Source organism: Excalfactoria chinensis, chromosome 1 (assembly GCF_039878825.1).
Source record: "Excalfactoria chinensis isolate bCotChi1 chromosome 1, bCotChi1.hap2, whole genome shotgun sequence".
Taxonomy (NCBI): Eukaryota; Metazoa; Chordata; class Aves; order Galliformes; family Phasianidae; genus Excalfactoria; species Excalfactoria chinensis.
In genome coordinates this window covers 49,286,621-49,428,741 of record NC_092825.1, presented here as the reverse complement: position 1 = coordinate 49,428,741, position 142,121 = coordinate 49,286,621, and the positions used below count along the sequence as shown (strand labels likewise).

General features: G+C 45.8%; 4 protein-coding genes across 6 annotated transcripts; all 4 read left to right on the top strand.

Annotated features, from left to right (window-relative positions):
* Positions 1-68,697: 68,697 nt before the first annotated feature.
* HMGXB4 (HMG-box containing 4) lies at positions 68,698-83,074 on the top strand. The gene is made up of 11 exons (XM_072337561.1): positions 68,698-68,826; positions 71,027-71,132; positions 71,724-71,827; positions 73,210-73,285; positions 74,275-75,446; positions 76,537-76,618; positions 77,175-77,239; positions 77,526-77,631; positions 78,105-78,274; positions 79,142-79,264; positions 81,231-83,074. Exons 2-11 carry the CDS (start codon positions 71,102-71,104, stop codon positions 81,273-81,275), a joined length of 1,974 nt encoding a protein of 657 aa, XP_072193662.1. The 5' UTR covers positions 68,698-68,826; positions 71,027-71,101; the 3' UTR covers positions 81,276-83,074.
* A 126-nt stretch (positions 83,075-83,200) lies between these two features.
* On the top strand, positions 83,201-103,556 carry TOM1 (target of myb1 membrane trafficking protein). Of its 3 annotated transcripts, none has more exons than XM_072360890.1 (16): positions 83,201-83,303; positions 89,998-90,082; positions 91,631-91,709; positions 91,851-92,000; positions 92,119-92,253; positions 92,554-92,700; positions 93,718-93,834; positions 94,321-94,454; positions 95,116-95,149; positions 95,722-95,830; positions 96,830-96,950; positions 99,636-99,711; positions 100,153-100,212; positions 101,789-101,848; positions 102,053-102,089; positions 102,182-103,555. In XM_072360890.1, the coding sequence occupies exons 1-16, from the start codon at positions 83,252-83,254 to the stop codon at positions 102,328-102,330; spliced, it is 1,545 nt and encodes a 514-aa protein (XP_072216991.1). In that variant the 5' UTR covers positions 83,201-83,251; the 3' UTR covers positions 102,331-103,555. The 3 variants fall into 3 exon arrangements, with proteins under 3 accessions (XP_072216991.1, XP_072216985.1, XP_072216999.1); XM_072360884.1 differs by having other exon boundaries at positions 100,150-100,212; XM_072360898.1 differs by lacking the exon at positions 100,153-100,212 and having other exon boundaries at positions 102,182-103,556.
* Positions 103,557-109,748: 6,192 nt separating this feature from the next.
* Positions 109,749-115,383, top strand: HMOX1 (heme oxygenase 1). The gene is made up of 5 exons (XM_072360368.1): positions 109,749-110,077; positions 110,312-110,432; positions 112,583-113,074; positions 113,563-113,671; positions 114,652-115,383. Exons 1-5 carry the CDS (start codon positions 109,890-109,892, stop codon positions 114,786-114,788), a joined length of 1,047 nt encoding a protein of 348 aa, XP_072216469.1. The 5' UTR covers positions 109,749-109,889; the 3' UTR covers positions 114,789-115,383.
* A 1,150-nt stretch (positions 115,384-116,533) lies between these two features.
* On the top strand, positions 116,534-124,902 carry MCM5 (minichromosome maintenance complex component 5). Its single transcript, XM_072360354.1, has 17 exons — positions 116,534-116,655; positions 116,736-116,918; positions 117,172-117,298; positions 117,376-117,504; positions 117,630-117,802; positions 119,286-119,441; positions 119,662-119,828; positions 120,450-120,621; positions 120,737-120,848; positions 121,570-121,713; positions 121,818-121,883; positions 122,141-122,317; positions 122,990-123,102; positions 123,408-123,536; positions 123,798-123,940; positions 124,086-124,213; positions 124,580-124,902. Exons 2-17 carry the CDS (start codon positions 116,752-116,754, stop codon positions 124,679-124,681), a joined length of 2,205 nt encoding a protein of 734 aa, XP_072216455.1. The 5' UTR covers positions 116,534-116,655; positions 116,736-116,751; the 3' UTR covers positions 124,682-124,902.
* Positions 124,903-142,121: the final 17,219 nt, after the last annotated feature.

The following is a 142,121-nucleotide window of genomic DNA, read 5'->3' as shown; positions in this document are numbered from 1 at the left end:
CTGGGGAAGGTTGGTGCAGTCCCACACCCTAAGCAATGCTGTTCCCATTATGTAAATCCTAAAAGCCCTTGCTTTTTGTCTCCTCGAGCCAGGTGAGTGGCAGCACCACTTACAACCCATGACCCTATCATAGATCAGCCCTGCATTTTTTTCTCATTTTCCACTAGTGAAAACAGTAGATACAAAGGCCAGGGCTGGATGACTAGCTGCCTCACTGCTCTTGCACATGACAGCACCAGCCCACCCTGCCAATTAGGTGATCAAAGGAGGAAAACAGATCTCTTCAACAGCAAACTGCTCATTGTGCAGGTTTTCCTATGTGGGACCAGCTCTGGAGGACCCCAAATCCCTCTCAGCCCAGCCAAGGGGGACAGATAACTCCCCAGACTGGAAATAGGTGTCCAACCGACCAGGTAGGCCAGCTGCCTTTGCATTTTCTTTATCAGCCACCTGCTGTATGACCCCAGTCCTGTACTGTGCACTTGTGATGGGAGCAAAGAGATCTCCTTGCTATCTTACAAGACAATCGAGTCATTTAGCAGCAATTAGGCTCCCTACCAGCTGAAGTCATTTACAATTATACAATGGCTCCTAACAGCTCCAGAGTCCCAAGACACTATTTGAGGGAGGCCATAAACCAGTCAGGGGTGTTGGCAGAGCTGAAAAGGAGCATGGAGCTAAATAAGGAAAAATGAGGTAGCCCATAAGGGTTTAACCCTGAAGTGCCTCAGTGAGAACCACTCTTCTACCATTCAAACATTTGCAACCCCCTTTCCAGAGTGAAGATAATAGTCAGCCAACTCACTTTTCCAACTTCTGTTTCTGTGTCTATGTAATAAGCATAAAGATGAAAGGGACAATTTCTTTAATTTCCTAAGAAGCAGCACTGTACAGTGCATTCATAGCATTTTGTTTTGTTGTGTTGTGTTTTTTGTGCTCCTTGTATGCATTTATCTAGTCGCTTTATATCAAGACACTAGGATTCCTGGACATGCTGTGGCTGGCACTTAACCTCACATGTAAAGCTTCAGCCCCCCCCCTCAGCAGACTTGCAAGGGCATGGGCTCCATTTTAGGTGCCCAAAACCTTCCACAGAAAGTACAGAAGGAGTTTGTTTTCATAGGCAAAGCTGACCCCTGCAAACTGTTTCCTTGGAAATCCACGACAAAGAGCCTTGCAAATGGGAGGTTTTGATGCTTGTGCTCACATCCATAACACTTCTTGTTTTCAATTTGCCTGTTTTCTGTGTGCTATTTCTCTGTTGCTAGCACTTGCCACACTAGGAATCAAAGCCCCACAATCCATTACAATAACACTGCTAGCCTGACCAGTGCGGCCAACCTCTGTCTGCGTCTTCTAACACCTACAGCAATGAGAGCTAATGCTGAGCTGGTGAGGCCTGATCTTGTGTGCTATCAACCATTCACTTGTTCATGATGTCCTGAAGGACAGCAAGGATGCGGATAAAATGCTGCAACCAAGTGCTATATTGCTTGAGACAGTGCTAAATTTGTTCTCTAAACATTTGCCCCCAGAGCATTAGCCATCCTATATGCGATCCTTCCACTCAGCTGCTGGTGAAGCTGGAGGAACTTTTTTAGCTTGGTTGCTTCATGCAGCAGTATTTAGAGAGCAGAGCCATCCCCTCAAGGAAATGAGCCTACCTGAAGATCTCAGGGAGACAAAGCAGAGATCACCAGATGAGTTTTCTTCTCCCAGTGGCAATATTTCTGCAGATATGCCATTAACAGGGGCTTGTCTGGGAGCACAGCCTTCATTTTCTGTAAGTAGTTGAGACTGCCAAGGTTAATGAAGTTAAAAAGTGTCAAGGACCAAGCAATGCTGAAGTTCTTGAGTTGCACGTATCATTGCTATCTCCCTTCTGCTTGCAGAATGCTAGAAATGCTCCCTGGAGAAATTGAGTCCATTTTATTGAGAGAAAGTACACTTTGTTTATTAGCAGATCTCACACCTTCTAATCATTCTTTAAAAAATAATTACGAAATGAAGCATAGGGCAAAGTTATCTTCTTATCCAGTGAGCAACCTTACAACTTATCACCTGTTGTCATCATTAGGGCAAGGTACAGGCAGGATGTTAAGTAATGCAGCTCGGAGGCAGAGCTAACAACAGCTGTGGGTTCCAATATGGTATGTGCCTCAGTGCTTTGGGCCAGTACCACTCAGCAGAAAGGACATGGAGTTTCAAGTCAGTTCCATGACATGTGCTTTGTGTTGTTTCTGAGACCTAGATTCTATTTACTTTCACTCTTCTGCTCCTTAAACCCATAAGCAAAAGAGGCACAAGAAGACAGGTTCAAACTCTCAAGGACAGAGCAGGTATTTTCTGCTATGGCATGGTGAAGACATACAGCAAAGTCACTTCCCAACCTAGAATGGCTTATAGCTGTAGTTTCTAGAAATTACTACTTGTTAGAAGTGACATAATCTGCAGTGTAAGCAATATACATGTAAGCTTGGAGGGGCATTAAATCCTACAGAGCCCAGACCTATTTGCACCACACACATAGTGATGTCCATTAGCACAGTCCACGAGTGCCATGTTTGACACAGAAAGTTGATTCTCTTCACATAGGGCTGCAGAGGCAGAACAAGCAGGTATTTGGATTCTTGTTTCCTCCTCAGTGACCTTTTCAACAGTCATTGCCACTACCCTGCTAAATAATGCGATCCTTAGAAAGGGTACATTAAAAGTAATAAATCTAAACAAGCCATGGTCTCAAAAATACAAGTAGAGAGCTGCAAATAGTACTGGGCTTTCATTACTGGTGCCATGTCAGTAGGGGGTTTTCTGTTTGTCATAGGAATCTGCCAGGAAACTTATTTAAATGCTGAACTTCTGAACTTCTCCTTTCACCTGTATTTGAACCCTGCTAAATGATTTTACAACTATTATTGCTTTATAACCCATGACTGTAAATTCTTCCATTAGATTTTATTACTTAAGGATAAAAACGTGTGCTTGAGGTTTGTATTTATATTTAATAATATGTGTATGTGCTCCCACAAAGTGGCTGAGAGATAAGATAGAAGGGCTGAACGGCTGTTTGCATCTGAGGATGGCGATGTCCCTCACCGGGAGTCCATTTCGGACTGCAGTGAGGAGATCTGACAAAACGTATCTGTAGTCATGTCTCCAAATGGCCCCCAGAAGCCAGAAACACTTTACTCTGGTAGAGGAAGGAAAAAACAGTTTTGTCAGCCTCGAGTAACAGGAAAATAGGGAAACTGTTTCAAACTAAAAGGGGTGAGATTTAGACTGGATATAAGGATGATGTTTTTTACAATAAGGATGGTGAGGCACTGACACAGGTTGCTCAAAGGTGGTGGATGTCTCATCCCTGGAGACATCCAAGGTCAGGCAGGAGGGACTCTGAGCACCCTGATTGAGCTGTGGGTGTCCCTGTTCATTGCAGGAAACTGGAGCAGAACCCTTCCAGCTAAAGCAATTCTATGAAAATCGGGAATTTTCCCCTATAAAAATGTTGCAATATTTAAAACTGCCACTTAAAACACAAGACTCCTTTAGCTTTGTTCTCTTTTCTGAAGCCATAGGACTAAGCATTTCACACTTTCCTCCATTATCCAAAGAGCTAGATCCGATCCTCTTTTCATTTTTAACAAGCCCTGAATTATACTATAATAGCAGAACTCTAAAAGCTTTTCTGTCTCTTGACAGAAGAAGAAATAAATAAATAAATAAATAAATAAAATTCCATTTTATTATTATTATTGTTGTTGTTGTTGCCAAATAGAAATATCAAGAAAAGGTGAAGATTTCCACCAAGCTCTGGCTGAGGAGTGCTCAGAGTGCTGACATCCTCTCTCATTCTTTCACTCCATCAGTTGGCAGGAAGTCAAAGCCTTGTGGGGTACAGATTGTGCCCCAGGCAGAAGTAAAGGTGCACACCTAGAGAAGACTGCAGTGTTGCAGCCACACAAAAACAAGGACAATGTGCACAGAAAGCACAAAGACAGCCTGAGAAGCAGGCTGCCAGACACAAAACAAGTTCAGCCTTTGCTCATCTGACAGTGATTTTGCCACTGCTGGGAGAGGACTAGCTTTGCTTCAGGACAGTCTGACATCTTTCAAAGGCTTCTGCTTTTCCTCCTTAAAGGGGAGCCTGGAGGAGCTCTATCCAAAAATACCCACTTCCACTGACAGTGCTGGATCTTCACCAAAGGTCTTGTGAAGAACTCAGTTGGGGGGGAAGTCTAAAGCACAGAGGACATCAACTTCAGCCTGAGAAACAGTTGAGAAAGGAGAGGGAATAGGGTTTCTTTTCTTCCCAGAATAGTTCTCTCATTTCTGCCAACACTTAAAGATAAAATCAGGCTTAACAAAAGTAGAAGGGTTTCCATAAGAGGCTTCAAAGATACAAGCAACTCGGAGGTTAAGGGAGACCAGGGAAACTCCACTTCCTGCCAGACAAAAAGCACTTCAAGCACAGGGGTCTGGATGGGCACCAAAAGTTTGCAGAGTGCTTTGGAGTATTTCAGTTTCATCAGCACACCTTCTGTTTCAGATAGTATAAGACTTATGCTTTACAGTTTGCTCTCTGTTTCTCCACCTCATCTGTCTCCATTACTCAGTTATTCCAAGTAAAACTCAAAAGGATTTGCTCTGCAAAATGAAGAATTGGTTTGCAAGATCCCAGAAGAGAAGAAATGTGCACTGATGGCATTTTTAAAATGGTATTATCATTCTGCTTTAACAAAGTTTAAGGCAATTAACTCCCTAAGAGCCTCAGGTGGCTGATTTCCTGATTACTCAGCCAGAGGGAACGTCACTGCAACTGCAGCAATTAATTAATTAACTTACGCCAATTGATTGGAAGAGTCACCCCATTATAAAGCCCTTGTTTCAGTCTCTTGTCATTTTTCTGCCACTGCTGGGAGTTTTTTTTTAAGGATTTCCTGAGGTTTTGTTTCAGACCAAGGGCAGGCTCCCTTTAACACTCACAGCCAAAGCAATACATCAACTTTTGTCTCAGGCTAGGGTGAAAAAGACCTGGGCACTCATATCTAGTGAGCACCAGGTATGTTCAGATAATGTAGCTAAATACTTTGAAACCAGAAAAAAAGTCAACTATAGGGCTACATGCCCAACCAGGATTGATTGAACTGGTCTATGATTTCTACCCATCAGATAGCAGCTCAAGGAGCAAAGCAATAGCACAGCTGTCAGACTCAGTTCTGCTCCCAGAGGCATTGCTTCCTGTTGCAACTGGTTTCATCTAAGGCAGCAGTGTGGAAAGACAGAGCTCTCTCCATGCACTGTTGGTGATGTTAGGAGAGTGTGAGAAGGCAAGCAGGTCAGGCGTGTAAGTCTGGGCACCAAAAGCATAGTTTTTCCTTGAGGGTCAGCAGAAGGATTGGGTCCTTTGTCTCCAAGCCCCTCGCTGCTCTCCACTGAGCTCTGATAGCACTTACTTTCTCTGGAAGTTATCTGAATTGTGCAGGCACTTGTCTCCTGCCAAGAAATAGCTGTGTCGGGACTGCGTGCCATTATTTCTCTCTTTGTTCCCTTTCCATGCTGATGGTGGATTTCAACTTTTTGGGCTCTTCTCCAGATGCTGTCAGAGTTCTTTGTTTATTAAACAATTTCTTTACCTTTTCCCCTGTGGAAAGGACAGCGCAGGGAGCACACATGGCATCAGTCTCCAGCCTCAATTCAAGCGTGGTACCAGGGATCTCACCACGTCTCATTTGGCTTCCTTGTGGCATTCAGGTTTATCACACTCCTTCAGCTGCTGATTGTGAGAAGCAAGAGGTGTGCAGCACCACCTCTGCATGCAAAGCTCACCGTGCAGTGCTCCTGGCATTCTGTGCTCTGCACGCTCTGCTGACCATTTGGTGCCAAACCAAGAAGTGCAGGCTGCCAATCTGGGCAAAGACTAACAGCAACAAAAATACAGCAGACCTTCACTGGGCTTTCAGGTTGTCTTTGCTTGTTTTGAAAGCATGCAACCGAAAATGTTTCTCTTTATGTTTTCTGTGGATAGTTGTACTTTGCACAAAGGTGGTGTGACTGGAGGGTATGTGGAGATCCTCAGCACCCACTTCTCCTCTCCAGGCATGGGGCCAGCAGCTGTGCAGGCAGCCTTTGCAATCATAGTTCGCCATCTTCACTTCTCTCTTCTTCAGCCTCATGCTTTACTCTGCCACTTCATGCCCTCCTGGTAATGGAAAAGGCATGGACTGGATTTGTAGTGCTCTCATCATTGTCAAGGCCGTATCCTCCAGTCATAATGGATCATGTGGCAGAAAGCACAGTCCTGGGTGATGGGAAGATCCTGTCACCTGCTCCAACGTTGAGTCTAAGAACACAGCAGGATAAGACCATAGTGCTGAGAGAACCCACGAGGTTCTACTTGCTCCCCTTCACAGACCATGCATCCCATGGCAGGCAGCCGTAATGGGGCTGGCTATCCCCCTCTGAGACTTCTCTCTGCTTTTGTTTTTCTAGATGTGAAACACTGATAGTACATAGCATATTGCTGTGAGGCTGTCTGAAGGGATCTGGTTTTCTAACAAGTAAATACAGAGAATTGTCTTACAGGTCTCAGTGTATTTCACTGAGCTGATCACATTCAGAAAAGGTTTGTCCAGCAATCCATGATGTCCTGTCTGGTTAGTGTTTCTCCCAACAACCCCATCTCTAATGTTTTCCTTTTGGTGGCTTTCAGGCACTGGAATAGCCTGCCCAGGGAGGTGGTGGAGTCGCCATCCCCGGCAGTGTTCAAGAAGCATCTGGACAGGGAGCTAGGAGATATGGTTTAGTGGTATTCTGTAGGTATGGTAAAGGGAGGATGGTTGGACTGGATGATGGAGGATGGACTTTCCAACCTTGTGATTCTATGAAAGGCAGGAGCTCATCCTCCAGTGTGAATTTTCCTTAAACAATCTGAAAAGTCAAACTCAGCGAGGTACCTAAGGCTCCTAGAAACTGTGATGCTACCACTTCAAGAAATGAAAAAAACTATCCTTTCTAAGGCAAGGGAGGGCGATAAGCAACAGGGATTTATTAGTCCTTTTAAATGTAACATCAGTGAGTAATGAGCATCTTACTCATGACTGATTTGGTCCTGAGACATGTGGAAGTCACAACATTGAGCACTACCCACTACTGCCATGTGTGCCCCCTTTCCACACACCACTTCAAACTTCTCTCATTCCCTTCATCTCATTGGCTTGCGTGTTCAATGAGTTTCCAAAATAACTACCCTGTGTATTTTCATACCCCTTCCTGAGAAAAATACCTAGTCTAGGTGAATGAAGGTAACCTGCATTATGAGAGCATGAATAATACTTAATGGAGACAGCAGCATGAGTGACTTGAAATAACGTCAGCATGGGAATCTCCATCTCTGGCAGTGATTTGTTGTATATCTCTGGACATGCATGTCTCTACTATTTTCGACACAGCCTGTTGCTTTTAACCTCAAGTTCCTGCTCTGTCTCTTAACCTCAAGCTCTTTAGGGTGAGAACCATTTCCAGCTTCAGTGTTGTAAAGCTCTTAACGCAACTTGTTCTTGTTCAGAGACTCCAAGCATTCTAATCTAAGTAATAATAATTATCTATTCATGGAACTGTATAAACATTAATCATTTTTCTCTGTCCTTTGCAAAAGAATGGTTGCCAGAGGAGGTTACACCACCCACTTTCGGATAGAGTTATATTTCAGGAGAATATCACTATACTAAATTGATCATTTCTTTAGCACTGAAAAAAAAGAAATGTGCCATCTCTTTTAATCTAACCCACTCTGTTTGCTACATTGTCAAAAGTTATATTTAATTTTTATCTCTCTGTATCATAATAACACTTAGGGACTTCCATTAAAGAGCGGGACTATGTTGTTTCACGAGCAAGGAAGCAAAAGCAGTCTTTGCCCCAGAGAGATAAATAAATGGCTATAAAAACAGTGATAATTCATCCTTCTAACACTTTTGTAAAGTAAGCAAATATGATTATCATCCTCATTTTACAGTCGGGGAAATATGTCATGGAAAGGTTAAGTGATTTATCTATCACTACGCAGCACATAATGACAAGAAAAGACTAAAACTGTGCCTGATCTCAGAACTAGGCACAGTTCTCTCATCTATAACACAAGTTATTAGCAGCAAAAACGGAAATGGGAACCAAAGTTTCTGACATAACCGGTTAAAAAATTCCTATCTGTTTGTTGAGAGATAAAACTATTAAATAAGAATTTCCCAGAATTATTTTTGTCTTTTGCCAGTAATTCAGATCCTTAAACTGAGAAATCCTGAATTTCCAAAACCTATTTTCAAACAAATAAACTGATGTTATTTATTTGAAGCACCACATTGTGCTGCTTTTCTCTTGTTCCTCCCTTTGCATTTCAAACCATCGTATCTAAAAATATTTACATAAAGTGGCGAAGGTTGACATACCGTATGTTTCCTTTCCTGTTTTCTCCTGATGAGACCCAAGCAGCCACCCTTGCTCGGAACTATCATCTTTCTGTGATGTGTCCCCAGATGGGTCTGACCAGAGTTGGTTCCCAAAGTAAGCCAGCTCTGTGCATGGTCCCCCATGGACCCCCATGCCTGATGGGCTACATATAGGAAGAGATCCCTTCCTATCCCTGCTGTAGGTAGCCTAGGAAATGGACAAGCTGGTATTTTGCCATCGCCTGCCAGATGTCTGAGATTCAGGACCTGTGTGTGATCAACTTCACACCAGCATGTCCACATTCCTTCAAGAAGCCTTGTCCTCCACAGAAAGGTGCTGAGCTTCACTACAATCCAAACTCTCCATGCCTCCTTTCTCTATAAAGTTAGCTGTCATCATAGTTCAACTGACATTACGGTAGCAGATGCTTTCCTGCGGCTTCAGGTCACAAAGAAATGTTTGTTTGTTTTCTGAAACACGCTTAATATTTAACTGATGCAAAGTAAAATCCCAGGCCAGCTGGTAGATGTGAAACCTCAGGTGTAGCAACAGCAAAGCACCCTTTCCAGGCTGTTGGGAGGACCAGGATAGGCACTAGCCCCAAAGTGTATCTTTCCTGCATGCATGCAGCTCCCATTCCCTCTGAAAAAGTTTCTCTCTTAGAGAAATGGAGTCCAGAAATGTCTCCTCTGTCATGTTCCCCAAAGGGCATCATTGTTTATTTCCTCTTTACCTTTTCACCTCTGCTTGCCCTGTTTGTAATGTGGAGTTTATGATGTAATTATATCTCACACAGCTGAAATTGTCCCCTTATCACCAGACTGATTACACTTAACAAGGCATAAACTCCCTCTCTCATTCTCTGCCAGGAGTCCAATTTTAAGCTCTAATTGTTTTATAGGCCTTTTGCGCTCAGGAGAGAGAAAAAAAAAAAGAAAAATTGGTTGCCATTTACATATGTTGTGTAAGGCACATTTCTCACCCTCCCATCTACATGAATGCCTCTTGGGGACTGCCCAAATGACCAACAATCCTACAGCTTATATGCCTCAGCGCTCTCCTAATGATTGCTAGAAGCCTCAACTTTTCTCCTTCTTAAGAGTAAATTGTTTCTTAGAGGTGAACAGCGAGAGCACCTTTCCAGGGAGAGAGCTGTAGTTTCTGCTCAGAGTCCAGAGCTGGCAGGTCTTGCAGAAAGCAGGAGGGTGCCTAGCTCCATTCTGACACCCATATGCAAGGGCTCAGCAAGGACACTTGGCTTAGAATGAGATCATAGAATCATTCAGGTTGGAAAAAAACATTAAGATCATCAAGTCCAGTCATCAACCCATCCCCATCATGTCCACTAACCATGTCCCTGAGTGCCACATCAACATGGTTCTTAAACATCTCCAGGGACAGTGATCCTCTTATTTTTTGATGGTAGTATTCTGTTGCCTGCCTGCATCCACCTGTTGCAGGCCATATTCAGATTTCAAGGGTAAACTTTAGGTCTTTTACTGCATGTGCAGCACCTTGCACAGTAAGAGTCTGCTATCTGAGCATATGTACAAGCAAACAAGTGGTGACACAATGCTAAGAGAAAGAGCTTATTTAAGGGAGGGCTGGGTGGCCTATCAGAATAAGGAGCGGAGGCCACCACAGGGAGCAAAGTGGTGTCATGCTCAGAGTGGAGAGGTCCCTGCTGACAGTTTTTTCTGTCTTATCTGGCCCTCCTCCAGTTCCTTTGGCTGCTAGAGCTGGCTTATTCTGCAATAGCTTGTTCTATTTTCTCCTTTCTTCCCCAAGCTCACTTGGCCCTAGGGATGTTCAGTGCCCTATTTGCAGTCCAAGCAAATAGCCTTTCATAGAATCCAAGCCAGATGCCCAGCTGGTGAACAAATCGCATAGCTCAATTGTCTTCTGTGGTGCTGTGACAATTTATAGCAGCTGAGGCCCTGGTTCTGTAAACTGCAGTGAGCTTGGAGGGGAACCCAAAAGGGCTGTGTACACCATAGGTTGAGGGTGTATATCAGTGTGTGAGAAACTGTGAAGGGCTTTGGAGAGAAATGGTGTGAAGCAAAGCTGAGGAGTACGAGTGAAGCAAGCAGGCTGCCAAGAGAAGAATACAGAGGAGCACTGTGGGTTAGGTGTGATGGGAAATAATTAAACCCAACAGGGCATGCAGGCTTGCTTTCCTAACACACTTGCCAACATGGTGATGATGGAGAATGAAAATGCACTAGATGCCATTCTGTCAGTCCCATATGGATGGCATTTTATATAGCATCTTGTGGATTCTTACAGTGGCAAACAAATCCAAGAGGGCACAGATGTGGACATGATAGAGTGTGAAAGCTAACTACAGGCCATGGGCACCAGCGTGTGCCCAGTAAAGAAAGCATCAGAAAAGGAGTCACAGGGAAGCTGCCATTGTTCCATTGTTTACTCTGGTTTCATTAATATCTTCATTAAAGATTTAGAACAGTTTGGAGGAATGGGCAGAGAAGATGTGAGGACCTTCTTTCAAAGGCAGCCAAGGAGAAGAAATTACAAACTGACAACAGGAGAAATTGAAACAACAGGAAGAAATTACCCAAATGAAACATTCAGCTTGGCAAAAAATGTAACTGAAGAGATCAAGGGAGAGAGAGAGGGAGGAAAATAACCCAAACCACAGGTGCTTAATGGGAAAGAGAGAGAGCTGTAACACTGGAAGATGACTATGGGTCATAATAGAGGGCAAATTGCGTATGACTTTGGCAAGGTAATAAAACACTCTTCTCCATGCACAGAAGCACTGCATGCATTATACAGCAGCAAGCCCTGCTCTTCTTTCTCTACAGATGCCACACCTAAACTATTATTTTCAGTTCTGAGCACTTCAAAAACTAAAAGCTATTGACATAGCAATATACATTGATTATGGGAATGGAGACATCTAATTACAAAGAAAGGTGGAAAGAGCAAAGTATGCATCAGTTCACTAAGCAATGACTAAAAATAAATGGGATAATTGCTGACATGTAGTCAGATATAAAAAGGGAACAGCAATATTACAGGAAGGAAGAGAAGTATAACTAGGGATAAAAGAAAAAATTAATTTGTAAAGTCTCAGGAAACTCTTTCAGGTAGTGATAATGTGTTCCTTCTTGTAATAAGTTTCCCCTATGGAAGGTAGTGGATTTCTGTGATGTGAGATATTGAAAGGTGCCATAAATCAACAAAGACATTTTGTGGGGAGCATAGGTGTACCTGCTAGAAAGGAACAGTTTGCAAGACTTCCTAGCATCACTGGGAACAGACATGGAAACAGACTAAAAAAAACTAGAATCACCAACCTTGCTGAAAGTCAGGGTCAGGGCATTACTAGAAAATTGGCCAAAGGCCAACTTTGATGGTGGGATTCGATGAGTTTGCAGGGCCTGTGTAAAGACACAGTTTGCTTAATAGCTGCCTGTTTGACTGGCAGTGACCAGAGCTACTCTGTGCCAAAGCAACATGCAATGTGCATATCCATGCCAGGGAATGCCATCCAACCAGACCTCTTGTTAAGCCACCATCACAATGCCTCCCCAAGGCTGAAAGAAACAACCACTCTCCATGTGGACTTATTTCTAGTGCTGAGTGTATGTATGTTAGCACAATGCAAAAGGCACGTACAGTACCTCAATTATTTGGTGACTCTCAAGATGTTGCATCTGCAGCCCTGAAGACCAGCAGAATCCTGTATTGCATCAAAAAAAGGGTGGGCAGAGGGGAGGGGGAGGGGACTGCCCTTCTCCACTCTGCCTTCATGAAGCCCAATCTGGAGTCCTGCATCCAGGACTGGGGCACAATAACACTGTTTGATAAAGCAAATTATCAGCTAGAAAACACTATTTCTCCACATAGTCATCACCATGAGCTATGTACTTTTGCCAGCAATGAACAAGAGCCTTCATACCATGGTTGTAAAAGTTTGTACCAGCAGATGTGACCCACTGTTGCTGTTGCCAATACTGACAAAAAAACGCTCACTGCCTCACTGTACTCACATGCACTGTTTGGTTTGCACAACAGTTCAGCAAGCAACAATGAATGTCAGTGGGTGATATTTTTCTGCATGAATGAATTCAAATGGCACACCTTTGCTTCATACATACTTCAATGTCAGACACCTTTTTGTTGAACCAGCCTTCTGCTGCTATCTGTCACACAGCAACAACATGTACTGGAATATTGGTGGGAAGGTTTGATCTCTATTGCCATACCACCAACATCTGCCTCTTATGCTATCAGCCAATATAATAATAAAGGAGTCATTGCTTTCCAAGCAGCCTTTGTTAAATATATTATATAGTTAATGTATGTAGGGGCCAGCTGTGCTGGGCCTCATGCACCCCATGGCCATGGGTTGAACATGCCCGGGTTAGATGTTAGGAGGAAATTCACTACTCGGTGGGCAGTGAGGCATTGGCACAGGCTGCCCAGAGAAGCTGTGGTGCCCCATCCCTGGAGGTTCAAGGCCAGGTTGGATGGGGCCCTGAGCATCCTGAGCTTTATTCTTTTCTTCATACTTCTTAATCTCCTCTTCATTTTGCTATTATGAGAGGCCAGAAGGACAGAAAAGCCTATATATTTCCTCCACTTCAGTTGATATGATCTGCCCCTAAGGGACTCCTCCCTTTTGTATTTCCTCAATTCCCAGGCCCTTCTTCTTTCAGACTCTCCTTTTCATTACACTCCAATTATCGTGTCTGATAAAAAAAAAAAAAAAATCAGTTATTCCACTCAGTCTCCCCCAGACAGCTCCAGTTCTGAGTGGATAGAACATGTCTAACCTGCTACCATCCTGTGCTAAACACTTCTGCTAAAAAGAAAGCTCCCAAATCAACCCAGGAAACTGCAGCCAGATTGAGGCCCGCCTGAAGCATGCACAGACCTCTTTGTGCATTCTTATAGCAGGTGGAGGTTTGTGGTTTTTTTCAGAGTGATCTAAACTGAAATAGGAATTACAGATCTTTTCTACAGATCTTTTCCTCTCATCCTTTTATCTTCCCCTTTTTTTATTTTGTTTATTTATTTGTTTGTCTTCTTGTCATTGCCTGGACAATCGGTGGCAAAAAGGTGTTCCATCACAGGGAGAAATCAACATTAACTTAGCATTAGATCTGACACTCCTAACACAGTTCTGATTTCCTGGAAAGACAAACAAATTCAGCCCCACTTCACATATAGAATTGTGGGTGCAACACATGATCCTATTGCCAAGGCATTACCAGAGAAACAAGAGAATCTACAGTGCCATTTTAAGGATGTGCTGGCACTTCGTTGACTGAGGCTTCTTTTTGTTGCTGTTTTGGAAGAAACCCTGGAAAAATAGCCAACATATCTGCAGCCAGAATTGCAAATATGTAGCAAATTATTAGTGTATATCTGCAAAACACAAAATATATATCTATCTTGATTCATTGTGAAGCAGTAATCATAGAATCATAGCATGGTTCAGGTTGGAAGGGACCTTCAAGTTCATCAGGCTCCAACCCTGTGCCATGGGCACCAGCTCAGGCTGCCCAAGGCCCCCATTCAGCCTGGCCTTGAATGCCTCCAGGGATGGGGCATCCACAGCTCTCTGAGCAGCCTGTGCCAGTGCTTCACAGCCCTTTGTAATGTGCATCATCAAACATGGACTTTGCAGCTCTCAGCTCTGTCTTTCCGCAAAGCCTGACCTGCACTCTGCCACCCACCAAGGCAAGCAACTTACGTGACATGAATCCTTGAGGTCACAGAAGAACTCACTGAAGTATTTTGATGGTGTGCAGCAGTAGAACAAGGACCAACACAGAGAAATTAGAAAACAAGAAGTTCCATGTTAACACAAGGAAGAGCTTCTTCACTGTCAGATTGACAGAGCACTTGTGGTGTCTCCTCTGGAGATATTCAAAACCCACCTAGAAGCCTACCTGTGAGGCCTGCTGTAGGGAGCCTGCTTTAGCAGGGCTTTGGATTCAATGATCTCTAGAGGTCCCTCCCAAACCGCAGAGTTCTGCAATTCTGTGTGATTTCAGATACCTCTTTGCTGTGTCATGGAAGCAGAGTCAGAGAACTGTAGTTTCCATGACCAAGCTGATTAGTCAGCCTGCCTCACATGAGAACATACACAACTCAAAATTGTACAAGTGTGTAACTCAGTGTATGTGCACGAGGCTGTGCATTTATAAAGCCACTGAGAGCCTGCTAGGGAATTCAAAGTTCTGCAAGAGAATACCAGTCAGAAGATAAACCATTTCAGCTTATCTCAACAGGATTCTTGTCCATGCAGTTCTATCCTGTGTACGGCACATGACAGCTGTTGTGACAGCTGAAGAGCAGCTCTTCCTGTTTTTGCACTGTTTTTCAGGCTCTGCACATGTTTTGTTTCACCACTCTGTTAACCACAGCACTGGTTCAGAGACATCCATATCACAGGTGCAGCCAGATCATCCCCTCTTCAGGGCACCGCCTCAAGGGTGGTGTCACCTTCCACATGGTACAACCTTCCAATGCAGGAGACACCTTGCTTGTTGGGTTGGCTGGGAGACCTTGTCCCAGGAGCCACCAGGATGTTTGTGACTGTGAGCAGGATGCAGCTGGAGTGCTAGATTTGGTGTTTAGCAGTAGGCTCAGGAACAAACATTCGGACTACAAAATGAATCCTTGCAAATTGCCAGGAAGAAAGATTTGAAAGTGCCCCATCTACCTGCTGCATTTTATCAGGGGTGTGTTTCACAAATCAACAATCATTTGCAGGCATAACCTGGGGAGAATATTTTCTGGAGATACAGCATTTCATAAAGCTTTTGGAATAAGAGACATGGATATTTGCAAATGCCTGACACAAGAAAGATGCAAAGCAGTTGGAATGGATTCAGAGCAAGATCACGAAGATAATAAGAGGTCTGGAACGCCTCTCCTAAGAAGACAGGCTGTGGGTGCTGGGTTTGTTCAGCCTGGAGAATAGAATGCTCCAGGGATACCTCATTTCAGCCTTCCAGTAGTTATAAACAAGAGAGAGATCAACTTTCTACATGGATGGATAGTGAAAGGTCAAGGTCAAGGTGGGGTGGTTTTGAACTAAAAGAGGGGAGATTTTGATCAGATGTTTGGAGGAAATTCATTACTCAGAGGGTGGCAAGGCACTGGCACAGGCTGCCCAGAGAAGCTGTGGGTGCTTCATCCCTGGAGGCTCAAGGGCTGGTTGGATGGGGCCCTGGGCTGCCTGAGCTGGTGAGGGGTAGCCCTGCCCATGGAGATGGGTGGGAGCTGTCTAGAATTTAATGTCCCTTCCAACCCAAGCTATTCTATGATTCTATGATCTACGAATGTGGATTTTTTAATGTGCAGTCTGACCTTGTAAGCTTTATATCTCTGCACACAATGGCCTTTAACTAGGTACATTTATTTTATGGAAAATAAATAAATAAACCATTTCACAGAGCTTAAGCAGACAAGCTACGGCTGACCAGCCCCACAGAAAGAGACATCATTACAATTACAGCCGCAGCAGACCGTGATGGTATCTCAGGAGTCAAGGCTGTGCACTGTGCTAGTGTTGCTCAGACTACAGCAAGGCAAACCTTTTAGCTTCATTACTTCGGCTGTGCCTTGCTGCCATCCTGGGGATTTTCCCTTGCTTATTTATGTTGCTGTCTTTTTGGTCATGAAGTCCCAGCTGCCACAAGTAGTCAAAGGAGTGAGAAGGAAGAATATCATACCTGGAGAGACTGTAATCTGGAGTGGGGAAAAAATGCATTCCGTCTCAGATGAAAAATGCAAGGCAAATGTGGAGGGAGAAGGGAAAAAGAAAAGAGAAAAAAAAAGTGATCTGTAACAGACATTCAAAAGGTGGGATGAAAGATCAGAAAAGTGTAGAAGGGAAGGAGCCTTGGCAGTGACTAATAGTAAATTCATACGTAAGCAGGCCATGAAATATGACATGACAAAATGCCGTAGGAACTTTGCCTCCGTAGTCTGGCCATGGCTGTTGCAAATGAGAGGAGTCACTGCTCACTTGTGCGGGCTCATCGTCTCCTCCTCCAGCCTCCCTGGCTGGTACAGGCACAAGACAGGGCTGGGCACCAGTACCATGCCAGAGTGTGGTGACCACAGTAAACAAAGCAGCTCTGCTTTGCCTATGGCATCTTTTCTCAGCTGTTAAAAGGAGACTTCTTTGGATGGGAATCTGGGGTAGCCTGGGAGAAAGAAGTTTCATGACTGGTTTGCAGCAGCAGTAGCAGCAGCTTACAGCTCCTGCAGCAAGAAGTCACATTCCTCCTGTCCCTGAGGTGCTTTCCAGAAGGATAACACTCAAAGCTGAGAGGAAAATTGAGGGGGGGAAAAAAAAGAACATGTGTTTAGCTTATCTCAGCAGTGACTGTGAGGATATTAGCAGATAACCCAAAGAGTTCTGAAAGTTGTAGCCAGTAAAGGGGAATGCGAATGTTGGAGAGGGAAGTTTGTAGGGATGGGAAGGGGTATCACTGTTTGACATAGTAGAATGCTGAGAATGATCCAGACTGAAAATCTCCACCAGAGATGTCTACAAAGCCAGAGACATCTTTGGTCAGCCACTGGTTCTGGCTGATACCCAAATGTGTTGCTGTGATACCCACCAGGTGTGGCAGGGAAACACTGCAGCTTATCCACACCATCTCTGAACAAGGAGTCTGTGACCTCACAGTGTGGAATAAGGCCATTCCTCCTCTCAACTGATACTATGGGCAATTCTAGTATGGCAAGTTCACCAAAACTGGGATTTGGTTTTGTGTGGTTAAGGCAGGTACATAATGTAGCAGCAGTAAAGTACGTCCTTTTTCTGACTGTGCCAGTACTAGCAACCTTACAGTTATCATCCCACTGCAGAAATAGCCTGCTTGGATTCCAAGACTCTGGGGAAAACTGCCCAGAACGTGTTTCAGGAGGAGCGTGTTTCATTCACTGATAACTACCTGCAGTGCAAAGTGCTACAGCCGATGCAGTGAGTCTATGAACCTGCCCTTAGCATATGATCAAGCATATTTCCCAGGTTTAAAAGCAACAATGCAAAAACTGTTCCATGCATTTAGTTACCCTTCTGCATAATCAACCTTCAGACATGCCAACAGACGTGGAGATGTGTAGCATTTTTTTTACAACCCATTCTTTGTTGCTGGGCCTGCTTACTGGCAGTGAACAGTGATTCAGACTGCATTCACATTATTTCAGTTTGGTGCCCATTGGCAAGAGCAAGCAGGCAAGTCATGCTGAAAACCACTTCTCACAGGTGGTCCTCCATGAGCTGAGGCCCAGTGGGGTGTGGAAGTAACATCTCTGCTCTTTGCATGACCATGTTCCCAGATTTCAGTCCAGCTGAACAGCAAATAAAAATATAACAGCAGGAGAGGGTTGTATTACTCACTTTGTACATGGTTTTCTGTCACATCACAGCTCCCATGGAATAGCAGTGAGATGTGTGATTTTGCCTGTCTAGAGATATATCCTCTCCTTTCTCCCCCACTTTGAAAAAAGATTGTGGTCATTTGAGAAAGGAGAGCTGGAAATGAAGTCTTATGAATGCTGTGGCCAGCGTGTAATAGATGGAGCCCAAGTTGGCCTTCAGCCACAGCAGCCACCCATCAGTCATAGGTGAATCACAGAATCACAGAAAGACCTGGGTTGGAAGGGACCTCAAGGATTATGAATCTCCAACCCCCCTGTCAGGCAGGGCCACCCACTTCCCCATTATATCCCCAGATATCCTGCTCTTTATGTGGGATGACCTTTTAGCAGTGTCCACAAAGACATATGGCTATATCTTTTCTCAGCCCAAGCAACCATGTCTGAGGGAAATGGAGAAGTTACCCAGAGCAATGTCTGTGAGGTTTGGGAGCATGTTCAGAAGACTGTGGCAGACAAGAGTTAATTTTTAACCAAAATTATTGTATCTATTCACTGATCCAAGCACCATTAGAAGCAAGAACAACTTCACAGGAAATACATCATACATACAGTACAATGTACACTATGTGTAACAGATTCTGAAGAATAAGAGCAGGTAGTCCCATACTCAGGAGAAGTGTTAGTAATTATTCACTGAATGGGGGGCACAGAAGGAGAAAGGATCAGCATCAAAAGATCAAATAAGGGTTTTTCCACATAATATATCCCCTAAAAACTGTGCATGAAATCACTTGACAAAATATCTCTTCTCCAATATATGGCTCCTTCATTCCTCTATAGAACAACACAGAATCCAGAGAACAACCATGAGAGACTGAAGTATCTCTTTGCAAAGCCCACAGCACTTATCCATCTCAAGAATAGTCTAAATGCATTAATCAAACGTATTATTTAATATCCCCCCACAAGACCAGCTTTGGGATTGATCAAAATTCATCAGCAGACTGAGACCCAGCGCTCCTCAGGCCTTGGGAAACAACTTGTTTGTGTATCTATGTCATTCCTGGAGCAAATCTAGGATGTCCATTCCATCCCCAGACACGTCCCTCTTTTTAGTGTACCACGGGGAGCACAACCTTCCCATACTGTGTGATGGGAGTCTTGTAGCACCCAAAGTAAAGCCAGTGTTGGAACCCACAGCCTTCACCCTTCAGTATTTACACTGAGTTGCTCAACTCCAGGCACTAGAAAATTCAGCAGCATCTCAAGGGAAACAAGAAGTGAGCAAACAGTGGGTGGGCTCCTATCCTACACCCACTTGGGTTTTCCCCAGGGAAGCTGAGCCACATGGCTGGATAGCTTGTATTTCTTTTCTGACTCTACAGATGGGCAACAATAACAACAACAAAAAAGGTGAAAATGGGAAAAGGGGGGACCAGCCAGGCAGCAGCCAGGCAAGATGGGGAGAACTGCTTCCGAAGGGCAGGATGAACTGATGGAATTTGCTCCTTCATTTTCAGCAGAGGAGGAGAAGCTTCATTCCCACCTGTTCTTCTCAGCCATAACTTCTGGATTTCAGTTTCTGAGATGTTCAGTCTGATATCAGCTTAAAATGCATAGCCATCACAACTGCACAGCATACTGTTCATCAGCGCCGGTTTAAAGGAGCTACTTCAGCTGCATTCATTTATACCTGGAGAAAAATCTTCTAAAACATTTCTTTGGAAGTAAGACTTCTGATAATAAGGGAAATTAAACTGATGCAAACACTCAGGGATTGCTGCAGCAAGAGGGGTCGGGTTAGTTTTCATCACCTATGAATCTTAACTCATCATATTCTTTTTTTCATTCTTTTTTTCCATAATTATTCCTGTATTTGCCAATTACCGGTACCACAGCATTGTGTGTTCAAACAAACTCAAGTCTTCCTGGCCTCTCCTTGCATCTTATTAGATCCAGCAGTGAAATCATCATGCTAAATTTGTGCCTTCCTGTTTATTTCTACCTTGCCAGATTGCAAGGAGCTGCAAACTGTGTGTTCTTTATAAATAATGATAGCGCTTTGCATTTATATAACTTTCCATCTGTGGATCAAAGAACTACACAAAACAAGGTTTGATGTTCACAGTTTATTATCATTTTCACTTCAAGCGTAGGGAGAGAGGAAGCGCAAAGTTAAAGGTTTCCATTTACAAGCTAGCTTCGTTGGCTAGGGAAAGGCTTCTTTTGATTCTCTGATTTGATAAGCCCAGGGTGATTTTAAAGTCCTGAGGCCATACCTGAAATGAAGAGAGTAGGTACCATGGAACTGTAGGATGGCTTAGTTTAGAAGGGACCTTAAAGCCCAGCCAGTTCCAACCCCCTGCCATGGGCAGGGCTGCCCCCCAGCAGCTCAGGCTGCCCAGGGTCCCATCCAAACTGGCCTTAACCTCCAGGGATGGGGTGCTCACAGATTCCCTGGGCAGCCTGTGGTAGTACCTCACTACTCTCTGAATAATGAATTGCTTCCAAACATCTAATCAAAATCTTCCCTCACTTAGCTTAAAGCCATTCCTCCTTGACCTATGGAAAACTTGATTTCCCTCCTGCTTATAAGCTCCCTTAAAATACTAGAAGACTGCAGTGAGGACTCCCTGGATCCTTTTCTTCAGGGTGAACAAGTCTAACTCCCTCAGTCTATTGCCACAGAAAAGGTGCTCCAGCCCTCTGATCATCTTCATGGCCCTCCTCTGGACCCACTCCAGAAAAGGACAGTCACCTCACTCTTCCTGCTGCCACCCCTCTGTTGATGTAGCCTATGATATTCATGGCTTTCCGGGCTGCTGGCTCATATTAAGTTTTTCATCTGTCAAAGTCCCTAAGTCCTTCTCAGCAAGGCTGTACTCAATGAGTTCTTCGAGTCTGTATACATATCTGGGATTGTTCCAGCCCAAGTGCAACACCTTGCGCTTGTCCTTGCTGAATCCCGCTAGGTTCTTGTGGGCCCACTTTTCAAGCCTGTCCAGGTCCATGTGGATGGCATCCCTTCTTTTTGTTGTATTAACTGTACCATTCAGCTTGATATCATCTGCAGACTTGCTGACATTATGCTTGATCCCATCATCTGTGTCACTGATAAAGATTTTGAAGAGTAACTGTCCCAGTACAGACCCCTGAGGTACCCCACACATCACCAGTCTCCACCTGAACATAGAGCCAGAGTTCTCTGGCTGCAGTCATCCAATCAAGGAGGGTACTCAGGACCCTCTCGACACCAGACTTACCAAAAGCTCGGGGCATTACAACATGTGCAGGTTATGCTACAGGGAGAAGATGGGGGAAAGCCTGCCATGTCTTTGCAGGCAGATACTGGGTCACCTCAAGCAAAGCAGAGCATGGTTGCTATGTTATCCAGACTGCTGGCCCAAACACACACTGCTGCTCAGAGGGGTTTGGTAAAGCGGATGGTTGCTCTAGGGTTAGATGCTGAAAGCCAAATACCAACAACAGGGAGAGATGTAGGTAGCAAAATTACTCTTCTAAACAGCAAGCCTGGAGTGACCGCACAGTGAAGCCCATGTTGCCTTTATGGCTGTCACCTCCAGGACTGCATGAGCAAAATTGTTTCTGAGTGAGCAATCACCTCCTATTCCAATACTTTTCTTCAGTGCCTTGCTGTTTTCTCCCTCTAGTACACACAGCTTCAAGTCAGAATGCCGGGAGGTAGCACCTCAAGTCAATGGCCTGGAAATTGCTCAAGGTGCCATTTGTTTTGTGACAGTTTAATGCTTACATGTCCTAATGCACAAGGGAGAGCCAAGGTAGGAGTGAAGGGGAGCAGAAATGCCCTGCAAAATATCAGTGATAACTTTTAAGGCTCTGAATGGAATTTTAAGGAGGTAGAAGCAAACTAGTTGGCAGAAGAAACCACTTTTAGTCAAAGTACTTTCTTTCAAGCTGGCTTCTTTAAGTCTCCATTAAAGAAATCTTTCCATGTTCCCTCCCTCCAATTTTAGACATTACTTTTCCCCTTGAAAACCTACAACATGGTGAATTTGAGCAGCTCTTCCTTTATCTACTGACTGGAGATACATGCCAAACAAATACTCTGTATCCCCTGATGCGCTCTTATCCATCAAAGAACAAGTATGGCTTTAGGCAGCGTTAAATCAATTCTGCATTTTGTACTGCTTCCTCCTTCCTCCCTTCTTACCAACTGGCCATAGAACAGCCCCACTTACACACACAAGGCACAGAATTTGTTTTTCATGGCATGTAGTCACCTCAGAAGAGTCGGAGTTTAAATATGGCTGCAGGAAATACAAAGATAAAGAGCTTGCAGGCAGCTAATCTGTGCAAGGAAGCTCAGTGCAATATCCTTAAATAAGGAAAATGGCATTTCTGGGCAATGACTGTACTAAGTCAAGAATACACTTTAAATTAACTTCGCTGGAATATGTAAAACCATTGGATGTGTTATATGTTTGACGGCGTACCGATCCATATTTTCTCCATATAACCCAGTATCCTACACCTCATAAATAGGATGCCAAATCCCACATGCTCCTGACACAGCCAGCCCTCACCAGGGGTTTATTGAACTATTTATGCCCAGTTTCTCACCTTCCCCAGAATATGAGGCTTCACATCCAGGCTACCTTGAAACCAGTCCCAAGCCGCCATGCAGACCAAGTATTTTATTTGCATAGTTTTCTACTGCTCACAGCAAGTGCCCTGCAGGAGAACTGCTGGTTTACCTATCATTCATTCTTGTTGCTGCCTCCCTCCACTCAGACTCTCAGAGGTATCAACTCCCAGTATCTCAGTGATCCTGCTATAAGTTTGCAAGCTCTTTTCCTAGCACAGATGGATGACCCAGTCCTTGGAGGTGCTGTGCTGGAGCAGAAGATCTCCTTGTGCCATTGGAAAGAAGGCAAACTTAAAGCAACAAACAGAACTTACACTAGGCCTGTTTTGATACAGAAGGATTTTCCTTGTTACACACATATGTAACAGACCCAGACTCCAGAGCCTTGCCAGACACATTGCCAAGGAGTCAACAAGACAATTAGAAAGAACAACAAAGAAAAGGCACATGAACTGAGAAAGAGAAGGGACAGAGCTGGCAAGTTGCTCTCCGAGGACAATGCAATTCTGTAAGTCTCAACAACACCAATCAAGAGCTGCAGATTTTAATCTTCACTGTAATTAACTTTATCCAAACGAGCAGCAGGCTGACTGGCTTTGTATGGGAGTCTTCTAGCAATTTAATGTGCCTTTAAAATGACTTGGCACTTCTAGAGGAAGAGGAGAGAGAGAAGAAGATTGATGCAGTGCCAAGCATTTACTCCCACTAATGAAAAGGAACTGCGAGGGCTCTTTGATTATATATTGTACCCTATTCACTTGGTGCTATTCAATGGAAACACTATTGTTACCACTACGTTTTCCAAACTGACAGCAAAATAAAGTACTTCCCAACACATATGTAGCATGTAGTGCTAAGTGAATGGCACAGATATTGAAAATTACAGTGTGCAGTGTGTTAAAAATGTCTGCATTCTGCAGTGTGTTAAAATGCAATGTGGCATGAAATCTGTTGCACTCAGACTAAGGCAGTCGAAATGACAGTCCCTGCATTTCTGGGCCACCCTTGGTCCCAAGATCTGCATGATGCCCTGGCCTGTCATGCTGTGCTTGTTGCCATGCAGAAGCCAGTGCCAGGAAGGGTTCTCAGTTCATTCAAGGTTTTTGCTTGAGAAGGGAATGTATTGCTAAATCATAGAATCATAGAATGGCCTGGGTTGAAAAGGACCACAAAGGTCATCTAGTTTCAATCCCCCTGCCACGGGCAGGGTTGCCAACCACTAGAATAACTTTGCTGTGACTGCCTTGGCCATCTCAGAGGATCCATCTTTGTGGAGTCACCATCCCTGGAGGATTTCAAGAAAAGGGTAGGTGACATGGTTTAATGATATGGTATTGATGACTGATGGTTGGACTAGGTGATCTTACTGGTCTTTACAGCCTTAATGATTCTATGACTCTATGATCTCAGAGCTTGGGATGGAGCTGAGAACTCTGAGACAGTGTGTGTGTTAGTGGACATAGACTAGGAAATACTTTACAGCAATGCTTGGCTGGCCATAGTCAGATGGCTTAAATGGTACATACTTCCCTGTGATTAATGCTTCCTGTTGGTTGGCTTTGACTGTAGTTTCACTCCACGCCTTATTTATGAGCACAGAAAAAATTCTTAGAAGTACCGCTTTCTCCCCAGTGAGCAATGAGGAGCACAGAAAATGTGATGAAAGGCCTGTGCACAGCCATATCCATGCTGGGAGCTTAGCATGGTGTCAGCAGGCCAGGGTTAGGTTTGAATCTCTACTAGCTGCACAGGAGTTACTTGTATGATGTCATGAGCTTAGCTGCATATCTCAGGAGCGACACAGATAGAGTAGGACCACCAGTTCAGGAAGGATAAGCATGGGGTGGCCAAGATGAAGTAAGCAGCAGTGCCTCAGTGTGCAACAACCTTTCAGTGAAGCTTAGGTTTGTTTCCTGTCACTCTTCTCTGCTTGTTACACACTTACAGTTCATGGATCACACAGTCCATTACTGTCTGACGCATTCCTTCCCTAGAGAGACCATGCTACTGTTCTTGTAAAGAGAGTTACATAATGGAGAGTGCTTCTTTCTGGATGCAATTTAGTGCCCACAAGGTCAAGGTCTTCATGAAGATCCTGCAGTACCTCCTTTTAGTATCTACACCCCATTCCCTTGCATAGTGGTCATACTCCAGCTGCCTGAGTCTGCTCTTCTTGGCATTTGTGCTGAACCAGGTATGAAATGTCCAAGTCAAACCACACAGTGTATCAACCCAGGCAAACCGAGCATCAGTGCAGCAAGGCAGGCATTAGCTGGAGCAGGACAAAAGTGTGCCTGAGAAGCCTCTAACTCTTTAACAGGATAGCCAACTGTATTGTCACATCCCACAGTGTTCCTGTGTACTGCTTAGTTTACTGCTGTAAATGCAGTCACCTTGTCCCACTCTGCTAAAACCATATTCCCTCACAAGTACCTTTCCTGATACTTTCATCTTCTCTCAGAGCTTTGGTAATAAACAAACCAATTCACCACCTGTTAGGAAGACTGCTAGACCTGCAAAGATTAACATTAAAAAAGAGTAAAAACAATGATGCATGACTGAGATTAAATAATTCATGATCAGAAACTTAAGAAAAGCCAGAAGTGAGGAGGAAAGAGAAGCTACAAGCACTTCAAACCCACAGTGTGTTAGGCACTGCTGCCATCAGTCATGATATGTTCAAGAGGGGAGTGCCACATTCGCATGCCAATGAGCTCAAGTGATGCTGAGAACCAGGATGGAGGTGAAATCTGCATCCCCTTGAAGTCAGAGAAGAACCTCTGGGTCTGCATCATGTCTCCGCATGCCCTGTCCAGCCAGACACCTAAAACATGACTCATAGCACCTGCACCAAGCTTCTTCATAGAATCATAGAATCACCAAGGTTGGAAAAGACCTAAAAGATCATCCAGTCCAACTGTTCACTTGAAGAGAGTCTCTAGGGTGGTCAGATAGCTTAATCCTGGGCTGCAGTCTTCAGGCAAGACTTTGAAGCTAGTGAGAACCTGAAGGCACACTTCTGGACAGACCAAAGTATCATTTGGTTTCCCTTTAAAGTGTTTTATGCTTTCCAGTATAAGTGGCCAAGGAAGTGAGTGCTCTTCTGCTCTGAGAGTTTCACTGTGGGAAGTCAGGTCTCTTTATTACTCAATAGCATCTTATTTAGCAGCAAGCTCTGCTGAGTTCAGGGGCTTTATCCCAGGGTAAGTCACTAATTAAAATCAACATGCTCCACTCTGTTTTACAGTTTATGAACTTATCTTTGTTTTGTAGACAAATCTAAGGATTAACTCTTATTGTTTGTCTGCTTTGAGGCCTTTTTTTGTTTGTTTGTTTAAAAGTAGGGCATTTATTGAGAAATCATTGACCAAACTCAGCCTTGTGCTCCCTGTGAGAATCTGATAACGAGATGAATGCCTGGACTGCTTTGAAATGGACAGATCGATGCTACAATATGAAAGTGAGAAAATGATTTAGGGTTAGAGGTGGCAAGCCTTGTTCTGATCTCACATGGGACATAAATCAGATATTATACCACTGGAGTCAGTGCCAGTGCCCTGGGGTAGACCTGTTAACACAATCCTGAATCAAACCCAATGATTTTCAGAGTTTTGGACAGCAAGGAGGGATCATTGAATGGGACAAAAAAAAGCAAATGAGATAACGTATGGGTCTGTTACAGAGTGCTGAAAGAAAGAGTCCTGCTTTTCACTTTTGCTTAAAGTTGAGATGCTGTGTATTTCTCCTGGGGAGGAGGGGAGAGTGGCAGAGAACATACTTTTGTCTTTATTTCTGAAACGAGCTGAAGTGCATCATCCCTGTATGTGTATGTAATACAACCCAACCTCCACGGGGCAAAAATCTAAGTTCTGTTTCAGGAGAAATCCTCTGAGTCACTCCAACAGTGGAAGGAGGGGTTTCAAAGCTGAGCCAGCCCAAAGAAGTACTCTTTGATGCAGCCTTCCTTTGGCCTGAGGAGCTAACTCATATCTGCCAGACAGCCTTGGGCAGCAGCTTTTGTTGTCTCTAAATATCTCTCTCCATAACAGCCTTAATTTTTCTTTTCAGAAGGAAAAAGGTTGATGACCCCTCCGCATTACCCAGGCCCGCAATTGCCACTGGCCGTCAAGCACATAGCACCAGGAATACGCTCCCTGATTACCAAAGCACCCATCCAATCTGTCCCACTTACAGCATGACTGTTTTTTTTAGCTACTTTGCAGCAGACTTTTTCCTAGCATCACTGCCCTGCCTTGCTCCATTACCTCTGCCATGCAACACGCGCTTTAGCATCTGGAACACTGTCTGTAAAGACGATCCCCTTCCTTCCTTAGACAAGCAACAGCCACACCAGGATTAAAGTGTTCATTTAAGAGCGATCAAGTTTACATGTGTTGTGTTTTCTTTTATTTTACCAAAGGAAACACACGAGTGAGTGATTAAAGCAGACACTTGGGTCGGTGCAATTCATTGAGATTGCTGTTGTTTGCTTTGATGAGATTCCAGTCCGCAGCAAATTTCCTCCCCATGATTAGCCTGGTGTAGAATACAAAGTGCTCACTCCACTAGAATAAGACCCGGGGAGAGTGCAGACAGCATGTTTATGCACTGATGTGCTTGATTATTTATTGCAGTGCCATCTCAGTGGGATAGCACAGGTTAGCTTAGGGGTTGCAGCTAATCCGTGCTAGAGCTGCCATTGAGCCCTTCATCAGGCATAACGGAATGATCCTGGCTGGAGAAACAGAGCTGGTTCTCACTGAACTGATCACTCCTGCACCCCACAAATGGCCCATGGCAATTTCCAGTCCTATTTAATAGTCACAGATTCTCACTAGAGAAAAACGGGGATTTACTGCAACAATATGTGGCTGCCCAGTATGCTCCTCTCTCTGTCAGGGAATTCTGCCTGCTGTTGTAGTTTCATAATCATGCAGAGTTTTGTGAAGGGAAGGGTTAGCCAAAAAGAAAGCCCATGGCACAGATCTCCTCTCTGAGTGCCTCTGCCCACAGATTTAGGTGGTGGAATCTCTTCCCTAAACAAGCATTATTCTCCATTATCTCAAGGCAACACAGAAAACTCACCTCCCAACAAGAGATTAGTGTGAAAGACTGTGCTTCTGCTGCAGCGTTACAGATGGACTCAAATCAACTTAACACAACAAGTTCATGACTCGCATGCTGCCTGCCTTGAGCTGCTCTTCTAGCTGTGCTCCAGTTGTGCCTACAGAGCATCTACAGGACCACCTCCAGGACACCACCACATGCAGACCAACTTCCTGTAAGCACATCTGGAGGATGGGAAGCTACACACAGCATCCCCTCAGATTGTTTGTCACCCAGTGAGACAACTGATACCAACTGCAGTGAGGGTGACATGTCCAATATGTCCAATTGGGCAGGAGCACAGCCAAAGACCCAAAGCACTCTGGAGAAGAGCACCTGTATGCTCTACACCCCCTTACCCCACTACAGCCTATGGGGAGGTGGCCAGTTGAATCTGGGCATGACTCAGCCTTTTAACCCCTCCTGTGTGACCAGCCTGCTTTTGTTCAGGATTGCCATATTTCCCAGGGGTGTCCATGCTTTGACTTGCTGAGCAGCTCACTGGCCACTAAACCAAAGCAAGGTATGGTATTATTTATACATATAATCTGTATTTATTCCCTGAATCATAGAATCATTTGACTTGGAAGGGACCTTTAAAGGCCACCTGATTCAACTCCCCTGCAGTGAACAGGGACACCTACAAGCAGTCAGCAGTTGTCCTCTCATCTTTTCCCTGCTGTAGAGTGATCCCTTGGTGAGGGACATCCACAGCAACAGGAACAATTCCAGCACTGCAGAAGGCATGACAGGTTTGCATTTGGCTAGCAGGTCACACAAAAGCCAACTAATTTATAACTCAGATATTCATAGTTAAATAAACTGTTTGCAAAGAACTTCCAGCTTTGCCACAGTGGTGAAATGGGCCTACAGCCCACCCCTGTGCCCCAAACCCAGCCCATCTTTGAGCAAATATCATGCCCATGCAGCAGCAATTTGGCCCCACCTGCTCTGCCTACAGAAAGATCCTTGTTTCCTAAAGGGAGCTTCAGAAGAGCTTTATCTGTGGCAAACAAGGCAAGGGAGATAAGGAGGAAGGCATTCTCTTTGGAAAGCAGATTCATATAAATAACCTACCCCCTCAGAGTCAGATGCAGCTGTCTTTATGACAGCACATAGAACAAAGGAGGCTGCAAGAGGGGAAGACAGTGTTAAAACAACAGCATCCTTTCCTGCATGCATTTAGCTTAGGCTTCTTCAGAGAGCAATGGGGAAACCTATCTGAACTGGGCTCAGGTTGGCACTCATGTCTCAGGCATATGAGTATAAACAATGGCATTGAAAAGGCCATCTCCAAGTGAGCAACCATCGCAGAGTTTTGGTTCTGCACATTTTCTGAGCTGATCTGCCCACAAGTCCTGGCCTTCAGAGAGGATTAAGGGAAGTGAAGGGGGAAAAAAAACGACCTGAACATAAAATGTCAGTCATTCTCACTCCTAAACCAATTGTTTAATTTGCTTGGCAATTCTATTTTTTCCTATCACTTTGTAATTACAACATTATTCAAAGTGTAAGATAACATTCAATGAGGGTAAAATAAGATTTAATTATGTCATGATTAGATTCATTAGTTAATATTTGTATAGCAAGCTGAACATGTAAAATGGTTAGCCGGTGCTAAGTTCTGATATTGCTGTTTCAGAAAACAGAAGGGAATTCACTTTTAGGAGTGGTAAAAGCACGATAAACATATGCATTTGGGGTGGATCTTCAGCTGGAGTACAATAGCACTAGCTCTTTGTCTGGGCCACTTTTGCCCCTCAGGCAGTGGGATGCTTTAATCACCTCCTTACCTTCTACTCTTCAGGATTCCTCCCTAAGAAAGTAGGGGACAGACTCTTTAGCAGGATCTGTTGTGATAGAACAAGGGGAAATGGTTTCAGACTTAAAGAGGGGAGATTTAGACTGTATGTAAGGAAAAGGGTTTTGTCAATAAGGGCAGTGAAGCACTGGTTACCCAGAGAGGTGGTTCCTGAAGGCATCCAAGGTCAGGCTGGAGGGGCTCTGAGCGCTCTGATCTAATCTGTGGGTGTCCCTGTTCATTGCCAGGGATCTGGCCAGATGACCTGTTAAAGGTCCCTGACAACTCAGACAGTTCTATGAGTCTATGATTCTATTTCCACACCTCTGAAGATACCATGTGAATATATAGAGAGGGGCAGTCTCAGCCCCTAACCCAATGCTTGCAGTAACTGTAATGACATTTTCTCTGCAAAGGGCTGGGACACCACAAAACTAATTTGGTAGTAGGCTCAGGAATACAGTCTCTCAGCTTACGAATCTTTCAGTAGCTCTGCTCACATTATGATATATTTACAAGGCACTTGTCCACAGAGAAAAGGAAATAGAGGAGATCTAAGAGATGATGGTCTTTCTCTGTGCTCAGACGTTATTTCTCACCTATGGCAATTACTTCTCTGCTAGTAACAAAGTTATCCCTGTTTGCCATAGGTTAACTTGCTGAGTTCCTGTTTGCTTCTGTCTTCCCAAAGTTTGTATGGAGGAGTTTGAACTATTTGTCTCCTGAGATCAGAGTTCTTCCATACAGCTCCAGGAATAAGTTGTAAAATCACAGAATCATTGGAAAAGACTTCTAAGATCACCCAGTTCAACCACCAAGCCACCCCCAACATGCCCTCTGTCCACATCCCTCAGTGCCACATCCACACAGCTTGAACACCTCCAGGGACAGTGACTGCACCGCCTCCCTGGGCAAAGAGTTTTTTTAAAGGCATTCACCCATTTCCATCCTCCCCATCCTCTCTCAAGCATGCAGTGTTCCTACCAGCAAGCTGGTGTTGAGATCTCAGTGCCCAGGCTTCTCCGTGAGCTGGGTGGCACAGGGATATCCTGCTGCACTATCCGTGGCTGTTTACATCAAGAATTGCTGTACTGTCCAGGTTCACCACCTAGCTTCTCCAAACTTGTTTATGCCACCTTTAGGTACAGGATCACAGTGTTCAGGCAGAGTGCATACAACGTAGCAGTCCTCTGAATCCTGTGATGTAAGACATCTATTGAGTGAGACTGCACACAAAAATATTTATCATTGCTGGAGTGCTTTAATTAAGTGGGGACTGTTTGGAGAGTAATGTTAAAATCCATCTATCTCCCCAGGGATACCTACAGCTAGATAAGGTTGCTCAGAGCCTGTCCACCCTGACCTTCGATGTCTTCTCATCCAAGACATCCACCAGCTCTCTGGACAACTCGTTCAATCTTGGTTCTGCCAATGGAATTGAAGAGACTGAAGGGAGAGCCCTCAATGGTCCTGTGGTCAGGTACCAGGAGAGCATGGCAGGCTGGGTTTAGCACACGCTGGTCCCTACTGCCAAGAAGGTGGTTGGCTGTTGTTCTGTTTGTTAGGGTACTTGAAAGAGCAGCTGTATTTTCGAAACTGCTGAGCACAGCAGGAACTCTGAAGTTGCCAGCAATCATTCTATGATTCTATCATTCTATGATTCTATCATTCTATGATTTCTTGGATCTGGCTTCTTTATGGGGCTCCTCTAATGAGTTGCTTACTTACCTCCATTTCAGTTGCATTTTCTTTATTTATTTTAATCTACAGCAAGTCATAAAACAATGCACTGGTAAAAAGAGTGCCTCCTCCAACGTTGCCTTGCACAAACACTCCTGAAGACAGAGCAAGCAAAAAGCCCAAGGCTCACTTCTCTCTCTGCTCACCATCTCCCAGCTTGCTCAGCCAACACTTCCACCTAGCGGCCTGTCTCACTCATGCTGCAACCACCGTGGCTGTGAGATGCGATCAGGACTTTCTGCAGAGGTAAAACGACTGTTTTATGAAATAATCACATTGCTTGTCTGCTGGAGAGGGGGTCTGGGTGATGTCGGGCCTCTCAGCTTTCCCCTTTGAAGCATAGGGCTGATTGCAATGTAATACCATGCAGCTGCATGCAACTAGCATCCATATTATAAAAGTAATCAGTAGTAAATTACTTCTGAGACAATATTCGGTGGCATGTAAATGATTACTTTGGGTAGTCATTTGGAATAGATGAGTTTTGCAAAGCAAGTTTAAATAACCCTAGCAGGGGGCTGTGCTCTCCCGGAGGAGACAAGCTGCATTGCTCACAGCAGGCACAGAGATGTACATTCATGCAGGTCGATCTGGGCTCTGCTCCCTCCCTGTTCCCAGCCCATGTGTTTTCTGCAGTCATATCTAAGCCACGCTAGAGGAAAGACATGGAGGCCCTGGAGCATGTCCAAAGAAGGGCAGTGGAGCTGTAAGGGGTCTGGAGCACAAGTGTGCTGGGGAACTGGGCTTGACCTGAAATGAGGGTGCACTGAGGTGAGGGTTGGCCTCTTCTACCAGGTAACAGTGACAGGACAAGAGGTAATGGACTCAAGTTGCACTAGATGAGGTTTGTTTGAATAAGAGGAAAAACCTTCTCAGAAGAGTTGCTGCAGTGGCACGGGCTGCCCAGGGAGGTGGTGCAGTCACTGTCCCTGGAGGTGTTCCAGAACAGTGTGGATGTGGCACTGAGGGACGTGGTCAGTGGGCATGGACTGGCAGATTTATGTTCCCAGTGGTCTTATCCAAACTTAATGATTCCATGATCTCACTGTGAGATAAGACCTCCAGGCAGTAACAAGACAAAGCTTTACTATTATTCTTTCTTTCAGGGCAGAACATCTCTGCTTAATACATTTTTAAAGACTATATTCATCTAGGAAGACTATCAATAATTAAAAGAAGAAAACAATATTATTGTGGAAATTAAAGTACCTCTGGGTCTGTGAGAACTCAGTATTTCCTGATGACATACTGGTATCCCTTCCGGCATCAGGACAAGCAGCACAGAGAGCAGGAGATATTGGTACCACAAATGGTACTGTTCAATACAAAATCTGTTCAATACAGGCAGGTGCACAGGGCTGATGCTCTGTATGCAAGATAAGCTGGCCAATGATTTTTCACAACTTTTTAGGTGTTGTTTATTTTTGCTATTCACATTAAGCAATATGTAATCCTCCCTCCTTGTCCTTGTGTCATGGTTGTGTCACTGGGACAGTGAAACTTGCATGGCTCTACACACCTTCATGCACATTGCTGACAGTGATGGTAGTAGTGAACATCCTGCTGGATTTCAGTTCTTCAGTGCACTTCATGGTAACATGAGTTTCCCGGTACTCAACACTGACTTCTCTTTCATTGAGGACTGGGGTACACTTTGGGCACATCAAGATGTGCTAGTGATAGGAAAATCTGTTGCTGCTTTGATGCCCTTATGGAGGTTAATCATAGGGAATAGAGCAGTGCCATAGGAGGAAATGACTTACTTCTCTGAATTTACTAATATCAAATCATTTCCTTTGGACTGACCTAGGTCTGGCAGTATTCATCATGAAAGAAGAAGCTGCACAGTGAAAAACCACCAATGCCCCAGCAACACACCACCAGTAAAGACTAGAGGTACCAACAAGCCTATTCTTCTGTAGTTTTTCTCCTTCTTTCCTTCACACTCAATTCCCACTCCTTTAAAGCAACGTTGGGATGAGTGCTATATCTGAAGCATGTTGGTGACAGGATGGCCACCAGAAATTGAATTGCCACTTGTCAGTAGATATGACACAAATGATTGAGCACAGGTATTCCTGGTTCAGTTCAACAGTAAAATGTCTCCACTCAGATGAGATCCAGAAAGCCACAGAGCTACTGTAATGCATTTGCCTGTGCCCTTAAATGCTTCATGAATAGAAGATTCCAGCCTTCTCATACAAGTTTTGCATCTACTGAAACTTTACCTGGTGTCTCCACTGTATCAGCAGCTCTATACAAGCTCCACAAGCTTGAGCTTTAAATGTGATTCCCTCCTCTCTAAGTGATGCACTAAAGGACAGGTCTGTCAGGTCTTAGGACCTTGTGGCCTTCCAGTGTCTCCAGTAGATACCAGCACTCTCACCTCAGGATGGTTAATTACTAAGCAATTCCAGTTCCAGTTCAGGCTTGTTTTCCTGTAGGAAGGAAGAGTTAATGCTGTAATAATGCTTCCCCAGGGTGCACAAGGTTGTTATCCTAGGGTAGGTGCTTTGTGGTCGATGAATATCTTCTGTTCTACTCACAGTGCAGCTTTATTTATTTACTATCAGAAACACAGAGAAATAAATTGTGTGTCAATGTCTACCTATTCTTTAGGGCTCATCTCAGAGAGAGGAATCAATGACTAAGCCTCTTCTTGAACTGTCTACACTAAAACCGAGAGAGTGAAGTCTGACATTTTGTGTGTCTGCACGTGTGTGCTTCAGAATTGCCATTCATCTCCAGCCTCCAAATCAACAATTATATGGAGTCCCCCAGGAGGGAAATGTGTTCCTGTCATAAGCATGGAGTAATGACTTGGAAGCAGTGGTGTGTAACAGGATCCCCAGTGCTAGGCTTTGCTGATAACCACACGCACTAATAAAATAACCTGGAGTTGGTTCCAGCCCTTAACGTTGCCTTTTTACTATTCTATGGGGCCTGCACTGGGAAAAGAAACACCAACTGTGTGCAAAGTAATATCAAGATGCAAGCCGTGCCTGGCATCTTCACAGGCCCTCATAAATTTGAGCAAGTGCTCAGTGTCCCTTCCGTCTCATTGACCTGACAGAGTGATCACTCCCAGCTACTGCACTGCCTGCATCCCCCATCGACAGCCTGTGAGGACAAATGTTACACTGACATATTTTCTTCCTAATTTCTTTGTGTGTAACATTTTTTCACCATTTCTCGCAGCCTAACCCAATTGCCTCTGAGACCAAGGTGCAGCAGCCCTTGAAGTTTTTTCTCTAAACACCAGACCTCTTCTTCCCCCAGAGGTCCAAAGGAAAAATCGAAGGAGGTCAGCCCAAAAGGTCTGTGGAGGACCTAGCAATAGAAAATTCTTGGCTTTGGGATGAAATGGTGCAGTGCACCCAAAGGCATGGATCAAAAGAAATGTCAAAATATGCATATAAATAACAAACAATAAAAAACACAACAAACCAACTATTAAACTATGGTTTGCATCAAACCTGTCTTGACTTAGGATTCCCTTGTAGTACCTCCATGCTCCACCTATGTACTGCCTCTTATCTCTTACAGAGAGTAGAAGCTTGTGTATTTGCTCTATGATGCTATTGATATTATTGATTACGAACTCTTTCCTGTACACATCTGCTTGCATCCTGACAGAATTATAGTTAAAAATGACAATCTTTAGTTGTATATTAAGTATATTTTGTTGTATATCTAGTTGTATATTAGTTGTATATTGTCTGTCTCTCACCCAGGGTACTTTGACATCAGTTGAAAATGCAGCCTACACATATGAGAAGAGCTCCAGAGCATGAAAACCACAGCTCTCATCTTGTGGTCCAGCATGCTATGGAGCCCTGTGCCTATGTGTGTGCACATCTGTTTCAGTCAGACGCTGTCTGGAAATGATAACAACACAGCAAAAGCCCAGGCAAAGACAAGAAATATGAAGCAGGCAGAAGCAAAGACTGTGGGAAAAGGGGCAGGGGGGGAGGGAAACAAACAAATTCTAAAAAGAAGACATTTACTTCCCCTCATTTAAAGTGAATGGAAGCCAGGCAAATGAGAGACCATGGCATAAGCCCTACTCTCCTGACTGTGTGTGTCAGTGTCAGGGAGACCAGGGGACATTGTATAGACTCCCTGTACCATGAAGGTTTATTCTCCATAACTCACGGAACAGCAGGAAATTTCCACAGGATTGACAGAAAGCTTGTCTTGAGCTAATATTTTAAAAAGGTAAAGGAGACAACCCAGGTAATTATAGGCTTGTCAGCCTGACATCGATCCCAGGTAAAATAATGGAGCAGCTAATAGGGGGAATATAATTCATGCCCATCAGCAGGGGTTTATGGAAAACAAACCCTGTCAAATGAACTTAATATCTTTCTTTGCCTCAATTACAAGTTTGGTAGATGAAGTCAACAGGGTTGATGAAAAAATACTTAGATATCACCAAAGCATTCAGCTTGGTGTCATGCACCACTGAGGTTTAAATATTAAAATAATACAAAGCCAACGGGGTATGTAGTAAATGGAACAAACTGTCAGATAACTGAAAATATGACTGAACAGAAAATGTTGTCATCTTGATGGTGTGGTATGTGTTGGGACCCACAAGGTCTAATGGAAGTCATGGTGGTATTTTACTTTCATACCTGTAATTTACTAAAATCCGTTAATGAAAACTGTGATATCGCTATGAATGGAAGGGTGGAAATTTGCAACAAGAGATCACTGATATGGACACACTTTTAATTTCAGCATCAAGTTAGGTAGAATTAGATAAAGTTTTCAGTTGAGTCAAATGTGAAGACATCTAGGAACAAAAAATGTAGGCAGTGTTTACAGGACAGGGAGCAGGGGAAAAATGTTTGCAGAAGTAAGTCATGGACTCCAGTTTATCAAGGAGAAAGTGTCCAGTGCATCACTGTGACCAAAACACACAATAAAATATTTGATTAGGGCCATTTCTGAGGACAGTAGAGAGACAATTCCATCTTTTGTTTGAAACTGGTGCAACTGTACCAGGAGCTCAGACTGCTCAGCTCAAGAAATAGTGATGAGTTGGAGATGCTCTAGAGGAGACTGAAGAGTGTTCCTGGGATGAGCAAACCTCCTTTCAATGCACGACTCCAATAGTCAGTGTTTGCTTTGCCAGAGTGATGGCTGCAGTGGTGATCCTCTCAGTGTCCATCAGCATCCAGCAGAGAAGAACATTTCCAAGGATCAATAGCCACATTACTTTTTTATTTCTGCGGATTCTGGAGCAGTTCCTTGCTGAGCAATACCTGTTTCTGAAGCTGGTCTTTGATGCATGATTCTGCTCCTGGTACTTATCTCCTTTGTCTATTGGAAACTAACATTTACTTGTCCACTGCATCAGGACACTGTGAGAACAACTAAGATAACAGTTGAAAAGTGCTGCCTTGGTGCCAACTCAATATATAGTTATGTATTTTATTACTGTGTTTGCTCAGCATCAAGCAAACTGCAGTTTTCCCTTTGCCCCAAATGGCTTTTTTCACTTGAGAGGCACCAGGAAAGGCTCAAGATAACTGGAGAAACTCTCACAAAACCTTGCTGCTAGAAATACTAATGTCCACCAAACAATTTCCAGTCGCATATCCTGTACTGTGGTTTAAGTCAATGTACCAAGGTGAACTAGCACAGATGGTTGTGTATTAATTAATTACTAATAGAAATAAGTGGCTCTCCACTGTGGACTTAAGAGCTTATAAATAAAATCCTCAGCATCTACATTGACTGCAGGCAGCATGTGGAAATGTTCTGGAGAGAGGTGAGCTCTCAGTCCCTGTGGAATGCAAGCTGCCTCTCTGCATCTTAACTGAGTGACTATTTATTTCTTATTTCGGTTAGAAAAGAGCTCACCATATCCTTTGGGCTAAAAAATAAAAAATAGGGATGACCTCTAAGCCCACTCTGGGGGCTGGATTTTCATATTTGCTTAGCATTTCCTATGTGCAGAAATAGAAAGGGTGGGTGACTAATAGTCTTAAGTACTGCTAGGTGAGATGATGCTAGCAACTGAAGAATATGCATTAGCTGGCACCAGCACAGCCAGAAAAAGGAGAAATCCACTTAGAGCTGCCTCTCCAGTAAGATAAGTCCCAGGTTCACAGAGTGAGATGCCTCCTCCCTGCTGCAGCACTGAATTAAGTTTGTCATTTGTTATTGTGTCTTGCCAGAGCACAAAATAGCAGCTCTGGGCTGTAATCTCCACTCATCTGAGTCTGCACAGTAATTGCTGGCAGCCATGGAAACCAAACTTCCCACAGTCATTTATAAACTTGACCCTCCTTGCTTCCTTATTGCTGTATTCAGCCAAGCCCTTGACGGGGGTAAGTGAAGAGAGAGGAAATCATAAACTTCATTTGCAAACTAACGTTTGGTGGTGGAGCACGGAGAATTGGCCAGCAGCCCATTGTGCGAGTAGGAGCCCTTCCAGCAGCGCCACTCAGCTCAGCAGTGGGCTGCTGGTGAAGAAGATAGAGCGGTGCCATCCGCTGCGATAAGCACTAGTTAATGACTAACCAGCCTTTATCTTCATTGCATGGGACACAAGTATGGCTTCCTTGCCTCGAGATGCTGCTACAGGCTTTCTGGGGAGCTTTAGCTGTGCCACCCAACTCACTTTTTCCCGAGTTCCTCCAGCTGGAGATGGGAACAGCCTCTGTTTCACAGGATTATGGTGAAGGTGAAACAGTGAAGGCTCCCAGGCAGCTCTATGATTTGGGCCATAGAAAGCCAGAGTACTCAGGTTGTTATTTTCCTCATGAGGTACTCAAGGGTACAATAAAATGTCTGAAAATACTTCTGGCTGGAGGACCATTTCTTCTTAATATGCTGCACCAGGTTATTATGCATTGTCATGACGTGTTAAACCAGGCTGAGTTAAGTTAAAAATTGACACATCTGTAGCAGATTGGGCATTCAAAGGTGACCCTTTCAGGCAAGGTGAACTAAGGAGTACACCCTCTCATTCAGTTTTTTTTTCCTTTGGGCAGGTGGAAGATAATTAAGATATGGTAAGCTTGGTCATTCTTTCTCCAAAATAGATCTCAGTAGCTATTTGACCCTTACTTGAAAGAAAAATGCTATATAATGGTATAATTATTTACCCAAGAGGTGTGTGCCAAACATAAAGTTTGGTTCTAGAGGTTAAATTCCCTCAAGTTGGATTTATTCTGAGCCAGGGTTTTCTGCCTGAGCCTGATGCAATGTGCTACAGAGCTGGGAAGGATTTTATCTATTTTTCTCTTTTTCTTTTCTTTTCTTTTCTTTTCTTTTCTTTTCTTTTCTTTTCTTTTCTTTTCTTTTCTTTTCTTTTCTTTTCTTTTCTTTTCTTTTCTTTTCTTTTCTTTTCTTTTCTTTTCTTTTCTAAGTGCTACCCAATGCAATGCACTACTCCAGGTCACAGGAAAGAACAGCATTGCTTAACTCTCTTTCCTCCAGTCCATGTAGCCCCTAGGTCACTCCACAACCTCCCCATTTTAGTTTTCCACCTCTCTCCGTTGCTAAAAAGTCTCTGTGGGGCTTGTAAGAGCTTTTGCACATCTGTGCTGTCACATCAGAGACCGGAAATGTTTCAGGAGGGGAGTTCAAGCAGCAGCATTTGCTGTGCCTGGTTGCATCCACTCAAATCTGGCTTGTTAAAAATAGTTGAATATCAACATTTCCCATCTGTGTTTTCCTCTATAGAACTTGCTAGTGGCTGGTTTACTAAACTTAGTTAGGAGAAATGATGCAGGGGGAACTTGGAAAAATTAGCATGTGGTCATGAAGTTAATGAGTGTGCCATAATAAACTGGCATGAAGAATCAGGATAAAGCTTGGAGGGAGATCTTTAACTCTTGTGTTTTCAGTCTCTGGGGTGTTTGGCTTAATAAGTTGAGAGTATCTTTGACATGCTTTGTTTTACAGAAGGACAAAGCTCTTTCCTCTTAGACAAGACCACTAGCCCTGGAGCTTTTAGAATAGGCTAGTTCATGCATGAGCTGACCTGCTTTAGAGCTGCACAAATGCAAGTCAAACTTAAGCACCAGAGGAACATTCATAGCCAGGAGTCTTAGGGGACAGTACAAGGACATCATCCAAAGAAGGACAAACACAGGGTCAACAAAAATGCCAATAGAGTATTTTTCACAGATTCTAGTCGCATCTGAATCCACCCTGTGCCTTAGAACATGTACCAGGTCATGACCAGTGGGGTCCTATCAGTCCCTGGAGTCAGCTTCATTTTTGGTGGTTACTAATGCTTTACTTGCAGCACAGCTCACCATCTGGATGGACGAAGCACCCTCTGATTTGCCCTAACAAATTTACATGCTTCAGGTACAACACTGAATGAAACCAAATAAACCTACAAACTTCCTCAGCACCCCCTTAATTCAGTTGCTGTGATTTCTGTGTATTGACTTGATCTAAATTATTCATCAGGGGAAGTTTATTAGCAGAAGCAGCACATACGCTTGCCTTGTTCTTATTCTTCCCCAGGCATCTGCTTATGGCCCCTGTTTGCTTGGATGAGAAAAAGCTGCTGCTTCTTGCTTGTTTTTTGGTAGGTTGTTTTGTTGTGGGTTCTGTTTGCTTGTTTCCAGGATGACATATTTATTAACGCCAAAAAAAGATTTTTTTATGGACGAAGTAGAAAAAGACATACCAAAATGTTCAGTGGACTGCAAGGACATCCAGCAGGGAATGGGACTTAGGCAGGCAGGACTGGCCCCATACTTTCCTCTTCCCACTCAGGCCCATGAAGGTGCTGTCTTGCTGCCAGACATGCCAGGCCATCGGAGCCATGTCCCAGCAGCCCTAGAGGACAGTGATTTGTCCCTAGACAAGAGGAGGGAAACTGGAGGCCAGCACCAGAGTTGTATAGTCTCAATCCTGAAGGTCTGGAGAAGGACAAGGTAGGAGCAGCCCACAACATCAAGCACAGACTCTCACAACCACAGGCAGAAAGTATGAGATAATGAAACCCTGAAATATATCCCCAAAACTTCTGGTGGGTCTTCTGCTCATCCCAAATGTCATTTCCCTCCCACCAAAATGTTAGCTATGGTAATATCCACTTGATGTAGCATTTGTTAACTTCACTGCAGCTAATGCTTTACAGCTTTCTCCAAAATCAGACTATGCATAGGAAAATGAGTGGGCAGAGCATGGATTTCTATGTCATGTTGTATTTATGAGGACTAAGACTAATAGCCCCAGCACTAGCTCAACAAAGAACTTTAGCAAACAAAGCTAGAAGGGCTCAAATAATATCTTGTCCACCCCATTTCCACAAGGCACCTTCCACTGTTAATATAGTGTGCTCTTCATAGCTTTCCATGATGGAAATGTCACTGCCTTCCTGGGCAGTCTACTCCACTACTTCATCTGCCACTATTGTCAGGTAATTCTGTCTTAACGATAAACCTAAATCTCTCTTCCTACAGCTTAAGGCAACCACAGGTAGGAAAATAGTGGCTTTGTGTTTAGAAATCATTGTGATATCTATCCTCACACATCTCTTATCAAAATTAAGCCCAGTTATTTCTCTCTTTCTGCAGCCATGGTGTTTTTCCACACTCTCTGCTTTCTGACTGCCACCAGTTGGCTCAGACCTCTCTCAAAGTGAAGTGATAATATGTCCAGGAAAAGACCCAGAAGTCTTACAATGAGAATTCTGATGGATAATGGCACAGAGATGGATTTTGACATTTTTTCAACAATTTGTCACTGGTGACCCCCACGTGATATTCGAATATTAGGAAAATCTTATTCTCCATAGGAGCGGTGATGTGATGGAACAGGCTGCACGGGAAGGTGATGGAGCCACTGTCCTTGGCAGTGTTCAAGAATCTTGTAGATGCAGTACTTAGCGACTGTGAGTAACATTGGTGGCCGGTGGGTGGTTGGACTAGATGACCTTGAAGGTCTTTTCCAACCTTAATGATTCCATGATATTATGATTCTATGATTTGAGACCATTAGTAGGACTTAAAACAGATTTGTATTTGTGGAATTCATCACACTCATGCCTGTCCTTTGTTCATGCAGTTTATTACTCCTGCCCACTTGCAGAGCCCGGTGGCTGTCTTTCTTGAATCACACACAGTTTTACCGGGCCACATTTCCAGTTGGCCATTTCAAATTCTAGCACTGCCTTCAAGGCACATGTAGATCTCCTTCCAGCTCACTGCCATCTGCAGATATAATTCCCTAGTGCATCCAGCAAGCTGATAATGAAAACATGGGATTATAGGAGACCCAGAGTACCCACTCAATAAATCTTTACAGTCTGACAGTAAATCATTGAAAACTTATCTTTAGATCTGTTTATCCCTTTTTAGCTAGACTATTTTCTAGTTTGCATAGCTTGATGGCTGCAGCAGACTGAAATCCTCCTCCTGCCACAGCGTGTGCAGCCATAGCATAGGCAGTGAGCAGTGTGTGAGAGTAACCTTTCCAAAGGGTTTACTATAGGTACACCCTCCCAGGAGAAAGATTTTTCCATCAGAAGAGCTCTCAGCACAGGAGCACAGCTATGGCTGTCTGATTTCCACTTCTCCTAACTGCAGTAAATGAAAGATCAAACTCCACAGAGTATTTAAGACGGGAAAGCTTTCTGGACCCATTAAGTTACTAACGTCCATGTACTCAGACCTGAAAGAAAGGTGCTGAGTTGATGGATGTACTTGTCATATTTACGGTTTGTAGCAGAGTGATGAATGTGCTTTGTGGTTTATAATGCAATGCTCATTTAACTCTGCTTTTTAAGATCAGGCTGATTTATAGAATTCAACATCACTACTGCATGTCAGTGGGGTGACACGGATAATATTATATCAGAGAGGTTTGTCAATTAGTCTCACGTGACAAAGTCAGGCTGCAAAAGAGAGAACTCAGGGAAGATTTACCCCTGGCAGAACTGGATTCCTCCTAATCACATCTCCGTTGCTGGGCTTACCCACTGATTTATGCCCTTGCCAACCAGCTTAGCAGACATCAATGACCTTGATTTGAATTCTGTTCAGCCATGGAATCTCTTCTGACTTATCTTAGCAAATGTTCTGCATCAGCCTCATCTTTCCCCTTTTTTAAAGCTAGTGGAAGTATATTCCTCATGCAAGTAATTAATGACTGGACAAGCACCCTAAGACCACCAGGCACATGTGTGTCTTAAGCTTTTTCACCCTGGTGGTAAAACCATTGGAAAAATAAGCTAAAATGTGACATGAAATAACATGATACTGTTTCTGGTTGGATCTTTCTTATTCATTTAGCTCAAAATTAAGCTTACTAGAAACACGGTTAGTTATCAGCCTAAATATAGCAAAACATCGGAAGCAAAGGCAAGAAATTTGGCAAAGTTAAAATGTGTGCTGACAGAGGAGCCAAAATGGCCCATTCACATAGTCAACAAGCTTAGTTATTCTTCATTCACTGTCTTGGAACATTTGACCTGGAGATCAGTCTGCAGAAGCACAAAGTAGGGGCAGAGAGGAGCAAGCAGACACAGCCAAAAATGCCATCAGGGAAAGCAGGCAGGAATGGTGATGGAGAGGTGCCCACCAGTGGAGGGTTCCTGGGAAAAGTGCTGCAGGGCTGATGGGATAAATATGCGGTTGATTTTGGGGAGCAACCTCATCCATTGGCTCAGACAGAAATCAGACCATCATGATCTGTGATAATTTGAAGGTTAGTGAGAGTACCCCAGCTCTAGCACCTCCCCGACTAAGCCCAGAAAAATGCCTGCCTATCAGTGGAAAATGCTAACAATAAGCCATCTGCAAGCAATGATGTAGCAGTTGGGGTCTGTCAGAAGAAAGGCCACAAACAGCCCATATATTGCTCTGATGTGGATCTCCTGCTGGTTAGTTCACACAGCTATTTTTAGGCTGAGACACTTAATGCCTTTAACTTTCCCCCTTTTCTTCCTTTTCCTCACCATGAAATGGCCATGAACTCACTCACAGTCGGAAGGAATTTGTATCCTTTGGCAGTAATAGATCCATCAAAAATAGGCTGAGGTAACTGACTGCAGAAATGCATATTTGAGATGCTGTTCATTTTAATAAAGTACACTGCATGAATGGAATAGATATTGAATTTAACACATACTGGCATGAAATAATTCTTACTAAGTGGTGTCTGGAGTCAGTTTTCAATCTAATTTCCCCTTTGTAGATTTTGTTACAGATAGATTTTATAACAAATCAGCAAATTAGATTTTTTTTAGCATGTAGCACTTTTTACCTATGATGAGGAGCACAAGTCCGATTAAGCATCCACCTGTACACTTAAGGGACTGAAATAGTTGTCTCTGATAAGCTGAAACTCATATGAATGCGCCTCATCAGGGAAAAAAATGAATTCTACAGAGGTTCAGCAGGCTTTTAGAAAGTGAAGGTTTGTGTCAAGGTTAATTGGAAGATAATATTGGAACGGTACCAGGGTAGCTGGCCTGACAATGAAGACAGAGATATCAAGCTGGCACTCACTCAGGCCTAATGAAGCCAGGTGCAGTAGTGGAGATGAGGAGGCTCCTTCTCTTGCCCTGGGGTGATCTGGTGGGAAGAATGGTTTTGCTAAGGGTCAAGGCAGCTCTCTGCAGTGACCTCTCAGCACTTCTGTTCTTTCTCCACATTGCACCCCTCAAAATGGGTCTCTAGAAGGAGGGTTTGAGCTCTATATAGACACTATTTCCTTTGCTAGACCTTTTCTCTTCTTGTAGCTCATAAAGCCTTCGGATTCCAAACTGAGGGGAACATCCAGGTTATCCAGCCTGGACAGTAGGAACAGGGGTGGCATTTGTTCCCACTGCTATCCTCCATAAAGAACAGTAGAGATGCTACCTTCATGTTTGCAGGCTATATGCAGAGTAGATGAACACATTTGGTGGATATTTAACATTGGAAAGAAATAGGAGGAGGGCAACATAATATATTGCATTTATTAAAAAAAGAAAGATGCTGATTTCCCTGAAGACCTTACTCCAGGCCATCAGCCCAAAGCACCATCATTTCATGCCACATGGCCACCATCCAGCACAGTATTTCACCCCCTCACTAGAAAAGGGAGACCTGGAGACCTTTCTGAGCACACCCACTGACTGTCTTTCTGGCTGCTGGTTTGACAGTGAAATCTCAGCCAACCTTTTCCTCCACAACAACATGCTGAATCCAGCCCAGCTTCTTAGCAACTAGAGCTGCTGCCATCTGACGAGTGGTTGGGCTCAGTCCAGTTCCTTGCTGAGGAAAAAAAACAAGCATGCCTCACCACAGGGCTCCTCAGCTTTTGCCAGAGCCCCCAAAATGAGACAACACCACACCACCCTCATAATGTATCTCCAGGATCAAGAGACTGGGCATATTGGCCTTAATCCACAGGTTCTGAGACTTGGAGCATATGTAACCTTACCACAGAGCAGACTTGAGAGGAAAAAAGGACTGTCCTCTGCTCCAAATTCTTGCAGCTCCAACCCAACCATGAAGCCGTGGCAAGTAGCAGAGACGAAGCTGCAGGCACATCAACAAATAACTGCTGTACAGACTGTTTATTGTCCACTTGATGCCAGTCCTTGTCAGCATCAATATTCCAATTTCTCTTGATACAGACAAAGGTTAAGTGAGTCCAATTACTCCAGTAAGGTAATATCAATAATACTTCTGATTACAGCAATTGCATTATGGATCATTACTTAGTGATTATGACTTTGTCAAGTGCTTGGCAATTTTATGCAAGCATCACTCATGAAGTGTCATGGAAAAGAAATATCTTCTCAGTATTTCTAGTTCCCAGTATGTATAAATGATCTTAAAATTTTGGATAAAAACTGCCAAAAATTTCTTAGGGAAAGATATATCTGCTTAATACATGTAGTTCTGCGATACAAAACAGCAAAAGGATGGAGAGCAGAGGACTTCCACAGCAAGCAAATGAAAAATCCTTATTTGGAGTCCTGAAGAACTCAAGAAGTCAGTAGCCCCAACAAAATGGCCTAAGTTTATGAGATTTCGACATATTTTTTCCAATAGGAAGCATTAATATCCTTACAGCCTCCCTGGAGAATATTGTCATGTCTTTACAGCCTCCCTGGAGAATATTCTTTTATTTGAATAAATAATTAATTTAGTTTGATTAAGATCACCCAACAGCCTGGAGACAGCCTTTACTAATTCCAGATTCATGTGGGTGGGGGTCTAACTATGTGGATGGCAACCACAGAGATCAGTTTTTTCTTTAAATTAAATTGTGAGTGATTAAATATTCCCTCTGTCCTCTGGATTTTCTTTTGTCTGTAGCTCTGCTGCCAAAGGTGTGGTGACCAAAGACTCCTTTTTCCACCTTCCTTGGTCACAAACAAGTGAGCTCCAGATGTGTCTGGATTGTACCAAGGACTTTTTTTGCTGATTTGAGCAGCTTCTCCAGGGCTTTTCAAAAGACCCTCTCCACCTAATCTTAACCTGTATTTTCAGCCCCATGCTTAGGTGAGTAACAGAGTCATTCAAATTCAACTCTTATGAAAGATAAAAGGAAAAATTAATTCAAAAGCAGAGAAAAGACCATTAAGATACACTAGTTTCACTCCTGCATGAAACAGAAAGTGCATTTCACCCTTCACTTCTTGCACAAAGTAATATGCAGTAGGGTTAAAATGCCTCATCTAGAAAAGGGTCTTGTCTGGAAGGTGATGAGTTTCCTCATCTCATCATCCCAGTAACAACTTGAAGAACTCTTTAGCATTTTGGAAGAACTTACGAAGATCTTGAAATCTTGTGAGTCTAGGACAAAGAACTGGAAGCTAGGTGCACTCTCAGATGAACCCAAGTGCTGGAATACCCCTGGAGGATGTATTCACCTTATCTGCAGAGGTCCTGACCTCTATATTGTGCTCCCAACTGGCCTTCTGCACTTGCTGTAGGAGTCAAACTGCTGAAATCTCAGTACACAGGATTGTTATATCCTACCACCAACCAAAATATTTTCAAAAGAGGGGGAAAAGATGTGTGGCTGAATAAGCGGTTCAAAGAGTAAGTAAAAGCAAGTACTGTGTCCAGGCCTAGGACCCCTGCACAAGAGAGACACGGAGCTGTTGAAGTGGGTCCAAAGGAGGCCACAATGATGATCAAAAGGCTGGAACACCTCTCCTGTGAAGAAAGGTTGAGGGAGCTTGGCTTGTTCATCCTTTAGAAGAGACAGCTCTGGAGAGACCTCACTGCAGGTTTCCAGTGCTTAAAGGGAGCTTATAAGCAGGAGAGGGACTGACTTTTTACATGGTCCAGTAGTGATAGACCAAGGGATTGCAAAGTTCATGAGATAGTAAACTTGAGTTGAACATGACTGTTGAAAAGCCGTGCCCATCAAACGCAACCTTCTAGACCAATTTCTGTCACTTTCTGTCAAAACAAATCTCAATAGACACCTGCACTCTGTTGGCCACAAAGCTGCAATACAAGCAATATTATATTTGTACCTCTCCTGTCAGGGTTACAGAAAGCCAAAGCAGTAGGTGGGAAATCTAGCTCCTCACCGTACTGAATATACTGCAATGAAAACTGAAAGTACAGGGGCATGATCTCATTTACTGCCTCAAAACTCCTCAGACTTTGAAAGGTGGCTCATGCAGAGCTGATAGCATGTTTGGTCCATAATACTGTGAGATAGTTAATAAAGTGAATGCCTGGCAAGATTCTAAATTATTTGCTAGAGAAAACCTTACATAAGAGACAATAAACACAAGCACATTAAACAGGAAAGCATCATCTTTTTTTTTTTTTCTATTCCCATTTAAACGTACAGCAATCAACATAAGAAAAGGAAATTTTTAAGCTGTTGTAATAAGGCAGTTCCTCTCCACATCATAGGAATACCAGCTGGAAAAATGACAGATAATTCACCTCCATTTTCATTTGACAATTCAAATTAACTGTGATGGTGTGCAGCCTTGGGTCACAAGTGTAAAACTACACTGTTTGTTCTCCGTAGTCAGCACTGACTTACTCTCACTTGAACTAAGAGGTTATTTAAGCAGTGATTTCAGCTTCCCGCAACTCAGAAGCAATAAATGGATTCTCTCGTGCACTGGAGACATTTTTACTAAGCACATCCATGGGGAGACAACTGTTGATTATACTCCAAGGCACCTGAAATAATAATTATGATAAGAAAATGTCACAAGAAAAACAAGCCTTCTAATGGCATTCTAGCATGTCTGCTGCTGGCTTCTCTTTTATCTCCCTGACACATTCATAAATATCCACATTTCTCCTCTTCCTTCCCATGGCTCTGGGCAGAGAGGTGGCAGAGGGGAGAGAAGAAGGTGAAATTGAGACAGTGAGGCTGTCTGAAATCCCCAGTTACTGGGGTAAAAGAGCCTTCACAGAATCATAGAATCACAGAATCACAGGGACTGGAAGGGACCTCAAGAGATCATTGAATCCAGCCCTTCTGCTAAAGCACGTACCCTACAATATGTTGCACAGGTAGGCATCCAGACAAGTCTTGAGTATCTCCATAGGAGACTCCACTACTTCTCTGGGCAACCTGTTCCAGTGATCCATCACCCTTACAGTAAAGATGGCCTTTCATTAGTACATGTTGAGAAGCAATACTGAGCAGCAGCTTCATGGGAAGTCATACAAAGGCTAATTGGCCTGTCCCATAGACCCTGTGTCCAGTACATTTCTTGGTTGTGCTTGAAATGAGCCAAAACTTCTGGACTTGAAGACAAAATTCAGCAGCTGATTCTGTGATTCTGTGAAAATTTGCTCACAAGTTTCCACACCTTCAAAAGTGCAGCAAGGACCATGGCCTAGTTGTATGCCTGTGTGCTTGTAGTCCATGACAAGTGGATGGAGACCATTGCTATCCTGACAGCTAAAAGACATGTCTCATGCATAGAACCATAGAATGATAGAATCATTAAGGTTGGAAAGACCACTAAGTCCATATAGTCCAACCAGCAGCCCATCCCCACCATGCCCACTGACCAAGTCCCTCAGTGCCACATCCACACAGTTCTGGAACACCTCCAGGGACGGTGACTGCACCACCTCCCTGGGCAGCCTGTGCCACTGCAGCACCACTCTCATGGAGGAAAGGTTTTTCCTAAAATTCAAACTGAAAAATAGCTGAAATAGAGATGTGACAACTTGCACAGCTGCCACTCAGTCCCCAGCTGGGATCATGAGCTGCACCAGAATGGACTAAAAGAAGGAGGTGCAGCTGTCTGATTCCTTCTTCCTCAGTATATCCATTTAGAGTAAAGCATCCCTCACTCGTAGTGTGCTAGGACTAGCTCCTTGGCTGAATAAAGCACTCCAGGCTGCAGAGCTGTCATTTTGGCACCACTCACGAGAACTAAATTCAATTTCAAAAAGGAAAACAAAAGGTAAGAACATATCTGTTGGTTTTTGGCATTAGTCAGTGAAAATGACTTCACTTCAGTGGCACCAATTGAACATAAAGATAATTGAAGTGCTGCAATGGCCAGTAGGCTGACCACCTCTAACTCAATAGCAGTATTGTCTTTGTGCCAATTTAAGAATTACTTGAATTTTCTCAAGAGGGAGCCATATATAACATTACATTTGCATATATGTCCCCTGTAATACTCCAAGCCAAGAGCCCATAGTCCTCTGTTTTTAAGCAAGAGATTTAATCTGGGGAGCAGATGCATGAAACAGCCCTCTCAGAGAGTCTCAGCCTGTTCAACAGAGATGCACCTATTCTAGATTTGGTATTTGCTGATGCATTGGAACAGGCTGCATAGGGAGGTGGTGGAGTCATCAGCCCTCTCCCCATGGAAAAATAGAACTCCTGGTCAGCCTTTGTCAGTCCCTGCCTGAAAACCATTCCTAGCATTTCCCTCTGATTTGACTATAGAAAGTGCATGAGATCTGCTGACTCTTGGGTGCAGAAAGATGTTGACATGACTTTGTAGGGTCGGGAAAATTGCACCCATCAATATCACAGGCAGAATTATGTGGTCAGAAGAGTTTCTAACAAAGATTTGCCTCCCTTTGAGGCAAGGGAACTGCCTGGCCACCAGGCCTGCCTGGCTCTTGACCACGCTTGAAAAAAGCTTGTACAGGGAATGCTAGTGTTTCTTAGAGCCATGTGCATTTGTCCACAGAGACTATAGCTAACCTGGCTTTTATAGGATTTCCAGAGAGGTTCCACACATCTTGTTGAATGCTCAGGACTGCTGATGTCTCATAGTCTCTAAGGAAGACAGGCATCTCTACAACCCTTCAGCAAAAGCACCTTTCCCATCCAGAACACATAACTGCAGCTCCTTCCCCAGATGAAAACCAAAGACCCAGCTGAGGCCTATCCCGCTTCCATATCAGCTGATGGAAGGTGGGACTGTTTCATCTCCAGACATGATGTGGCCCAGCACTAGATCCATAACTTTCCAACAGAGGTCCTGTGAGAAACAGCCATGCTGGCTCAGGAAAACATACCACCTCTCTGTGACCAAATAGGTCCAAAATCACTGTCAATTCCAGCCTTCTCTGAGTCTGAGCCATGAGAATTTTCTTATTTTTCTTTCTTAATTCCCCAAGCACAACTTGTCTTGCACTGAGTCCACTTCTGAGATTTCCTGCATGGCCTGGCAGAACAAGAAAAGTGGCTTGTTAAAAGACAAAAGACAGCAAGGTCTAGCTGCACTCAGCACCTCCCACATTTAGGCAGAGAATGGAGGGTACCATGCACTGCATGGAGAGCAGCTTGATTGTTTTTTCAGGAACAATTCAAGCTGGCAAATTCTAAGCTCTTGCTTCTGATCACGAAATGACTGCAAACACATCAAGATTTTAGCACCTGCACTCATTATTCCGAATTATTTGATGAGCGTTCTGTGCAAACATGTTTAGCTGCATGTGGATCATCCACAAATCATTTGGTGTGACCTTCATTCAAGAGCTCAGTGTTTGCAGACTGCCAAGGGACCTGTCAGCCACGCTGTTCTTTTCAGCCTCGATTTCTTCAGGCTGAAAAGGGGAGCTGTGTCCAGGAAGAAGGAGCTGGTGGCAAAGACAAGCCTAAAAGATCATGGGATGTTTTGTTTTTCTTTGAGACAAAGTATTCCCTTAGACTGTGAAGGCAGGATTCAAATTCAGAAATATTTCTATCCCTTTCTGACTGAAAGATAGGAAAGGCTTAAGAAATAGTGCAGCCAGCAGAAGGAAAAAGGTGAAGGTCCCTCTGTACTTGGCACTGGTGAGGCTGCACATAGAGTGCTGTGTTCAGTTCTGTGCCCCTCACTGCCAGAAAGACATGGAGGCCCTGGAGCATGTCCAGAGAAGGGCAGCAGAGCTGTGAGGGGTCTGCAGCACAAGTGTGATGGGGAGCGGCTGAGGGAAATGGGGTTGGTCAGGCTGGAGAAGAGTTCAGGGGAGACCTTATTGCTCTCTGCAGTGACCTGAAGGGAGGTTGTGGCAAGAAAGGGTCAGACTCTTCTCCCAGGTAACAGTGACAGAACAAGAGGTAACTGCCTCAAGTGGCACCAGAGGAGGTTCAGGTTGCATTTGAGGAAAGATTTCTTCTGAGAAAGAGCAGTGCTGCAGTGGCACAGGCTGCCCAGGGAGGTGGTGCAGTCACTGTCCCTGGAGGTGTTCCAGAGCCGTGTGGATGTGGCACTGAGGACATGGTCAGCGGGCATGGTGGGGATGGGCTGGTGGTTGAACTGTATGATCTTAGTGATCTTTCCAAACTTAATGATTCTATGATTCTGTAAGTCTAATCAAGGAGCTGTTCGGAAAACTTTGCCTCCTGCTTCCTCCTCAGGGTCTGAAAAAGTAATCACCCTTGCACACACACTCTTTGCAGTCAAATATCTCTGTGGCTAGAGCTATCACAATGCTGTGCTGTGTGGTGCAGTCACCTCCGTAACAGCTGCTACAGGTACATCCAGTCTCCTCCTCCTTCTCTATTTGTTTTAATTTTGCTCTCTTTCTCCTGGAGCCAGAAAAATAGGAAAGTGAAAAGCACCACACATGACAGATGCCAATGGTACTGCTTGAAAAAAGGTGCTCCTACACTGCAGTGATGGGTGAGAGGTACCTGGAGAAAATGAATTTTGACTGACAGCGTCAGTGCTGGATCTCTCCCCTGGGGTATTGGCATTACAGTGCTGAAGGTCCCATCTCTAACACAATAATATTTCATATACCTGCCAAGCACGCTGATTTGAATGCATTCATCTCCAGCTTTCTGTCACCACCTATCATGGTTCATCACAGTCACTGATGCATTATTAATAACACTTCCTCTGTGTGGATGTGGATGTTTGCAACCCAGATGGAAAAGGGCTCCACTTGATCAACAGCAGTCTCAGTGGAGGACACCTTCTGAGGATGTGGAAAAAATTCACAAGTCTGCTTTATCATATCAGTTGGTCCAGTTTTACTTACAGCTACCTCTCCAGCTGGTCATGTGCAATACAGGTGAAGGTTGGGGCTCATGGGGAAGGAGAAAAGGGTTTACACATTGAAATACCCCTTCAAGCAAGAAATTGGAAGTAATTCTGCTAAGATTAGTATATGAAGCATGCTGAGTGGTGACTTTACCCCCAAAACACTGCAGGAAAACAGGAAGTTGACAGCTTTGCCCAGCCAAAGTTGTCACTGAGAGGACACCGTGCAATGTCCTGCAGCATTTTAGTGAACTGACAGCGTTGTCAGTGGGATGACATAATCCCATGATTTCTGACGGGTGAGATGGGAAAACTTATGTTTGGTGGCAGAGCAGAGCAATAAAGAACCTCAGCTGTTAGTGATGGCTGCTGTCAAAAAAAAAAAAAGAAAGGAAAAAAAGATTAGACTAACCAGAAGACCATTGGCATGAAAATACATGTTGGGGGCAGTGACACTTAAACACTACTCCAAAAAATAGCAAGGGAAGAGCACTATTCCCTCTGTGTCTCCTAACACTGGAAATGGCTGGTGACTCTCCAGGACTTAAGAATATGATCACCGATGTTTTTTTCAGTGTAGACTCTGGTGCTAATAAACTTTCTTAATCTATGGTTTGCTGGTTGACAAGCTCTCCTTCCAGTCCCATCTTCCTTTCATGAAGGTGAAATTGCAAACAAAACTCAATCCCAGTCCCCAGTATTGAAAGTCCAGACCACATTTTCCCTCTGATTTATCTGAGGCACATGGGGCTGTAATTTTATCCCTAGGGCCCAGCTCTTTAAATGGCTAGATCTTTATCCATGGTTGGCTCTCAGGGATTCATGTCACAGTAGATTTGCAGCCTTACCTGTCCTCCGTTCACTATATTCCTAAGCAGATGGAGTTTCATGGCCAATGAATAATGAAACCATCTCTTTCCTAGGAACAAAACATGATGGTTGCTACCTTGCTTAAGAAAGGACAAGGCCAAGACAAATCTGAGAGCTGAATCCATTCTTCAGCTCTAAGCTCTGTTTCTCTGGAGAGCACTCAAGAGCCACGTGCTGGGCTTGGCATGTATTTATTTCTTTGACACAGAGCTCATCTTATCAGCATGACAATAGCAATTGATTCTCATGAGAGCTTTGCAAACCAGCGCATGCATCATTAATGCCTCTCAGTCCATTCCAATTTATGGCAACTGTAAAGGTGAGTTTTCATTAAGACACCGTCCCAGGAACGGGAAAAGCTGTGCTGAGCCCCATAATCCCTTCAGTTACCTCCAAAGTGAAGCAGAAGCCCCGCACAGAGGAGTGGTGCAGAGGGATGAGCATGGCTAAGTCCATTCCAGCCATTCGGTTTACTCTGATGAGGTTTCCGTCCTGGCTCAGGAGCACTGAGGTTTTGCCCCAGAGCATATGATTCAATTCCCATCTTTGTTTTTTTTTCCCTTTCCCCAGGTAGCCACAAATGTTGCAAAGGGCTGTGAAATTAGCCTGGCCTCTTTAAAATCCAGCCAACAGCCTTTGCCCCTGTGACCTCAGGGAGAAGGACAATAAATTCCATGGGTAAACTACATGCAGCATTTTCAAAAGTAAAAGGTTTCTTTTATCAGCTCTAAAGCTGCTGCCCTTCAATTTCAGCCAGTGACCCCTTGTTCCCATGTTGCAGGACAGGGTTGGGAAAAAAAAAGAAGTAAAAGAAAGGAAGGAGCAATCAATTTCTCTTTCCATCTTTAATCATTGTGAATGTCTCAGACAAGTTTCCCTCTAACTAGTCATCATTTCTGGCTAAAGAGACCCTACGATCTCTCATCATCTATAAGTTCAATGGCACTTCTATCTTCATTGACCTCCTCTGGACCTTTCAATATCTCCACCATTTTCCTCACCTGACAAACAACTATTTCTGACCCACAGCACATAGGCAGCTCAGTCCTTCCAGTCCTCGTCTGGAACAGAGCCTGCTGCAGAGTTCAGTCAGTCACTGCCCATTGCTTCCTTACTGCTTCTTGAAAAATCGTTTTCAAAGGAAATCCTTCATTTTTGGCAGATATTCAGTACAAGAAGAAGCAGATAAAATCTCTCTGCATAAGCCTTAAAGGAAAGCTTTCAAAGTTAGTTATCACTTCATTTCTACTTCTAATGTACATCCAGAGCTGGAACCTTGTACTGCTGTTGACAAGCCTGGAGGGAAGAATGGAGTTTTCAACACTATGACATCAACTTTGGAAGCTGAGTGTTGCTTAGCTCTTTGAGGTTATTTGCCCTTAAATGAGGCTGTTGTTTTGGGATCAGGCACATTATGGGTCATAAAAGACATGATATCTGTTGCTAGCGGCGACTGACTGCATTGCTCTGTGTATTCTCATGCTTTACTGTCCCTCTCTATAAAATAGTCAGTGATGCTGTTGACCTGCTTTGAACAATGTTGATGGCTGCTAATGAGGAGCACTAGAAGAGAGCTGGCTGATATCTCAGCAGCTTTCCCTTAGCTCTGGACTGATGGGCCCATAGAAGAGACACACCTCCAGAACATTAGGCCTCACCATCCCCATAGGATATGTAAGCAAAGATATATTCACCCCTAGTTCTCTCCACTGCTGTCTTAGAGGATGTATCCTAACATAGTACATAAGAATCATAGAACTTTTTGAGTTGTAAAGGACCTTTAAAGGTCATCTGGTCCATCTCCCCTGCAATGAACAGGAAAGCCACTGGTCTGCCCAAGAACTCCTGCTCTGTAAGACTATCATTCTCCCTTTTCTCCTGAGGTTTCATTCTACAAAAAGACCTTTCATAGAATCATAGAATCATGGAAACATAGAATGACCTGGATTGAAAAGAACCGCAGTGATCATCTAGTTTCAACCCCTCTGCCATGGGTAAGGTCACCAACCATAGACCAGGCTGCCCAGAGCCCCATCCAGCCTTTCATGTTGAAGACACTGAGAGCATCATCATGAGCTGTGGGGATGGCGCCTACAGAAACAAATTGACGTCATTCACATCCCAAAGCTGTTTGCAGGCTGTCTGCAAACTTGCTCAGTGCTGCAACACCAACACTAGACTTACTCTTTCTTTTGAAATTTGCTGCAGTGCCCTGGCAGCAAAGCACTTATTTTTTTCCCAAGAAACCTGAAGTGCTGAAAAGCAGCTAGAGGGTTCTGCCAACCCTTCCCTTTCATCTCTTTGCTAAGGCTCCCTGCTTCCCACAATACAACAGTAACAGCACTCAAACTCACCCAGAGTAACTAGTTTTTGCTGCCAACCTATAGGACAGCTCTCTGATAGCACTGAGACAAGGAGAGAAACTTTCCCAACAATGCCTGGCAGTTGGAGAAGTGGGTGAAAATGGTGAAAATGGAAATCTAGTGCTATATCCCTTTCATTCCATGGACCACTGACCTTGAGCAGAAAATAATCTGCTGCTGAGCAACGTGCAACATGCAAGGTGGGCACCTCTGCTGATATTTGCTGTCTTTGTTTTACTATTTATATCTGTAATCGTCCTGGAGTGAGAAATTAATTACAGCCTGTCTCCCTATCCAGAGATCCTGTTCATATTACAAACCTCTGAAAGCGCAACTCAAGCAGTTTCTGATTATCAGTGAAAGCCTCAGACTGAAATACAAGCTTCTTAATTAATCTCTCCCTCTCTCCCGCTTTCTGAGAGATGAATTTATGATGTTTATAAAAAAAAAGAATAAGAAAAAGGGAGAGAGAGAGAGAGAGAGGATGAATAAGAAAGCAGCAGTGAGAGATTGAGAGCAGAAAACAATTATCTTTCATTTAAAAAGTTAGCAGCAGCTTGAGGCTGATGCTGGAAGATTTCAGGCATTTCAGGTGTGGCATTTCTCCTCCTGAGCAAGAAAAAACTGAGCACCCTGGTTGGGTGGTCCTTTGTTTCCTCAGGGCTGTCAGGATGCTTCAATCCATCTTCCACTTGCTGAAAAATTAGAGGCTTTGGTCCTGAATTTCTAAGGAAATGGCATACACACAGCTAAGTTCTTTGCGTAGACGAGTCTCCATTCTGTCTTCCTTCTCCTCCTTCCCATGAGCTCACTGTACAATTTCAGATGAATTTCACTGGAATGACAGGCTTAAATTAAAAAAATAATAAAAAGAAGAGGTTTGAGCATTTGAGTAAAGGACAGAGTCCAGGTGTCCCAGATGATGGAAAATCTACATGCTGGACTCACAGCTCATTAGACACAAGAGACCCCACACAGATGAGAAGCTTTATAAATGTCTCAAGCACTGGAAAAGTTTCAGCTGGACTGACTATTGACCACAAGACAAAAATGTATTGAAATCTCATTAGTTCCACTCTCAGCAGACTATTTATTTCTTCCTTCTAGTGTCACCAGTTAGTGTCCATTCCAGGCAAGAGCTTTGCTCCATCTCTTCTCACATAGTGGGAGATGTGGACAGGGAGGGGGAGAATTGCCCATTCTACTCCCACCACATCTAGTTGCCCCTGTGGATGCTCTGGCAGGGCAGAAGTTCTGTTTTCCTTGTTCTTTGTATAGTTATACAAAGGGAAGAGACTGCCCTCTGTTTCCATCCTCCTCTAATCAGCCATTAAGGGTGAGGATAACTTCTTGCTACCCCATGGGTGATTAAAGTTGTGTCAGGGGAGGTTCAGGTTGGACATTAGGCTGCCCAGGGAGGTGGTGCAGTCACCATCCCTGGGAGGTGTTCCAGAGCGGTGTGGATGTGGCACTGAGGGATATGGTCAGTGGGCATGGTGGGGATGGGCTGCTGGTTGGACTGGATGATCTTAGAGGTCTTTTCCAGTATTAATGATTCTATCATTCTATGATTTTACTCTTACCAGACCCATCCCTGAACCTGGTTCAGTGTGGACATTTCCATTCCATTTTTGTGAGCTGACTGAGGAAAGCAGTCCCAAAAATTTTCCCTGCCCTCACATGAGTATTTTCTGAACCTTCTGATTGATACCAGCCAGGTTAGACAGAGAAGGTCAGAATGTGTGATATCCCAACTAGCAGAGAAAAAAAGCTGAGATATGGGGAACAGATGTCAGGAAGAGACACGTGACAGAACCCCAACTACAAGAAGATCCTGAGGTAGAACTTAGCACTTCACATTCTTTTCTCACAGATGTTTCTGATAGATGTGTTCAACACTCCGTCTCACTTCTTTTGGCTGTCCTCTCATCTGATAGCAAGAGATTTTGATTCATACAAGCATGAGCAGATGACAGCCTTTGGTGTCTGGAGGTGTTTTTCACTCAGCCCTTGGAATTCTGAGGCTGGACAGAGTTTTGATAAGGGAAATCAAAAGAAGGAGGCCACCCCGTAGCTTTTTAGCTCACTGACCAATCTGTGAGCTGCCTTACCTTGAAACACAGCTCGGAGAGCTGCAGCCATTCATCCTCGGACTGTGTTCATCTAAAATGACACCAAGCAGGGAAGCTGAAGTTAGCTCCTGTAAAAAGTGAACACTGTGGTGAATGCTCCAGCAGCAGTATTACTAGTTGAGACAAGGAGGATTGTCCAAGCATAGTGGAAAACACTGCAGGATTAAATCATTTGTGCATCACTTATCTGCTCTGATTTGACATGAAACAGCAATTCATCTTTCCTCTCTGATCCCACCTTGAGCTGACAAACAGCAGGAAGAGAGCATCTTCCTTTAAGCTGTATGATGTGGTAAGGACTGGAGCAAGGCAATAAACATGGAACCACACCACGAGCTTTTTAGAGCCTGCTTTTCAGAGCAGAACAGCAATTAAGGCAAACCTCATGGAGTTCCACAGACCTGGCAATGCAGCTATTTGAATGCAGCGTGGCTGATTTTTGCAGTATTTGTCATGCTGAATGCATTAAAATTGCACTGCTAATCGACTTTATATTTCTAGCTCTCTGATGAGTGGTCAAATAAAGTAAAATCCAGCTTTATATGTAATAAGTATCCAAAATGTTGTCACGAATTATTCTTCTATACATTAAACAAGCTGTAAATAAATGGACACAAATAAACCCCATGATCAAAGCTTTCAACATTCAAAACTTCATTTAACCATGTTTTCAAGCAAGCTCTTGCCATCATGTCCATATCAAACTTGTGCTGGGGCCCTGAAAGAGCAGCAATTAGGTTTGAAATCACAGACAGTGGTTTTTTGCTTCTTGGTACACATTGTACAGAGAAGGCTTCAGCTTGCCGTGCACGTTGTTCCTTTACATCCCAGCACTCTCCCCAGTGTCACTCCCCTAGACTCCTGTCCAGTCTTGATCTTTGTTTCCTGCAGCCAGTCTGTCATCCTGCTTCATAAGACATTGTGGCTTAGACTTTCCATCTTTTACCCCACACAGAGAGATTTTCCCTCCTTCCTGCAGTGCTGGTGTACATGCCAATGTTGTCCGATTGTCTCTTTGAAATTGAAAGGCTGTCTAAGGATCTGAGGTATGCAGACCCTCAGAAGATTCATCCATGCTCTCTCTCCCCACTAGGAGGGGGTTTTATTGTCCCAGGCAAAGCTGGGGTTGTACCCCAGAGATAACAGCTTCCAGGCTTATTCTCAGGGCTGGCCTTTCCACCATCTGTGTTATGATCCATCAGGTAGGGCTCAGGTGCCATGTGTTTTCAGCTGTGTTTCACAGCTCTGGCTGTGGGGCCAGGACACTGCCAGTCCTCCTTGACTGATTCCAGCATGGGAGGTGAGTGTTTTTCTTTCTTCTTCCCATACAAAAACAGACTGTGTTGTAACAGGAACATATTCCACCACAGCCTGAAGATCAGCTTCTTGTCATAAAGGGAATAACTGCAGTCACAAGGCAGTTCCCAAGGCCCCGGTTCAGCAGTCTGTTTCTGATCAGCAAAGCATTTAAGCACATGTTCACCTGTGGGCTGATGATTATATCCCTTAGACTTTTCACGGCCGTGCTTTCCTGCCTCCGGTTTATGGACCCCTAAAGGCTCATGAACTACTTCTAAGGGGGCCTGAAAGGCACTTAAGAGGAGTAAGCTTCTCACCATGAGGCTTGTTTGCTACTGAGAAGGTCCAGACTCCTGCAGAGCAAATGAAGAGGCTAAGGACCATTGCCCAAGAGAAGAGCCAGCCTATAGGCTTTAAGCAGCTTGGACACAGTCTCACAGAAAAGGGCTGAGATCCCAACATAGAATCATAGAATCGTTTGATTTGGCAGGGACCTTTAAAGGTCATCTAGTCCAGCTTCCCTGCAATGAACAGGGATAGCTCCAGGTACAACTTCACAGTGCCTCGCAATCTGACCTGAGCTTGTTTGGGAACCAATCCAGCAGAGTGCAGTCAGATGCAGACCAAACACAGAGCAGTGGTGGTGAGTGGCTAAGTCCAATACACTGTGCTGAGGGAGGGCATTAGCACAGCAGCAGGCTTCTGGCTTGGAGCTTGTGCTGACTGGTTCAGAACAAAAGCAGAACACATTCATGTCTGACTGCACAATAGAATCCAGACTCCTCCTCAGGCTGAATGCCGTAGTGTTTCTCATCTTTGCCACCTGGACAGAAATGTCATGAGTTGCTCATTTTACTTGAATCAAGCTGCATCACATCCTTTTCTCACAATGCCAATCATGGAAAGGTGCCCGATTTCAGCCTGAGGGCATTGCTCCCACTTCCTCCTCCCATGCAGCCCCAGCCAAATTATGAAGTCTGCCAGTCTGCTAACCTCAGCCCATCTAATCACATTAAGTGTGTGCCATGTTCCCCCTTTATCGATCCATCCACAAATATGTGTATGAGAGTGGATAATTCGTGCTGAGATTTACTAAAAATACATTCAACTCACCTTGTGTTTTAACTGGCCGTTCAAATTACTTTTAGAAATCTATTGTGTGCATTATCATTTTTATTTTCAGCACAAAAGGTGTTTTTTTTTTCCCCCAACCAGTCAAGTTACTGTCTACTTTTATAGAATAAATTGTTATAAATTAAGTTAGCAGCAGTATAAACAGAGGTAATAGATCCCTGTCTCTGTAGTGGCAGCTGACAGCATTATGGAAATGTAGAATGTCTATTTCTGAGTTTATTCTGATGCTGATGAGTTTGCACTGATGTTCATCTCTTTCATTTCTCATTTTATCGCCTCTAATGCAGGGATTTTTTTTTCCCCCTGCAAGCTTCTTCCCAAGGTTTGATTTACTCATGTAAATCCTAAAGGCTATTTTAAAAGGGAGCTACAGGGAAATGTTGGCATAGCGGATAACATTTAGCCTTTTGTCTGAATAACAAAACTTTGTTTGGAAAAAAATAAAAGTTGCTGCTACCGAATACATTCAGTCCAATAAGAGTATAATCAACTTTTCCCTTGAAACATGCTCATAATAAGCCAGAGCACGTAGTTTTAAGCCCATTTCAAACTTCTCATCTCAGCTGGAGGACAGGATGGCTGAAGTTAAGTAGGAGCAAGAAAGAGGAGGTGAATGCTTGCAATCCTAAATGTGTGAGTAACTGAGTGTGAAAATACAATAAAGTGCTCTATTTTTCATTTCCTCTTACTGTTTTTCTACATCTCTCTCAGTGTAAAGAGGGCTCCAAAAATGAGTGGAATGGCACCAACTAGAGGGATTCCTCCCACTGACCAATTGTAATGAAGACACTTATGGGAATAAGAATTAAGCTCTTGGAAAATGTGTGGAAGGAGCTGTTGGACTCAGAAAGACCAGACTCTGGCTAGCAGAGGAAACTTGCTCCTGGACCCAGCACTAACGCCTGGATTGTTCCAGGGAAGTGATCGCATTCAGTGAGGTTTCATGGAAGAGGAAGCAAAATGACACGGGCATTGCCAGCCAGCTGCTTTCCTGTCTGTGTACGTATCCCCTTCGCTTCCTGTCCACCCATCAGGCTGCTATGGAGCTTCAGTGTCTGATTGCTGTAGGTGGGAAAGAGTCTGAGAATTATTCCTTTTTATGAAATATTTCAGATTTGGGAAAGCTGAGGATTGTTATGTGTATATATATGTATTCAGACTTCTTTAATTCATTGGGGTATTTTTCTCAACATTATATTCTCAGCATTTTATTGAGCAAAATCCACCACAGTTATGGAGCACTAGCAAACAGAGCCATTAACAAGTTTCCTATCAATCAGCCAGTTACATCCCTGACCCGCTCATTTAACCTGCCCTGGTTCTGGAGACAGTCTCTACCCTTAGCTGAAGCTAAGTTAGTCACCTCACATTATACTTGAAGCTTATAGCATACTATAAGAGCAAAGCCATTAGGATGTATATGCACTGATGTTAGCAAGCTATAAATAGCAGCAACTCTGAGGATAAATAGAGAATCTAGGGGAAAAACAGGGGAGCATCTTTTAAAACCCAGCCTTCGTGGAGGCACCAAATGGAGATCATAAACCTCCTTCTGAGAAAGAGGCAGGTATTTTCTCAGCAGGGAGAGATGCCTCTGTATACTCTGCAAAACTTGGAACTGTGGCTGTACAGAGCGCCCAGAGCATGCAGACATGACCGGGACAGAGCAGACCAGAAATGACTCTGCTGCCATCTGGTGACTTTTGTAGCTATTTGAGGTTAAGGAAAGATGCTGTAAATCTTGACAGTGCTAACAAGTGAGCAGCGCAAGATAACATGTCAGTAAAGTGTGAACTTAGCTACAGTGAAGAGTAGAATGTGGTGAAAAACTCAGTGCTAGATGACTTCACAATGTTGTGTAGCTTAGTGTACAGGAGGGCAGAAAATATTGCTGAGGCACTGTTAATGGCAGCGCCTGGAGCAACTGCTTCACAGGAAGATTTAAGAAATGCTGCAGTTGACATTTATGTGATCATTTGTCTCCAGGGGAGTATTTCTTAATAACTTCTCAACATCCAAATCTGACTTCTGTTCTGGAACATGGTAGGTTCCTCCTCTCTAGAATTTGAATTAAAATGAACTTAAAACTACAGTCACTACACTAGAGCTAACATCAGAGAATCATACAATCACAGAATCATAGAATCATACAATGGCCTGGGTTGAAAAGGATCACAATGATCACGTAGTTTCAACCCCTCTTCTATGTGTAGGGTTGCCAACCACCAGACCAGGCTGCCCAGAGCCACATCCAGCCTGGCCTTGAATGCCTCCAGGGATGGGGCATCCACAGCCTCCTTGGGCAGCCTGTTCCAGTGTGTCACCACCCTCTGTATGAAAAACTTCTTGCTAATATCCAACCTAAACCTTTCCTGCCTCTGTTTAAAACCCTTCCCCCTTGTCCTATCGCTACCTACACTCATAAACAAGTACATAGAAACTTTCACCATTGTTTAGACTTTGTTCAGATCCTGGTCTTCAAGAAACTGAGATGCTCACCAAAAACAAACAAACAAGCAAACAAAAAAGCGGTCACCTCTTAGTGGTGACCTCTTCTCCTGCACAGCACTTTATGCAGTCCGCCTCTCCCATCCACCTCCTCATCTTCCACACTTTGCTAGTGATTCAATCTTTCTATAGTTTTTCCACGTGTAGGCCTATTGTGGTGACTCAACCTTCTTCTCCTCCTCCTTCTAAGGTGATTTAAATCGAACCAAAAGCTCCTGCTGAAAGCACAGCATCAATCTGTGTAATGGCACCGCAGTACCCCACATCCCATGCTTCGTGCATTTTACTTCTCTTTAACCACTAATATTGTCCATCTGCAGAAAATATTCATTTGTTGAATGTGCTGAAGATATGCATGCACCCTTAATAGAAAAGGAAGAATGCCTTTTGCTTTTCTCCTTGTTTGATCTTAGACACTGTCCTCATCCTCCCACCTATCAGAGTTTACAATTTACCAGTCCTGTTTCCAGGATAAATGTATCTAAAGCGTCTTAAATTTCCTCTCAGTAATAGGATTTCTAAATCCAAATATAGAATGATCCAAATAAATATGTAGAGCTTTGAGCCCAGCCTTACTCATTTTACTAGAACACTGCTGTGGGGGTGTTTTGAGCTGTGCTAATTTGCAAATTTCTTGGTAATAATCGTCTTTTCTTCAGGTTCTTTCAACTGGAAACTAATGCATTTCAAGGAGGAAAATGCGTAGAAAAACAGCAACAACTGAAATAGACTCAGTGGGGGAGGTTTTCAGCTTTGTTTTTTATTTGGTCATTTATTTCTTCAGAAAAAGCAAGCAGCCCAACTAAATAAAAAAGAAAACTCCCTGCTTATGAAATCCAGCAGACAATAGAATGGTCTCTCAAGTGATGTGGTAAAAGCTTCCATTACCTGAGACATTTAACCGTGAATTGAATTTAACACCATAAAACATCCCTTTCTTTCTGAGCTCCAAGCACTGAACCAATACTCAACAGCCTTACCAGGCTGGTAGTGTTAAAGAGAGTATGAGTTATGATGGGGATACATGCTGATATGATCTTTCTCCTTTCCCTATGCACACTGACTGTTATATCCTTCACAGAAATGAACTATGTTTTTTTTTCTTAATTGGGACTCCCCCAACCTGAAACTGAAGTTACGAAACACCAAATCCTTCTGCAGGCTTCTCAACAAAACCAACTGTGTGCTAGACAGGCCAGTGTGGCTTACAGGGGACCAACACCTCTTGGGAGGGCTTTAATCCCTCTATATAATGTACAGCTTGTGAGGATTTGGGGATCCCTGTGAGGCTGGTCAGAAATGAAGCATGAGGAATTCCAGCTTTCATAGAAATAGCCATGACCACATCTCATCAGTAGCACCCCAGTGCTACCAGCATTATGGTAGTAGCTCGCCCCATACAGTGCCACCTACCTGAAATAACAGTCTCTTCTCCACTATAACTGTGCTGTAGTCATAGGGTAAACCTTGGGCTGAGCTGACTCTAGCCTAGTCTGTGAAAGGACAATAATAAGCTATGCATGCTCCTTGCTACTATATTCCCCTTTTACTACAGGGGAAAGTATAAAGAAATTGACTGTTGCTGATCTTTTAACAATATATTACACTTTACAGGCAACCAGACACCTATCGTTGTTTTCAGTGTGGTCCTCTTTAGGCATATTTTACCTCAATATATTAATGCTATTGTAAAATTCATTAACTTGTAAAATTCATTAACTTGTAAAATTCATTAACCTGTGAGGATAGGGTTTGAAGATACAGGAAGGATCAGAAAGTTGTACCCAAAGGTTTTAAGAAAGTATTCCAATCTTCTACTCTCATAAAAAGGGGGAAGCATTTCCCCTAGAGAAAGGAAGAGTTCAAGGCACTGCATGAGACCTTGATGAGACTTCTCAGCAAATCAAGCTTCAGAGGAGGATTCGACATGGAGCAAGCCCAGCACAAAGCTGCCAGCTTGGAGAGAGGAGTGAGAAGCCTACCGGCTACAAGGAAACTAGGGGAGTATGCCTTGTTTAGTCTAGCAAAGTGAGAACTGAGAGGAGGTATGATGGCTCTATAAACATATCAGAGTGAAAACAACAACAGGATAATAATTATATTAGATAAAAGAAAATATTGGCACAAGAACTAATGGATGCAAGCCAGCCACAAATTCACTTTGGTTGGTATTCAGAAGACACTTTCTAACTATCAGAAGAGTGACATTCTGGAGCATCCTTCTAGTGGAGGTTTTGGGAGGAAGAGACTTGATTGCTTTTAAGATAAAGATCGATCAGTTTACAATGGGGATTGGATGACAGTGTGTCCACAAAGCAAAGAACAGCTTTGGATGACCTAGAGCATTTTATCTAGTTCAGTGACCCTGAAAGCATAGCAAATTACCTGCTATGTAAACAGCTGCAAGATATGAAATGCCTTGCAACAACATTTCTTCCCTGCACATGCACCATTCTGCAATGCACAGAGATGGTCAGGACAATTGTTATTCACCTGGCCCCAGGACAAACGTGTCCGTTTATTGCTTTTCCCATGCCTCCATACTTCTGGAGTCTGGAGCTCTATCCACACTCTGTGGGCAGCACTACCCTGTCGACAGCCTCTCTCTGCACATTCCACTGCCACTTTCATACAGTCATAGAATCATTAATATTGGATAAGATTACTAAGATTATCTAGTCCAACCATTCAACCATACTCACTAAACCATGTCCCTCAGTCCAGGCATTTCACAGAATCACAGAATTGTAGGGGTTGGAAGGGTCCTCCAGAGATCATCAAGTCCAACCCCCCTGCCAAAGCAGGCTTCCTACACCATGTCACACAGGTAGGCATCCAGGCAGGTCTTGAATATCTCCAGAGAAGGAGACTCCACAACCCCCCCAGGCAGCCTGTTCCAGTGCTCCGTCACCCTCACTGTAAAGAAGTTCTTGCTCACATTCATGTGAAACTTCCTATGCTCCAGTTTCTGGCCATTTGCCATTGTCCTGTCTTCACACACTACGGAAAAGAGTCTGGCCTCCCCACTTTGCCCCCCACACCTTAGATATTTATAGACCTGGACCAGGTCCCCTCTCAGTATTCTTTTCTCAAGGCTAAACAGACCCAGTTCACTTAGCCTTTGTTCATAGGGGGGATGCTCCAGGCCCTTCACCATCTTTCTTGAAAACTTTCAAGGACTTTGTAGCTTTTCAGGGTGTCTTTTGCTCTTCCCCAAAACTCTCATCTCCAGTTACAACATCTCTAGCCAGAAGCAGAATCAATAAGCAGCCTACTTTCATAGAAATAACCACAACCCATCAATATTATCTGAAGAGAATAGGGTTGTCCTTCCCTCCAGCAGGCAACAAATGCAGGTTCCCTCAGCATGTTGCCTGTGGCCATTAAGAGGTATTTTCACACTGGTGTCACTGAAGTTGTGCACAAATGCATGGCTGGCAAGACATCTGAGTGTGACTGATGTGATTTGGAGCCAGAGCACATTCTTCCTGTCTGGAATTCACTATTCCTGCAGTAATGCATAGTTTGTTTCCCCACCAGATGGAGGAGAATGTTGCCTTTCCATCTCTCTCAGCATGTGAATAGGAGCAGCAGGAGAAGGTGAGTGTCCATTGTGACAGATGCTGTGGCTCTAGGGGATATTCAGGCTGTTGTACTGATGTTACAAATGACTGCACACACCCTTGCGGCTTTGTTAATGACTATATTCCCAGCTGAAGAAGTAAGGAAATGAATGCTTCCTGCAGTAACTGGAGACAAATGGAAAGCAATTTAAGTCAGTCCCCAATATTGAAACCATGCAGATAACAAATCTTCTGAAGTTTTGCATCTCTAGAGAAGCAAGTCTATGCTCAAACAGTGCTTGATTGCCTTCTTTATATATCAGACTATAGAAATTACACAGCTAATTATACAATAATTGCCACCCACTGTTTATTTTACCTGAAGTCCACTGTAACACTGTAGTCACTTAATCCAAAAGAATTTCCTTAACCTTTTAAAATGCATTTATTTCTCAAAGGGCAGTTTGATAGCTGGTGATGTACAGGTGTTGTAATATGCAGAGAGTAGAATGCCTGTGCAAAACAAAACAGACTTTTCATGGAAAGGCAGAGATCAGGGTTTTAATCCAGGTCTCATTCCAGTCTACATCAAATTATCTGAGGAACCCAGTGAAAAGTTACAGGGAAAAAAAAAGGAACAGGACTGAAGAAAGGTTGGAGTTTCAAACTTCAATGGAGAGCTGACAGTTGTTCATACAGCTCTGAGAGCTGCATTTCATTCTGTACATAGTGTGGCTGTGGGCTTGTGCTTATTTCACTGTTCACTCCTTTTATATTCATTGCAGTTGAGAGTCATTGGGCTAAGTACTAAAATAGCACCAAAAAATAAAGAGGGCTACTGGATCTGGAAACTTGCACCTCAGCATGGGCAGCAAACAGACCAACAGGAACAGATGGTGGACATAATGTGGGAAAAGCATGACCACTCGGTAGTGTGGCTTAATGGGCAGTTATCCCTAGCAGAGAACTAATCTCACATCAAGCATAAGGAAGTATATGCACATCCCAGAATGCTCTGTATTGGCAAGAGCTCTTCATACAATATGCATCTCATTGCCAAGGAGACACCTGAGGGAACACAACGTGTACTCTTTCAGCAGTTTGTCTCCCTGGAATGTAGGCAAAAGAATGCAAGATGCTCTGAGTGAAAGCAATAAGGAATATTCTCAAAATACTCTGAGATTGGCTAGTGCTGCTCATCAGACCTTAAAAACTATGGAGACTCTCTGCTTTTCTGATTCCCTCACTACAACCTTTTCAATTCAAGGATATGAAAATAAGTAAATAAATAAATAGAATTCTGTGGAGTGTGAAGGATTTGAAGCAGTTGTAACTCTTGAATTTGCTGTCAGCATCCTACATTACCCCACCCGACCTGTATAGTTCAGATGTACGCTCTGAAAGGATCTCTAGATTTTCTAGTACAGGGAAAGACTGAATTGTTTAAAAGCAGCCAGTGGTTTGTGTTGGCCAGTTCCTTTTATTAGCTCAGAAAAAAATGGGAATGATTGAAATGAGCTTTTCTGTACATTTCTGCTCTGATGAGAAGTGCAGTAGGAAGGACTACATGTTGTTATTGTTGTTATTACTATTACTATTACTACTCCTCCTCCTATTATTGTTTTTCGTAGAAGGAAAGGCACATAGGTAAACCTCACCAAGGGAAATCTGAGTGATTGTTGCTTCAGTAGCTTTATGTGCAAGTATCCTGCTATACATTTATTTTTGCAGATTCATCTGCAAATTCATTCTCTCTCCTCCACAAGCAATCACTGTCACATTCTAATACCTCTGAACCATCCAGTGCTGAAAACATTAAGCTGTAGGGGAGCTTGAATCCTTTCTCATTCTATGGTGCAGGATATTAAACTTACCTTCCCTGCACATTTGCTAGCTATCATTATCAAATACTTGTCATCATCAAATGATGAGGGTAATTTAGGCATTTGATTTTCAAAGCAATCTCTGTTCCTTTAGGCTGCACCTAGCTTCTCCCAGCCATGCTAATGTCTTATTCTGACTTGCTGCTGTTTCCTCTAAGCTGACATGTCCAAGTGCTCACAGGCATTGCCTGCTGTTGCCATGAAGTCTGTGGCACCAGCAAGGTGGAAAAAAGCAGGACATAGTGTGTTCAGCTCTAGTGAGGTTCTGGCCATAAATCTGCATAGGCACTGGGTTATGGGTTGGAGAGCAAGGAGTGTTTTAAGAGAGTTTTGTCTGCAGCAGACATGCAGCATGTGTACATCCACAGCTCTTGTGTTTATCCTAAGAGCTGGTGGATCTGTGCATTGTGGTTGAGCAACTTTATTACCATCTATAATACAGATCACACTGTATGTTCATGTAGTGTAACAGACATAGGCACCTCTCCTATTCCAATTCCTCTAAGCCCTGCTGTAATGGAGAAATGGCATTCTGTATTCCTTAGGCCACAAAACCATCAGCAAGACCAGAAGGCAGATGTGTAAGTACTGGGGGAGCAGCGTATCTGTGATGGGCAGGCTTACCTTCAGGTATGGCTGGGAACTGTGGTCTGCAGGCAGCATGTGACTGACAGTGGTCTCTGACAGTCGTGTGAGTATCTGCTGGCATCTAAATAAGACTAAGAGTCCTGTGTAGGTAGAGATGACAGGATTTAAGCTAAGAATCAACTAAGGTTTGTTGAATAGGGACCTCCTGAGCAATCAGAGTGGTCAGTGCCCGACTAATCGCACTCAAGTGCTGGCTCCATAACTGCTTAGTAACAGGATTTCACACTTTCCTTCAGATCCCCTGCAATAGGCATAACCAGCTCAAAACCAACCAGCCCTGCACACACAGTCACCTCTAGGCCTTGTCTCTTAAAAAGCCACGGTGAATGGGGAAGCTGTGTCATGATGCTTCAGGACAGGTTCAGGTTGGATATTAGGAACAATTTCTTCTCAGAAGGAGCGGTGCTGCAGTGGCACAGGCTGCCCAGGGAGGTGGTGCAGTCACCGTCCCTGGAGGTGTTCCAGAACCGTGTGGATGTGGCACTGAGGGACGTGGTCAGTGGGCATGGTGGGGATGGGCTGCTGGCTGAACTTCAGATTTCTTTTGCAACCCGTATGACGGTATGCTCTCCCCAGGCTTTGGAGCATGACTCTCCCTACCCGCCCGCTCATCGATGCGCTCGGCACTCCCTCTCACAGCTTCCTGCCCCGCCCCCACTCCGCGTTGGAGGCGCTCGACGCTCGTCTAGCCGCCCCTGGCTCCCGGCGGCTGTCCCTTGTCTCCTTCTCCAAGATGGCGGTGGCGGGCGGCAGCGCGGCGCGAAGCGGCGGCGCGGAGTGAGGCGGCCGCGCGCCTCCTACCTTCCCCTCCCTCCGTTCGGCACCGCAGGCCGACAGCGCTCGCCGCCACGGGGGCACGCCCAGGCCTGCTGCAGGGGCGGAGCCGCGGGCTGGACTGAGGCCGAGGCCCGCTCGGGTGAGAGAACGAGCGAGCGGGCGGGCGGGAGCGAGCGAGCGGGGCGGCTGAGCCCGCTTTAAACGTAGGCGGCGGGGCCGGGGCTTGTGCCTGAGCCTGGGATGTGGGGCGTCGGGTCTGGGCTCGCGTCAGGCTCTGGGAGCAGCGGCGGGAAGTGAGGCGAGGGAGCCGGTCCCCCGCACCGGGAGGACAGAAACGCGATAGTCCCCCAGCAGAGCACGCGTGGCCTCGGTCCTGCAGCCGTGGGTGTGAGGGAACGGGGGTATGAGGAGAGCGCTGCTCCCAGTGCTTTTTCAGTGCTGGAGCAGTGGAACCTAATGGGGATTTGTAGTGCAAGACAAGTTCAGGCTATGTTCTGTATGTGCAGGGTCTAGGTCATAAGTTCCTTTGGGTGTTATTCACCAGCAAATATACCTAACAGACGTCTGAGTTTCACGAAGAGAGTGGAAGCTGTGCCTACAGCTATCATAGTATCACAGAGGGACCCATAAGAACCATCGAGTCCATCCCACTTTCTAGTCTAGTTTCTACACTAGTCTAGTCTAGTTTCTAGTCTAGTTTCCACACTAGACCACCCAAAACTCAAACTCTGTCTGAGAGTGTTGCCCACACATTCTCCGAGTCATCTCTTCACGAATGACTGTCATCAGCTTTGTTTTGCTGAGCAGTATTTATCACTGAACATCTTAAGTTGGAAGGGACCCACAAGGAACATTGAGTCCAACTTCTGGCTGCACACTGGACCACCCAAAATCAGACCCTCTGTCTGAGTGCACTGTGTGAACACTCCTTGAACTCAGACTGCCCCGAGGAGCCTGTTCCAGAGCCTGAGTACTTTCAATATTTAGAATAGGCCCTGAGGACAACGCCTCAGTGTTGTGTGTGCTCCTGTTGAATGATGTCCGTCAGACTACAGAGCATCAAGAGGCGTTTCCAAGACAAACTCCTTCAAGGTTGTCAGCCCTCATAGGTGCAAGATGCTTATGAAGCTGTTGGGTGCATGCATAAATTCTGCCTACAAATTGCAGAGTTTACTAGCAAGTGCCTGGTGGTCAGAATACTGACTGGAAACACCTTGAGCTGGGTGGTGTCCCAAAACTTGCGTTCTCTTGAATTCTCACAAACTTAAACTGAAGCATTTGTGTATCCTTTGGCTCAGTTGCAACTTTGTTCTCTCACATAAGGAACCACAGTCGGATGAATACTTTGTACATTCTCAGCTATTTGTTTATTAAGTCAATGTATACCCAGAGATGTAGTACAAGTTCCCTGATATCAAAGAAACTTAAGTGGAGTTCCACGCCTGTGACAGCTAGAAAGGGCAAACTGTATCATCTTTGTAGCTGAGCATTCACATACAAACAACAATAAAAAAAATCATTTAAGCGCAATTGGTTTAATCTCTTAATAAGAAGAGGTCATCTTTTCATGTTAAGCCATTTGCTTCCCTTTCTTTTGAAAAACAAAATCAGTTTCCATAGAGAAACAAAGTGCAGCAATTACACAGTAGTGCTGTCCTCCTGTATGCTAGCAGCTGTAGAACTGAATGACTTGGAAGAAACCTGAAATTCAGAAGCTGCCAGGGGGAAGGATGCTGCAGAAGTCCCAGTAAAAAGAAGCACTTTCCTCTGTTTCCTTTCCCAGGCTGGCACTCAGAATGGCTGCAGTGGTAGTGTCAGGAAACTCAACAGCAAGATGTGCACCTTGACTACAAAATGTACAACCATTAAGCTCAAAAGATTTGAAACAATCCTTCTAAAGCACAATGATTCCTGCCTGTTTTTGTCTTTTCCTTCGCTTCATCTGAAATTCAAGACTTCGTTATTTCTCTTTATGTATCTCTTTGCTACGGTGGCTTCTGACAAAACATGGCTTTAATACAAGTTCGGGAACAGTTTTGTTTGTTACAAAAATCAGACAGCTATATTCTCCCCTCTTTCTGTTTCTGTGGGTAGATTAAGTGACATAGAGATTTTACAAGGAAGAAGTGGTCTTGTTATGCTTTTTTAAATAACAAACAACAAAAAAATCTCCATCTTAATTTAGAAAAACAATCCGTCACACTTGAAGGATGAGTGAGGAGGAAGACTTTCCTTTCCCACTCTCTTCCAGAAAATCTTCATTTTGTTCAGGCGTTGTTTCCCATTTTACGTCGTGATTCTTCCTTATGGGAGGGTTATTTTCATTCTCTGTTTCTCAGAACTTTTCCTGTAGATGGGAACAGGGGAAGGAGCCCAGACGTGGCGACATATTCTCAGGCTCCTGTGGGACCACCATGGCTTATGATGACTCCAAGAAGAAAGAAGGTATGACTGCTTCATAATCTCAGAGGGAGTAGCCAAGAAAAAGGGTACCTTCTGCAGCCCTTGCTAGGCCACGGAGTCAGAGAGTAGGAAAGGAAGTTAGTCTCCTGTGGAGCACTGAAGGGTATTAACCCTTAAATTTAATCTGGACTAGTTTCTGCAGGATCCCAAGCCCTTGACTTCCAGATGGAAAGTAATGGGATTGGAGAAATGGGTGGTATTTCCTAATGCAAACCCCACGATTGGGAACTCTGCCACTGCAGCCTTTCTCCTCCCAGCCAGGACAATGAAATGGGAGGCCAGGGGTGTGGTTAGTCATGGTAACGTTTTTAAGTTCAGTTGTCTTCTGAAAGAAATCTAAAAAGATTAGAAATGAAATCTTGAGAACCTGTGTTATAGTGTTAGAGCACTGAACCCTGTTCCATGCCAGAAAGTACAGAATGTTGTCTCTTAGTCTCTAGTGCTTGCTGGGTCTTGTGCATCGTTCTGTGCCAATGTCCAGTGCTGTCTTTTTTTGTATATAGTCTATGTGTCTGTTGTCTCTTAACATGGAATCTCATTTTTCTTTCTTTTCTTGTTTCACATTAATCTTAGAATTCCTAGAGAGTGACCGAAGTGCTGATGACATCAGGGCACATCGAGAGAAAAAGCGTCATTACAAGGATCTCGTGCAAGAGGAGGAGAGGATAACAACTCAGGTCAGAAAGTCTGTAGAGAAAACTTTGAAGGTTCAAGAAAGTGTATAAAGCTTAAGTCAAGATGGGACGGACTGCTTAAAAGTTCTTTTGTTTAGAAAAATTCCTGTAGAAGAAAGCAAGAGCTGTTAACTGTGTCCTGAATTGTTCGGTAGCTTTGCTGGGTGAATGGAGGGGGTCAGTCCCAGTTAAAATGGATTCTGATTTTTTTCCTCAGAAAATAGGGCAGTAGTGTCTTGTCCTTGACTTCATGTTCTACCCTGCGAAACTGAGGTAGTATGAATGACTGTTCACACAAGAAGATATTTAGCATCTATAGTTGCATAAATAGGCAGCAAAGTATGAATGAAATGTGAAGTGATGCGCTGTTGTCTTCCTGATTCTGCAGGCAGTCTGAAATGATAGCTCTTGAGAGCTATAAATTTGCCCTGTTTTCCTGGTGCCTTAACTTTGAAGTCATGTAGCAACAGCTTAAGTTTCTTTAAGACTTTCCTCTTTGAGCTGTTTCTGCTGGTAGCTCAGTGGTGACTATTTGTCATTGTTTTTAATACTTTCAAATCTGGAAAAGTTCTAGTTTAAAAATAAAAATCTTCTGCCACGTAGATGAAGTTCTATAGAGGAGCTTCATTCTCAGACCATAAATTGGTCAAGAGGTATGTAATAATTGGGCTACATGAGCTACTAAGGTCCATTTTCTGGCCCATCATTTTGATTGTCACCTCTGTGCTTTCTTTCACTTTTATTATCTTCTTCAGCATATTAAATATGTACTGCTCACCTTCATTTTTAAGGCTTGACAGCCTATGCACACTTTGTTATTTCTTAGCTTGATTAACAAGTGGATGTCTGTCTTTTAACAACTCATCAGCTGATGCCCAAGTGCTGTCTTTCACTGTCTGTTTCTCAACATTCTCAAATATACTTTTTCACATATTCCTGTGTATTAATTCTTTCACTGGAGGAGGGATCCCTCTATATTTATAGATCTATCTATATCCCTCTAGTCTAATCTGCAGTACTGCATAGCACTAATCTTTTGTACGGCAGTTTACACAGAAAGCTTGATGCTTCTTAGTTGGCTGGTATGCTGAAACCTATTCTAAAACTGCATTTTTTTGTTCTCGTGTATCTGTACCATGCTTTTTGCCTTTTACCTTAAACTTACGCTATAGGCTTTTGGTGACATACTACGTTTTCTTTGCTGATTTAGCACCTAGAATAAGAATAGTGGTTCATACGTAGGCTTACTTGGCATTATAGTAGTACAAGTATTTCTTGATACCTCCCACAGATTATTACCTATGTCAGCAGTCCATGTGAATCTTATGTTATTTCCATCGTGTTTGTCAGCTTTTTATTTATTTATTTATTTCTTCTTATTTTAGGACAGTGAACTCTTTTTGGGGACAGAACATCACAGAAAGAAGAGGAAGCATTCCTCTGATGAGTTCTGCTCCAGGGGTAAGACAGCTATCAGGCAGGGGAAGCAGATAATGAATACTGACTTTGAGGAAAGGATATTGTTAAAGGATATTGCCATCAAACTTTGTGGTTAGCGCTTTATCAGGGGGAAAGTACACCAACTGGTCTTAGGCCAGGCAGTCAGACACCTGGCTGATTGGGTTTCTGCTGCACCAAACAGCAAAAGATCAGTAAATGATGTTTTCAGAGTTTAGCTTAACAAGTTGCTGTTGTTGGAGCAGAGATCTGCCACTCTTTGCTGACAAGTTGTAGTTTTCTAACTCATGCTTTCCTTTTTGGCATTTGCATTCTTTTTTTCCCTACTGCATTACATGCTGTAATCTTACTTGCAAATAGTACTAATTAATTTATCTGAATTTATAAAAATAGGATGTGTCAGAATACAACGTGATTGCTTTTGGGTTCAGATTGTATACAGAAGCATTATTCTCACAATGAAAAAGCTGCCCAGAAAATGACAATCCTGTTCGTAAAAGCTTATCAGGCTTTAATATTGTTTATTTTTATTTATTTTTGTCCCAGTGCAAAAAGAAAACCGAGTCTTTGGAATATCTTTGCAAGCTGAAATTAGTAAAAAATCTGTTTTCAGAATGAAAATGGATATGCTTTCAGTTCATTGATCCCTCCAGGGCTAAAAGTAATGTTATAAGCTTGTAATATTTAAGGCTTAGTAAGACATATTTTATCAAAATATGCTCTTATATAATAGAATACAAACTTTGATGAAATGCAAGAACTTTCCCATTCTGTCTTTCTTCATTAAATAGATTGACCAGCTCTGGTGTTACAGCTCTTGAATTGTTACCTGTAAGGACACACTGAGCTGACTGCAAGTTTCTCCTTCAGCCAAGATAAAAATCACTTAGCTGTAATAATAAGTATTACAGGGTTCCCACTTCACTTTTGGTTTGTGTAATGGTATCGTTAAGAGAATTGTCTTGATGAGCAGTTCTCTTGACCTTTTTCAGGTCTTTCATCTTCGGATCTACCATCAAAGAAGAAGAAAAAAGCAGTTTCTAGCCCATCCTCCACTGACAAAAGCATGGATCTACTCAAGGCTATCACCACACCTTTGTCCACAAGCTCTAAGTCTTCAAAGAAGACCTCTGAAAAATCATCTTATTCTTCCTCTGGACATTCTGAAAGCAGAAAGGAGCACCACAAGAAGAAGATGAGTGGGAGCAGTGCAGAGCACTCAGTGGACGATGGCAGCTTCCACAAAACTAAGAAAATGAAACCTCTTTACGTGAATACAGAGACACTTACCCTTCGTGAGCCTGATGGCTTGAAGATGAAGCTTATCCTTTCGCCAAAAGAGAAAAGCAGTGCTACAGATGATGATTCTTTCTCAAAAAAATCCTCAAAGAAATCGTCTCGAGATGAGCAAGGGTCATTCCATTCGGGTCACGAACTGCATGGCTTCCTGAAGTCATCTCGGAAGAAGCACAAACCTCCAGACTCACATCCCCCTTCAGAGAGTTTTGGTGCTGACACATCTGTTTTTTCAGAAGGTCATGGGAGTGAGTATGAGATTTCAGGTGTGGAGGCACCAGCAGAATCGGGATCCTCTTCTGGTGGGGAATTGGAGGCTGGTGAGCTAGTGATAGATGACTCCTACCGGGAAATCAAGAAGAAAAAGAAGTCAAAAAAAAGTAAGAAAAAAAAAGACAAGGAGAGGCACAGAGAGAAGAGGCACTCTAAGTCTAAAAAGAGTTCTGGGCACTCTTCTATGGCAGCAACGGAAATAACAGTATCACCACCACCTCCTCCCAGCGCTCCCTATGTTCTTCCTCCGCCTCATCCTACTGTTTTTCACTCAGATGGACAAAGTGAGAAGAGGAGGAAAAAGGAAGAAAAGGAGAAGGAAAAAGCTGAGAAGTGGGAAAAAGAAAAGGAAAGAGAAAAGGAGAAGGAAAGAGAAAAGGAGAAGGAAAGAGAAAAGGAGAAGGAAAGAGAAAAGGAGAAGGAAAGAGAAAAAGAGAAGGATAGAGAAAAGGAAAAAGAAAGAGAAAAGGAAAAAGAAAGAGAAAAGGAAAGAGAAAAGGAAAAGGAAAGAGAAAAGGAAAAAGAGAAGGAAAGAGAAAAGGAAAAAGAAAAGGAAAGAGAAAAAGAAAAAGAAAGGGACAGAGAAAGAGAAAAAGTAAGGAAAAAAACGAGGGGAACTAGAAACTGGGAGATGGGTACTGTTGAATTACACAACATTACAATGATGTGTTAAATTGAAGTATAAGTAATGTCAGCATTGATGGTTTCATCACAGCATGTTTGGTGGAAATGTTTCCTCTACTGTGTTTCAAGTTTTTAGCAGATGGAATATTAATCATTGCTTGTTTCTCTGTTTTGTGACACAGTCAGTCTTCAGCCAATATAGCTCCTTTGAAAATGTTATATTTGATATACTTGGTACAGATTATGCCACCACTGCATCATTTGCTAAGGTTGCTGGCTCTAGCTATTACCAGTAGAATTCTGGGCTGTTCTGGCTGTCATGTAGTCCATCGTGACATTTCCTGTAGGAAGGAACTGAGTTGTAAGCTAAAAGACTGAAGTTATTTATCCATTCATTGGAGCACGTCTAAGATTTCCAGTCAGAATAATTTTCAGTGTATTTATACATAGTGAAAGGAAAGGTTTTGTACCTCCACATAGACGAGTGCTGCTTTGTGTAGCCCAAATTTACTCAGCTATTCTGCTTTATGTGTAAAGATTTCTTTGATCAGAGCTTGACAATTCCTTATGCATCTGTTATCAGTGTACTTGTACAAACTGTTTTCCTGAAAACATGAAGTGATTTGTAAGAATCGTTTAGAAAGAACAAAACGTGAACATTGAAACAGAACAAAAACTGATCTGCTTTGACAGATCCTTGTTGGAACTGTGAATAGTAGACAGTTGTGAGGTTTCTTTCAATTTTAAATTTGAAAACTGAGGTATTTTTACAGAGTTATTTGTTGCTCCCAGATTTAGAATAGCAAAACTCTTGACTTAGGAATGATATGCATCAATAGTTGTTGCAGAATAAATCTTACATTAAAACTGGTTCTGGCCAGTTCGTATTGCTTTCAAAACTGCTGAATTTGGCCAGAACATGTAAAACATTGCTATTTTATCTTCTTTATCTAATCACCATGTCTTTCTTTAAGTCTTTGATAAATGTCAAATTATTAATGAAATCGAGTACATCTCTTTATAATTAAAAATCTTTGTTTCCTTTTTTTTCTTCTGTCTAGCCGAAGAAGAAAAACATGTCCGCCTATCAAGTGTTCTGTAAGGAATATCGTACGAACATTGTGTCTGAGCACCCTGGGATAGGTGAGAGAAAAACATAGCTCCTCTCCTCTCCTCTCCTCTCCTCTCCTCTCCTCTCCTCTCCTCTCCTCTCCTCTCCTCTCCTCTCCTCTCCTCTCCTCTCCTCTCCTCTCCTCTCCTCTCCTCTCCTCTCCTCTCCTCTCCTCTCCTCTCCTCTCCTCTCCTCTCCTTCATACCAACCTCTGATTTTTTGAGGCAGTAAAAAGGACAGAAACTGATTTTATGATTTGCTTCATTGTATTTTAACCAAGCTGTGAATCTGGATGAAGAAATTACCTACTCTTCCTTTCATTTCCTTAAAGAGTTGTTTTCTTTGTGTTACTTTCCTGCATATGCATGTGTGATCTCGTATTCCCAGTGTCATTGACAGTAAGGAAATGCACAATGGAAATCATTTTTAGACAGTGTGGAATGTTCCATGTGTAAAAGGCATTGCTTTCTAAACGTGCATGCGTTGGCCAGTTTTTCACACTGTTGAAATTCACTTAAACTCCCTGTGTCCTCACCGTGGTTTTATCCTTTAATCTATTCTAAGCGTGTCTATTTTTCCTCCTAACAGATTTTGGAGACCTTAGTAAAAAGCTGGCCGAAGTGTGGAAGCAGCTACCTGACAAGGATAAACTGGTAAGTGCATGTCAGATGTTTCAGCAAAGTGATTTTTATAAACTAGGTGCTTAGGTCAGAACACAACAGCATTATTGCCACAATACCTTAAAAAAAATGTTACCTCTGTCCACAGACTGTGGGAAAATCGATGATTTTGCCTGTGTGGTCATAAAAGCATCCATTTACTTCTCATGGCATTGCTTCACAACTTGGCTACGTAACGTTATTCTGCCCCGAGGTCTTGGCATCAGGTGAAATAATTATCTAACATTATGAATCTGTTTTTATACCATGGTAACTGCAGATCTGGAAACAGAAAGCTCAGTACCTGCAACACAAGCAAAATAAAGCAGAGGCCACCACTGTGAAGAGAAAGGCATCATCTTCAGATGGGGCTCCAAAAATAAAAGGTAATTGCCACGCTTTATTTGCTCTACTTGTTGGGTTTATTTTGGAGTGGGGAAGGTGGTGTCTTTGCACTTAACTCATCATATCACTCAACAGCAATGTTTCTTGAAGAGGAAGAATGATATCGGCACTTTTCAAAAAGTCTAGTTAGTAGAATGGTATTGGCTTTAGCAATTCAGGAATTGAAACATAAAGCAAGAATCAGGGAAGTTCTAGTGGGAATATCTTGCTGCAATATGAAAAAGGGTTGTTGTTGGTTTGGCATCTCCGTTTACCAAATCTCCCAAACCTATCAAGTTACACTCAGCTGAGGTACTTGCTTTGTACAACATTAAAGGCAGGCTCTGTTCTCCAAAGGTCCACATAACTATTTAAGCATCTAATAACTTTGATATTTGATATGCAGAAAGTAAATAGGCTTCTAGGTAAAAGAGTCAAAGTAGATAATACAGAATTTTAATTCCTTTGTTTCCAGCTTCTCCACCAGGAGCGATTTCCCCTCATAAGAAATCTCCCACTAGCACTGTGGTGTTACCCTCCTCACCAGCCAAAGCCCCTGAGACAGAGCCTATAGATGTAGCTGCACACTTACAGTTGCTGGGTGAATCTCTGAGCCTCATTGGACACAGACTGCAGGAAACAGAGGTGAGTTTGTCCCCAATAGTGTCTCAGAGATGTCACACAATCACACAGGACTGGGGGGGATCATTATTTTTGTCTCAAGCCTTTAGGAAAAAAAAACATCAGAAAAGGCCTTTTCCAAGATGCTTTAGCATGTACTGTTGTTTTCTTGTAGTATCATGCCCTCAGTGCTTTGGTTAGCCACGACTATGATTTCAGCTTACATGCTAATGTAGGAGATGTCGTATTTTCCAGTGGTTTCTTAATGTTAGATGATAGTAATTGTCTGCATACATGTGCACACACGCACACTCACAGGTTTAGAACTCAGCACAGCTTGGAAGCAGAGGACATATTTAGCTAAAATAACAAATATCAGCGAATTTTATGGCTAACAAGGTCATCTCATCTCACTATGCTTTTTTGTTTTAGCAGCAATAAAGTAAATGTTACTGCATTTTGTTTCTGGTATGACCTCATTGAGGTTATTCTTCAAAACAACAAATGGAGTAGAAATCAATCCCTTTACAGAATGGCACATTCCCTGTTTTGGAAGTATATTGGTAACTAAAACATTTTTACAGACTTACCATTTCTTTAGGCTCCAGTAATAAAGCATTATTGCATCTAGTTAATATAGTAGAAGGTACAGAATGGAAGGAAGTTACATGGCATAAACTGGGGAATTAAATTGTATACAAAGCTGACATCTTTCTAACGTTTTCTGCTGTGAAGTGCTTGGCATAGTTTTGTTGCTGTTATAAATAAAGGAAGCGGACAAGGAGAGCTCAGTAGTGAAGATACTGTGTGTGAATGAGAATCAATATAGTTGTGAAGGATCCGTAATTTCTGCTACTTGTCCCTATCCAGTTTTTCTTTCCTTACTTGCAGGGAATGGTGGCTGTTTCAGGAAGTTTGTCAGTACTTCTGGATTCTATCCTCTGTGCTTTGGGGCCATTGGCATGTCTGACTACACAACTACCTGAGTTGAACGGCTGCCCTAAGCATGTTTTGGTAAGTTTCTTGTGGTTATTTCCATTCTAGCCCTGTTAATTTCAGTAGAGACCAGCTAAAGTTTTTGGATGAATCAGTCCTAGAATGCAATTAAAATTCCAGTGCAATAAGAAAGTTTTATTGGTCAAACATTTTTAGTGAGGTGTTTGGAATTCTCTGGGATGTCAGCATTGCAGGGTATTGTACAACATTGCATTCTTCTTTTTCTTTCCACTGGGAACTGACTTAATGTTTGTTCTGTTGTTTGAGGTGCTCATGGGGTCCTGTTTTAGTGACTGAATCCATCTATCTAAATCAAATAAAAGCACCTGCACACATACAGTTATTTTTGAAAGCTCTAGTTTTCCTTAAAAATATAAAAAGCATCTTCCAGCTGCTTTGTATTATTCATACATCCTGTTTTGAGTTGGCAACATAGAAAATCACGTGATCTCTGTTGAGATTCCTAATGTGTCTCAATAGTGCCCTTCACATGTAGCTGTTTCCTTATCCAAGGAAAGGAAAATAGTTTCTGTTTTAAGGGACTGGGTAGCTTCAGGTTCTTTTCCATGTTAAATTACAGCTGCCACTGAGCCCTGATTTAGCAACAGCTTGTGACCTCACTGTAGCACAATGTGGACATAGCTTAAGACAGCAGCACCATGAACTGAAACAGAAGTTGTACCTCCGGCAGGAGGCATGAATAAGAGATAAAGTAGAGCAAAAACTAAAAGTACATTTGTAGTCTCCAAAAGCTGAGAGATCGAAATAGTATCTGGGATCTGGACAAAAGAATAACAAAAATGGGGCGTGGATTAGTGTGTTCTGAAAAGGACAGCCCAATCAATGATTCATTTAGAGAAACTGTTAGCAAGAACAATGTGAGAGCTGAGGCTGTGAGCTCCTACAAGCTGGCTGTCCATACAGAGGCTGAGTCAACGGGGTGTTCCCATCATAAGCCATGGAAAAACATCCAATTCTTTTCTCCTCGCTAGCCAAGTTAATGCAGAACGTTACACCCCTTTTCCATGTGACTAATGGCTCATGTCTTGGAAACTTGATCAGTTTATTGTTATAAAAGGGCAGTGATGCTGCAGGTGGGTTAAGGCACTGACCTGTCACTTCTGAAAGCTGGTATTCAAACTCGATAAGAAAGACATTATTCTGATTTTTATAGTCAGGTACGTAAAGAGAGTGGTATCTTAAGAGGAGGAAAATTCTCAGTGGTGGTGTTGCACGTAGTATGCAGTTTATCTTTTCGGTCAGCAGGTGGCATTGTTGAATTTTAGAATCACCCTTTTACAGCTCGAGTTCTTAAGGCCTTCAGCCAACTAACCATAGATCTGAGGTTAGTGAAATACTACATTTGAAGAACATACAGACAGTGTAGTGATTGGTGCTGTTTTTGATGTATACAAAAAGAACTCAGAATTCTATTAAATCTGCAGGGAAAACTGGAGGGACATTTCTTTTTCCCTTCTGACACCCTACTAGTAGGTGTTTCTTTTATACACTGCAGAATGTCTTAAAGGACTTGTAAGTATAATGCCAGGGATTTGGGGTGTTGTTTTTTGGTTTGTTTGTTTGTTTGCTATGGGTGTTTTTTCACATTATACAACTTCTATCACTCAAAATACTTCACTGCATCTTCCATGTGGTTGATGTGATGTAGCCGGTGTGGTTGGGTTCAACTTGAAAGGTAGAAGAGCATAAGTTTCATTAGGAAGAAGTCACTCGAGGAAAGCCTCAAGTTTGTTTCCAAGTGCTTCTGAGTACTAAGGCTACTTTTGTGCTCAGTTCTAAGTTTCCAGATATGTGACAATAAGCCAGTGATAAGGTAGTGGTAGGTAGCGATGACTTATCCCTTTGGTTGTCTCATGATACGGTAACTTGTTAGACAAATGAATGTGCTGAATACCCCCCTTCTGTGTCATTTGGGGGGATTTTGAGTCACTGATGGATATTAACATCTTGGTTTTTTTCCCAGTCAAACACACTAGACAACATCGCTTACATCATGCCTGGACTTTGATGGAAAAGGAGCCTGGGATTTACTCAACTTCAGCCTAACTGACCTGTGTACATGTGCGTTACACCGGTGCTCCCTAGGGGCTCCATGTGTAGTGTTTTTCAAGTTTCATAAATGTATATTATATGCATAGGATTGTATTTTATGAAAAGTCGTGAAGCTGAGAGAGCCACATTTCTCTTGGTGGATAAAATGCGATCCGATATGGAAGTATCTGCAAAAAGAATTCAGAAAGATTTTGAGATACAAGCCTTAAATACAGATCCTTTAATGGGGGAAGCAGCCAGAGGAGGTGCTTTTGGATATAAGGAAAAACATGTAATTGTGGGAGCAGTCACTGAAACAGGAAGCCCAGAGAGGTTGTTGAATCTCCATCCTTGAGGATGGAGCCTTCTCTAGCTGAACTTACTTTAGAAACAGGGGGTTGGGTTGGATGGTTCAGTTAGATCCTTTAAGAGTATTCTGTGAGCCAAAAGAGATGGTAGAATATTTTGGACTAAGGAATAGAACTGAACTCACCAGCAGCCCCATTTCTGGTTTTGAGTTTAAAATCTGCTTGAGGGGATAGCTGAGCAAGGATACAGAGGGCTTTGCCTCTTGATCACATCTTCTAAGCCCCCTCTTCAGTCAGTCAATAGCTGAAAGTTGCCAGTGTCAGCTCAGCAGTCTGGCAGCTGGCATTTGAAATGAAGTTGAAGATGACAACTTCATCTTTTCTTGTGGACGTGCACCCAAGTCATCCCTAGTGTTGATGTATCAACAGACTTTATTGACTTCAAAGAATGAACTTCCTGCTGATTTTTCCAGGGCGTGGTCAGCCTGCTTTGATGGAGAGCGATAGCAAATGGGAAAACAATGGGATGGTTTCTGCCCATCTTACACTCGCTTTATGAACAGACAACCTTGATTTCCGAGCCTGCTGACCCCCATCTCGTTCACCAGCAGTGCTGAAAGAGCCAGGGTGCTGCTGTGGGATGGTGGCTGATGGCCAGTTAGAAGCAGTTACAGCTGACCGAAGCACGTGTGTGTTGACAGGACTGTTCCCCCTTCTTTCCTGCCACATACTCAGTGTTCAGCTTTCCACTGCTCTAGAAGAGCCGTAGGAAAGCACCTGATTTTTCATATAGGCTTTTGTGCGTCTGTATGTATGTTGATGTGGTGTTCATATCATATGTATTTAACTGTTACCGATATATCTCTAACAGATTTTAATTTATCCTGTATATGACTATGTACATAGATATATATAGAGAGATATATATACATAATTTAAAAGCAGGACTCCTTCCCTCCACAAGCAGTGGGATCAGGTTCACCTCACCGCACAGGAATCAGCATTGTGCAGCATTACGCATCAGCAGCGCATGGAGAAGGTTGTGAGCATTGGCAGCAACAGACCGGCTCGCAAAGCTGAGTTTTCCTCCATCACCTCCAGCCTCGCAGCCAGATGCTCTGACTCTCACATCTGTGTCCTTGGCCTGAACCCCAGCCCCAGGCTGACACATTTTAATGACCACTGTGCGAAGGGACACAGAGGGATCCTCTTCAGCTTTGTTTCTTCCACAGTGGAAACCTGCTGGAGAGGGACAAACGCCCCCAACCCCACTGTATTGTATTTGTATTTAAAATTTGTACACTTTGTATGATCTGTATCTTGTGGTATTTGGTACTAGAGGGAAAACTTTGGCAAGACTTAGCAGTTTTTTATATTTTTGTTATTTCCTTGCCGTTTGATCCGGACGCCTTTACAATACGAGCCTTTTTGTACCGTCCTTACAATACACTTTCTTTTTTTAACGCTTGGAGTGCTGTCATTCGTTTGCGGCTCACCGAACTACCATCGCCGAGCACCAAGCGCTGCCCTCAGCCCCGCGGTGGCGCCGGGCGGCGGCCGCTGTCGTCACGGCGAGGCCCGCCCCGGCCCGGCCCGGCGCGCGGTCACGTGAACGGCGGCGGCACAGTCAGCTGATCGCGGCGCGATGGACTTTCTGCTGGGGAACCCCTTCAGCTCCCCGGTGGGGCAGCGTATCGGTGAGTCCCTCGCTCTCCCGCGGCCCCAGCGCGCGTCTCCGCTCCCTCTCCCCCGCGCGCCCCCGGGGGCGCCGGCCTCCGTGCCCGGCCGTCCGTCCGCAGGACCCCTCGCCTGCGAGAAGCGGCGGGTCCCGCCCTCGCGGTGGGACACGGAGGGCGGCGGCCTGTGAGAGAGGAGCTCCGCTGTGACTGACGGGCGCCTTCGACCAATAGAAGACACGCAGCCCGAGGCAGCGCCGTCGGCGGCCCCGCCAGCCAATCCGGGCGCGGAGGGGTCTTGAGGTGGCGAGGCGAAGTTTCCTCTCTTAAAGGGGCCGAGGAGCGGTGTTCCGAGCCACGCCCCCTGGCGGCGCTGAGGCCCGTGATTGGCTCGGGGCCATTCTCGCCTGCACCTCTTGGGGGGCTTCGCGGGAGGAGTGGGTGCCCACCCTGCGGCGGCTGCTGATTGGCTGAGCTCCAGCCACAGCGGCCTATTAGCGCTCTGGGCGGGAAGGCACCTTTTACTACCTGAAGAGGCGGAGCCGTCGGGGGCAGTTAGTGCAGAGCTGGGGCTGCCAGGGCTGGGAACCTCGGGCTGGCCTACAACGAGGTGGTTTGTCTAGTGGGACCCTCATCCAGCAGCACCCAACACGTGGCTGTCCGGCCTGGACTTCCCTGCACAGTGGACTGGGAGCCTTGCTGGCTCTGCCCTGCGCCACAGGATAGAGCCCCAGCTCCAGCAGTGGTAGCAGTGTGGCATCCACTTGGTGACCCTTCAGGCCTGCAGGCATTAAGTGTTTTAGTCGCTGTGCTCAAAACGGGTTGCTGAGCACAGAACAAAATAGCCCAAGAAAGTGGAGCAAAGAGAAAGAAGAAGGCCGTGAGCAGCTACCCTGGTCTCAAAGCAGAGATGCAGTTCTTAAAGTACTAAGAATAAAGATTCTTTTCTTCTCATCTTGTACCATCTAAATGCCTTCAGGTTGTGCTTGAAGAAATGTGGTTGGTGTTTCCTGCTTGATGTCTCCGTCTTGTGCAATTTGGCCGTTTCTTGTTTGTGTGAGATGCAACTGCAGCAAGTTGGGGGCAGGCTGACTTTAACCTTCCCAAACAAGGGAAGGTTTTCAATAAAGAACAGCTCTGCCTGATACGTGATGCCTCCCCAGATGGCAGTCACGTGTTTCATTGAGTTTCCCAGGAGATGCTGTCACCTGCCCTTTCTGATTATCCTAGGAGAGTATCAGATACATTGATGTGGCTGGGTCCAGGCAAACTGAAGTCATCTTTAGGTGTTACGGTGTACTTCATGCTCTCTGAGTCTTCTGAACAGTTTATCTGAGCAGCCAGATATAAGTGGTTTCCTTGCTGGGCTTTACTTCTCTTAAAGAAGGGATTTTCAAGCAACAAACAACAAAGAAGAGGAAGAAAGTGTTTCAAGAGTGTTGTCAAACAGGAGCTTAGAGCCCATAGTACTAGATGTGTGACAGCAGAAAAACCTTAAGGATTGGCCTTGAGTGGGGTTATTGGAGTCCAAAGGGGTGGAGGATTTGCAGTGTGTGAGAATGGGACTGAGGGGTGGAGGACATAAAAAGGGCTGACAGCTGTAAATACGAATGTTTTCTCCTTTTGAACATTGCCTAATGACATCCCGGGGACAAAGATAAATGCTATCTTTCCTTTTTAATTTGAGATGCGAACGAGATTTACCTGAAGTTGTTTGGTAGGTCTGTGGCAGCTGCATACTGAGCCCATGAACCTGATCACCAAACCTGCATGGTGCCTCTGCTTCGGGCTGTCTGCAGAAAGCTGATATTGCATCTTTGTAAATTACTTGGGCAGAGTGATGTATGCCTGATACATCTTATAAAAGCTTTAGATGAAGGGTACGGGATGAAAAGGAAGTGCTCTGATGCACATGGATGTTCTCAAATTCCTTCATTAATGTTAATCTAGCAAGTCCCACTTGTTTTTGCTGAGAAGGAAACGCACACTCAGATAATCTCAGTGATTTCTTAGAAAAAGTATCAGTTGCAGAGGAGTAGGTTTACACCTTTTTATTCCCCGTCCTGAGATTTCATCACAGAATATCCCTTTGTCCTGGTTTTGGGCTGTGATCTCTTTTCCTTAATAAGACGAATACAGCCTTTAAAAAAAATGAAGTACTTCTAACCAAAGGAGAAATTTCTGAAGAGTGTTAAAGCATTGTAGCTTGGATACTACCAATGAAAGGGCAATTCGCTTGGCCTCTACCTAGGAGCTAAAAGAAACATCAGAGTGGGAAACCTACTTTCAAGGAGATGCTCTGATAGTAACAAGGCAGAGTGAGAGAAGAGAGAGGAAATCAACAGTGCTCTTTCCTGAACCCTGAAGTCTGGAATAGCTCGTAATTATGGCAGTACTGAAAGGGAAAGAGAGATTATTTCAGTGAATGAGGGCAGATGGCAAGGGAGAGAAGTAATGAAATGTAATACAGAGATGGAGAGGAGTTCTTTATGTTTGGGATATGGGTTAAGCGTGATAACCAGGCTGGCGAGAGGGAGCAAGTGAGGGAGAGCAGATTGCCTCGGCTCATGGTTGAGGGAGAGCAGCAGATAAAACAGAATGTGCCTCACAGCTATTTAAATCCCTAACCTTCTGCGAGTTGGACTTTGGGAGCTGCTGGGAAGCAGATACCATCTGCTGTTAGTAGCATTCCCCTTTCCTGATGGGTTCCTGCAAGGCAGTGCTTATCAGCAAGGCGCAATCTTGTCTTCTGTGCCGTGAAAGATTTGAAGAGCTCTCTGATCCCTGAGACTTTGAGCTGATTCGCAGGAAAGAATAGTAGGGTAAGTTCAGAGATGCAAATACCCAAAGCATTGTGGCAGATCAAGTAGATGTCCATCACCATTCTTGAATTAGGATGGGAGATATATCTCAGGAGAGCAAGCTGTCCCCTCCATCACAGCAAGGCTGAAGAGGGGAGTCCTGCTTGAGCTGGTATTGAAGTATCCTTGTGGGAAGTGAAAGCATGAGGCTTCTTGAGGTGACTTTCCACAGGATGCTGATTTGGGCCAGGGGATATTACAAACTGAAGGGAGGCTGGGAGAAAGGTTGGATCGCTTTCTGCTGAACCTATGCTGTCTTGTGCAACAAAATGCTGGTGCTCTCAAACACTTGTTGGAATTGGTGAGAATGCTCTGCAAGGAATTTAAAGCCAGCAGGACTGAGTGTCAAAGGCAGTCTGGCAAAGGGCCTGACTTGCAGCAGGGCAGTGGTCAATGACAAGCTACAATAGAGCGTGTGACGGGTGAAGGGTTTCTGAATGCCACCTGGCTTGTTATGGATACTTCAGGCCTTTGAAGGGAAGGAAAAAGAGCTGGATCTGTTTGGTATTACCTGTCTATGGTTCCCATACATTGCTGTGCTGTTGACCATACCACTGGGAATGGCTGCTTGGCCAACCCAGTGGCGGGCCCTCCCCTGACACACAGGAAGAAGCAAGAATCTAGGAAGGAAACAAAGCCATGAAATTCCCACCTGTCACAATGCAAGGTACTACTGCAGTGTATCAGTTCAAGATAATTTCTTATCTTACAGTACCAGATGCATTAATAGTTTACAGTCATCAGAAGTGTGTCAGATGCCGGAAAGGAAGATTCAGTGCTCTGTTTTGACTCACGCCACAGTACTCTGTGATCCTGGGTTGAGGTGGGCAATTTGCAAGGAAGCAAACCAGCATCAGGCAAACCCCAGTGCTGTCACACCCAGGAAGCTGGTGTGGCCACTGAAACAACACGGCTTTGAAGTGGCCCCGCAGAGGGCCTCTCACGTGCTGTATGGTCTCGGTATCAGGCTTTGAAGAAAGCAGCATTTATACACCAGCTGATAACCTCCCTATGAGGCATGCCCAGTGTCAGGCCAGGAGCGGCTCCTAGCAAATAGAATCAAAAGCTGCCTGATAAGCCCTGCCAAGCAGTGCTGAGCGGGCAGCCGGGCCCTGCCTCCTGTCCTCGCTGTTTTTAGAGACCTGTCGGCATCTCAGGCTCAGATTTTAAAAGGGGCAGACAGCTCATGTGCTAATTACAGCTCATGAAACGGGGCCAGCCGCTCTGATCTCTCACGTGGCTAATGAATATACTTTGTTTCCTTTCTTTCTGCAAGCTTCAGTAAAAGGGTAAAGTTCAGGATTTTCAGAGAACATTCAACATATCTTATTAGTCTTGGGCAGTCCCTCAGTACTTGGGAGCAAGGATTTAGAAGGCATTAGCTTCAGCCCTCCCACGGCCAGAGAGGCTGGGCCTTAATCTTAGCAGACAGATTCAAAGCAGTCGCCTTCCTTTTTTCCTTATGCCCCAATTCTGCTATTCCAGCTGCACGTTTTCTAACTTCACATTGTATTTACGGCAGGTTTGATGCTTTCCTGCAGCTTTTCACCCATCAGCCTCAGAAAGGAGGTTGACTGTGGCAGGATCACTGCTCCACTGTGGGGTGACTGCAGGCTGTGTTATGTCACCTCTGAGGAATCCCCACTTTCCATACCGGCCAGCCAGGTGAAGGAGCGCGCATGGTTTGTTTGCATTCCTTTCTGGACAGCAAACCTGCTTCCCAACTTTGGCAGGGCGAGCACATTTGGAAGAAAAGGGGACAAGAAAGCAGGTTGCAGAGTGGTGCCAAGCACAGGGAAGCAAGAGAGGGGTGTTGGCAGACTCAGTTCACATTTGTGTAAGGCAGAAATGAAGATGAGGAGGCTTGGGGAGAATTTTGAACAGCAGACGCTTGATGTTTAAGTTCTGTTTTTCTTTCATCCCTGGTTTCTTCTGTAGCTTAGAACTTCCCAGCAGTCTTAACTCTATTCCCAAGCTGTGTTTTTTCCTTTCCGTGTGCTGTGTCTTTTTTCAGGGCAGAGTAAGGTGAATGTGGACTTCCTTTTGGTAGAAAAAAAGGCCAAGAGATTGATTTGTTGGTTTCGCTGCCAGAGGCAACAAGCAGTACATAGAAACTTCTGGATAGGCTGGGACTTAAACCAAGGTGTGTTCTGATCAGGAGGTGACCGTCAGCATGGAGGGGAGCAGCAATGAAGTGTGGCTTCATGACCAAGTGCACCAAATCCATCATGTCAGCCTGAACTGCAGTCTAGCCACCAGCAGGGCCAACTCTGTGGTGTCCCAGTGCTAGAGAGAATAATTGGAAAGGTTTAAAAGCATTAAGAATGTTCTGCCACTCTGCCATTCTTTGCCCTCTTCCATCAGGTTGTGTCCACAATGTAATCAACCCAGTCCCAGTGTAATCAGTAGGTTTTGCAGCCAACAGAAAAGGTGGCAGCTGGATATTGGTAAGATTCGGGCAGGTAGCTTCATGCCGTGGTGTGCAACCTGTGGGAGGGATGTGTACAAGAGAGGGTGTATTGCATAGTGCTGTGAATAACTCTCTTACTGATCCTTAAAAAACAGGGCATCCCAAAACATGATGGATATGCTTACCCAGGCAGGAGTCAGAAAACTTATTCCAATGTTATGGCCCCTATCTTATTACCACTTGCATGAGCAAGCATTTCATTTTAGTCCCACAGAGGGATCGTTAGCTATTTGGGTTGCAGAGGAGGCTCCCTCTGAAGGGCAGAGGACCCACAACAGCAAGGGCCAGCTCCAGATTATGTGGTGACAGCAGTTCTGAAAATGCAGGCACTCCTCTAAGTAAGTATTTAAGTAAGCTGGTCCCTGTAAGGAAGCTGGGTCCCGATTCTCCTGGAGAGCACTTGATAGGTGCTGAACTGGTCTGGCTAGTTTTATTTGCCTCGCTCCACTACTAAATCAGGCATCTTATGGGATGGGAATGGAAAGAAGGTTCCCTTGCACTATTTGCTATCTGCTGTACCTCTGCATTTCCTCGTGGTCTAGAGAGTGTCTGGTTCTGCCTACCCACTGGCAGTTGTTTCCCCCACTCACTGGTGGTGACCCCTAAAGGCATCACTCAGCCAGTGTGGTTGGGGTGAGACGCAGCTGATTACAGGGTGGAGGCACTGTTGATCTCACTAATAGTTGCGTGTTGCCCAAATCTCTGCCTTGAATAACATCAAGGCTGACTGAGGAATTCCTAATTAAAGGGGACACAATAAAAGCTGGAACGTGACTTCAGTCCTCAGTCCTTGTCTGTCGATACTCCCCCAGAGACCAGAAATTCAGGCAAGAGATGCAAATTTTAAACAAGCCCTCCTGTTTTGTTTTGTTTTGTTTTTATGTTTTGTTTGCTTATTTGTTTTTATAGGACCTGTAAAAATCTTGGGACTAATTCATTTCCTTAATTTGATGCAAATAAAAGCAATGCCAATGACATTAGATCCACGTCAGCACGAGCAGGCCAAACTCTTGGTTTCCTTTGCTGGCTCTGCAACAACAAAGCAAATAATCCCCCTTTTCTTCAGTTGTGCCGCTGAAGTCATTTGCTCTCCACTGAGGCCCTCTCCCTTTGTGTGTAGGACACCAGAGATCATGCAGTGCGTGTTTGTGAGTTTGCAGCATGCGTGATGTGGGCAAAGCTGCGCAACTGCCCATCCCAACACCAGCCAGCAATGTGCTTTGTGGTGGTGACACCTAGTGGGAAGCACTTGGCGGCTCAGACTTTGCAGCTTGATTCATGTCGTTAAATGTTATGATAGAATCCAGGGTCACAGCTGAAGAGAAGCCCATGAAAGTGCCTAGGCCTTTTTTAGCTTTGTGCTGTCTTGGTTTCTGTTTTCCAGAGAGAGCTACTGATGGATCCTTGCGGGGTGAGGACTGGTCTCTCAACATGGAGATCTGCGACATCATTAATGAGACTGAAGAAGGGTAAGGGGGCTGCCAAAGGTTCTCATCCAGCAGCAGGTCGCAGCGCACTTCCTGTAACACTACATCCCTACACTACAGTGGTAGCATACTGGGCTGGGCTGCCCAGTAGTCCCCTAGATGAGACTGCTGGGACATCTAGAGACAGAGAAGAGCTTTCAGAACATCGGTTAGATGTTTCCTTGTGATCTTCATGAGCACAAGGAGCCATTCAAACAGGCCTTCAGCATCCCCTGAGAAATCTTGATTCAAGCCAGGCTGCCTCCCATCTCCCAGAGACACATTTGCAATTCTTTTGCTTTGATTTATTCATCTTCCTTATCTCTCTCTCTCCACTGGGAATGTAAAATTCTTCAGGCCAATGACTGAGGAGAGAAGAAAATCTCAGGCAAGTCCTGCTGGGGTTATGTTCTCAGTTATTTTCGTATACAGTCACTCTGACATGCACAAATGTGGGCATTCCCCCCTGAGAAGGGATGTTAGAAATCTGCCAAACATGTAAACTCTGGAGCTGGGGATTTGCCAGTGAATCCTAGGGGGTCTGCTCTATCTCACAGTGGAGACGTCAAGAACAGCGTGTAAAAAAGAAGGTGATACATGGAATGAAAAATGTAGATTTCACTCCTGCTGTCCCACCACACAGGGAGGCTGATAGGTAGCAAGCTCAGTTTGAAACTTCACAGTTGTGCGGAAACAAAGTCAAACGTCTTTTCTCACAGATCTGTCACCCCTTCTTTTCCAGCCCTCCTCTCCCCATGGTACAAATATGCCTGTCTTTGACAACAGTTCTCAGTCCCAAGCTGTTACCACTTTGTGTTTCATTTCTGGGCTGTTGCTAACACAGCTGTCTCTCCCATTCTCCTGCTAATGCCCATCCATTGCAGCTTTGCTGCCCTATGGACCCCCAGATGTTTCCTCATTATCTTGGTGCCTCCATCTCACTCTTCCAGCACTGCCACTCTTACAGCCCAGCCTCTCTTCCCCTGCTCTACTGGAGTATGTTAGTCCTTTTGTGTCCTCTCACAAGACCACAGTGACCCTGCTATGCTGCCATATATGCAAGATTTTGCCACTGCATCTCCCAAACTTCTTTTTATCCTCATTTCCTCCAGGGAAAGTTGTAACAGTTTCTTTCTAAACATTACAAGGATTGCTTCTTCTCCGTCTCTCTTTCTTACTTCTACCCTTTGCAAAGCTTTTTGTGATCTTGTCTGCATTGTCACTGCCATGGGATTTTGCTTTACCCCAAACAGTACATTTCTGGTGTTGCTTTTACTCTCTATTTTGTCTGTACACCTTGGATTGTTGCAAACATCAGCACAGAAGCCTCCAGTTTCTGCACCAACACTCAGCAGCAGGACTTAGCACCTCCTACAGAACTACAGGCAAAAACTGCTTTATCAGTCATTGCTTCAAGATGCACTGAAAATGTGATGGGGAAGATCACCCCTTGAGTGCATGACTCTGGATGTCAGTGGTTGTTTTGTTTTGCTTCTGTCTAGGTGAGTCTCACCCTTCTGATGATCTTTCTCCATTTGTTTTTTCCTGCAGGCCCAAAGATGCCTTCCGAGCCATAAAGAAGAGAATTGTAGGGAATAAGAATTTCCACGAAGTTATGCTGGCTTTGACGGTGAGTGATCACAATTTCTTAGCTCTGTGATTCTTGCTGTGAAGCTGAGTGCCCGAGTGCAAAAACATGGGCACCAAAAGACAACAAGGCTAATTCATGCAGGCAGAGAAGACTGTAGCTAATGCTTCTTTGCCTTCGAAGGTCTTGGAGACATGTGTCAAAAACTGTGGCCATCGCTTCCATATCCTTGTAGCCAGCCAGGACTTTGTAGAAAGCGTCCTGGTGAGAACAATCCTGCCGAAGAATAACCCACCTGCCATAGTACACGACAAGGTGCTGACCCTCATCCAGGTGAGCCAAAGAGTGAGCATCTGCACCAGAGGAGGGACCATTTCTCTTGTGGTATTTGTATATCATGTAGTATAAATTATGTAAATGATGATGTGAATGGTTATCTCCTTCTCCCTAGTCCTGGGCGGATGCTTTCCGCAGCTCACCGGACTTAACTGGTGTTGTTGCTGTCTATGAAGACCTCAGACGGAAAGGCCTTGAGTTTCCCATGACTGATCTGGACATGCTGTCTCCCATCCACACACCACGAAGGGTAATGAGGCATTTCTGAGGGGGTGGGAGGCATTCTGCTCTGAGGGTGCTATAGTAGCTCTGGGTTGCTGTTAGAGGAAGTGGGAAGTGAGAAGCTGCAGGAGGGTCTCTTTGCAAGGCTGTGGTGGACAAAGTGCCTTAAAGCTTTGGGGTAAGTGCTTTGAGAGAGGTGAAGTAGAGAAGTTGGAAGACTTATTAAAAGCAGATGGGGACTTGGCATCAACACTTCTTTCATAATTGCACTATTCTGTCTGCTGTGAGTGTCTTACATCTCTGCTGTTGTTCCTATCTCCGTCCATAGTCTGTGTATAGCTCCAAATCCCAGTCTGGACAGAACTCACCTGCAGTCAACTCCCCTCAGCAGATGGAGTCCATCCTCCACCCTGTCACCTTGCCTTCTGGGAGAGACACATCCAGCAGTGCACCCATTACACCCACACAAGAGCAGGTGAGTTGGACACATACCCTTTGCTGCTGCTGGCTGTCTCTCCACTTGGGGTCTGTTTCACAAATGTTGTTCTGAGACTGCTGTCCTGCTCCTTCCTCAGCCTGGGTCCTTAAGAAGGAGCTGTTCCAAAGCATCATTCTTCAGGGATTTTCTAGAGCTCCATCATGGTCACAGTAATGAACTGGGATACCACAAACACAGAGTGATTACGCTTCCCTAAGAAAGGGCTGCTTGTAGCTACTGGGAGGATCTCCAGGCTGTAGGGAAGCAAGGAGCTGAGATCTACAGGCTTTGGGCAAGGTTTTTGTAGTGCAGTGGAGCAGAATTTTGCTTTGTAGATGCCTCTGTACCATCTTTGTTTATCTTGCCTAACAATTGACTCCATGTGAGTCAGTCCTAACTGGCTATGCAGCTTACAGAGACCAGGGCTTTCTCAGTTGTTTCCTCATCCTCTTTTCTCCTTTCTTACCCTGACTTAAGACACCAAGTTCAGCATTAATTCTCCAGCTCCTAGTAGATTGCATCCCCTTGCAGAACAAAGGCTGAGAACTCATCTCGAGGAGCTCATTAGTAGTCTCTGAAACCAGAGAGAAAACCTTCAACTGCACTCTTAGCCCAGACTCACCTTCTGAATGGGAATTCATTTTTTTCCCCTCTTCTGCTGCCTTTGAAATGAAATCATTTGAGTGGCTGCCACAGAGAAGCTGCTAGCTGGGGAGAGATTGAATCCTAACAGCAGCCTTTGCTGGTTATTAAAAATCAAGGTTAGGTATAGTGGCAAAGGTCCCCAGTGAGAGCCTGGCATCTTTTACCGGCGAATGAATTTGATGGTAAGTAATGAGGCTTCCTTCTGCTGAGAGCTCCTGGGAACCAAACTGAGCAGTGACAAATGAGTTCTCCAGTGGCTTTTCCCTTCAGCTTTGTGAATGCATCCACACTATGTGCTGTCCTTCACAGCTACCTCAGCTATCCCCCATCCTTCACAGGGTAAGCAGTTACTTTCCCTCCCTTCTGCAGATCAAGAAGCTGCGCAGTGAGCTGGAAGTGGTGAATGGGAATGTGAAGGTCATGTCAGAGATGCTGACAGAGCTGGTGCCATCCCAGGCTGAGACTTCTGACTTGGAACTGCTGCAAGTAAGGAATACAAGGCAGCTACTAGTGGGATAGAGGGCTGGCACATGGAGCTCAATTTAGCAATGAGTTGATGAACTGAGATGTACATGCCAGGCATGGCGAATAATTGCACTAGAACAATTCAGTGTGGGACTTATTAGGAACTGATGGGATAAGGGAGACATGGGGGTTGAGGAGTTTAAGTGACTAAGGGAATTTGCCCTGTTGAGGCTGGAATAATCTCATGTGAGGACCTGAAATCCCTGAGGGCCTTTATTTCTGAATAATATGTTAAGCAAGTGGTATGCAATTATTGCAGGGACAGAGAAAACTAGTAACTATAAATCCCAGACTTGGTTTATTTCTTGTACCAACTTCTGTTCCTACTCTACACTTGCTGATAGACTCCATTAGGCTCTGGAGTCTGTCTGTTGCATTCAGACTTCCAAATCTGCAAGTGCTCAGCCTTAGCCTGACCTTTGTGGTAACTTTTCTTGCTATGAACAGGAGCTGAATCGGACATGCAGAGCCATGCAGCAGCGTGTACTAGAGCTGATTCCCCGTGTCCAGCATGAGCAGCTCACTGAGGAGCTACTCCTCATCAATGACAACCTCAACAACGTGTTTCTGCGCCATGAAAGGTACCTCTCTCCTCCCTGATCTAATCTTCCACAAGAGTTGACTGCCCTTTGATAGTCTATCCCACCTTTTGATCTGCCTGTGAATGTAATGGTCAAGGTGTGTCAACCTGTATTACCCATTGTAGAAAGAAGAGCTGGTCCTCAGATCTTGTTGACTTATCCATGGCCCTTCAATACATTGTAGCTGATAAAATATAAACATTACCCAGAAGAAGAAAGGGACTGTGTGAAAAGAGCTGGCTTTCTAGCTCTGAGGCAGACAGACACAGTAAGGACTTGGCTATGTAAAATCTCTACCTTCTTTTGTCTTCCATTTCACCAAACTCATCTCTGCTACTAGGGTAAAGAGAATTTGATCTCCTCTGTCTGTCTGGGAGAGCTAGGTTTGAACCATTTTCATTAGAAGTAGCTTTGAAGTTTCACAAGAAGCTTCCTTATGTCACATCTTTGGAGACATGTCTTTGGAGACATCAACTCTGAGGGCCCCTTTTTGGTGTCTTCTGTGCAGGGGAGAAATTGGGCCCTGAACGTGGTCCCCCTTTCCTAGTATGTAGGAAGGGGCAGGTTATGCCAGGCCTTACTAAGAAATCTCTTGGTCTGTGCGTGAATTAGTATATGCTACTGAAATGCATCCTGTTTCATCCTGTCATCTTCCTTGCAGGTTTGAACGTGTTCGGACAGGACAGCCTGTTAAGGTAATTTAAAGCTACTGCCTTTTGTATGGCTCAGTTTGCATCCTGCACAACCTGTGATGTCCCACTGAGTTGAAAAGAGATTCGGACTTGTCCCACTTGCAAGCTATAGGTTTTTCTCTCCCAGCCCAGGCACACCAGACCTCACCAGTGTGTAGGACACTCCATTTTGCATCGCTAGACTTTCCTTTCCTAGTAGTAGTCCCCTTCCCCTCACCCGAAGAATAAGGACAGACTAGTAGTAGATGTGGTTTCTGGGTTTTGAGCATTAAAAGGAACATTTCTCAAATGACCCTCCTTGTATCATCACTGGCCTTCTGTCTGAGCCAGCACTTAACCTACTGACACCCCAGCAGAGCTGGGACTTGGGTACCAAGATGTATTCTGTCCTATTCCCAGCCAGTTCTCTCATCACTGTCCCACTTCTTCCAAGAACTGGCTCGCCACTTGATATCTTTCATTGGGTACAGTAGGTCTTCCTTTTTCAGTGTTAATAAGCTAGGACTGGGGAGTCAAAGTGTTCGAGCCTCACAAATTCTTCACTATCTATCTTCCTTTTTTTTTTTTCTCCAAAGGCACCAAGTGAGGCAGAGAATAACTTGATTGATCTGAGACCCAGCACTCCCTCTGCAGTGAGACAACCTGAAGTCACCAACAACCTCTCCTCTCAGCTGGCTGGAATGAGTATGTTGCCACGCAGTATTCTCCTCGGTCTTTCTCCTGTGCTGCTATAAGAAACCTGTAATGCGCTTCAGTCACCAACCAAAATATTTTAGCCATATTCATAAAGTAGCCTAGACAGTATATATTGTCAACTAATAAGCTAATGAAGAAACCTGTGCATGCCAAGAGACGCAAGCACGTCTCAACATGAATGCCTCAGATGGTGCAGGAGGTGGACCTTTTTGTGGAAGGATCTCAGTGCTAGGATGTGGCTAAGCGCTGAGCTTTCCATCAGGGGGGTAGAGGGGAGAAATTTGCTCTCCCTCCTGTCCCTAGCAGCAGTGCGGTTCTTTCTCTTACCATGTGGTGTGAGGCTGACACCAAGGTCTTGAAGAAGAAAAGCCACTGAGCTGTACTGCAAAAGCAGCTGTGAGTATTTTGGGCTCAGGACCCAGATCTTGACAGGCTGTCAGAAAACCTGAGGGATCCTGAGGAGTATCCAGGACATACCAACAGTCTACAAAGTCATTCCTGAAGCTCACACTGACTGTGAGCACACTCAGTACAACTTGGATGCAGTTGAGGAAAACTAACAATACTGTATTTACAAACAAGCTAGTGGAAGTATTTTTCAAGTCAGAGTTTTTCAGGTGATGCTTAATTCCTGAAAATCTACTCTAGTGGATAACACAGATTATCCTCTTCAACAAGTTATGGAACAATTCCCTGTGTTAAATGATCAGGAACATCTGCCCTTCAGAATAAGTGCAGTAAATTGCTGCTGCTGCTGCCAGAGACTGAGCTAAAAATATTTGCTGAGTAGGAGAAGAAACTGATTCTGTCATATCACCCATGACACTGATACACTGATACTCTGCTGCTTCTGAGGGGCAGAATCGATTAGTGGGCTTGGAGCAGTTTAACCTGTTTGAATGTTAGCCTTCCACTTAGCACCTCCAAGCGCATGGCCCTCCATTCATGTCTCCATGCTGCTTGCTCACTCTCTTTTCTCTCCTATAGCCCTGGGCTCGAGGAGTGTGAGTGCAGGGCTGCACTCCCTCGACACCTCTGGCAAGCTGGAGGAAGAGTTCGACATGTTTGCTGTGACCCGTGGCAGCTCGTTGGCTGAGCAACGCAGAGAGTGAGTGTAGTAGCCCCTCTGTCCTTGCCTTCTTCTGAGTGGGGAGGTTGCAGGGGAGTTGGGACCATGATCCCAGCCGGCAACAGTTGGTGGGAGGCAGTAGGGTGCAACAAAAAGGCACTCTTCCCACACACAGTGTTTGTAGGGTGTCTTTCCCAGTTATTCTCCCTTGCTGCCATTGTCCCTCCTTCACAGTGTTCTCCTGGTCAAGGGGAAAAGAAAGCAGTCTCTGTGTACACATCAGTCACCAATGGGCAGTGCTGTGCTGTATGTGCTGTTGAGGCTCAGTGTCAGAGGTGAAGGTGCAGAATGGGAGGACTGGCTCAGTTTTCTTGTCTATCTCTGAAATCATGAGTTGCTCTGTGCATTGACTGGGCTGATATTGAACTTAGTTATCACTGAATATCAGTGATAGCTGCTAAGTGCAGGAAGTGCACAATCCATTGTGGTTTGCAAGGCAGGGCATTGATATAGGTCTCAGTTTCCCTGTTGGTAAGTGGGACTGGTTTTTCTTCCTCTGTAGTGTGGTTAAGATCTCCTGATGTAAAGCAGTATGAGTTGGATCTCGTAGTACTGCCTACACACTATCTACAATGAAGAAGTCTCTTCTCTTCTGCAAAGAGTGAATTTTCTGAGTCCTTTAACTGGAAAGAGCCAACAAGAGCTGTACTGACTGGATCCTTTTGACTTAACAAACTTGACAATCATACTCTGTTTCACCTGTCAGAATCAACCAGTGTTCTTCATAGGTTACCAAGCAGTAGAATCCATAGGCTCGTATCTGCTTCCAGCCTTCAGAGACCTGTGCTCCTGATCTCCATCCACTAGAGTGCCTTTCTCTGCAGCTGGACAGTGGCAAGTTAACATCTCTTAAAGATGTCTGCTTTCACTCCCTTTCCTCAGTCTGCATCTAGTAACCCATGGGCAGCACATGATGTACTCCTGGTCATCTTGTCCAAGCACTGAGCTCCACAAGCTGATAGCCCTTGCAGGTCTTGCTAGGAAGGGATTCTGCTCCTGCCTTGTTGACTGTCCTCTGTACTGTCTCTGGTCTACACCGCCTTTCAGGGCACAATAGGGCTATGAGCACACTAGGCTGTTGGGAAGCAGTGACTGAACACACACAGCTGTTTTGGGCTCAGCCTGAACATGACTGCCAACAATTGCAGCTCTGAACCACTTTAGTCAGGACTGTGAACCTATGTGCAGAGTCCCTCAGGATGTATGAGACTGCTGCATGGAAGGTACTCCCAACACATTGCAGGGTGTGATGCCTCAGGATGGGACAGAAACACTGGTGCCAACAGCCCCTCTGAAACCCAAGCTGCTGGTATGTGCTCAGTGCTAGAGGCTGAGGAACAGTTGGGCAGGGGTGGAATCATATCCTCTCCAATGTGGCGCAATCCTTAACGGACTGAGGCTTGTGATCTTTGCGGTAATGAGGCGTCTTCTATTTATTCCTCACTGCCCTCCATCTGCTTGCACTTGCAGCCCTGCTAGGTAGTCTCTATTCTCACTGGCTCAGGTTTCCCATTTCACTCAGCACTCTCTGCTCTCAGTATCTCCCTCTCCCTGAACAAACCCACATCTCTGCTGCTTCCAGGCAGGATGTGCTGGCAGGAGACACAAGCAAGGCAGCTAAGGTCTGTTCCTGACTCCTGATGCTTCATGGGTGTCTCAGCGAAGCAGTGCTTGAAACACCTCAAGCCTTTCCTACCATTCTTCCTCATCAGTGGCATGATAGCAGTGCTGTACTTCATCATTGATGCCATTGTCCACAGTGGCCCCTTCACTGATGAGCACTTTTTTGAGAAGTTTGATCGACGGTGGCCCAAGCCCTCAGCCCCCAACAAAAATTGCTCCACGTGATGATCTACAGCTGCAAGAAGGGGCCTGGCTGGAGGGGAAACCTGTGGAGAGCTTCTGGGAGAGACTTCATTCTCCTAGCATGGATGGATTGTTTTCCCCAGCCTGCATGGATCAGATGGTGAAGCGTGGCATTAGTGTGTGTGTTAGCAGCCTGGAGGGGACATAGAAATGGGATAAGGGAGATGCTGGGTGGGACTTGTCTGTGTGTAGAAAAAGGTTGCTGCAATGGGACGTTTGGAGACTCTGAAGCAACACCAGGCTTTTCTGATCATCCAGCTTTACCTCCTACGTGGTATAAGCCTGTGAGTCTCTGCCACCATCTTGAGTGGTGTTGGCTAGAGATAGGATTTTGAGATGTGTTTCTGCTGTGAAGATGTGTGAGTAATACAGGGGCTTTGTTGCTCAAATTCATTCTATAGCAACTGTAATCTACTGTGCAGGCTGTTAGTTATCTTTCTTCTATAGTCAAGCCCAGGGAAGATCAGTGTCATGTTAAATGCACCTAGCTCTGTAAGACTGAGTTCTAGTCTTCTGGACAGTTGTTTTTAGGTGATGCCTTGTCATCCCCTTGTCAAGTGCCAGAGCTGTCCTCTGGTATCCATAGTAATTTTGCAGTCAGTGGATTAGTCTGTTTTATGGTGGGTTGCATTCTTCTTCAGTAGGAGTTCTGTACACCTTTCTAGAAGCTCTTGGGAGGAGAATGGTGAGAGATGAAAAGCTGTGCAGTCAGCAGCCCTGAGTATATATTTAGAACTTCCCAGTCTTCACTCACAGACATTATATCAACCCGTGTGTTATCTAACTTCATGCTTTCAGGGTAAAGTACGAAGATCCCCAAGCCGCCAAAGGACTTGCTGGTGCCCTGGATGCCCGACAGCAGAACACAGGAGCGGTAAGTGGCTACAGAGCCTTTAATGTGGGACCAGAAGTGGGAGTATCCTCCTTGCTCACCAACACAGTGAACATGCTGTCCTTTTGGGAAAAAAAAAAGTCAAGCATTTAACATGACTGATGATAACTCCTAGGCTCTACCAACCTGCATTTACTATCTGGACTCTATACCTCATTATTTACCACCCAGAGATAGGGAAATGTGACAAATCTGAACTTGACTCAGATATAGGATGGCCTCCTTACATCTGCAGGAAATAACCACTTGGAAATAGGGTTTATTACATTTCAGCTTTCCGAGACCATTTGCCTCCTCTCTGCAATCAGAGAAGTGGGCCACCAGTAACAGTGTGCGCTTTCCACTACCCTAAACCTACTGCCTCCCTTTTCCCTGACATTCTGCAACAGCAGCGTTCAGTACAGACTCTCTCTTGACCAGGAGGAGTCTAGTGCCTCCAGTGATGGAGCCCAGCTGACTAACTGGATGATGCGGCAAGGAATGGTGAGATCGTGGAGCACCAGTAGGGAGAAAGGAGGCTGGGGCTGCTGGGTTGCAGGTGGCACTTGGCACGGCATGTGTGGATGCACTGCAGACATCAGGAGAGACTGCAAACTGAAATAGAGCAACCCTGCTCTGGGCCAGTTATGGAGACCAGGGTTGGGAAGGAAGTAAGCAGTGTCAGTCCTTCCTCAAACATGTCATTAGAGAAAAATTCCTGAAGTTCTGAGGCCAAAAAGAGCATGTGCCACAAAGACTGGCCTGTAACAGGGTGAATATCTGAGTCAAAGACATGAAACAGTGGTGTAGGGAAGGCCGCAGCTGTTCATTCCCTTTGCAGCTTCTCCTGCCTAGCATGAGCTGCCGCATTTGGAAGAGAACATATCTGGCTTTTATCACATTGGAGGCCTTCTCCTGAAGATAAAGTGTTCGAGCTTTCAGATTTGGTCTTTTGGCAGAAGGAATTCCTGCATTTGCATCCCTTCAGGCATGCTGAGGTTTTGACACTGTCCCAGATGCAAAGTTTGCTAGCCTTTCTTCTTAAAATGAGCACTGCCTAGACTAATGTCTTCTTAGGAAGTTTCCCCACATGCTGTCCTGTTGGCTTGTATGCACTACCCGGAGAGGAACTTCACTTTGAAACTTCCCTAATTTTACACATCCTCTTCCATCCCCACTCATACATCTGCCCACTGTGGTAACTATCTGAACTTGCTACCTGGTTTGGGGAAGTCTGCCCGTCCTTGGTGAGAAAGGGTTGCTTTTTCTCTTGGTTTGGCTGTTTTCTGAGGGTGAGGGAGTAATTCACATGAGACTAAGAAATAAGTTCCTACAAATACCCTCTGGCGCTTCTGCTTGTGAAGCTTCTTGCTGCTCAGCTTTGTTTAGGAGCTCATGACTGGAGATAAAGGATCTGGGGTTTGAATTGGTCTTGGTTTCCATCAAGGATATCTCTGTCCATTCAAAAGGTGTCTCTCTGCTTCTTAAATTGGCCAGAGATATAAAGTCTTATGTATTAACCTCTTCCCTACTGTAAGAGATTTACTTTAATTTTCATTAAGATTTAATTGTAGAGGACTGTCTTTGATTGATTTGTGTCTGTAGTTTGGTGTGATGTCAAATACCTCCTTGCTCCATGATCCTACCAGGGAATCACTTCTTGGCCTTTCTCCCTCCATACGGCATCAAACATTTGTTATCTTAAGCATCACAGACATTGATATCAGACTGTAACTGCTTTGTGGAAGGGAGGAGGTGTGGGGTAAAGCACATCCCCTGTTCTCTGGCTTCCCCACACGAGCAGCCAATTGTGGGTCCTTACTAAAGCCTCATCTTTTGCTAATACTCCAAAGTCAATTGCCAAACCCCAGATGCTTTTAATGTCATGTATCCTGGAAGCTATGCATGTCTGGGTGTGGATGGGGCAGAGGAAGGAGGTGAACCATTGGCAGCTGGGAGAGCTTTGCAATGGCAGTGATGGGATTTTGAAGGGCTTGAACTGACTGAGTGACGGGGCAAGAGAGTTAGATTTTGGGTTGGGTTTCAAGAACATTCTCTCAGCCTCTTTCCTCTGTCCCAGGTGCCAGTTCCCCAGGCAAATTTCATGGAAGACATAGAAAAGTGGCTGTCTACTGACGTGGTAAGTGAAGGGCTGCTTAGCAGAAGCAGCGGTGCTGTCAGAGCTGCCTGTGAGGTTGCATTTTGGGCTGTGTACAACAGCGCTGGCACTGCTGTGTGTGTGGTGCTGGCTACTTGGAAGGAGCAGGTCAGGAAAAGCTGAGGACACAGGATCTGGGCTACCGTATCAGTATAAAAAGCCTCTAATCACGCCCTTCTCCTCCAGGGAGAGTCAGACGATGGAAAAGGTGTCACCAGCGAAGGTAAGAGTCACCAGCAAACTGCTTTTCCAGCTGGCAGCACTTCGACTTTTCCACAACCTCCTTTCCTTGCTAATGCTCTGCTTTTAACCCAGAGTTTGACAAGTTTCTGGAAGAACGAGCAAAAGTTGCAGACCGACTGCCCACTTTGTCCAGCTCTTCAGCAGGGACGTCCGTCTCCCCTGCTGCTGCCAGCCGTCATCAGAAGCAAGCAAAAGAAGACGATGCTATGTTTGCCTTGTGAAAGCAACTGACTGGTGTGCTGTGGAGCAAGAGGCTGTGTGTGCTGTTTCGCTCGCCTCCAACCAGGGGCCAGCAGGGGAAGGACTCTGTCCCCTTCCTCCACTCTCTTCCTGTTTTCTTTTTGAGTTGTTTTTATTTTAAAGCTGCTTTCAGATTTCAGATAATCATTGTTGTGTTCAGGGATGTCACACGGTTAGGCTTGTGAAGAGGGTTTTCAAAGCTGCTAGAGAACATGGCAGTTCAGTGGGCGGCTTTTTTGGTATGGTGTGGGTAAAGCAGAAACTCCCCATCCTCCTCTCCAGTGAGTCAATCAGAGATCTTGCCCAAGAAAGAGGAGAGCCTGCAGCATGCTGCTGAAATCATGCCTGCCTGCCTCCTTCCTAGCTCTGTCTCTAGAGTGGGCCTCCAGCCCTCTGTCTACCGCTGTTAGCCTGGAAAGCAAAGAGGGTACCACACGCTACAGGTGGCAGAGGAAAAACACTAAAGGTAGTTGAGCCCTATTGCTCTAGTTTTTCTTGCACAAGTGCTTGTGGTTTGCAGCACCTCATTCACAAACCCTTCTCTTCCTTTCCCACCCACAGTCCTTGTTTCCATTGCATGCCAGTCAGTTACCAAAGCCCCTGGCAGCACGCAGGCCTTGAGCTGCAAGTGGTACGCAGCCTGCAGGCTGAAGGGGCTGTCTGCTGTGGGTTAGGATGTGCCTTCAGCAAACCCTTTGCAGTTAATTTAATTCCCCCATTACTATCCTTTCCTTCCTTCTTTCCCCAGTATGACCCTGCCTCCATCTTGCTTCCACTGATGCCTTCCACCACATGTCACTGTGGTGCAGGGAGGATCTCTTAGCCTCAGATCCAGCCAACAGCTGCTGACTCCCTGTGTGCCGTGGCAGAGAGCTGTGTTCCCTAAAGCAGGAGGCCCTCATAGGGACTGTTACACTGGTGGGAGCGTGCTGTTGCTGGGAGAGCTTGTTCAGGCTGGTGAGCGCAAGAGGGGAAGTGAGACATCAGTCATCTCGCAACAGCAAAGCAGCCCTACAGCAGCCGCGAGTGACTTGCACATGGGGGAGAAAGCCCTTCTGAGCAAACCACACACAGTGCCTGATCCTGTATGGCAGCTGGGGAGATGGGTGCTGAGCCTGGGGCTCCTGCTCATGGGATTTCCTGTTGAATGTGGGAGAGTTGCCTTTTTTATTGCACATTAAAGGAGCAAACTCTTGAACCTCCGCTGAAGGAATGTGTGTGTTCTCTGTGCCCGAGTGGGGAAGGGAGAAGAGGAATGCAGCCATGTGGCCACATTTGCTCTCCAAGTGAGGGCACAGTGGTACTGAGAGGAGGCATGGCATGGGGCTGAGGGTGCTGGGAGTCAAGACAGGTGCTGGCTCCTGGGGAGGTGGCTCCAACCCATCCCAAAATAGCAAGAGAGTGAGCTACCTTCCCCCACCCCCTGTCTGCCTTGTGACCAGACCCAGATGCACATCTCAATCCATAAATCACTCAAAGACATGTAAGAAACAGTTGCTCTGAAAGGGCTCTGTGGTATCAGCAGCGTGTCCTCAGCTGCCCCTTTGCCATCTCCTGGTGTCAGACTGGCTAGGAGCTTGGAAAAGCCTCCTTAGTGGTGGAGTCCCATCCCTGGAGGTGTTCCAGAACCGTGTGGATGCGGCACTGAGGGATGTGGTCAGTGGGCATGGTGGAGATGGGCTGCTGGTTGGACCAGGTGATCTCAGAGCTCTTTTCCACCCTTAATGATTCAATGGTCCTACGATTCCATTGAAATAAACCAAACCAACCCTCGGTGCCGCTTGCTGATTTCTCCCAGCAGATGGCTGTAGTGCCTCACACTCTGGCAGCCTGAGCTCTGCAAGCTGCAGGGGAAGCCCTTTTGCTTTGCAGCGACCCGCTTAGTTCAAGCTGTGCTACACAGGACACCGAACCAAACAAAGTTGTGCCTTATTCTAGGCATTACACCGCAACCTTTAGCCTGGCACAGGCTCACACGGTGACCGCTCCGGAGTGTGCACGTGGGGGTTGTGTGCACACACGGGCTGAAGCATCCATTAAAAACCACCCTGGGAACAGAAGCATGACCTGCACGGACCTTTATGCATGTTCCGGTTGAAAAAAAGCCAGAACTTCCATGTGCTGGGTCAGATTTGCTCCTTATCTCTAACAATCGAGCGCATATTAAAAGCTCACGAGAATTTCCATGATGCTCGTGTTGTGCAGATCTTGGCATATCAGCACCACGTTCCTCGAGGCAAAAAAAAAACACCCGACTCAAATAGCACACGAAATGTATTTTTAAAGACCAGTTAACAAATCGGTCTTCTGATTTCCCACATCATCTCGTGCATCAGCACAGAAGTACCCCTTGTTGGTACACTGGGAAGGCTGTTATCCACCTCACCGGACTCTAACCATGCCAGATGTTCCTCAAAGCTTATGTGGGACAATGAGATTCCCTCTTCCTTCCCTAATGAGGATAAAGAAGAAGGAAGGGAAGGGAAGGGAAGGGAAGGGAAGGGAAGGGAAGGGAAGGGAAGGGAAGGGAAGGGAAGGGAAGGGAAGGGAAGGGAAGGGAAGGGAAGGGAAGGGAAGGGAAGGGAAGGGAAGGGAAGGGAAGGGAAGGGAAGGGAAGGGAAGGGAAGGGAAGGGAAGGGAAGGGAAGGGAAGGCAAGGCAAGGCAAGGCAAGAGAAGGCAAGGCAAGGCAAGGCAAGGCAAGGCAAGGCAAGGCAAGGCAAGGCAAGGAAAGGCAAGGAAAGGAAAGGAAAGGCAAGGAAAGGCAAGGCAAGGAAAGGCAAGGAAAGGCAAGGCAAGGAAAGGCAAGGCAAGGAAAGGCAAGGCAAGGCAAGCCATTCCAAACACTGTCTGGGCATGAAGGCAAAGGTGCTCTGCTACACAGAGAGACCAGCTTCCTGATGGGAAAAGCCATGGGAAATGCCTTCTTTTTCCAAAAAAGGGGATGCTCCTGCTCTGTTGCATTGGTAACAGCACATGGGACTTTCTGAAACCAAACCCTGCCCCAAAATGCAGGGCTTTGGAAGAAGCTGAGACTCAGATGTCCCTGCTTCATATGTACCAGCTGCCTTCACACCTGGCAGACCAGATCAGGGCCTATTCCTCCTCATTAGCCTTCTGCTTTCAAATGAAAGCCCCTGCAAACAGCACCAGGGTTAGGAAACAGCCTCGCCTGCACTGGAGTGATTTTGTAATAAATGAACAAAAAGGGAGGGGAAAGGGTAAAACAAGTTGTGCCTTGGGTAAGCCTGTGTGCCAGCTCTGAAATAAAAAGCTCCTTCGCACTCCCTGTGTCTCAGTGTGCTCAGTGAAGCGGGCACACATCCCACACCCCATCTGTGCCCCAGTTTCCCCCATAAAGAGTAAGATCTGTCTCAGTTCTGGGGCCGGGTCTCCAGCATCACCTATGTCCTGGGTCAGACCCTCAAGCCCCACAGCCTGCTGGGTGGGGGCTCCCACAGATGCTGACTCACTGTTTCCCGGATAAGCCATTCTGCTGAGTCAGGGTCACGCCAGGTCACTGGGTTTTGCTGAGCAATGTTTCTGGGCTGTGGCAGAGGGGCTCTTAGTTGCTGAGTCACGGCAGAGAGAGAAGCCACGTGAGGCTGTTTATCAGCAGGGTGGTTTCCGCAGGCTGTGCTGAGGTTGCAGCTGTTTTTCCTGGCCCCTCTCCCATCTCTCAGGACGTCCGGAGAAATCTCCAGAAATAAAGCCCAGCCCCGCAGCACTCCGTGGGACGTGCAACCCCTGTACTCCAACTGGGAGCCACACAGTGAGGGGTTGGAAGCGGAGGGGGACGGTGGGGTTTCACTATCTACAGAACTGGGTTTCCAGTCTGTCTCCTCCCTTCCACTGAGCTGCGGTACTACGTGTGAGTTCTCAAATGCAGCCAGTCTCAATCAGGGCGCACTTTCCTTCATGCAGGGCTATGTGGGGTTTGTATTTGCTAGCTGCCTTGCTCCCTTCCACAGCTCCCTGTTGCTCGCAGACCCCATTCCCAGCAGGTCGCAGGGTCTGTCCCCACCAGCACCGCAGGGGAAGCCCTAATCCATACATCTGGAACAATGTGTATTGTTATTGCCGCTTCCTGTTTCCATCACCCTGAGAATCCAGCACACACGTCCATCCCCCACCACATCTGTCGCTGGGGCCACCGCACGGGGTCTGTGCAGAGCGGCAGCATCCAGCCCCCAGAGGTGCAACCGCCACAGCCCCACAGGGAGGACCCCTTGGATCTTGGTGCTCCCACCCGCTGCGCTCCACCTGTATCTTTGATCTGGTTCGTGTTGTTCTGCGATGAGAGCAGCAAGCACAATCCGTTCTGCCAGGGCAGCCTCCCTTTGGTAAACACAAATTAGCACACAGTACGTCCTGTGGACTCCAGCAGTGACTCCCTCTTTCCGCAAGCAGCTGTACGTGGGTATTGCAGCTGTGTGGGGGTTTAACTTCTCCATTACACAGCAAGATCTGGTTGCTGAGTCAGCCCCCCTCCCAGCCAGGCTCAATTCTGCTGTGTCATGGTTTTGGACATCCATCAGTTCCCTCTGTGCTGGCCAAGACTGGCTGTGACCAGGCGATGCCTCCTTGCACAGGCCAAGCCTCTGGGAGGCAATGCACCAGAGCCAAATGTGGAGCAGTGCTTCCAGAAGGCTGGAGAGCTTTGTTCTCTGGGGCAGACAATGTAACCAGAGGGTTCTGACTGTGAAACCTGCAGCCAGGATGAGCTGCTAGGTCCATAAAGAGGAAAATCTTAGAATCACAGAATAATTGAAGTTGAAAGGGGACCTTTAAAAGATCATCTAGTCCAACTCCCCCCCCCCCCCCCCCCCTGTAATGGGAGGGTACTCAGCTAATCAGGGTGCTCAGAACCCCTCCAGCCTGACCTTGGGTGTCTCCAGGGATGAAGCATCCACTACCTCTCTGGGTGACCTGCTCTGGTGCTTCTCTACCTATATTATAAAAATCTTTTTTATTATATGCAACCTAAATCTCCCCTCTTTTAGTCTGAAATCATTTCCCCTTCTCCTATTCTAACAGATCCTGCTAAAGTCTGCCCCTTTCAGTCTCCCACATTTCCCTTCCCCTGATGGCAACACTAACTCCTCAGTGACTTCTGTTGCCGTTAACCATTCCTCTAACCCATCCCATGACTTACACATTTACTCAAAGACTCAGACAGGCAGATAGAGGCATTTAAGCCCAACGCTATCACAAATATCAGCCTCAGGCTGCTTGATTTATCTTCCTACAAATCCCCCAGGCAAACTCAGCAATAGACCCACACAACACCATCCCCTCCAGCACTGTGCAGCCACTGATCAGTGAAAGCACAGCAAAAGCAGAGAGGAAGCAATGCAAATCCTCACTGCAGAGAGCTGAATGAAGCCAAAAAAAAAACAACTCCAGCCCAGCAATTGCAAAATTGATGACAGCCTGCTTTCAGTTCTCCCTCCATCTCGCTTCAAGGCCTCTGGGCTTTTCTGCAGCAAGGAACTTGGCCTCACAGCATCTCCACCTCCAGTAACCCCAACCAAATCAGGGACAAACCAGTCCTGGGGCATGGCGTGCTTCCCTGCTCCTATGGAAGAGCCCACAGAGGAGTGAGCTGTGCCTTGGCTCTTGTGACCTTGTCTCCTGTATCTAACCCAGGAGAAAGCAAAGGCCCGGATGTAGAATACGGTTTAGGGAGGGTAGCTTTCCATATTATTTCACACTCATGTAACGAACAATATCATTCGGTTTCATATCTTTCCTTGTTCCCCTGAACAGAATTATAGGCTCAGTGTGTTCCAGTTTCCCATGTCCAAATAGGGCTCACTGAAAGAAGTGAGAGCTGTGCTGTAAGCACATGATGCCAGTGGAAAATGCTCATTTCAAAGCCAGTCCAGTGGCAAAAATGGCACTGATGTCTTCAGGCAGGACTGGCCCCTGTCTAGGAGCCAGGGGATGTTAAGGGCTTCCTCACACTTGCTTGGACATCCCAATAAATATATTTTACCCAATAGCAAAATAAACATTAAGTGGCCTAAGGGTAAGAGCCAGCTTTTGCTAGAGTGCTCTGTAGCTTTAAAGAGCAGAGCAAGACAGGAAAAGCAAGGCTGAGTCAGGCTGCGAGCGCTGAGTAATCCTTCCTGAGTGTGCACAGTGGCCAGATGTCAGCCCAGCACAGAGCCGTGTGCCTGCACAATCCCTCCAGGCCACCCCAACCCACTGCACCGAGCCCAGTTGTGCAGAGGACACATGAAGCCCACCCAAATCCAGGTGGACAGATAGAGAGAAGACCCCCACGCGGGCCCTTCCCTTCCAATCCAAGACAGAATGTGTGCTTTCCCAAAGCACAGATGAATGATGCATCTCCCGTCCTGGTTAGCTGAGTTTCCAGCATAGCTCCAGATGGAAGAGGGGCCCCACTACATCTGCGGGCTGCCTCCTTGGCTGACGCAGCAGACAAAACAGCAGAGCAGCCAGCAACTAGCAGGAGCACCTTGTCCAACTCTCCTGTTCTAAATCAGAGAAACTATTTGCTTTTGCAAATGTCTGCAGCCTGCCTCAGTCTCCCCAAAGCCCTGCATCACACCTTGGCAGTCTCCTGCACACAGCAGACGTGACAACCCCCAGGGTATTGAGGGGATGGATTGCTGTCCTCCTCTATCACCTCACACACAGTGCTGCTCACTGCAGGGCCCACCTGCCACACCAATTCACTATTTGTGTTGCGTAAGGGAGAAAGGAAAGCATATCTCTGTGCATCAATGCAGGCACACCTGCGCAGCATGTGGAAAGAATCATAGAATCATTTGAGTTGGAAGGGACATCTAAAGGCCATCTGGTCCAAATCCCCTGCAATATACAGGAATACCTACGGCTCGATCAGATACTGAAAGGACATTTAGATAGTGAAGTCTCCCAGAAGCCTTCTTTTCTCCAGGCTGAACAGCCCAGCTCTCTCAGCCTGTCCTCTCAGGGAGGTGTTGCATCCCTTGGACCATTTTTGTTGCCCTCCTCTGGATGCACTCCAGCAGATCCATGTCTCTCCTGTACTGAGGACTCCACTCCTGGACTCAGTACTCCAGGCGAGGTCTTACAGCACAGAGCAAAGGGGCAGGATCACTGCCCTCTCTCTGCTGGCCACGCTCCTTTGGGTGCAGCCAAGTTGGCTTTCTGGGCTGTGAGGGAACAGTGCTGGCTCATGTCCGGCAGCCATCCACCAGTACCCCCGAGTTCTTTTTTGGGCAGGGCTGAGCTTTAAGGGTCCCTGCTGTGCATGAAGCAGGCATGTTCCCACCCCACAGTTCAGAGCTCTTCATCCCATGCGCAGCAAAGCTCCCTGTGCCTTTAGAGGCTCTGAAGATGCTCACGGCCGTGGGTGATAAAACACCGACACCAGCCTCTTTCTAGGACAGATGCTGCAGAAGCTGCATCCCCTTCTTGGTGCCGTTACAGGGGTGAGCTCCTCCTGCCCTCCCAGCCCTCCCTGGGGGTTGGGGGGGGGCACAGCAGTGGGAAGGGAAGTGCAGTGTGTTGCAAGAAGCGCGCGCTCACATGAGGTCAGCGGCTGCGCTGCTCACGTGTCCCGCCTGTATAAAGCCGGGAGCAGGAGCCGGGTACAAAGCGCAGCGCTTCGCGTCCCGGGAGCTGACGAAGGGCTCGAGAAAGGAAACGAAAGGGAAACGGAGGCTCGAGAACAGGCAGAGAAGCATGGAAACTAAGCAGCAACACGGCGCTGAAAGGTGAGAGCGGGACGGGGAAGAGGCGGAAGCGCTCAGCCGGCAGTGCTGTATTTAGCCCTGCTTTCAGCCGCGCTTCTCGTCTCACCTCTGGATGCGTTCTGGCGGTGCTCCCCGCTCAGGACGGCGGGGGGAATGCTGGCACTGCTGTCCGCAGCCCCCCCCCTTTCCTAAGGTCCCTTTGGCTGGAGCAGAGCAACAACGCTGACATCTGTCTTGCTTGTCTCCCTCACCCAGCATGTCCCAGGACCTGTCCGAGCTCCTGAAGGAAGCCACCAAGGAGGTGCACGAGCAGGCAGAGAACACACCCTTCATGAAGAACTTCCAGAAGGGACAAGTGTCCCTCCACGAGTTCAAGGTAAGGTGTAACAGCACGGCAGAGCTGCCTGGGGACTGCACGTTAATGACTGCCACATGTAGTTAAAATAGGTAGAAGAGTGGGCAGTATTGGTTCAGACTGGATATGGGGGCTGCAGTGGCACAGGCTGCCCAGGGAGGTGGTGCAGTCACAGTCCCTGGAGGTGTTCCAGAGCCGTGTGGATGTGGCACTGAGGGACGTGGTCAGTGGGCATGGTGGGGGTGGGCTGCTGGTTGGACCAGGTGATCTTAGAGGTCTTTTCCAACCTTGATGATTCTGTGATGCTATGAATGGAGCGTGAATTTAGAGTGCTCTAAGCAGTTACAGCTAGAAATAATGATGGAATAGCACTGAAGTGAGGCTGTGAGATCATCTCTGGCACCACACTTGACGGTTTTTTAGCTATCCCCGGGGTTATAGCAGAGCTGAGATCGGGAGCAATTGCTGAAAGGCAGAATGAGTTGGAGCGAGCTGTGCCTGCTGCCAGCAGGTAGGAGCCTGCTGCTTTTCTTGAAGTGTAAGAGCTATGTGCTGGTACTGGTCTGCATCTACCCTGGCTAGGAACAGGATGGATCTGAGCCACGTAACAAAGCCGTGAGCAAAAACAATGCAAACACCTGGCTGAGAAATTCCCAGGAGGCCGGAGGACCTGACGCACGGCTTTGCAAATAACAGCTAACGCTCCAGCCCGTGGTTTAATTGCTTTGTTGTTGAATGGCTCCTCGATAGATAAACGCACGAGAACAGAAATGAGCCCATTTATTTCTGACAGGTTGCATTCACAGCATTTAGTCAAGCATGAATCCAATGGCAGGCGCTGACTTCCCGCTGTTAGGAATGGGGCACTCGTTGGGCAGTGGACTTTGAGACAAGTCAGTGATGAAGCCTCTGAGATTCAGGAGCACGGCTTGGTTTCCCAGGAAATATTTACCTAGTGATGGGAAATGGGACGTGACGCCGGGCTTTGAATAGCAATACAAGTTTTCAAAGGCCACCTTTCCCACTGAAAACAACCGGCCAAGTTAACCTTTCCTCATTGGTTGGGCAATGTTTTTGTTTCGCTTCCAACGCAATAACGAGTTATTGTTTAAAAACATCTTTCCTCCCCCCCCCCCCCCCCCCTTATTTACTTTCTTGGCAAACCCATTTACCTGCCCTGACATGTGACTCCTAGGATCTGAAGATCAGTTTCCACAACAAAGTCACTGCCTGTGTGCGTATCAAAGTCCTGTTTGCAGTGGCGAAAAGCTGAAATCATTCCCGCAGTACTGACTGCTCTGTTGGGAGGATAAACTGCTTTCTCTCTAATTCCCACCCAATCTGACTCTGACTCTGTACCTCCATGTTCTACGCTTCGCTGCCGATAAGGGATTTCAGTGTAAGCGAGAAGTGGTGTAGGTATAGATATGTACACAGCCTCTACAAACAGAGTGCCCGTGGAAGGGAAGAACACAGCCAGATTGTCTTGTGCCACGTGGAAAAGCTGGCACATATAAACGAAAATAGCATGTAAGCTGGGAAAAACAATAACAGTGGTTTCAAAACAGAGGGATGAGCACATAGCTGCACAGTGATCCTTCACAAAGGCATCTTTCAGAGGCCTTGCATCCCTTATATCTTGTCTCCCTGGGGCAATCAAAGAGGCATTCCCTCTTCCAAGGCTGAATGAGGTGAAGGGGTGCTTCCATTCCTGGGACGGTGGGCTGCCAGCAGGACAAGTTGGTAGCAACGTTAGCGGGGTGGGTTGTCATCTCATAGGGTCCCATAGAGGGAAGCCACATCTGTCTGTAAGCATTCAGATTGGAGCAGTACACTAGGAAATGTGCCTTTGGGAATGCTCTCTATATTGGCTGGGGGGATGAAGAGAGCAGGTGAGGAGTGACTTAAGGTTCTCTTCTGTCAAGCTGGGAGAACTTTAACTCAGAGGTGAAGGCAGCAGCTTTTAAGGGTAGGTAAGGCCAGCATCTGCTGGAAATGGGCTAGATGGTGTCTCACTGCCCCTTGCATCTCCATTTGCTGCCCAGGAAACCTGCAACATAACATATAATCTGCATAGCATAATACTGGGTGCGCACGAGTAACTTATTTGTTATTGGGATTTGTCCCAAAAGCAGACGGACTCACCTGTAGCTCATCCTCTTCTGTTTCAGCTGGTCACGGCATCCCTGTACTTCATCTACTCTGCTCTGGAGGAAGAGATCGAACGTCACAAGGACAACCCTGTCTATGCTCCTGTTTATTTTCCGACGGAGCTCCATCGGAAAGCTGCCCTGGAGAAAGACTTGGAGTACTTCTATGGCAGCAACTGGAGGGCAGAGATCCCATGTCCCGAGGCTACTCAGAAATACGTTGAGAGGCTCCACTACGTCGGCAATAAGTATCCAGAGCTGTTGGTGGCCCATGCCTACACTCGCTACTTGGGAGACCTGTCTGGGGGGCAGGTGCTGAAGAAAATTGCCCAAAAGGCCCTCCAGCTGCCCAGCACTGGAGAAGGGTTGGCTTTCTTCACTTTCGATGGAGTCTCCAATGCCACCAAGTTCAAGCAGCTCTATCGGTCCCGCATGAACGCCCTTGAGATGGATCATGCTACTAAGAAAAGAGTCTTGGAGGAAGCCAAGAAAGCATTCCTGCTAAATATACAGGTGAGTAACAACCAGCCATCCCTGTCTGCCCACACCCTCCCCCAAATAAGATAACAGCCACAGGGAATGGCAAAGCCGGTATTTCTGCTGTGGAGCTTACGGGAAGTTGTGGTTTACAGCAGCATAGAGTTGGGTGGCTGCACTTGCCCAGACTGGGAGCCTAGCAAGCAGCAGGTCTCTGAAAGGCTCTTCTCTCTCCTCTGGGGATTGAACAGAATGTGTGCAATAGCCTTCTCCTTCTCTGGAAGCTTAACTGTAAAGTGAACAGGCAGACCCTACAGGCCTGTTCTGCACAAAAAGCCCTGAGAGCCTGGGGTGCAGGAGCTGGGGAGCTGGACTAGATGATCTTTAAATGTCTCTCCCAAAACAAACGATTCTGATTCTTTAACTTGGGTTGAAAGCTTGTATCTTCCTTTAGTTCCCGAAGTGTCTAGGGCAAAAACAAAGGAGAAGAAGCCACATCGTGATATAACATTCTTACTTCTCAGGTGTTTGAGGCGCTGCAGAAGCTGGTGTCCAAGAGCCAGGAGAATGGTCATGCTGTGCAACCGAAGGCAGAGCTCCGCGCAAGGAATGTTAACAAATCACATGAAAACGGTAAGGCATTCGCAAAGGCAGGTGTTTAATATTGCTACTTGCAGTTTGGCTCTCCTCCCTTCCTCTGCTGTTGTTTGTAAAGTCAACTGAGAACTGAGAGCGAGGTGCTTGCACCGGCCTTCACCAGCAGCCAGTACACAGTGCAAGGGGTAATGGTATGGGCAAAGCTTCTAGACATGATGGAGCAAGGATGGCATACGTGGACATCCCAGAAACAGTGTCAAAGAGGGAGCAGTCCTTTCTCCTCCTTATAGGTTGTAGCAACGGTAAGGCTCATTAGCCAGAGAAACCTGGCCTTGAGTTTACAGAAGCACAGACTGTAATTCTTCAGCCCAGCAGATCAGGTGGGACGTTGACAAAACGTTCTTGGCACACGGCCTTGCTCAAGTCTGTCTTTATGGTCTAAGTCTTCCACTGGTCATTTCCTTGCCTTTCAGAGAAATCGATTCAAAATAGCTCTGGAAAAGAATGCAGGGTTTAGCACAAGTGTGGTTTTCTGGATGGTAAAAATAGCCGGCTCAAGAGCTGGGAATTTACAGGCTGGTTTTACAGGCTGTCATGCAAAGATCTCCACCTACTGGCAAGTGCTGATCCTGAACTGGGCATAGCCTGAGCAAGAAAAGCAATTGCTTCTTATGGAGTCCGGTTTGTTGAGTGAGTTATGAGCAAGCTCACACGTTGATAGAAGAGAGCAGTTTCCCTGATAACACATGCTTCTAGTAGGAAAACCCTTATCATCTACCCATTCTGCAGCTGAAAGGGAGATTTTTCAGTGCATGCTGGATTGAAGCAGTTTTCCCATGGAAAACAAAAAAATGAAAAGCATGCTGGTCTCACCCATCACTAAGGAAGTTTAAAGCAAGTTCTTTGGAAGACAGTACAATTTCTCCATGATTCTTTGCTGCCCTTTGCCCAATAAGCCTACAGAGATAGGAATATAGAAAAAAAAATCATCTGCTCGTTTCTCCTATTTGTACCAGGTCCAGCAGCTGGGAAGGAAAGCAAGAGGACAAGAAGGATGCAGGCAGACATACTGACCACCTCTCCCCTGGTGCGGTGGATCCTGGCGCTCGGTTTCATCGTCACCACAGTCGCTGTGGGCTTATTTGCCATGTGAGCGAGCAGGACCTTCACCTTCTCTTCGTGCCTTCCCTCACCCTGAACTAATCCACCTTCCCCAGTCCTTCCAAGGGAAAATCCCTTCGACTGGGCGCTGTGATCTCAGCTCTGCCACTAATATTTGGAGACCTTTCTCCCCAGAAAGCAGAGTGCTGCGAGGGGCTCCAAGCCCTTTCCTTGCTTGCTGCAAGCTCTCCTCACACACTAACAACATCACCACCAGGACCAAGGGCTGGAAAAGCCTAAAACCAATGGCCAAGAGCTGCAATTATTCTACAGAGTATCTGCAAAAATCCCACAGGAGAAGAAAAGCAGCTTTAAAACCTGTCTTGCCTCAGAACTATGCAGCTCCCGGAGCTCTTGTTTGCTCAGTGTTTTATACTGCTAGATAACACTGTGATCACTGTTTCTGCGGAGCCACACAGCTCCCATGGGCTATAGAACTGTTTTATATGACACGAGCAGGTGTTAAATCTTCCAATCATTTTTCTTTTTTCTTTTTTTTGAGAGATGATGGTTGTTGAAGATACAGTGTCGTTCTTTTATTTGATTATATAATTTATATACATAATAAAATTCAATGTAAAGTCTACAAGCCTGGTGTTTCCTGTTGTTAAAGGGGAGGAGGAGGGGCCTTTCCTCCCTCCCAGCTCTGCGTGTAGCAGTTAGAGCAGAGGGAAGTGGGAGCTCTCAGAACCAGCCCTGTTCCCACTTCTGCTCCAACACCTTCAGCTCCTACACGCTTCTAGAAATAGAACAACGTTCTCTGGCTGTACAAAGTACCTCTAACTCTTCACTGCCCAGATACCAAGCGTACATCAAGCCTTGATCCCACCTCACAGCTCCATCAGATGGGGAACAGCCATGCAATAGCAGACTTTGGTGCTAGCCACGCAACCCCAATCCCTGCCAGGGCCTGACACACATACAGCTAAATACAGCAAGATGGTAGGGAAAAATCATGGGTTGGGTTGAAAGGGGCCATAAAGCCCACCCAGCCCCAACCTCCTGCCATGGGAAGGCCCGCCAACTCCAGCTCAGGCTGCCCAGGGCCCCATCCAACCTGGCCTTGAGCCTCCAGGGATGGGGCACCCACAGCTCCCTGGGCAGCTGTGCCAGCACCTCACCACCCTCTGAGTAAAGAATTTCTCCCTAATGTATAACTGGATTTCCTCTCTTTTAGTTTAAATCCCTTTCCTCTTGCCCTATTGATGTCTCAGTACCAATTATTCGCCATTTTTGCCTAATTAAGGTGCTTGCTCAAAGTTACAGTTCTGCTTATAACTTCCTGAAGCACCACTTATCTATGATAAACACCCTTCCTGGCCAGTCAGCAGAGGCCAGGTGTCCTTAGAACACCCGAGCCCAAACAAGGCCATAGTGAGGCTGGAAAGCCTTTCAAAAACAACCATTCACTTCAATTCACAGTTCCACAAGAAGTCACTGCCATCGGGACAGAACACACCTCCTGCATCAGCATCTTGCCCGCTGGCCCGCCCAGCCCCTCAGCACGCCCCACCTGGGGCGGAGTTCGCCGTGGAAGCCCACACTCCCCCCGCCAGCAATGGTTTCGTAGGCCCCCGCTTTCCTCCCCTCCCCGAAGTAATGGTACCGCCCGACCGCCATTTCCCTTCCCTCCCGCCCTTCTCCCCTAGATTTCGCGCCAAACTGCTCCCGGCGGGCGGGGACGGAACGCCCCGACCAATCGGCGGAAGAGGTGAGGCCGCGCGCTTCCAGCTGGGGCGGGGCGGAAGGACCGGACGAACCAATCAGCAGCGAGGCGCCTCGGGCGGGCCAATCGGAAGCGAGCTGCGCTGCCGGCCGCTGTCCGCCGGGCACTGGTTTTGCCGCGAAAAAAGTTGTTGGTGCGTGGTGGTGGTTGTGGGCCTGAGAGCGGCGTAACAGGGTGGGGGTGCCCGGTTCTGAGTGTGTGTTCGCCCCGCAGGTGAGATACGGGCATCATGTCGGGCTTCGATGAGCCCGGTATTTACTACAGCGACAGCTTTGGGGTGGACGCATCGGCGGATGAGGGACAAGTACGGAAATCGCAACTGCAGCGGCGCTTTAAGGAGTTCCTGCGGCAGTATCGGGTGGGAACGGACCGGACCGGCTTCACCTTCAAATACAGGTGCTGTGGGGCGTGTGGCAGTGCGGGTCTGCTCTCCCTATAGAGCATAGAAAGCTCCTTGCAGGGTGGGCAGCGCCATATTGGAACTGCTGTCCCAGGGCTGATGGCACATCACACTGTGTTTGGGGTGGAAGGTTTGTCCCTGTCCCCCTGATTCCCTTAGTGTTGTTTTCCTCATGTGCTTTACTCTGAAGCCTCCCCATGGAGCCCTGTGGGTAGCCCTGACCCCGATCCTGTGCCTGCTGCCTTGCAGGGATGAGCTCAAGCGGCATTACAACCTGGGCCAGTACTGGGTGGAGGTGGAGATGGAGGACCTGGCCAGCTTTGATGAGGATCTCGCCGACTATCTGTACAAACAGCCTGCTGAGCACCTGCAGCTGGTAAGGGGGTGGAATGGGGCACGTAATGTGCTGATGTTGTGGTGTGAGGGTGATCCTGACAGCTGTTTTCTCTACAGCTGGAAGAAGCAGCGAAGGAGGTGGCGGATGAGGTCACTCGTCCTCGTCCTGCTGGGGAAGAAGCTCTCCAAGACATACAGGTCATGCTGAGGTCCGATGCCAACGCAGCCAACATTCGCAGCCTGAAGGTGAGCCTGAAAGACCGTAGGCTCACAAATGTAGGAAGCGCCATCACATTTCCTTAGCACAGTGAGTCTCCTATCCATCCTCCAGTGTTGTTTCCCTCACCTTCCCTTCTTTTTCTCCCTTCCAGTCCGACCAGATGTCCCACCTGGTGAAGATCCCTGGCATCGTCATTGCGGCGACCCCCATAAGAGCCAAAGCCACCAAAATTGCCATCCAGTGCCGCAGCTGTCGCAACACCATCAACAACATCACAGTGCGCCCGGGTCTGGAGGGCTACTCTCTGCCCAGGAAATGCAACATGTGAGAGCTGACCTGGGGCTGTGTGGGGTAGGATGGGCTGTGTCATGGGGTCGTATGTGTTGGAAAGGACCTCTGGAGATCATCTAATCCGATCTCCTGTTAAGGCAAGTTCCCTATAGTAGATTGAATAGGGAAGGGTCCAGGTGGGTTTTGTGTTTCTCCAGAGGAGACTCCACAGCCTGTTTTGGCAGCCTGTTCCAGTGCTCTGTCACCCTCACAGTAAAGAAGTTTTTCTCACATTTATATGGAACTTTTTGTGTTCCGTTTTGTGCCCCTTGTCCTATTGCTGGACACCACTGATAAGAGTCCGGCCCCATCCACTTGACACCCCCCCATCATTAGATACGTATAAGCACTGATAAGATCCCCTCTCAGGCATCTATTCCCCAGGCTGAACAGTCCCAGGACTCTCAGTCTTTCCTCGTGAGGGAGATGCTCCAAGACCCCTCACTGTCTTGATGGCCCTCTGCTGGGCTCTCTAGAAGTTCCCTGTCTTTTTGAACTGGGGAGCCCCAGTTGCCCTGTAATTCTGCTTTCATCTCCTCTTCCATCTTCCTTACCAAGTTCTTGTCCTGTTTGAGCAAACTTCTTGTTTCTACATTCCCCTCCCCTGATGGGCTGCTTTCCATTACATTCTGTAAGGTTACTTTGCTCTTAATTTCCAAATCCTGTTTTACAGCTTTTGCTGCCTGCACGAATTGCAAGCTTTAGGCTGCTGCTGTGCTGCAGCATTCGTATGGGCTGATCCTGATGGATTGTGTCTTTGAACTCAAGCCTGCCAGTATTTATTTTCTCTGCCTTATCTTTAAAGCAGCCTGAGAGGCCTGTGGGATTGGCATAATTCTTGCCTGCTTCCTGAGCCTTGGCTGCACAAGTGGGTCAGCACAGCTACTGTGCAGCCTCTCTCCTGCTTTCCAGTGGGACTTTTCCTCCCTTGTGTTTTATCCTCCCCAAAAGCCCCATGGCTGCCTGCATGGAGTCAGGCACTGATGGTGCTCTGCAGAGGAGCCAGCAGGATGCAGAGCTGCTCCCCATCTCCCTGTGCTTGTAGTAGAGCAGTGCAGATAGGCAGAGCTGACGTCTCGAGGGACTCTGAGGTTGATGGCAGCCTTGTCACGCTGCTAATTGCTTTCTCACCAGAAACCACTTAGTGTTTGCCTCATGTATGAGGTTATAAATAAATATGCCCTGTCAAGGCATGCAGCCTGCACTGTTACCTCCTGTGTCATTAATGAGTTACCTTCGTGCTTGCTTTTAGCTAGCAGGGGAGAGGAAGGTGCTTCTGAGAGTATTCACAGGGAGCATCACTGTGCTTTGGGTCTGTGCTGATGCTTTGACATGTTGGAGGCAAGAGGGAGGCTGGAGAACCTTTGGCTGTTGACAGCCTCTTTCTGACCTGAGAAGTGTGGGCTCTGGCTGCTGTGACTTGTCCACACCCCTAGTGCTACACTTGGCTGACTTTTCCCCATTGATTTCTGCACAGAGAACAGGCCGGCCGCCCCAGGTGCCCGCTGGATCCCTATTTCATCATGCCGGACAAGTGCAAGTGTGTCGACTTCCAGATCCTGAAGCTGCAGGAGTCCCCTGATGCTGTGCCACATGGGGAGATGCCCCGCCATCTACAGCTCTACTGTGACAGGTGACAGCTGGGTCTCTGGCTGGGCTGTGGCCTTGCTGCTGTATCTCATGGTGATCCTGCAGCATTGCTTGCTGCTTATTTGCTTTCTCCCCTGACTGACTCTTATTACTGTAGTATCATTAAGGTCAGAAAACACCAGTAAGAAGATCTTGTCCAACCATGTTGGTGGTGCCATCATTTTCCCACCGCCATCCTTTGCTTTCCCCTTTAATCTTCTTAGGTACTTGTGTGACAGAGTTGTCCCAGGGAACAGAGTCACCATCATGGGCATCTACTCCATCAAGAAGTCTGCCCAGAGCAAGAACAAAAGCCGGGACAATGTGGGCGTGGGCATCCGAAGCGCTTACATCCGTGTGGTGGGCATCCAGGTGGATGTGGAGGGTTCAGGTGAGGACTGATTTTGGTGTCTGTCTGGTCTACGTGTATAACTGGTGTTGGGAGATTCCTCTTTCTGAACAGGGCAGTCCCATCAGCAAGATCTGTATGAAATCTCAGTCTCTTTTTCTTCTGCTTACTTAGCCAGAGGTTCAATTCTGGTCCAGGAGGTCTGTCTTCCTGGATGCTGTATACCCAAATGTCCTGCATGGTTTTGGCTTAGCGGTGTTAAATGATGAGGCTTCAGCCTGAGTCCTGAGGGTATTTCAGTACTTGTATCTTACTGGGAATTCACTAAACCATCCCTGAGTATCTGGGCTGAAATCAGCGGTTATAATTGAGCTGTGTATCTGAAGTGTGGTTCTGACTGTACTTTATTTCCTGTTCCTCCCAGCTGCTTTGCCCAAGATCCTTGCTTAGTTTTCTTCCAGTCCCTTCTCCTCACACAGGCTGTAACAAAGAGTCTGCCATGCTGGGTTAGTAAATGCCTGTGACTTCTCCACCCCTTCAGATCTGGTGGCGCTTGGCATGAGATGCAAGAAGGCCTCTTGGCTGTAGTGGATGTGAAAGACACAATGTATTTTTCTTTTAGACACCTGTTTGTTCACTGTTGCCTCATTCTTCCCTGTGCAGGACACAGTTTTGCTGGTGCAGTGACCCCTCAGGAAGAGGAGGAACTTCGCCGCCTCACTGCCATGCCCAACATCTACGAGATGGTTGCCAAGAGCATCGCACCTTCCATCTATGGCAGCACTGACATCAAGAAGGCCATTGCTTGCCTCCTGTTTGGAGGCTCTCGCAAGAGGTGGGGAAAAGCCAGCTTGGTGATTCATACACACTGCCTGCCGTTGTCAGCAATGCTCTGTTACCAAGATAAGAGCTCACCATCTCTCTCCTATCTCCTCACCCTGCTGCTCCAGGCTCCCAGATGGGCTGACCCGCAGAGGAGACATCAACTTATTGATGCTGGGTGACCCTGGGACGGCCAAATCCCAGCTACTGAAGTTTGTAGAGAAGTGTTCTCCCATCGGGGTAGGTGCTATGAAGTGTCTGCTCATTTCTTCCTTCTGCTCCCTGCATGCCACTGATGACCGCGGTCTTGGCAGATTCCCACTCATGCATCCCCAGCGAGAGCAGCTGGTGGAGGTGTGAACTGGATCTGCTGGTGCCAGCCTGGGGGAGATGGGACAGAGGACAGTGCATGAGGGAGGGAAAGGGAAGCAGGTAATTAATGCCTTTTAATGGTGGTATGAATCAGGTTTGCAGATGTCCAAAGAGATGGCCAGTGCTGCTGTTTATTATTGAGACTAGATCAGCAGAGGTGCTCCCTGGTCAGAACAAATGAAGCTGACTGTACCTCAGGCACAGAGCTCCAAACTGAGCCCAGGCATGAAATCATATTTTCAGCTCTGTTTTCTCGTAACCTCCATTAAAGTCAGCCTCTGACCACATTGTTTCCTCAAGGGGAAAACAAAGCTAATGCAGCAGCGCACCGAAAAATGAATCACTCTATGTTCTGTACTTAATACCTGTATTTATATGTCTGCAAGCCCTCTGGTGTATCACAACTGCTTGGTTTGAGGCTTGGGACCATGCAGCAGTCTGGGTCTGCATCATGTCCACTTTTGGCACACGTTGAGGGCTTTTCCCCTTGGGCTTTGCCTTTCCTCCCTCAGCTCTGGCCACGGCATGGCGGGTTGTTGGGTCCTTCAGTGGCTGATGTGCTGTCCCACTTTGTCCTGTGCACCACTAGGTATACACTTCAGGGAAAGGCAGCAGTGCTGCTGGCTTGACAGCCTCAGTCATCCGCGACCCTTCCTCAAGGAGCTTCTTCATGGAGGGAGGAGCCATGGTGCTGGCAGATGGGGGGGTGGTGTGCATCGATGAGTTCGACAAGGTACGTGGGGTGCACAGAGCTTGGTGTCCAGCTGAAGTCTTCCAGAGGTGACTGACAGTGGCTTTTTTTCTCCCCTCCTTGTTTCTTCCACTTCGGGTGAGAAGATGCGGGAGGATGACCGTGTGGCCATCCACGAGGCCATGGAGCAGCAGACCATCTCCATTGCCAAGGTGAGAACCAGCCATGCTCAAGTCTCAGCAGAAGCCAGTTTTCCTTCAGAAGGATGCATGGGCTCGGCTCATCGGGGTCCCTCATGGTAGATTGTGGAGCTGTTACAGTGCAACTGAGTGCTACTTAAATGGACTTTACTTAAGTATGAGTGCTTGAGGATGAGTTCGTGCATAATGCTTAGGAGGAGTTAGTAGTCTTCTAGCCCTGCTGTCTTATGGACATGATCTTGACCCCATCTTTTCCTTTTCCCCCACAGGCAGGAATCACAACCACACTGAACTCCCGCTGCTCAGTGCTTGCAGCTGCCAACTCTGTCTTCGGACGCTGGGACGAGACCAAGGGCGAGGACAATATTGATTTTATGCCTACCATCCTGTCTCGATTCGACATGATCTTCATTGTCAAGGATGAGCACAATGAGGAACGAGACATGGTGGGTTGAGGTGGTGGGTTCAGCTGGGGCTTGAGGCATGGGAGCTTACACAGCCATAGCATGTGGCTGAGAGCCTGGGGAAGAAGCAAAGCAAGGCTCTGGGCAGACCTGATAGCAGCCTTAAATTCTCTGAAGGGGGACTGTAAGAAGGAAGGGGACAGACTCTTTAGAAGGATGTGCTGTGATTGGACAAATGGAAATCGTTTCAAACTAAAAGAGGGGAGACTTATGTTGGGTATAAGGAAGAAGGTTTTTTTTTACAGTCAGGGAGGTGAGGCACTGGAACAGACTGCCTAGAAAGGTGGTGGATGCCCTATCCCTGGAGACACTTAAGATCAGGCTGGTGGGGCTCTGAGCACTGTGCTCTAGCTGTAGGTGTTCATTGCAGGGGAGCTGGACTAGGTAGCCTGTAAGGGTTCCTTCCAGGTCAAGCAATTCTATGATTCTTAGTCTTCTGCCATGACACACTGAAGCAAGGCAAGCTTCTTGTGGTCACATAGTTCTGCTTGTCACCACAGAGCCAGGCATAAGCACTGGGAGTAGAGTTGGGGGATGCCTTGTTCAGTATCAGCAGAACTGCAGTCCCTGAACTGCCAAGCTGCTGCCCTGTTTTTGGGGAGGATTGGATGACGGGGAGGTTTCATGCTGTCTGACTGCTCCCTGCTCTCCTAGACGTTGGCCAAGCACGTGATGTCCCTGCATGTGAGTGCCCTGATGCAGACACAGGCTGTGGAAGGTGAAATCGAGCTGAACAAGCTGAAGAAACTCATCTCTTTCTGCCGGACGTGAGTGAGAGGGGTGATTTTAGGCTGTGCCAACATCACATGGCGCTGCTGGGATTGCACTGTGCAGTGAGGCAGATGTGTGGTCTGGGTCTGATCCATCTGCACCTGGCACTGGGAGCATGGAGTGGGTTGTGAGGAAGCACAGGCACCTCTGAGTGAAGGGTGTCTCTGAGGAACGAATTCTTGGGCTGATAGGGGTTAGGTTTGGAAGGGCTCTCCCCTGGAAGGGATGCGAGTGAGAACAGCTTGGAGCACACAGGGGACAATCCTGCCCAGGGTGCCACCTCTCCTGTCCCCTCTCACAGGAAGTGCGGCCCTCGGCTGTCCGTAGCAGCAGCAGAGAAGCTGAAGAACCGCTACATCCTGATGCGGAGCGGCAGTCGGCAGCATGAGCAGGAGAGTGACCGCCGCTCCAGCATCCCCATCACTGTCAGGTGAGAGCCATGGGGCCTGGTCCTGTGTGGGGAGGGAGAGTGTTATTGTCCTCCTGTACCCACCAAAACCCTCAGGGTTGGGATTATGTCATAGTGTTGCCTGGGATAACACGGAGGATTGGGGTGCTGTAGTTTGGGAGAGCCCACCGTGAGTGGGGCGACACTGGAAATGCTGTGAGTGGGGGGAGAGTTGGGGGAAGGAGAAAACCCCTTGGGGCTACAGTAGAAAGTGGGGAATGGAAGCATCTTCATTACCCACAGGCAACTGGAGGCCATTGTGCGCATCGCCGAGTCCCTCAGCAAGATGAAGCTGCAACCCTTTGCCACTGAGGCTGATGTTGAGGAGGCCTTGAGGCTCTTCCAGGTGTCCACGCTTGATGCAGCCATGTCAGGCAGCCTGTCAGGTGAGGATGGATGATGCTACATTGGCTTACAGCTTCCCTCAAGATCTCTGAGACGTGAGCGTGTGTGGTGGAAGACATGGGAAATGGGCTTTTTGGCTTTCAGAATGACATCTGGTTGCTCATGCAATCTCTCTCCCCCCCCCAGGGGCAGAAGGCTTTACAACGCAGGAGGACCAAGAGATGCTGTCCCGTATTGAGAAGCAACTCAAGCGCCGCTTTGCCATTGGCTCACAGGTGTCAGAGCACAGCATCGTGCAGGACTTCATACGGCAGGTAGGCAGCTGCAGAGCCCCTTGGTCATATTTGCTTTTGAAGCTGTTCATAGGGAGCAGCATATGTTGTGTTTGTGGAGTTGGAGGAGAGTGAGGTGTTTTTCTCTGTCAGAGTGCTGGGGTTCAGGTTTGGGGCTGTTCATGTACCTTGTTATACCTGGTAATAGACTGAAGTCCAGCATTGAATCCAGAACGTTTTGACTCAGGAAACTGGCTGCACTCAGTTCTGAAATGGTGAAATGGGAAAGTAGAGCAGCTCCTGCTGTCCTGCAGAGAGGCACAGCCTTTAGCAGCGGCTGCAGTTCTTGCTGGGCTGTGTTAAGCTTTTCCTCGCCAGCTCATCTCATCCTGCTCTTTCCCTCTCCAGAAATACCCTGAACATGCCATCTACAAGGTGCTGCAGCTGATGATGCGCCGTGGGGAGATCCAGCACCGCATGCAACGCAAAGTTCTCTATCGCATCAAGTAACCCCGTGTCCTCTCCCTGGGAGAGGACAGCTGCTCATCTATCTGCCTGATGAGAGCCCCATGGGGCCACATCTGAAAGCTTTTCCTTGGGGAGCCGACCAACCAGGGCCTCTGAAACCAAGGTCTGAGGCAGCCAGGCTTCCCCTTGGTTGTTCTGTTGCAGTTTTTTTCTTGAAACTCCAAAAGCTTTTAGGCTGTTTTAAAATAAAAGCTGGTATTGGTACCTTAGGGTCCCTGACTGTCTGGAGGGGAGTGAGGGGTTGTATCTACATCTCTCTTTTGGAGGCAGTGTGGGATTGGAGGCTTTATAACCTTCCTGCTTTGGAGCTGGAGCTGATTCACCTCTCTTTTGCATCTCAAAGGACTCTAGGAGGCAAAAACACATCACCCTTGCAATGGCTGTGCAAACGTCTCAATGAAGCATGGCAAAGCCCTGGGCCCCTGCTGGCATCAACTGAGGAAAGCATTGGTGTACAAGAGAGGAACAACTGGCACCTCACATGTGTGTTAGCAGGAGGGACATCCTGCTTAGCAGAAGCTTCACCTGGGCTCTGTGTGTTTTCTCGTAGGGGCAATGGGACGCAATTGTGCTGTGTGTGGTAGCTGTCTTGCATTGCTGGATTTCCTCTGCAACCTTGCACTGTCCAACTGATTTTTTTATTATCTTACGCTTTCCCAGCTGTTACAGCTCTGGGCGTGCAAAGGTTGTTGTGCATGTGGGAGAAGCTGCTGCGTGTCTCAGCGCGACCTTCAGGTTGCAAAAAAAACCACACCTCAGAGCAGACTGCACACGCTTTGTTAGTGGAATAGATGCTCAGGGCCAGCAGAGGGAACTCAAGCCTTGAGGATGCTGGGCTGTGCCCTACTGGGGCTCTACAGCATCTTTGTGTGCTTGTGTGTGGGTGTCTGGAGAGGTACCTGGTGCACTTGGGACAGGGACAGAGCTGGCTGAAGAGTCAGGTGTACCTTTCCAGGCGATGGTGGCCTTCATGAGGTTGGCTCTGCACTGGACAAACAGTCTTCTGCCCTCCAGCCTCTGTTTTATTTTGGATAAGTCTCACCCGTGCTGGGGTTGAAAAGGGAGAGAAGGTTCTGCATGATGACAGGTGTGTGGAAAACTCATCCCAGCTGTCCCCGTGCCTCACTGCAGGAGGCACACTGAACTTTACCACACTCTGCATCCAGGCACAGCTCAAAGCAGGGCCGCCACCACCCTGAATCAGCATAATACCATGGCTGCTATCCAGCCACATGCTATAGCCCTAGTCTGGCAGGTGTGCCACGCGTCTTGTAGCCTCTACCACCCCTTCCCAGTACCCCCATCCCTGCTCTGATGGCTCTGGCAGTACCAATCTACCTATGGCTTACTTGACTGCTGACTTCTAGTATTCACAAAGCCAACCATGGTGCTTACAGGGCTCAAAGGAAGCAGCATCTCAAGGTGTATCGATCTACATTGGGTGTTTTGTTGGTTTTGTCGTTGTTGTTTTCATGACATGGTATGGAACAGAGAAATGTTTCAGTGACAGGGATTGGAATGATTGATCTCTTTGTGCTATGAAATGTTGATTATATGGTATGAGGTTATGCAAGCGTACATACAGCTCGAAACAACGCTATTTAGTAACTAATGTATGCAGCTCAGTCACAAGAAGTGGAGCTGGGATCTGCACAACTCTGACATTATCTTGGAGTCTGAGATTACTGACTACGAATAGCACTGCTGAGGAGAATCTAGGGGGGGAAATAGCAGTTCTCAGTTGGGTAAAGGCATAATTACTGGAATATCTACATTGATAAGGGGTTAGTGGTATCCCTGGAGAATAGCACCAGACCTTTCCTCAGCTGGTTGAGAAAGAGTTAGCTGTACTTCTCGGTCATCTGATGTTCTGGTGTGCTGTGTTGTGGAGCAAAGTCATTGAGTGTCCTTAGCTGACCACACAGTTCCCCACTGCTTGGCCAGCAGAGAGTGAAACCAGTCTAACACTTGGCACCTATCAGCAGTGCAGCAGAGTGACTTTGCACCTCCTTTAACCTGCCGCTGTCACGGGCACAGGACCAGGTCTGGAAGTGCCAGGCTGAGATTCATCTGACCCTGTGCTGAGAGCTGAGGCTGTGTCGGTGCCAGAGCAGAGAGCGGGTTTTATCCAAAATAAACATCTAAAAGAGGCCAAAGACCTCAGTCTGTTGACTGTGGAAGGAAGTCAGGGCAGCCAAATGGCGTGGGTACTCCTGCAGCATAGGCATCAAACGGGAAGCAGAATCTCCCCTTGTGTATCAGAGAAGGGCTTTGGTGAAGGCTTGTTTTCGGCTCTTGGCTCTGGAAGCTGAGTCATCACATCTGGGCCACTCTGCTCTGTTCCATCTCTGTGTGGGATGAGAGCTGTTGCAGTGCGACAGTGTGAACTCTGAGCGTGTTGTGAGTGTCACTTCCTCCATAAAATAAAACAAAACCGAACTGCAGAGTTCTGAGGACCACGGCTCAAGGATGTGAGATGAACACATCCACATGTTCCCATTGCTGTTTATCCCAGAGAAGAGGAAGCTGAGGGGAGGCCTCATGGCAACCTACAACTTCCTCACAAGGAGAGCAGAGGGGTCTGCCAGTTCATAGGCGGACAGGACACTGGCCTAAATGTGCTGTTTCAGCTCTCAGGGCTTCCTAGTAGAAATAGGTCACTAAGGAACGCTCACCAGAGAATATCCTCTGGACCATCTGGTCATCATCTGGTCATCTTGGCCAGGCAATGCTGCTTTAGGTGCCTTTTGCACCAGACATCTTGGGGTCCTTGGAGTGAAAGCGAAGGAGCCTTATCTGCCTGCCTTGATCAAAGCACCAGTGCTGAGGGGAAAGCAGGTCTACCTGCAGTTGGCCACATGCTGTGTGCTCATCAGCATCCAGTACCTCTGTGGTATAAATAGGTATCTATAAATAGATAGGCATCTTTCCTGCCTGGAAACCTTCACCTGATGGGATCTGTCAGGTTTCAAACTGCACCTGGTACTTTGCAGGCTCTGTCACAACGGATTGCAAAGATGAAATTCCCTGTCATTAGGACTGAGGAGTTAAATGAACACTGCTCAAGGTATTTTGAAGTTTCTAGAGCAATAGTTGATAGGTTACCTAGCATAGAAGCATCACTGTCCTAGACCATCATGTCAGAACAAGGTGCATATTCAGTGTTCATTTATCTTCTAAGTGAAAGGCAAGTCCTGCTTGACCAAACTCATCTCCATCTATGACCAGGTGACCTGGTCTATGACCGGGTGGATGATGGAAAGACTGTGGATTTAGCCTACCTAGATTTTAGTGAATCCCTTGACTCTCCCATAGTATTCTCCTGTAGAAGCTGGGAGCCCGTGGCTTGGACAGATGTGTTCTTTGCTGGGTAAAGAAACTGGCTGGAGAGCCTTGCCCAGACTGGTTGGTGAATGAGTTAAATCCAGCTGGTGGCTGGTCACAAGTGGTGTTCCCCAGGGATCAGTATTGGGGTTGGCCCTGTTTAATATCTTTATTGATGATCTGGACCAAGGGGATTGAGAGCACCCTCAGTAAGTCTGCAGATGACACCAAGCTGGGAGGAAATGTTCATCTGCCTGAGGGAAGGAAGGCCCTACAGAGTGATCTGGGCAGGCCGGATCAATGGGTTGATGCCAATGGGATTCTCCTCAGGAAGAGTGGTACTGCTCTGGAACAGGAACAGGCTACCCAGAGAGGTGACTGAGTCACTGTCCTTGGTGGTGTTTAAGGAAAGGGTAGTTGCAGTAATTAGGGACATGGTTTAGTGGGCAACACTGGTGGCAGTTGGGTAGTTTGACAAGATATTAGAGGGCTTTCCCAACATTAATGATTCTTTGATTCTATGAAGCATATGTTTTTTGTTGAGGAGGCATTTGATGACCTGATCAGGATGCCATGCCCAAATGGAGTGTCACCAGTGTGGGAGGTTTGCCATCTATATGGGTCCAGCAGGCAAAGAATGGTGGCTTGGGTTGAGGAGAACCAAAGGACATGAAGGTGGGAATGGCTTGCCCAGTGACACGCAGCTCTCACAAGTGGCAGAGCCCTTTGTAGTAGTTCAGATCTTTTTGGCAGCAGAGTGATTGTTACTGTGAAAACACAATGCCTGATTTACCTGGCTTCTCCTCAATCAGACAATTAAAATATCATGGTTTCCACAGCAACATTTCTACTGCCGTGTTCCACCAGCATCACTTTACTGTAGCATGTGCAGATGCAGATGCAACCTACAGTAATGGATACATGAAAGGGAAAGAAGGTGAAGCTACCCTAGTCTTGAGCTGGAATGCAACCCGAGGTGTTGAGGCTGATCAAAGCTGGCTCTCCTGACCTCCTGCAAGCCACAGGCCATCCAGCTCTCACTGAAAGAATCCAGCAGTTTTGGAGCATATTCTCACTGGTTGCCTTTGTCTGAGGTACAGCCTTCTTTGTTTGCCTTCCCAGAGAGCGAAAAGACTCTAAAATTGCCAGTAAAAGTTGATGAGAGAGGAGCCTGGAGTTTTCCCTCATGAACATCAACAGCTGGCAGGAATGCAAAGTGTAGAAGTATGTGCATTTGTGGCCAGGTCCACACAGCACAACCACACGTAGTGGTACAGAACCAGATGAGACAGATCCACACCTGCATTTTATGGGACCTGGAAGGCACATTGCTGCAGTGCATCTCCATGCCCTGCTATCTGACCGCTTTCCTTCAAAACCTCAGCAGTGAGGCCAGGATTTTGCTTTTCTGTCTTTTGCACAGGAGAAGAGAGTAACATTAGATCAGAGGATCAGCTCAGAGGGGGAAGGCCAACTTCTGTGTCTCTGCTGTATGAGAAAAAGCAGAAATCCTATCTGTTTGTGGCTCTTGCTGCATGCTCCAAACTCAGAGACGCACAATTTGCAGTTGTGATCCCTTCACCTTTTCTGCTCCTCAGAGGATAAAATGGTTTCCTGTTTATTCCAATGGGCAGCTGTTGTAACCACAGGGGAGAGCTACGCTCATGGTTAATGAGGCAGTTGTCCAGATATGTTTTGCAGGATTTGCTAGGCCATCCAGCAGCTGAAAGTCATGCTTTTGGGAGGAGGATACTCAGAGGCAACTCTCAGATGCCTGAGCATGAGAGAAGACTGCCATTCCCCCCAGTTGTATGGGAAAGCAGGGGATAAATCCTGAGTCTTTCCTTACATTCTCTTCTAAATGCCATGTATGCTGGAGTATGGAGCTTTGGGGCTCCTCTCCCCTCCTGCCCCTCGTGCAGCTGTGCACAAGGGATGTTCTGCATCACCCATGGAACAGAACCATGCAGTATCCCAGGGTGTCATCCCCTTGGCCAAAGCTCCTAGTGATGTACTTGAGTGCCCAAAACAGTGAGACATCTAGGACTGGTGAGAGAAACTCCCTGTGGTCAAGTTCTCTTGTGCCTGGACAAGAGAAAACTGGGGACATGTGCAACCCCTGGAAATCATCTAAGAAATATCATCATCCCTCCTCAGGCTGCTTTTGCAGTCACTTGTAGACAGGAAAAGGTCCCAGGATGCAGAGGATGCATCCCCTGGGGGGGTGCCTTGCCAGACATATGAGGGCCATAGGCCAATTTTGGTCTCCTCCATCAACATGAAAGAGGCAGTTAAAATTCAACACCCTGGGGCAGGAAACATCATAGATAAATAAATGAAGGAAAAAGACAGAGCCTGCTGCTTCTTGTGTCTGTATGTTTCGCTTCTGACATCAAGAGCACTTCCCATGTTTGCTTACTGTTTTTGCTTCTGCCCGGCAGGGCTGTGTTGGTTGTTTGTGTTTTTAAATGCCAAAATGACCCAGATTCAGAACAGGCAGGTGGTGATACAGGCAGCGGGCTTGTATCTGACTCCGCTTATTCAGTTAGCTATGAATTGCTGAAATGGAAAGAAATCAAAACCTAATCTCTAGTGACCCATACACAAGCATCAGAGTCATCATTGGTCTGGAACTGGGGCACTGAGACACGGTCTGCAAAGTGGAGACTTGGCAAGTGAACCCAATGAATCAGTGATGCCCTCTGGACAAGTAGGAGCTGGTATCAACCCCAGCCCTTAATGTACTCATCAGGTTTGCTTTTCAGCAGCATCCACTGTGTGCATTTCCAGGTTGGGAAAGACACTGGCTCATGGGCAAGAACAAGGGCTTTGGAGAACCCTTGCTGAAGCAATACATCACCCCCCTCCAGGGCCTCCTGCACTACTTGTGTGTTGATTTCAGGAAGAGTGTGGGTCAGGGCTGTCCAGAAAGCGGGCTCCCTGCTTCAGTGCATTTCAGGCCAAAGACACTGACAAATAGCAGAGGTGAGGACTGTAATGTGTTAGCTAGAGAAAAAGTGATTGCACTGCTTCTCCGCGGAAGGCAAATGGGTTTCTATTTAAGCGTAAGCTAAATATCAGAGGAATGATGATCTTACAAATGAAACACAACACCTCCGGGGGCTTCTTCCTATATGAGCCACTAATTCACTGCATGACCTTTAGCAGTTCATTCAAGCTCTCCCCGCCTCAGTCACTTCTTGTGCTAAACCAACCCAGTGACAAATGCCTTCCTCCTGGAGGTCTTGTGAGGACTATGCATCTCCATGAGAACCTGAAGGGATACGTCGAAGGCAAGGCGTTGCCACACCAAGACCTCATTTCATATTCCCACTGACGTAATGCGGCACATTATCTCGCCTGTGCTAAGCTTGGAGCCTCCCACTCAAAGCCCATCCCACCTGCCTCCTGCAAAGGCGTGTGTTGCCCCTCCAGAGCCACTTCACAGCACCGTTCCTTCCTCTCACCCTGCTTTCCTGATATATTTTAGCTTCCCTAACACATCCTCCCATTCTGTAGAGGGCTGGTCTTCAAAGAACAGCCCTTGTCTTGGCACAGATGGGCACAGCCAATTGATTCCCTTCAAGGGGAGATGTTGCCTCAGCAACCAAAGTTTTGAAGTTGGGCAAAGTTCTGGGGGGAAAGAAAAATAAAAAATAAAGCCAATTGTGATGGAAAATGACACTCAGGAACAAATGTACCATGTTGCCATGGCAGCCTGAATACTTGCATGGAACTTGGTGTTTTGAAAATATAAAAAGGCTGTGCTTCAAGTGAGTCCAACTAACTTAGTGCCTTTGTCAGGTAGCTGCACAATGCCAAGTGTCTGGTGCTTGTATTTTATACCTGGCGTGTGACTGACTCTATCTCTTCTGAAATGGGAGAAACTTCTGCTTCCAATCTGACAGAGGACTATTTGAGATTGCAGGCTTTGCTGTGCTGCCTCGTCTGGTATTGATCTGTTGAGGTTATTTCTGTCACCTGAAGTCCATAGTTCTTGGTTGTCTTGGTTTCCATGTCTGTGTTTTATCTGTTATTTCATTTGGTGCACTTTTATCCCACAGCGTCTGAGCAAAGGCCAGCAGGTGATTTGTTCAAAAGCATGGATCCTCTTCCTAGTCTCGCAAAAATCCATGCCTTGCCTCTGCTCCATGAACTACCTACCATGAGGGTTTCAGGGGCCACAACCTCTTCACTCTCTCTGAGAGCTGAACCAAGTATGATTTTTCACCATCAGATATGTTTCTTCCCCTAAGTGCAGTGAGGAAGAGGAATAAGTAAACTAGTCTCTTTTCTACTGCCCGCAGAATGGACTCTTCGTAAACCCAGAGAAGGCACATGAACTTTTGCATGTCAGGGAGACCATCCAGATCTTGAGTTCCTCCTAGAGAGGCCTGAGTGTCATGACATTTGGCTTCTACTTGGTACGGCCCTCTGGCCAAGGAGGCTGTGGATAGCAGGAGAAGAGAGGGAAACAGGATTTCAGTGATGTCTTGCTGTTCTTCACTGTCTCGGGGAGAGAGTACTTTGGTAAAATAACATGTAGAAAAAGGTCTACATGATGCAGAACCCAATTAGGACTGATATGACGTGGACTAGCCACTGGTCCAGTTCTGAGAAGTTTAAATCCTAATGAATCACAGAAAAAATCCTAATGATTAAATCCTAATGATTCACAGAAAAAGGGGGTTCTCCAACTTCAGCCATCCAATGACTATGACTATGATTCTTACCATCTAACCAAGGAACAACTTGGGACCCTGACACTGCATTGAATTCCTTGTTGGCAGACCCTTACCAGAAGCTGGGTGTGGGGACAGGTCTCCAAGCAGGGAAAATGTCTTTGGCAGAGTCAGTCCTCTACTGATGGCAGGAAAACAGCTCAGCTGAGGACTCACCAGATATAGAGAGACCAACAGCATGCCAGCTTGTATTGGGTGCACGCACAGAGCACTACACCATCAGGACTTTCCCCCCCAGGCTGGGCCACTGATCAGAGGTCGTGTTGCACTATCATCAGTGAAGTCTTCTTGTTTTCCCTTGCCAACTGGCAATCATGCTTCTATTGCCCAATCTGCCTTGCCTTGCATCATCTGAGCTTCTGCTTTATCTGTGTTAGTCTCCTCATTGCCCTGGGTGGTCCAGTGCTGGCTGCTGCGAGTTGCAGGCTGTGCAGGAGGCATCTCATTTGAAGAGACCATGGAAGAAGCATGGGGAGGCACAGAGGGAAGCAGGGATTTCAGTGCTCCTTGGCAGGAGCTCAAGCCACATACCCCAATGGAAGCGTCTCCTGGGCTCTCTTCCCCAAGATACCACACTGAGATTCCCACTCCCCCAGTCCATATGCTCATCTCAACCCAAACTGCTCTTTTCCAACTACAGCATTAAGGAGACAGTTTATGTCAAGCATTTTGGAAAGGACATCTCTGTTCTTAACTTAATTACTTGGCGTTACAAAGGCCCTTTCCCCCATGACAGTTTTATTATGGAAATATTTTTTACCCTGGGCCCTCTCCCTTTGTATTTCTGTATGGCGTTTATACTAGGGGCTCCTCAGTGCTTGTTTTCGTGTAGCTCAAATGAGAGATTGGTTTCAGACAAAACACGCAGCTGGCTCTGAGGAGAGGAGCAGAGGAATGCTGACTGCTGCATAAAGCTACACTGTGCTCAGCTCCACCAGTCCCTACATCTTCCTTTTCTTCATCTCGGCCTTGGCATATGCCAGGTCTTTCTTTGCAGCAGTGCCTTCTGCAATTTGGGACCATGGGGCTGTGAGCTTCATCCCTCATGGGCATGCCCTGTGGGTATGTGTCTGGATGGGCAGAACCGTGCCCACTATGCCGCAGTGCACTGAGCCTCCTCCCAGCAGTACCTGGCTATGCTGCCCTGCCTAGTTCCTGCTTCTTATCTACTGTTTGCACAGAGCCATGCAAATGGGTAGAAAGTTATGGTGCTCACTGGGTGGATGAAGACAGGCTCCAGGGAAGGGTAGGAGAAGAAATGGAAAGGATGTGAGTTCACTTTAAATATTTACTTGAAATGGAGCCCTTGATCTGAGCTTGTCTGATGTCTGTGGCAGTTTTCCTGGAGACTAATTCCAAAATTACGCCATGAAACCTCCGTTCAGGAGGTTTATTTTGTAGCATAAGGGTGAAATATGTTTCTTAGACCCACACTTTACGGAGTTAGAGGGACAGAAACCTCTTTGTAATCCACAGAAGCAAAAAGGAAGAGCCTATTTCTGGTAAACACCATTTACTGAAATTAAAATATCACCCTGCCTGTGATTCTGCCCACTGCTTTTTGTTATTTGACATGGAATGGGTTTGTACAGGAGCATCACAGACATCACACAAAGGACAGAGCATAAAAGCAGACGGTGTACATCTTGGCTTGAGCAGATCACCCTGCCCCAGTAGTGGAAGCTTTCAAGGAATATGTCTCTCAGATAAGAAGTGAAGGTTGGTTTCATGTTAGTGTTTTCCCTGGATTAGGGGAGGCGAATAAAGCCAGATAGGTGGGAATGGAGCAGAAATCCCAGCGGATCCATGTGGGTGTTGCTTTGCTAATACTTCGCTGCTCAGAATGGACCTGACTGGCAGTGGCACAGCTTGCCTTGCAGGACCAAGCTCAGAGATATGGATTCTTCCAAAGAGGTGGCGTTGCCTCCAAGAGTTCTTCATGGGACCTGGATATAAGTTTTTTGCAGTAAGGAAATGTTGCGTGACTATGTGGTTGACTGCGGTTCCTGGTGCGTTGGTTCATTGATTGGGTTTTGATGCATTTAATATGTACAAGGGTGCCTCTGTGTGCATGCAAAAGCTCATCTATCTTCAAGTTGTAAATCACCGTGCCCCTCAGGCTCCTCATTCCAAAAGACCCCTGAGAACTGCCAGCTGAAATCACTACCAGCATAAATAACCAGGGATATTTTCAATTTCCACATCCCAAAACAGGAAAGTGGCTGCAATTTCTCACCATCCTCAATTAATTAATTAATTGGTATTAAAAGGCCCATGGCTGAATGAATCCCTGCTTCCTAGCCCCAGCAGCTGGCACAAACCTTTATTTATAGTGTGTGTACAGATGCACAGAACCAGCTGCCAGCCAGCCCACAGGCTTCTGCAACCCCTGGACTGCCGCTAAGCTGAAGCTATGGAAATTAATTATTAAGTCGGGGAAGATAAAGAAAGATGAAGATCACACCAGATTTTGGCAACTATGGGAAAGAAGGAAGAGTGGCATCACACCCAGTGCCCAAAAGAAGGAGGAAGGGCAGGTGAGCAAGGAGACATTAGGTGTTCTGTGCTAGTGGTTGCCACAGATTATGCGGGAGGAAATATAAGAAAGGTCAAGAGGAACCTAAGGAGGAAGATCAGGGAAGGGACATTGCGGAGATATCCGAGAAAAAGGTGGTATATAAGAGGACAAGAATAAGGCTGTACTGGAGGAAACAGTCAGTGCAAGTTGTTAACGAGGAGTGAGGCAGGTTGAGCAGATGAAGACGGGGGTCGTTAGCGTGTACCATTGGGCTGCTGTAGGGTTGCTGCAGGATGATTGGTGGTTCAAGGAGTGACAGAACACAATGCAGGCAGGAAGATTTGTAGCTATGGGTCACAGATCCCACTGGAGCTGGAGAAGATAGCTGGTAGGGTTTGGGTTGGGAGGAAAAAACAGAAAACACAAGCAGTGATAGAGCAATGTGAGCGGAGTTGGGCTGTGTCCAAACACAGCTTGCAACCATTATAAGAAATATTGCTGCACACTCACAGTAAACAGATGCTAGTGTTGGCCAGCTTCATGCTTGGCCAAGTTAGGAAAAAGACCAGCACACACCATAATAAACACACCCCTGAACAGTATGCTTTGTCCCTTGCCTCCTTGATGCCACTGGGACATGTAGTCCCTAGAAACACGATGCTCTGGATACAAGGAAATATGATCTCCTCCTGGACACTTCCTCTCCTCCAGCAAGGTAGGCTGTAATAACTATGAGCTAATGGGGATAGATGTAGAATAACTCCTTTCAACTGAGGCAGAGCCTATAGGGGCCCCAGAAGAGCTGGGTCTGTACTCCTGCTTGATAGACTTATAGAATTGTTGAGGTTGGAAAAGACCCCTAAGATCATCAAATCTGTCCATCTGCTCATCCCCACCATGCCCACCATCCATGTCCATCCACATGTGCCATATCCACACAGCCATATCCACAGTCACCTCCAAAGATGGTGACTGCACCATGTCCCTGGGCAGCCTGTGCCACTGCAGCACCTCTCTTTCTGAGAAGAAATTGTTCCTAATATCCAACTTGAACCTGTCCTGGTAAAACTTAAAGGCATTCCCTCCTGTCCTATCACTAGTTACGTGGGAGAAGAGACCCACCCCCACCTTGCTACAAGACCTCTAGTTTGGCACTGCACTGATCTGTGCCTTGTGTGCTGTTGTGTACTAATGGACAGTGTGAGTCACAGCGGTACCTTGGGGTTCCAGTAACTGTTGTTTCAGCTGTTGTCCTGAAAGAGAGGAAGGCCAGCGTCTCTTGATACAGGTTTGCAACCAGCCCCAAGCCCAAAAGCACAGTTGCTGAGCAGAGGTGGTAGCAATACAGCTTTTGACATTCAGAAGAACTTGCAGAACATAGAAGAAAGAGGCAGAGGTGTGTGATGAAGTTAACATCTAGGAACACCTGACATTACACAAGAGGAGGGAAGCTTTATTGCTAAGTGCCTCGACCATCAAGGTGGACCTGGAGTACAGCCGAGTAGAACAAGCAATGACAGCTATACTAGAATAAATGACTCAGAAAAAGGTCAGTCTTACTTGATTTGCCAGAGCCAATTTGTAGGCTGTGATACACAGCAGTGGCCACTTTCAGATGATTCGTTTTGAGGGCAACTCTGAATTTATTGCCTTGGGAACCATTGCCCTGAGAGGCTTTCAGGCAGCGATGTCTAACTGTGAAGAGGGTGGAAATGAGATGGAGGGGGCACAGGCAGAGGCCTTCACAATGCTGGTGGGTGACCCCCGCCAGCAAATGACAAATGTGCCTGAAATTTTTACAAGTACCTGTTTGGTGTGTTTTTGTTTTTGTTTTTTTTTTCCTTAAAATCTCCATGTTTCCAATCTTTGCTTTATCATATAGAAAAGAAGAATGTTGGGATTTCCAAATTATATAGTTTTTAGTTTCATATTTTCCACCGAGACCGGGAATGAAAATTGCTGAAACAGTCATCCATCTTGGCAGGAAGAAAAGAGATTATCCCTGGAGTATTTTAAAGGAAAATTTAGATGGGTTTTCATAATGGTTTTGCCATTCTGTGTCCCAGATGTTCCTCAGCTTGGGCAGAGGGCCATTCCATGGAGGCCCACCTAGGACACTCTTTGGTAACAGCATCCTCTTAGCAGAGTCTTCCCAGGATAGCCCAGATAACTGAACAAAATATTTCTTGGTCTAAAAACAGCTCTCAGAGTCTCTGGGTGCTCTCAGCCTCGTTATATAAGTGAGTTTTGAGTACAAAATGTTGTTTTGGCCATTGCAAACTCCTATCCTTAAATAAATCTACGTTGGTGTTTCATGGGGAGTGTTTACTCCTGCTTTCCTGAGTTCCAGCCATCAAACAAATGGGTTTTCTTAATGAAAAGCACTCCACAAACATGTCCCTTTGCTGTGAGATAGGTGGTGAGGAAAGGAAAGAACGGGGAAACTAGGAGAGAAAAACTGTGTTTCTTCTTTTCTTTGAGCTGCAGATTTGTGGCAGGATCCCCCATTCCGCAAATTCGTAATACATGGAGTTGTTTGACTGCAGAGTTAAAATCCATAAAACAAACTAATTCATTTTAAGCTTCCCACGTAGACCTCAAAAAGAACAAGACATTCCGTGAGCACTGCAGCACAGTGAGGAGTCTTTTCCTTCTTTCTTCTTCTTCTTCTTTTTTTTTTCTTTGTTTTCATTTCTTAACCTAGCTGGGTAGAGTGTTTTTCTGAAGGTTGCAATCTCTCTTTCTTGTATGAGCAAGACTCCCTGTTCCATGGTGGAAAAGTCCAACTGAGAGGAGCTGAAACCCTCAGGGAAAAGGGATGTGTTACCAGACTGCAGAAAGGATTATCTAGCAGAGAGACAGTTAACATCACAACTGACCCTGTAAATTAATGGTTTCAAATATAAATCTCAAAGATTTTAAAAGATGCAAATATGAACAACTAAATGGAGTTTAACGGTCTAGAAAATGTTCTGAAGATCAATGCTGGTGTTGTAGCAGCCTCCAGACAACAGTTCCCAGTCCTTTTTGCTGGTGCATTGCGTTTGCTCTGGCTTTAGAAATGGCATTGCTCAAACAGTCTCAGAACAGCCATAGTCACAGATCAGTGCTCTCTGAGATCCTACACCCTGAAGGCGTGAGAGCAATTACTAGCTAAAGCTACATAAACTGTTAAAGCTGGCTATATGAGCTGCAAGGTGAGAACACCTCTTAGCAGACCCACACTTATATGCATCCAAATGCAGCTGAGAGTTGGGATTCTTGAAGCAGACTCACATTATTTGTGTCAGCAGAGCTGCTGTGAGCATAAGGTTGTGTCAACAGCTATAGTGATGCAAACACAAGACACAGCTTTCCTTCTCTTCTTCCAGTGGACAGCTTTGCATGCACAAAGAAAATACAGAATACAGCATGAGTGCTCTTGCACAAGGAGAACCCTGCCAAAAATCAATGGCTATCGGGATTCCTGAGCTGAGAAATCCTTCTTGATAACCACACTTAAAAATCACCGGAGAACCCAGCTAAAGATTCCATATCACCTTAGCAAGAAGCTCCTCTGTGCAATAGTGAACACTTTTTGCCAAGATTCAGAGATTACTTAATGCTGTCATTTTATGTTGGTCAGTCAGTAGGTAACGTTTCCTATTTATTTCCATAGAAACTACAACAGATACAAAGAGTTTGATAACTCTATTTGATAGACAAAATTCTCAGCCATAGAACACTGCTTTTCAATGTAGTTGCAACCATTAGCTATCATTTTCACTAGCTATGACCAAGCGCCTGCATGCCCTGCTCATAAAAATTTGCACCAGTGGAGACGACCCACTGTTTCACAGCTGATATGACAGCATCATTGCTAGGAAAAACATAGCCCAAGCAGTCCATCTTTCATTGGCCCAAACAGAAGAAAGTCAGATCCAAATTGTGTGGTGGATGTGGTAGGTCAGTCCAGCCAAGACTGGCAATGTGCTCCATGGTCTTCAAAGAAGTGGCACAGGGCCTGGTGTTACCACGTTGAGAGAAAAAGGCTGTCTTCTTCTCCAGCCTGACTCTGCAAGTTGGAGCCTTCAGCTTAGTCAAGGCCATAATGCAGTGGTAGTAGTTGATGGTCTGTCCAGTTTCCAGAAGGATTGCCCCTTTCCTATCCCAAAAGACGCTGCACATCACTTTACCTATTAAGGGTGCAGCTTGAACTTTTTCGTCAACGTGGAATTTGCAGGTTGCCACTCCATGCACTGCCATTTTGATGCTGGCACATTATGGAGACACCACATCACATCACCAAAAATGATGTGATTGAGGAAACCATCACCTTCATCCTCATACTGGTTCAATATGTCCTGACATACTTGCATGCATACAGTGTTCTTTCTGTTCCTGTGTGGGCCTTCGTGGGACCCATCTGGCACAAACTTTGTGATATTCCAGTGTTGCCACCATCAGTTCCAATGCACTGATGCTGATTTTTACTGGTCATAATCTGCTGATTCACACGGATGAGCTGATTGAGGCACTCTTCATTTTGTGGTGTGACAGATGTGCATGACCATCCAGAATGTGGCTTGCTTTTCACATCACTGTCACCACTGGTGAAGCACAGCACTTCCCCCTCACTGTGTGCATATCCACTATTTGGTCTCCATAAACATTCAGCAAGTGTCAGTGAATGTCAGTGGCCACCATTATTTTTCTTACAAGAAGTAATTCACTCGCACACCTTTGTTTCCTAAGCACTTTCACGCCAGGTACCATTTTGTCAGACTGCTCCTCTTCTGCCATCCGTTGTAAGGCAACAACGTGGAACAGGATATTGATGGGAAGGTTCATCCTCTACTGTGGTACCAACAACAACCTCCTCTGACATCGTGGGCAGACATCTTGAAATAGAAGGCGTTACTTTTGGAGCAGCCCTCATAGCCACAGTTTTATACTTGAAAACATTGTAAAATTATAAGAGAGTGGATTGGATGCAGTTCTGCATGTGTTTGTGATTGTGGACTGAATTTAGTGTTCCAGCTTAGACTCTTTATTGCTACGGTGATAAATATTCCAGGCCAAATTACCATTCAGCAGCCTGAGCAGTATCATAGTCTCCTAAACATCAAGGAAACAGAGAGAGAAAATAACTCCAAACTTTGTTATTCGTATTTGTAAATTAGAATATTGCATTCCTAAGGAAAAATAAACATGCAAAGTTATTTTCATTGGATAGCTTTGCAGAGCATGTCAGTCCTAAATCCTACTACCAAGAAAACGTTTCATGGTGTTTCTGAAGTGCTTTTCTCAAGTTCAGGTTACATACAGGATTTTCAAGGTAGTCTTAGCTCTTACTTGGCCAATGAGAGCATGGGATGTCACGGTGTACTGGAGCCAAATGATATTCCTACAGCCAGGCATGCAAGTGGAGGCAACGGTGGAGCTTTCAACTTCAGAAAATGTTCCAAGAGTGATGGAAGAGGGAGAGCTTTAAACAGTGTTGAAAAAAAAGAGGGTCACATGGGAATGAAATGTTTCACATGATAGAAAAACCAAAATAATAAACCAAATTTTAGAAATGAACAAAGCAACAGAAATAAAAACAAGAAATATTTTGAAATGAATCAGTGCATCCTCATGGAGATGCCCTTTGTACAAGCTAGCACCATTGGGTTTGCTCTTTACTCACCATTTAAGGAGCTCTTTGCATTATCTGTGCATCATTGCAACACTGATCCTAGTATGCAATAACTAATTTTGTTTTCTTTCAGTGGAAAGCTCCAGCCCCCATAGCTGGGTTCCTACAGCCTCATTCTTGTAACCAATCTTGAGATGGTGCCTGATATTGTTCCACTTATTCATTAATAACATGTGTTGTGGCTTCTTCTGATGTAAACATTAGCCAGCCTTTCATGGAGGTTTTAATAAACTTCTCCACCACTGCGTACATTACAATGAAAAATTATTGATGACCCCCTTTTGCAGGCCATTAATGATGGCACGCAATTTGGCTGATGAATCACAAGTTTGCTGTAGACTAAGGCTATGTTTGTGTCCGTCTCAATAGAGTCTGTCCCTTTCTCCATGGTAACTGCTCTGCCTCTGACATCACTAGCCAAAATAGAGCATGGAGGTTATGAAATCCTAAGGGGGTGTGGGAAGGGGAATGTTGAAGACAGAATGAAAATGCAGTTCAATAAGGGAAACTCTTTAACAGTTCAGACACTGGACAGTGTCAGGCGAGGGGTGCCTGAAACCTGAGAAGTGGGGACATCAACATTTCAGAGCTGGAAATTTGGGTGTAGTTACTGAGACTAACTTGGAAAGCAAAACAACCTATGACTCCTTTTTGGGGTGAGACATGATGCATTCAATCCATACGATATTCTTTCTTGGCATCTGAAATCCTCTCCATCACAATAAGGGTAAAGGACCCCATACTGGAAGTCACGAGAGCTCTTTGGTAACTCAAGACAAGACAGCCCAGAAATCTTAGAGTAAGTGCACTAAAGCAGATACCAGCACTGCCCAATCTTTGTCATGAATCCAGTGATCTGGGATGCTGCATTTTAAAGTTCACCTTGGGAACCAGGAGATAGATGACCACCTATCAGGCTTCTTGTATTAGACAGAAGAAATAAATATGACAAAGAAAGACCAACATACTTCGGCAGTTCAAAATCAGGAGGGAAAGAAAGTGAACCCAAAGTTTCTCAGCCACTCGCACTTCTTGTTTCAAAGCCTCTATCGCAATTTGGATGCCATTGTATGACAGGAGTACTTAGAAGGTACAACACGTGGTAGGGGAGAGAGTAAGCACAAGGAAGGGCCAGAGGGGGAGGGAGGATGCTTAAGCATC

What these genes read in the sequence shown, in the direction of transcription:
- HMOX1 (XM_072360368.1), top strand. Translation starts at nt 109,890, where the DNA reads ATGAGGTCAGCGGCTGCGCTGCTCACGTGTCCCGCCTGTATAAAGCCG. An exon ending in TGTCCCTCCACGAGTTCAAG is followed by an intron (nt 110,433 to 112,582) that starts GTAAGGTGTAAC and finishes CTTCTGTTTCAG; the next exon opens with CTGGTCACGGCATCCCTGTA. An exon ending in TAACAAATCACATGAAAACG is followed by an intron (nt 113,672 to 114,651) that starts GTAAGGCATTCG and finishes TATTTGTACCAG; the next exon opens with GTCCAGCAGCTGGGAAGGAA.
- MCM5 (XM_072360354.1), top strand. Translation starts at nt 116,752, where the DNA reads ATGTCGGGCTTCGATGAGCCCGGTATTTACTACAGCGACAGCTTTGGG. An exon ending in ACAATGAGGAACGAGACATG is followed by an intron (nt 122,318 to 122,989) that starts GTGGGTTGAGGT and finishes CTGCTCTCCTAG; the next exon opens with ACGTTGGCCAAGCACGTGAT. An exon ending in CATGTCAGGCAGCCTGTCAG is followed by an intron (nt 123,941 to 124,085) that starts GTGAGGATGGAT and finishes TCCCCCCCCCAG; the next exon opens with GGGCAGAAGGCTTTACAACG.
- TOM1 (XM_072360884.1), top strand. Translation starts at nt 83,252, where the DNA reads ATGGACTTTCTGCTGGGGAACCCCTTCAGCTCCCCGGTGGGGCAGCGT. An exon ending in CCATCCACACACCACGAAGG is followed by an intron (nt 92,254 to 92,553) that starts GTAATGAGGCAT and finishes CTCCGTCCATAG; the next exon opens with TCTGTGTATAGCTCCAAATC. An exon ending in GTGTTTCTGCGCCATGAAAG is followed by an intron (nt 94,455 to 95,115) that starts GTACCTCTCTCC and finishes TCTTCCTTGCAG; the next exon opens with GTTTGAACGTGTTCGGACAG.
- HMGXB4 (XM_072337561.1), top strand. Translation starts at nt 71,102, where the DNA reads ATGGCTTATGATGACTCCAAGAAGAAAGAAG. An exon ending in TACCTGACAAGGATAAACTG is followed by an intron (nt 77,240 to 77,525) that starts GTAAGTGCATGT and finishes TGGTAACTGCAG; the next exon opens with ATCTGGAAACAGAAAGCTCA. An exon ending in ACAGACTGCAGGAAACAGAG is followed by an intron (nt 78,275 to 79,141) that starts GTGAGTTTGTCC and finishes CCTTACTTGCAG; the next exon opens with GGAATGGTGGCTGTTTCAGG.